We start from the raw sequence: 128,054 nt of genomic DNA, 5'->3' as shown, positions 1-128,054 counted from the left end.
TAAAACTTAAAAAAGAGCTTTTGTGTTTAGACGAGGACCTGTACCTGTGTGCCACATATATCCCCCATATGAGTCACCTTATTATAATGATGACATCTTCTCAACCCTACAGTCAGAGATCATTTACTTTCAGTCTCTAGGATCAGTCCTGTTAATGGGGGATCTGAATGCTAGAACGGGGAAGGAAGTGGACTACATCAGCTCTGATGGAGACAAATATATAAACGGTCCACTTAATCATCAACAAAAACGATATACTAAAACACGTCAGAATTATGACAACACAATAAACAGACATGGAAAACAAGTCCTGCAACTCTGCAAAAGCCTGGGTCTTTATATAGTTAACGGCAGAACAAAGGGTGATTCTCTGGGTCGATTTACCTACTGCTCACATTTAGGCAGCAGCACGGTAGATTACGCCATCACAGATATAGACCAAAATAAAATCAATTATTTCACAGTGATGCCACAGCTACCGTTATCAGACCACAGTCACACGGTCCTCAGTCTGAACAGGTCAGTGAATCTTCTGCCATCTTCAGATCAGAAGGTTAAACTGTATCCACTCCCCCCCAAATTTATATGGAGTAAAGACAGTCCTGTCCAGTATGAAGCTGCGCTCCAAAGCACTAATGTTCAGAACATGATAGACTCATTTCTATTGACTTCTTTTAGTGAAGAGAAGACGACAACCAATTTAGCAACTGAACAGTTAACAAAAATCTTCTCTACAGTGGCCAAAAAAGCCCTGAGAAAAAGAAAGAATTATAGAAGCAAAAAAGAAATGGCTAATGCTGGTTGGTTTGATAAAGAATGCCAAAAAGTAAGAAAAGAATTACGTTCATTATCAAACAAAAAACACAGAGACCCAGCAAACCAACAAATACGAGCCACATATCAAGAAACCCTTAAAATGTACAAGTCATTATTAATACAGAAAAAAGCTGATCACACTAAAATAAAACTAAACAAGATTGAGGAGGCAGTAGATCAAAATTGTTTTTGGGAATTATGGAACAATTTAGACAAATCCAAAAAAGCCAAACACCTTCCCATCTATGACCCTAAAATCTGGACCGAACATTTTGGAAATCTTTATTCACCAAACCAACCAACCCTTAGCCAAAAACATCTGACCTCCCAACTACATAACCTGGAACGCACTATAAAAGACCAGCTAAATAATTTAGACCAGCCCATAGCATTAAATGAACTGACAGACAAGATGAAATCCCTAAAAAACAAAAAATCCTGTGGCGTGGATGGAATATCTAATGAGATGCTGAAACACAGCAGCCCCAAACTGAAAGATGCCATTCTAAAATTGTTCAACCTGTTATTAAAATCAGGAAAATATCCTGAAATATGGAAAGAAAATTTGATAACTCCAATTTTTAAACAAGGTGAGAAGTACGACCCAAATAATTACAGAGGCATCACAGTGAGCAGTAACCTCGGAAAACTATTCTGTTCCATTATTAATGACAGATTAGTTCAGTTCATTCAAGAACACAAAATTTTAAAGAATTGTCAAATTGGATTTATGCCCAATCAGAGAACATCAAATCACATTTACACACTTCACACACTAATTCAAAAATATGTTCATCAAAAAAAACAAGGAAAAATATTCGGCTGCTTCATTGATTTTAAAAAAGCCTTTGATTCTGTATGGCATGATGGGCTTTTTCTAAAACTTATCCAAAGTGGAATAGGAGGAAGGACATATGATATCATAAAGGACATTTACAACGGGAACAAATGCTGTGTCAAGATCAATGACAAACGAACTGATTATTTCAGTCAAAATAAAGGGGTCCGTCAAGGCTGCAGCCTCAGCCCGACTCTCTTTAATATATATATCAATGAGTTGGCATCAGCACTTGAGAAGTCCTCCTGTCCTGGTCTGACCCTCGAGGGCAGAGAAATCAAATGCCTCCTGTACGCCGACGACCTTCTGCTGCTGTCACCTCATGAAGAAGGACTGCATGAAAGCCTCTCAATTCTAGAGAAGTACAGTAGCGACTGGGCCTTACCAATTAACATGGACAAATCCAAAATCATGATCTTCCAAAAAAAACCTCGCCTTACTGACAAAAAATATAATTTTACAATCGGGGGAACACTTCTCAATCATGTCACATATTATAATTATTTGGGTCTCACAATCTCAGCTTCTGGACAATTTGAAATGGCAATGAAAGATCTGACCGATAAGGCACGCAGGGCTTATTACAATATAAGAAAATCATTGTTCAAATTCAACCCACCCATAGAACTGTGGATGAAAATTTTTGATGCCATCATCAAGCCCATTCTTTTGTACGGCTGTGAAATCTGGGGCCCCAAATTTAAATTAAACTATGAATCGTGGGACAAAAATCCTATTGAAATTTTCCACCTCGAATTCTGCAAAAATATCCTGGGTCTCCACAGAAATGCCCCTAGTCTGGGTTGCAGGGCAGAACTGGGCAGATTCCCTCTCTTATCTGAAATCCAGAAGAGAGCAGCGAAGTTCTGGTTTCATCTGTCAGACTCACAGGCAGATGCCTACCATCACTGTGCTCTTTCATACAGGGCAGGACACCCAGAGAATGACCCCTTGCACTATTTAGTAGAAACACACCAACTAAATTCAAAAATTCAATTCAAACTCTCAAAAATTAAAGAAATAGGTCAAAGAACCCAGGAAAAATACACCCATGATTGGCAGATCAAAGCAGCACAAATAAACAAATTAAAATACTTTCACAAAATAAAGATAGAGTATCAATTGGCACCTTACTTAATAAAAATTAAAGAATATCGTCAGAGAAAGCTCCTGGCGAAGTATCGTCTGAGCGACCACAGCCTGTATATAGAGACGGGCCGACACAAACAGAGCTGGAGAGCCAAAGAGCTCAGACTCTGTTCAAACTGCTCCGATGGAGTCGTGGAAGATGAACTACATTTCCTTACACAGTGCAGCAAATATAATAATATTAGAGAAACATATTTCACCCAAATTGGTCAAATTCTACCTGAATTCCAACAAGCAAGCCACATTGAGAAACTTTGTTATATTTTAGGAGAGAAAGAGAAGTGTGTCCACCTGGCAGCAGAGTATGTGTCCTCCTGTCATATTATGAGGGACAAAGAATAAACCCTCTCCTTTCATTTTTTTTTCTTTCTTTTTCTTTTCAATCTCATTACTGCTCTCTGTATTTATTTACCATGTTTTTTTTTTTTGTTTTTTGTTTTTTTTTTAACCACTTGTTAAATTATATGATAACATATACAATATAGCCATGCATGTATATATATTTCTTTTTTCTCTTCTTCCTTTTATTTTATTTAATTATCAGTCTATACCTGTATAACCTATTACATGTTTATTGCTTTGGCAACATTGTATCATAACACAGTCATGCCAATAAAGCCGAATTGAATTGAATTGAATTGAATTGAATTGAATTGAATTGAATATACAGACAGACAGACAGGACAGAACCACAGACAGACAGACAGATACAGACAGAGCAGACAGACAGATAGATAGATCCACAGACAGACAGACAGACAGACAGATACAGACAGACAGATAGAGACAGACAGACAGACAGAACGACACACACAGACAGACAGATAGAACCACAGACAGACAGACAGACAGACAGACAGACAGACAGACAGACAGACAGACAGACAGACAGACAGACAGACAGACAGACAGACAGACAGACAGACAGACAGACAGACAGACAGACAGACAGACAGACAGACAGACAGACAGACAGACAGACAGATAGATAGATAGATAGATAGATAGATAGATAGATAGATAGATAGATAGATAGATAGATAGATAGATAGATAGATAGATAGATAGATAGACAGACAGACAGACAGACAGACAGACAGATAGATAGATAGATAGATAGAATGAATGTAGGACAGACAGAGGACACTTTTACTGTTGTAATTGCTGACAAATACAGCTGAATGTTTTCATCAACAGTAAGAAAGTACTTAGCTAAAGGCGTATCTCAAATCTGTGTCCACCTACAGGAAACACAATGCTTTGGAAAAACAGATACTCTTGAGACGGTAGCAAAACAGTATGACGCGTATTGTGCCCCACATGTGGCTGATAAAACAACACAACTGCCCCACAACCTCTGCGGAAATGTCCAGTGCACAAACACATCAAAGGGTGGAGACTCTATACAGGCACGTGCAGCGGATTTGAGTCATTTTAAGCAAAAGCTGGCACAGCAAAATTGAGGTTTGATGCAGAAGTGAAGAAAGGTAGATAGAGAGACGGGGAAGGGAGGAAGAGAGAAAGATAGATAAGATGAAAGAGAAAGCTTCCTGGCATATTAGTGTCAGTGGACTATCACATCTAGTGCTGGGTCGCTGTAAACCACGCGTTTCCTGCTCTACAGAGCATGTGTGGGTGAGTTTGGGTGGAGGGGTTGATAACACATTGTGTGTGTTTCATGTTTGATGATCTCAATAAGTACAATAAACCAGTCAAAGGTTTGGACACACCTGCTCATTCTTTATTATTACTATTTTATATATAAAATAATAGTAAAATCACCAAAACAATGAAATAAAACAAATGGAGCAATGTGTATACATACAATTCAAAAGTTTGGGGTCAGTAAGATTTTTTTTTTTTTTTAATTCAGCAAGGATGCATTAAATTGATCAAAAAGACATTTATAATGGTTCAAATAAATGTTGTTCTTTTGAAATTTCTTATATATATAAAAAAGTTGAAATGGCTTAACTTATTTTTATGAGTTAAAATAATGTAAAAACATTTTGCCATGACTTACTGATCATATCATTTTTACACTATAGTGAATATATAAATGCATATAAGACAAACTATAAAAATATCCACAATTTGTCTATGACAGCCTTGTATTTTTTTTAATAATGATAAAAGTAGACCCATTTATAATTTTAATAAATCATTTATTGTTATTATTGCATTCTAATAATTTACAACAATACTGAGGTGCAAATAGTATGTATCTGCCAGTATAAAGTATATATAGCATCTAATTACTATTCACTTACTACTTAATTAACTGCTAGGCTTACTTTTTCATGGTAAATAGAATATATCACTATTTTCATCTACAGCTATTTGCACTTACTGTAAATAGCATCTCTATCGCTAAGAAAGTATGCTATTTCTTACCCCATTGGTAGATAATTTGCAAAATAAGAAAAATGCACTCAAATTATTATTATTTATTTATACCATGAAAGTTAATATTGGTTCAATAACTTATCATTCTGCCAGTTTTCACCTCTGATATTATAACAGTGATATGAATTAAACTTGTATTGACTCAGAATTATGCAGAAAATTTACATTCAGTCTTTTTGTTGGGTGCTGTTGCCATGGTGAATGGTAGTATCGGAGCTCCATTGATCATGGTTTTTCGATGGCTGCGTCCGAAACCTGGAAAATGCTGCCTTCTGAGGACACATTTCAAGGTAGGAAGGCATGAAGGCACGTCCGAATCCAATGTTAGCTTCACTTCCTGTTTCATGAGATACCTTCCTCAGATCGATTTTTGAAGGAAGCATAGATGTATCCTTAGCTGCCTTTGATATCCCACAATCCTGTGCTTTCCATTCTGTGACAGTTGAGCTAGAAAAATAAAGATATCGTCCGAAAGTTGCGTTTGCTATCAGTTTGTGTATAAATGTACGATTTTGACCAACATATTTCAATTTTGACATCATTTCTATCGAGAAATTACTACTGTGGTGATTAATTATTTGTTTAGTTCTTACCAAAGCTCGCGCTATATTGCTGTAGATCATTAAACTGTTACGCTGCCTCAGAAGTCTGTCCGAAATCAGTTTCGTGAGGTGCCTTCATGCACAAACGCTGCCGTACAACTCATTCTCTTATAAGACAGCAAGGCAGCAAGACAGCTACCTAGGTTTTCGGACGCAGCCATAGTCATGGTGCACGCGCTTATCTCAGAGCAACGTTCTCACACGAAACGATCGGTTTGTGTGAGAAACCGAACAGTATTTATATCATTTTTTACCTCTAATACACCACTATGTCCAACGGCATTCATCACTCGATTCGTTTAGTCTGATCGCGCTCTGACAGCGGCATGATGTCTCGCGCATATACTTCAATGAGTGCGAGACATCACTGCCGCTGTCAGAGCGCGATCAGACCAAACGAATCGAGTGATGAATGCCGTTGGACATAGTGGTGTATTAGAGGTAAAAAATTATATAAATACTGTTCGGTTTCTCACACAAACCGATCGTTTCGTGTCTTAGGACATCAATGTGTCGTCACGAGCTGCAGGGTTTAATTTGGATTTGTCTGTCATATTTTATTTACTCTTATAGTCCAAGTTCCCGATGACTTGCATTATACCACTGACAGACGGCAGCATTTGCAGTTAAAAATCATCATTTGTGTTCTACTGAAGAAACAAAGACACCTACATCTTGGATGCTCTGGGGGTAAGCAGATAAACATCAAATTTTCATTTTTGGGTGAACTATCGACGGACACGCACACGCAGTGGCCATTGTAAGTCCACAAGACCGAAAAAGCACATGAAGTGTGCCATTTGGGACAGGGCCTCAGCCTAAGACAAGTCATTTCACTCGGCGGCCATCTTTGAAATGCCTCTAGTGCATGCAAGTGCAGCTCCTATCTCTTTAAATGGGAAACATCCAAAGCCGTTTGCCAAACTTTCGATTAAACTTCATATATGAAGTCACCTATGAAATCTGACAACAACTGTCTCATAAATAATTTGTTTCTAAACGCTTGAATCAGGACGAAAAACTATTTTTTTTTCAGGCTGGATCAAGTTAATGCGCATGAGGCGCGCGTCTGACCGTTTCTACAGGAACCGGAGCTTCTAACGGCCGCTGCAGTGACGCGAAGACTTTACTAAGAAGGCGGGACTTATTCCGCCATATTGTGCGTTGCAATTTCTCCCATTCAAAACAATACGAGTGATGCATCTTGTGTCTGCTCAGAGTTGATTAAATCTCCTTATAGAAACAGGCCCGTGATCCAACTTATTCATAACAACAACAATACAGGGGGATTTGCATTTGTCTACAAAGCTAATTTCAAGAATTAAAGATTTTACTTTAGATTATTCAGTCAAACATGTCCAAACGTTTGACTGGTGATGTATATCTAACCGAAAAATCATTGTAAAAAGACCACGGAGGTATAGTTAACAGGAAAAAAGCTCCAATAACATCAGATATAACTGGTGGATGTTAACATCCTGCAAAACAAAATAAAGAGCAAAATCGACAAAGCAGACAAAACACACTACAATGTAAATGCAATTTCTTTTGTTTTAACATGTGGACAGAAACCAGGGGTCGAACAAATCTGAAAGCTTATTGTTAAACAGCAATCTTACCAGCAGATGTAGTTTCCATGTGGGCCCAAAGTTTGGCTTCCGCGATACTGTGTAAATGCCGCCCTCTAGTGGTTAGAAGCAACACATACAAATAAATGTGTGGTACGTTAAGCAATGCTGTAATATAAAGATTTCAGAAACGCAAGCTTATACTCACTCTCACTGCGCCCTCCCATGGATGTTTGTCATAGTTTCTGACATCATTTTCACACAGAACTGAACTTTCCATGAGTATGGTTAAAAAAGGGCCTGAAACCTTAAAATATAATGTAATTTTTGAGCTTGATAAAGTCAAATCAAGATTTTAATTTCAATAATTTTACAAGCCAATTAGATATTACTAAAACTAGCTGCATTTCATACTGTAAATTTGATGCTAGAGAAGTTTATTTTACATATCTAATAGTTTTTGCTTTAAAAAAATACATGGGGTTTGTGCCTTTATTAGTTTAACACCAATGTATACTTTATACATAAAGGCCCAGTTTCACAGACAGGGCTTAGCCTAAACCAGGATTAGGCCTTAGTTCAATTAGGGCATTTAAGTAGCTTTTATAAATGTCCACTAAAAAAAAAACCCATTACTGGTGTGCATCTTGAGGCAAAACAATGCCACTGACATATTTTAAGATATGTCAGTACAAGTCGCTTTCAGTTAAAACAGCTCAAACATGCATTTTAGTCTAGGACTAGCTTAAGCTTGGTCTGTGAAACCGGGGCAAAAAGTGCAACTAAATATGGATGCATTACATATGTATTAGTACACCACTGAAAACATTCAAACCTCTTAAAGGAAGCACCCACTAGACCACTTGTAAACATATTGCTCTTTAATCAGACATTAATAATCATTAAAATGGTAAATTATACTGCTGAAATATACTGCTAAGCCCACAGTCGCAGTAACACCAAAGAAAAAAACATCACATTTTCCATTATGTATCAGTCAATAAAAAAATGCAGGAGAAACAAAAGCAAAACACTCAAATAATAAATAAGCTATTGTTGTTAGGCTGTCAAAGGGTTAATTGAAGGTTTATACACAGCAGAAGAAATCAGTTAGTGGTTTTCCTGAGTAAAGTACAACTCAGTGTCTTCAAAGCACATCCACCATTACGCACAGCGAGAAAGGAACAGCGTACGGCACACATGATGCTTGGCATTGTCTCATTCAGTACTGTAAACACTCATACACACAGTATAGAAAATAAAGTGAATGATAAAACTCATTCCTCATACCAGCTGACTCGTTTTATAAAGATAAGGCAAGATGATCTTACACATTATAGAGCCAACTTCACACCGTCAGCACAGTCATTAGGGGACAAAGCATGTACAGTATTCCTGTGAATGTTCTCAAAAAAAGAAAAAGAAAAAAAAGTTAAACTCCAAAATAAATGATTGTGATGCGCCACTGTCTATAAAAAGTAACTGCTGATGAGCAAGTGCCATAGGTGATTTAAGAAATGCAAAAATTTCAGTGCATCTCTAAGCAGCATCCTAACACTTACAATCTTAAAAAACACCAATCCAACAAAATACATTCTTGTTTCAATGTCTTGGCATTACAAGTCATGCATCAATCAAGTTTGATTTGACAAATGTCAAAATGTTGAATGTTAAGTTTATACAATGTCATTTAGGATGTCAGGTTGAGAGGACCGTTGTTCCCAGAACAAATAGTTCCCGCTGTAAGAACACACGCTGTGCTCTGGTTTACATTTACACAGTTTTGCAGCAGGATCATATGGCAGCAGCAGCCACAGCACAACAGGAAACCAGAGCTGCCCCAATTCAACTTCAGTATATACACTCATGCAATCAGAACACTTGAATCACAACCACAGGTATTTACCAAGCCCCACCCATCCAGATCTCATTAATAATAAAGTTAATAATGCAAAAGATTCCAATATCAGAAGGAAAAGTGATGATGGGTATGGTAATACTAATAATACTTTACGTTCATTATAGATGAAACTGTATTGTTAAATTATGAACATCATTATATACCACCAATAATAATAAAAAGAAGTTAAAAATCCATTAACCATTTGATAAAAAACTGATTTTGCCTTCATATACATTTACGGTAAGTAAAAAGTGACAGTTTTTGGACCGTCATTCCAGTGTGGGTGCCCTAAACAACCCTTTTATTCTATCTTGTTCGTTTTTTTGTGCTTTAGCCTCTTCAAGTACTCAATACTACTCAGTTTTATCCTACAGCTGTCCCACCCTCTTTAAGTGCAGAAACGTGATGAGCACAGAAACACTCATATAAGTCCAACGGCAAAGTTCATATAAACAAACAAATCACATTGCGTCACTGAATAAGGATTCATGAAGCACACATAAACAGCATCATAAAGCACTTCTGGGCATTCCTAGCTGATGCTTAAAGGGATAGTTTACGCAAAAATGAAAATTTGGTCATTTTTTACTCACCCTCATGTCATTCCAAACAGGAAGGAGTTTCCTTTAAGATCAGACACAAAAGTTAATACTGCGTTTTAGGTGCAATATTTGGAGTATGACAGTTTTTCCAATGTATGGAAAAGAGCAGCGTGAACATTCTGATAAACTTCTCCTTTTGTGTTCCACAGAAAACACAGCAAGTCTTAAAGGTTTGGAACAACATTAAGGTGAGTAAATGATATCAGGCTGTTCATTTTTGGGTGAACTAACATCCAGCAATAATAAAAAAAAAAAGGATCAGATCCGTTTCAAAGCGTTTGATGTAGCGGTCTCATGTGCTTATAATACGTCTGCATGCCGTTTGACACAGTGACGTATGGAAAGCTCAGGAGGAAAGTTTGGAAAACTGGGAGGGGAGAACTTCCGCTTCAGGTATTTGATGATGTAGAGCGGCAGACAGCTGACCAGAGTGATGACGCACACCTTCCACAAGAACACCCGTGTTGTGATAAATGAAAGATCTGAAGACAAACAAAACATATGAAGAAAAACAACATCAGGGTCAAAGTGTGTCTTCATGTTCGTTTATATCATCAAGGCGTACATTAGTGCCTTTTTCACATATTATAAAAAAAGAGGACTGTAGATGAAGTGGATGGGATGCACTGCAACGATGGAATGTTCTGAAAAATGAGTAATCACAGGGTTACGGCACATTTGAATGGCTCCTTCTCATCCAGGGGCCCACACCAAACGAGAGTGAAACCCGAGGGAGGAGAACGGACATGTTTGTGGAGGCAGGAAATGATAGCTGGTGAAACAACAGAGAGAACACAGGGGAAAGACAAACCTACCCAGGAAAGCTCCTAAGGTCACACGACCTATGCCTAAAGCACAGTCACAAAACAGAGATGGAGAGAAAGGAGAAGAAAGAGCTTAAAAGTTGTGATTACAGTGAGTTTTTATTAGTTTGAACTAATATGTGTGCTTGGTTGAATAGATAGATACGTAGATAGATAGATAGATAGATAGATAGATAGATAGATAGATAGACAGACAGACAGACAGACAGACAGACAGACAGACGGACAGACGGACGGATGGATAGATAGACAGACAGACACACGGATAGACAGACAGATAGATAGAAGGACAGACTGACAGACAGATGGAGACAGACAGACAGACAGATGGATAGATAGATAGACAGACAGACACACGGATAGACAGACAGACAGACAGATAGATAGAAGGACAGACTGACAGACAGATGGAGATAGACAGACAGACAGACAGACAGACAGACAGATAGATGACAGACAGACAGACAGACAGATAGATAGACAGACAGACAGACAGACAGACGGACGGACGGACGGACGGACAGACGGACGGACGGATGGATAGATAGATAGACAGACACACGGATAGACAGACAGATAGATAGAAGGACAGACTGACAGACAGATGGAGACAGACAGACAGATAGATAGATAGACAGACAGACAGACACACAGATAGACAGACAGACGGATGGATGGATGGATGGATAGATAGATAGACAGACACACGGATAGACAGACAGATAGATAGAAGGACAGACTGACAGACAGACAGATAGACACACAGATAGACAGACAGACGGATGGATGGATGGATAGATAGATAGACAGACAGACACACGGATAGACAGACAGACAGACAGACAGATAGATAGAAGGACAGACTGACAGACAGACAGACAGACAGATAGATAGATAGATAGATAGATGGACAGAAGGACAGACTGACAGACAGATAGATAGATAGATAGACAGACAGACAGACAGACAGACAGACGGACGGACGGACGGACGGACGGACGGACGGACGGACGGATGGATAGATAGACAGACAGACACACGGATAGACAGACAGATAGATAGAAGGACAGACTGACAGACAGACAGACAGACAGACAGATAGACACACAGATAGACAGACAGACGGATGGATGGATGGATAGATAGATAGACAGACAGACACACGGATAGACAGACAGACAGATAGATAGAAGGACAGACTGACAGACAGACAGACAGACAGACAGATAGATAGATAGATAGATAGATAGATAGACGGATAGACAGAAGGACAGACTGACAGACAGATAGATAGATGGATAGACAGACAGACAGATAGATAATATTCAAAAAATAAAATTCAAGTACTTTACTAATAAAACAAAGTAAATACAGAATATTCACAGGTAAAAAATAAATAAAAAAATATATTGAAAATAATCTTATCAAAAATAAATCAATAAGTGAATAGATACAGATAGTTGGATGGATAGATAATAATAATATTCATATTCATTCATTTTTAATTTGTTGTTCGAATTTACTTTTATAAATTAAAATAATAAAAATATTAAGAGGTAAATAAAAACGATATGTAGATAGGAAAAAATTTTTTTTTTTTAAATAATATAAACAAAAAAATGAATGAATTAATGAATAAATAAATAATAATATTAAATATGAAATTTAAAAAAAAAAAACATAAAATAAGAATATTTGAAAAATGTGTTGCACTGTTGTCAGTTCTTACCAAAGTATTCATTTAAGAATGCAAGGGAAGCAAGATAGCAGCCTAGACTTATAAGTTCGGCTACAACCATGAGCCAGTGCCAGGTGCGGACAGTCAACGCGACCATCAGCAGCTCCGTCAGGATCAGAGCAGTGAAAGAGATTGCCACCACATGCACAAACTCCTGATCGAACAGCACCAGGGCCCCGTACATCAGGATGCCCCCTGGTGGACAAACAGAAGATGTGTTTGAGTTGAACTATCAAGGACTGAGATGTTGCTAAGCTGTCAGTTTAGTGTTATTGTAGAAATACATGTGCAGTAAAACACATTAGTGGTTATTAAATGAAACAAGGCAATAACTAACGATAAAAAAGAAGATTTCTCAAAGATCCTGACAAATCCATAAGATTTACTAATGTCCATCAAGAACAAGTTTCTTCCGTGATTTCTTGACCCTCGCTCATGGTCTGATCCCGATTCACACATGAGCGCGTCGAGCCCTGACCCTTGCTCACGAGGCTCCACGCTCACTCGGCTCCTCAGCCTACTGTAACCGTCTCTGCTTTCATTTTAATCATAAACGCCACCGCAATCCAGCCTAATGGCCTCTAACTGATCACATAATTGCCTCTCTTCATACGGCGAACATTCCTCAGGGTTACTCTCTGGACTAAATGAAATCTTTGCTCATATTTCCCTGTTGTTCTTGTCTCTCTGTATTAAGGTTTAATTAAAAAGCAGGAGCTGTCAGACGGAGACACTGATCTCTCTTGCTCGCTGCGCGGATCGATTTACAGTGCGGATAAGGCTGCCGTGTGCGCGTGAGAGCTGGCGACGGTCCGAAAATCACATTCATGAAAAGAGCTCGGCTGAATTCGCGGGAGACATGTTACATTGCGCTTCAATGTTTGTTTCTTTGATGAAACGTTTACGGATTTATTTGTAGAGAAAATATCAGTTTATGGTTAGTTTATATACGTCATGTTATCTCAGATTGGATGAGCTTTTTTTAAGTTTACATTTCCCTTACGTTTGTTCAGTGAAGTTTTAGTGCTGAAACAATCCACCTGGAAATACCAAGGCACAATGGTGGTAGCTCATGCATCACTCCTCCTGGGATTCCAACCTAAACGGAAAACCTTTTCGATGTTAAAATATTTCCTACAGTATTATGCCAGCATAATACTCAGAGAAAACTATAAACTCTGTTTTTACTATAAAAAGACGAAGCAGTATTGAGCCCCGTATGTTTGCTGTCTGTCTAATCAATGAAGGATTTGTTTAAAAACAAATATTTCCATTTCATTTGGTTTATCTGGTATTGCAGAAATTACATACTTCACCATTAACCACCACCATGTTTGTTCATTTTCTTGGATCGTTTCAATACCATTACAATTCTTGATGAATGCATGAAATATCATAAAAACAGGAAATTTAGTAATGATTTGGTCAGATTTGAATTAACTGGATTTTTAAATTTTTTTAAAAGGAGTCTCTTATGCTTACCACGGATGCATTTATTTTACTAGTATCCTATAAAAACAGTAATACTGTGCAATATTATTACAATTTAAAATAACTATTATATTTAAAATACTAATTAAATTGTTTTCTTTTTTAATGTTTAAAAATTTAATTTATGGCCTGTTTCTTTATTGAACTGTAGAAAATTACATCTAGACACATAAATAAATAAAATTAATAAAATAAAAACCTGAAGTATCGATGAAGTACAGTGCGAAAAAGAACTGCAACATACTGATATTTAACTGTATCATCACAATATTATATTATTGTTATTATAATTGACTATTACATTTCCTAGTTGATGTATTTTAATTTTTAAACCCCTTTAAACTGAAAAATCCCCCCTTTATGTGGAAGTTCACTGCACTGACAGTCAATTTTCACATTCGTTCAGCTATGATACAAAGATCATGCCAAAATAAAACATCAGACGAGAGTAAAAGTTATCGGTGAGTTGCTGTTTACAGTCAAACAAAAATATAAAACAACACTAATCATCCATTTACCTTGATATACACTTATCAAAACCCAAATCAGGAAGGTCTTAAAGGACAGGGAGCGGCCCTAGTGGAGGGAAAACCAAAGTCAGCACCACTGTCATGCAGCAAACACAAACTCATGCCTTCATTCCTGTAACTTATATCATGTGTATCATGCAGATATTTGAGCTGATGGTTAGTTCTGATCATTGCTGTTACAAGGACTGATAGGTTGTTACCTTGGTGAGGTCTTTATAGAGCTCAGGATACAGCAGAGCCATTTCAGGCTTTACATCCTGATCCAGCACCAGAGAAAAGACAGGGAACATAGTGTAGATGGTGGCATAACTGGGAATAAATAAGCACAATGTTAGGAAATGTGACACATCATGTTAAAATGGCAACTATGATGTCCAAAAATGGTGTGCAGCCTTTACTTACCCCACCATGAGGAAACCTTGGTACAGAGGAACAGATGCAAAGTAGAAAATAGAGGAAAACACAGCCTGAGAGAAAACAAATTCAAATCTAGATGTCAGCACTTCAAATCAAGAGGCTGCATTGCAGCAACATAAGTGTGGTGCTCTTGCTGCTGAGAGCAAACCAATTTACTGTACTGACTCTGGCTACTTCTGTGAACACTATATGACTACAGAAATGGAAATGTACATGAGGCTCTACTTGTCTCTGTGTGTTACCTGCATGGTGGAGATGATCATGCCACGGTGCATGACAAACTGGCCAAGAGCTGCTGAACGTTTGTAGCTGTTGCGGCCATGTACCATTAGCAGTCTGCCGATGTGCTTGAACTGGGTAATGGAGAAATCTGCCGCCAGAGACGCCTGCTTTCCCTCCTGAAACACAAGTTTAGTTTTAAAATCACCTGATACACTTCTGTGAACTCATCACACAGAGTCTGAAACAGTATACTGTCACTGTTTTTTTATCATTATTTATTAAATAAATACATTTTATTTAGGCTAGGTAGAAACAATGATTAAATTTACTGTATATAAACATTTCTCAGTAAATGTTTTCTAAAACTATTAATGGATGAATGTCATGAAACCTTTCATGAACATGAAGATCATATTTTACCTCAAATTCAATAGAAATAATAGTAAAAAATACAGCTGCAAGCAGCAATTAAAGGGCCAAGCACAAAAAAGGCACGAGTTATGTAAGCATGGCTGGGAGCATCAGACCAACTGCAACAATGAGCATTTAAAGACATTTTAGATGATTTTAGTTATTAAGATGTTATAAGCAAAAATAGCACAAAAAAAAAAAAAAAGTAAATATAAAAAATTAATTTTCATATCTCCGGACCACTAGGTGGCACTGTGCCAAAACTGTGCAGGTGCCCTTAGTTCATGGTTGTCATAACACACATCAAGTTTGGTCTAAATATGCTAAAGTGTTGCGGAGATATAGCCTCATGTCCACTTTGGTGTGCTCTTCGTCAAATTCATTTGCGCATTATTCATAAGCGGTTTTAAATCAACTTGAATTCCATAAATTTTTGTCACCATGGTCTGAAGATGATCTAATTCAATTTTCGTGGAAATTGGAGCAACGATCTAGGAGGAGTCTGAAAAATAGGTTTTTCATAAAATTCAATATATATTAGGGCTGTCAATCGATTAAAAATTTTAATCTAATTAATTACATACTCTGTGATTAATCTAAATTAATCGCATACATAATTTTTGCTGTGAAAGTATTAAATATTTAAATTCAAATGAATCAATGAATAATCAGCATTAGTGACATTAAATTCCAAAACTCTTTTATTATTATTTTCACTGTTCAAATAATTGCCATAACAATCAACAATATGACCTAATATGCTAAGGAAAAAAATTCAAAAGTGCTTCAGGAAGAAGATTTGATGATGTGTGCCGTAACATCAGAGGTTGCGTTAGACTTTAACTTTGTCAGTCATTTTGACGGACAGGTTCGTAAAAAAATCCGTCATAATCTATTATTACCCGTCATTTTAATTTCCATCTTTTAATTATAATAACACATTTAATTGCTTTTATTTTTGTTCACATTTTAATTGGTAATTCACATCTGAAATTTCTCTGTACTGTACTATAGGCTACGTGTTAGCCATTAAAGAAAACATGGTTTCATATTTATGTTTAAATAGTCCTATGTTATGTTTTAAATTCATCTATTTGATTATGAAAAGTGAATATATTGGGAGACATGGAGTGGGTCAGACATGAGTTTGACCACTTCATGAAGTTTTGTTTGGTAGAAAGCCTTTCTTTAAAGTGAATTTCGTTTTGTAAAAATTGTATCTTGATTTTAATCAATGTTTCATCAACCAACTACCTGGATGTAATAAATAAGAAGCAAATATAGCAGAAAATATAATCATGACATGGAGGCGTGGGCGCGATCACTTGCGCGTGAACTGGAATGCATCTTACATGAATGAACCGAAACTTAGCATATAGGCTGCTTGCCTCAGAGACATGAGAAATATTTCTATAGAAAGCATGAAATATCTACTAATGAAATATTGATGTGCTAGGTCGTACCTCAGGATTAACGTTAACTCCTGGATGCTTTGCACTGATGTGGTAGCCTACTTTAGAGTGGACGAACTCCGGTGATATGCAAATTCCTTGCTGCAGACATTGCAGTCGACTTTATCTTTATCAACACTTCCATCAGGCCGTTTTTTATAAGTAAATGTTCCAGTCAATGATCCAGGCAGCGCCAGCGCTTTCTCGTCTCCCTCCTTCATTTTACAGTCGAATTGTGGCTAGAACTGCTCCAGGTTCAAAGGTCAATACGGAATGGATTCATCTGCATTATTTTTTTTAACGCGTTATTTTTTTCTCAGATTAATTAATCGAAATGAACGCGTTATTTTGACAGCCCTAATATATATATATATATATATATTTCCACAAAAATTGAATCAGATCATGGTGACAAAAATTTATGAAATTCAAGTTGATTTCAAACCGCTTATGAATAATGCGCAAATGAAAATGTCAGAAAAATCGACATAGTGTGCATTTGAATCATCTTGAGCCAAGTAATCACAGGGAAATTTTGTTTCTAGCCCTTTTGGTTCAAAAGATATTAGCATAAACATTAGTGCAACTTTGTTTAGAGGGTTTGAGTTAGAGACTTTTGCTATGGTAACAGTTCAGACTGTCCTCTATCTGTGCACCAAATTTCAACTTTCCCCACAAGTGGTTCTATGGGCTGCCATAGACTTCTATGGCGGAAGAGGAGGAGGAGGAGGAAGTGGAAGAGGAAGAAGGTGGTGACGGCTAACGGATATAATAGGTGCCTATGCACCTTTGGTGCTTGTCCCTTAAAAATTATATTTTGTTTTTAGGACAACTAAAAGGTTTTGTATTATGATGTTTTTTTATTACGTTTTTACATTGTGACATAAAAAAAAAAAAAAAAAAAAAAAATATATATATATATATATATATATATATATAAATATAGCACACAATCTTATTTTATATCAATATTAAAATGAATCTTTAAATGGTAACACTTTACAATAAGGTTCATTAATTAAACATTAGTTCATATTAACTAACATGAACTAACCATATGCAATACATTTGTTACTGTATTTACTAATCTTTAATAACGTTAGTTAATGAAAATACAGTTGTTCATTGTTCATGTTAGTTTACAGTGCATTAACTAATGTTAACAAGATTTTAATAATGTATTAGTAAATGTTGAAATTAACATTAACAAAGATTGACAAATGCTGTATAAGTGCAGTTCATTGTAAGTTCATGTTAACTAATGTAGTTAACTAATGAACCTTATTGTAAAGTGTTACCATTAAAACAACATGACATTTCATTGAATAATTTTTTTTTTTTTTAAATGACTCTTTTACAGTGAGAATCTAACAAGCATTATCAATATAAGATATCACCAATGAGAGCAAAAGGAATTGTACACAAAAAAGTAAAATACCTAGACAAATCATTAAGGTAATGATAATGTATTTGGAAGGGAAAATGTGATTCATTAAATATGAATTAAAAGTTACAGCAACAGGAAAAGATGATCTAAGTTAATGAGAAATACCTCACCTTCCCTTCAATACCGATACCACAGTCTGCTGCTTGGATCATGCTGACATCATTTCCTCCATCGCCTGAGCACAGAGATAAGAAAGATGATAGCAGGAAAACATGAGAAGACACTGTGAAGACAGTCATCTTTACCGCTCTCAAAGATTCATGTGCTTGGAGAGAGCTCAGTTTAAGTGGGTTTTGTCTCAGCTACTAGATGACGGGACTTAAAGCTCAACAGACTGAGGAGAGAAGTGGAGAGCACTGACCTATGGCACATGTTCTGTTGGCTGTATGTTGCTGTAACAATCGAACAATTTGAGCTTTCTGTGTGGGAGAGCAGCGACAGCAAACCACAGCGGGGCACTGACATGCCAGCTCCACAAATTCATGCTCGTAGTAACGCAGGCAGACCTAATAGGCCACACATAGAGAGAAATAATCAGTGTGAGAATATCAATCCTGATTATACATGATTGTGTTGAATATATAAAACATTTCAGGTGTTTTACCTCCAGAGAGTCTCCTGATATGACCAGCGCACAGTCATGTTTCCTCCTGAAGGCGTTCAGCTCCAGATGAGCCTCGCCCCTACTGGACACCTACCAACATAAAACATAAAACACGTCCTTTTACTAAAGCCATGTTCAGACTGTAAGTCCAAAACCAATTATTTGTGTATCTGATTGGAATCTGATCACATTTCGATATCAGATACAAGTGTGAACTGATTATGGTCCCGAATTGGCCCACATGCACAAAAGAACAATAACAAGATGGCACGCAGCATGCTGTCATATGGAAGTAAACACAGAGGTTAATGAAGTCAACATTTATGTGTTCATTTATAAGCTGATGTGCTGCAGTAAGGAGGATGAAGATAAGGATAAGGAGAAAGAGAGCAATGTTTTTCTAGTTTTTATAGATTTCCCTCACGTTTTGCTTGTATAGAGCTGTCAAGATGATACGTTGACCTCACTGTCCCTCCACTGACTACAGTCACAACTTCCTTCATATTAACCAAGTGACCAAAGAACTATCAGTATGTAAATCTTTGGAGTGAATCCCAACAGCGCATAATTGTGGCGCATGTCGATTTAGAGTGACATAAAAGTCACAAGTAGTGTTGTCACTCCGATATGACTGAAATTTTGAAAATGTGATGATACAGCATTCTTAGACCGGTAGTTGCAAAGCATCTTGAATATGACAACCTGTATAATAGGTTAGCTGATCGCAGCCATTAGTAAGAGAGGTGCCACATATGGTTCTGTTTTCCGAAGTGGCCTAAAATCAATATTCCATTAGATTTCAGGTGTTTCTTTTCCCAAATCTTCACTCACGTTTGTTCTGTTCACACTGTAATGAAAAAAAAGAAGAAAAAAAGATCTGAGTCACATATGAGCAAATTTGGGCCACTTTTGTCTGCAGTCTGAACGTAGCCTAAATTATTGACTGTCCACACACCACGAGTCAAACTCCGCTCCTGAAGGGCCACTGTCCTGCTGAGTATAGCTCCGACCAAATCCAAAACACCTGCCTGGAAGTTTCTAGTAATTCTGAAGACCTTGATTAGCTGGTTCTGGTGTGTTTAACTAGGGTTGGAGCTAAACTCTGCAGGACAGTGACCCTCCAGGAACCAAATTTGACACCCCTGGTCTAAACTGTGTCTCGTAACTGTTCAGATCTTATTTGTCTTGTGGCTCTCTTTCGTTTTATGGAATATCGTTTTATGCATTGGTTTCCACAGCAATGACAAAGCGCTGGCAGGGCTATGCCAAAAACAACATGGAGGGATTTGCAATGTAGAATACGACAATAATGTGTAGCCACGGCGCTGGACTACTACGTCTTATAAAGCAAAGGCAGAAACGGAGGCTGGCATGATCGGCTTTATTCCATGCTGCCGTCTCAGCCGCATAGTGAAAGAAGTGAAGAGACCTCATCGCTGGATCACAGAGAAGTCTCCATTATATTATAGGTCTAAATTTCTGTGTGACCTGCATATTGACAACAACACAACCTGTTTCTGCAATGACATCTGAGGTTTACATTTTACGTGGCGTGAGAAAGTGACATATGTGAACGTGATACGTGAAAGTGCTTTGTGAAATCCAATCAGAGCGGTCAAACTGAAACAGATTTCCAGAAATGAGATTTAAACAGAATTTCAAACCACATATGAATGTAGCTTGATTTGTAACGGATTTGTAAAAATCATGTGATTTTTTTTTGCCGTTCACTTGCTAAATTGATTGATTGGATTCCAATTGTATATGCATAAAATTCAGATTCGGACTAAAAGTTTGAACAAGGCTTAAAACACCATAGAGGTTTCACTCTAAATCCACTTAAAATCTAAACGATCAGTGGTTCTCATCCTACCGGTTTGAAGACATGGATGTCTTGACTTCTGGACACTAAATGGGAGCTTTTGGCGATACATGTAGCAGTTTCCAGCTTGTCTCCGGTCAACATCCAGATCTGAAATAAAAAGATGAATCTAAGGGTCAATATTAATCCTGTAAAGCCTGAAAAATGAAATAATCGGGGGGAAAAATTAAATGGAACATTTTATTAAACATTTAGACAAAATATTAAAAATAAAATCAAAGTTTGCATATGTGTTTTTTGATGAGTATTACAGTATATTGTGCATTACATTTAATACATCTGGTTTTTATGGTATGATATAGGGGAATATGGAGCTCATATTCAAGGATTGAAATTTTATTTAATTTTTGTAATAAAATGTATACAAATTTAGGCCCAAATTTAGCAACAAAAAAAAAATAATGCACTTTAGTGCAGTTTCCGATATTTATGATATTAAGAAAGATTCTGATAGTCATAGTCAATGGGATGTTTACAACAGTATAGCAAACTATTTACAGTAACACTTTACAATAAGGTTCATTAGTTAACATTAGTTAACTACATTAGTTAACATGAACTAATAATGAACTGCACTTATACATAAAACATAAAATGCAATAAAATACAATAATGACTGAGAGATGCTCCTCAAAAGCCTGATGCATCACATTTCATACTTACATTTTAATAAGATTTTTCTAAAAATTGATGTATGGATAATCTAAGTAGGTTTAGTCCAGTAAATGTTATTCTAACATTTACTTCATAAAAGTCAGTAAAGATTTCACAGCAAAAAGACACAGCAGGTTACAACAGTTACAGCAGGCTTTAAATTCACAACATGCATTTGGGCCTAGTGTTTGGGTGATTACATACTTTTGGCCATATAATGTACAGTCAAACCAAAAATTATTCAGACACTAGATAAAAATGTTTATATATATTTTTTTTACTAGTGGTTGCAGGACACTATTGTTCATTTATGTAAGTGAGGATAGCAAAATAAACTGACATATTATACCCAAAAATTATTCAGACACTTTGACCAGACCATGTTTTGCTTAAATGTTATCTGACATAATTAAGATTATTTTTTTCTGACACAGTTTAACTCTGAGATCTTGTCATATTTTATTACCATTTTTTTAACTATAGTGAATAAACTGTAATAATGAATGAAATGTTCAAGGTGTCTGAATAAATTTTGGTTTGACTGTATGTGTACCTTTATTCCAGCATTGCGGAGGAGCTCCAGTGTGGGCCGGACATCAGCCTGCAGCTGATCTTCCACTCCAGTGAGACACAAAAGCTCCATCTCTCTCTCCAGACTCTCCACCACTGCCGCCACCTTCAGAGAGCGATCATGGATACTCAACTTTGCCTGATTATAGCGACTCTGAATAGACAGAGAGATGGATAAAATTGGTGTTAAGTTATAAGAATTTTAAACTTGCCTTGCTTTAGTAGAAAAATGGCATTAGCATTGGTAAATTTGATTTGAGTCGCTTGCATGAATCAATTTAAACTGACCAATGAATCAATTCCAAACTCTGATTCAATGATTTGTTGTTTGCAACAGCAACACAATTGTTCAAAGAGGGCTCCAAGTGTCATTATGATTCATATATTTTATTCATATATTAAAAGGATTTAATAAAAATGTCCTGTAAAAATTGCTGCACACTACTGTTCAAAAGTTTGAGGTTGGGAGTCAAAAAACAAAAAAACAAAAAACTTCAGATGCCTTAAGATCTATTTCAAATAAATACTGTTCTTTTGAACTTTCTACACAAAGAATATCTTTATATTAAAACATCACTCATCAAAATACATCATTGTTTCCACAAAAATATAAAGCAGAATAACTTTTTTCAGTGATAATAATAAGAAATTTAACAAAACAAAACAACTTTTCAGAATAATTTCTGAAGGATCATGTGACACTAAAGACTGAAGCAATGGCTGCTGATATTTCAGCTTATTTTAAAATAATTACAAAAATAGAAAATAGTTGTACTAATATATCACAGTATTATTGTTTTTTTTTGTGTTTTTGATCAAATAAATGCAGTCTTTGTGACCATATCAATTTCTTTCAAAAACAATGAACAAATCTTACCTCAGACTTTTGAACAGTACATATAGTATATACCTTTATTATATCAAAATTAATAAAAGTGATTAAATATATGTTTCCTTGTGTTTGATAAAAACATGTGGAAAATATACCTAGATCATTTATAATTATCTTTTACTGCTTTTTATTTATTACATGAACAATTTGTATCAACAATGAAAGTTTGATTGAAATGATGGTTCCTCTGCCCGAGTACAAAAATCACAACTTTAATCTATTTCAGAGCAAATCCATTAAAGGGTTAGTTCACCCAAAAATGAAAATTATGTCATTTATTATTATGTCAATCTTTTGTTTTCGAATCAGTGGTTCAGAGCGCCAAAGTCACGTGATTTCAGCAGTTTCCGAAACACTGATTCGAAACAAAAGATTCAAAGCAGTGTTTTGAAATCGGCCATCATTAGATATTGTTTAAAAGTCGTTATTTTGGCGCACAAAAAGTATTCTCGTCGCTTTATAATATTAAGGTTGAACCACTGAAGTCACATGAACTGTTTTAAATATGTTTTTAGTACCTTTCTGGGCACTGAAAGTGTAAATTAACTTGCTGGCAATAGAGGCCTCACTGAACTATCAGATTTCATTAAAAATATCTTAATTTGTGTTCGAAGATGAGTTAAGCTCTTACGGGTGTAGAACGACATGAGGGTGAGTAATTAATGACATTTTTTGTATTTTTGGGTGAACTAACCCTTTAATACTAAAAAGCTGAAAAATATATAACCTATATATCAATTTACTTAACTTACTGAGGGTGGAAGCAAAGCTGGTCTATATCTTACCTCAAAGTCCTGGTATTGCTCTTCAGTCAGTGATTTCTTAGCCACCACCAGCGTCCGGAGGCCCTCTCTGGCCATGTTCCCACACTGAGACAAAATAATGCAACACACAACTACAGTTACATCTGCTAAAGCCACGTTGTGTGAGACAATGAACTCAATTGGTATACAGAAAGCATTGGAACAAAGATATAAACAATGCTTTTAACACAATTGTATTTACAGGAAACATCAAAACACTGTCACACAAATAGACATATGCAAACACACACACACACAGGAAGGATCAATTGTGAAAAATACAACAGAGCCTGTGGGAATCTTTGAGCACACTGTAAAATATGTGGGACAGCGGTTTATTTTTTATATGAAAATGCAACTGGCGAAAGTGATGCAGTGATTACTTATTGACCTGTCCTCATAAAGGCGTCTAACACACACACATAGCATATTGTGAACAGGGCGATGAGGATTATGACATGATGCTCCCAGTCATACGCCTTTATTGAGGTCATTCATTAATTAATAAGCCTGATCTCCACCCCTCATCGACTGAATATTGCCAATACAAATTGTAATCATCAAAGCGAGAAACGCATGTGTGATGATGGGCTGAGCTGATTGTCCTTGATCACAAAGGCTAGGACAGGCTGAGCTGTTTGTTATGCTTAGTGGTACCTTATCATATGTGTTGATTCTTAATTCAACAGGGATTTATTCATAAAGTCATTCATACAAGGGATTCAACACAACAAACATTGCCGCCACACCAGGTAGCTACCGAGGAAGTGCGTTGGAATTACAGACATAGGGGGAACTGGGGCTAGTAAACACAAGTTGTCATATACTATATTATATATATACACACTTGTTTATACTATAATTTTATAACTTAGAATATATATGAAGAGTTCCAGTGCAAAAACTAAGTGCCATCTGTAATTATCTTCTAAAATGTTCATTTTTTATCAGACTCCTATGTTTATGTTCAGTTATTTCACTTTAACGGCAATGAAAAGGACTTATTGATTGCCATTAAAGTGAAATTACTGAACCTAAACATAGGAGCCTAATAAAAACTCTCATTTTAGAAGAAAATTTCAGATGGCACTTCATCTGTATGATACTACCATTCATGGAGATTTTCTAATGCTCACCAAAGCTGCATTTATTTGATCGAAAATACAGTAAAAAAGATTAATATTGTGAAATATTATTACTATTTAAAATAACTGTTTTATATTTGAATACAATTTAAAACGTTATTTATTTTTGTGATGGCAAATCTGAATTTTCAGCATCATTACTCCAGTCTTCAGTGTAACATGATCCTTCAGAAATCATTCTAATATGCTGATTTGCTGCTTAAGAAACATTTACTATTATGTTGAAAACAGTTGTGCTGCTTAATATTTTTGTGGAAACAGTGATAGATTTTTTCCCTAATTTTTACGGTCACTTTTGATCAATTTAAAGCATCCTTGATGAATAAAATCTCTTTAGAAAAAGTCTTACTGACACCAAATTTTTGAACAGCAGTGTAACTTGCATGCAATATGTAAAAATGGTATATTTTTGTATTCCTGTTAACATTTTTATAGCTTTGTAATTTTGTGTCATTACTGTTTAAATTTAGCTGAAGAATTAGACAACTAGCACCAGTCACATCCAACATACATCCAAATTTGTAAGATCTGACATTTTTCTTTGTGTGTGTTTGTGTGTGTGTGTATTTGTGTATAAATTACATTTGAGGAACAAATACAAAGGTACTGCATTTATTTTGATTGCATTCAATTGTTTGTGTGTGTGCGAGCAAAGATAGATTATGAATCGGATACAAAAACAATTAAATATGCAAATAAACAAACAAAAACAAGAAGGGTCACAGAAACAGACAATTAGGTTTATTCATATGCTCACCAGCCCACATGAAAAAGCAGAATGCCGATTTTCTCTATCAACAATGGTTCATGCATTCTTACCTCCTCCTCCAGCCAATCATTGTACTGTACAATGCTCGCCATAGCAACATCTGCCCCTTTCATGTAAAACGTAATGTCGCCAGTAGCCTCCTCCTGAAACATAATCAATTCAAAAGAGAACACTTAAAAACATATCCAAATATGTCTAAATCATTAGCATGTTCAACTGTAGAGCACACGACAACACCGATGGTGCCTAGACCCCTAAAGTTATCACTGAAAAAGAAGTCAAATGGAGATAATTTTCTCCCACACAAACATATCAAAAACTTAAGTCATCAATACTCTTATGCATGAACTGTAACCGACAAACAAACCAGAAAACAAACACAACACACTCACAGAAATGCTCAAGTACAGAGTCCTGAAGTATATACACACAAACAGCTAGCCAGGACACATAATCAGGCTAAAAAAAGGGAACATGTTCAAATACACACACATATTTTTACATTTATATTCTCACCAGATGTTTTAAAAAAGTTTGAATTGAGATAAATATGTCATTTCGAACACATACTGTACAAACAAGCTCACACACATAGTGTTGTAGTGGGACGTACCCTGACAATGATGCCCATGCGCTTGCTCTCTGAGGTGAAGGGGAAGATCTGGAGGATGTAATAGGTCAAGATGTGTCCGGCTGGGGTCTTCAGCTGGAGGGACATCAGGTCTCTGTTCACCAGGGTCAAACCCACACTCTCAGTCCAGCGCACCAGAGCCACCTACACAACAAGTGAACGAACGTTTTGTTGTGAAAGATGTGTGGTTTTGTGACATGCAACTTTTTGCTCTCAATTATCAAATAATCTTTAAAGAGCTGGGACTATTTATAGTTTTTTTAATATTATGGTTGATAAGAAAGAAAGAAAGAAAGAAAGAAAGAAAGAAGTACACATGTTATTCCAAACCTTCGGAACACAAATGAAGATCTTTTTGATGACAGAATGCTGTCAGATTTCCTTCCGTAGACTGCCTTTACAGCTGAAACTTTGACGCTTCAAAAAGTTCATAAAGAGATCGGAAAACTAATCCATATAAATCGAATGGTTTAGTCCAAATTTTCGGAAGAGACTTGACCGCTTGTTATGAGAAACAGATTTAATTTAGGCATTTACTCGCATATAAACCTTGATCAGCGAACATAAACAGAAGTTCAACCTAACCTAAGAACAAACCTCTTCCGGAAGCTCAAAAAGTCTCGATTCTCTTCAGAAAATTTGGTCTAAACCGCTCGATTCATATGGATTCAATCTTGTGGAGAGCTCATGCAGCTTTAGTGCTTAAAGCAAAAGAGACACAAACTAAATACTAAAACTTTCTTAAATTCATGTTAAAGGATTAATTCACTTCAGAATTAACTAGGGGTGTGATGAGACAGGTATCTCACGAGACGAGACTCGAGATTGAGTTCACGAGACAAGATTTTTACACACTATTTTTAAGAAATTAGTATTTAAGAAAAATACAGAGCTAAGAGATGGTTGCAACTACACTGCCCAGCCTAAAATAGCTTTCATATTGAGAGATATTTGCATGCAGCAGGGAGCCGCTTTCAAAATGCGGGGTATTGACATCGAATGCGCGCGCCCGTTTACTTTCACTTTCAGCGATCGCGCGTACTCTGTGAATATGGAGCGGCGGCGACCGTTATCCGACTGAATTAAATGTTTTTTATTTAAATACAAAATAAAACGACAGTGGAGGCGTAAAGTGAAGGTAGCGGTGGCATATTCTTTCCTAATCATCCTAACCACTCTGTCATGGCAATAGAGTGCCCCAGGGATGACGCGTTTTTGTAGGCAAAACCCGGAAGCGAGTTAGCATTTTAGGACTTCCGGTTCCAACGCCATAAAGTCTATGGGTTTTTTGAATGGGTTTTTGCTAAATCTCCTGAAATAAGGTCTGTGGTTAACAAAGCCTCTAAATACTTTCACGTTTTGATCTATGACATAAAACACACCAGTTATAACCCACTTGTGATTTTTTAAACTTTTACTGCGTCTTCAAATCGGCGGTTGCTAACAAATTGCTAAAAGGGACTACTTCCTTTGGCGGGGACTTTAGACGTCATCATTAAAAACGGGACATTTGGACAGCATTTCTCATGAAAAAGTGGATAAGTATTCATACACAGCGCAGATCATAATCAGTGAGCATGTTTTTAAATAGAGTTGTTTTCTAAATAAAGTTTGAGGAAGCTTGGTGGTGACGACGTTGATCCGCGACCATGGTGTGCTGTAGTCCGTTTATAGCCTGTTAGCCTTTTATATCTGACGACTTTATTTAGGCTTCAAAATCTACAAATGTTGTGTTAACTTGTAAAGATTATCTTGATAGACAAAACGTGTAAGTGTCATAACCCTTTGTTAAACACAGAGCTTATTTTCTGCGATTTTCCAAAAGTCTATGGGAAAAATGAATAGGCTTTCAGTCGAGGGAACCCGCGCGCCACTAACTTCCGGGTTGGCCTACAAAAACGCGTCATCCCTGGGGCACTCTATATCACGAGACTACTTTTCGCCTCGACGAGAAATCTCGTCACATTTTAGTCTCGCGAGATCTCGTGCCTCAGGGATGACGCAATTTTGTAGGCAAAACCCGGAAGCGAGTTAGCATTTTAGGACTTCCGGTTCCAACGCCGTAAAGGGTTTTTTGAATTGGTTTTTGCTAAATCGCCTGAAATAAGGTCTGTGGTTAACAAAGCCTCTAAATACTTTCACGTTTTGATCTATGACATAAAACACACCAGTTATAACCTGCTTGTGATTTTTTAAACTTTTACTGTGTCTTAAAATCGGCGGTTGCTAACAAATTGCTAAAAGGGACTACTTCCTTTGGCGGGGACTTTAGACGTCATCACTAAAAACGGGACATTTGGACAGCATTTCTCATGAAAAAGTGGAAAAGTATTCATAACAGCACAGATCATAATCAGCGAGCATGTTTATAAATAAAGTTGTTTTTTAAATACAGTTTGAGGAAGCTTGGTGATGACGACGTTGATCCGCGACCATGGTGTGCTGTAGTCCGTTTATAGCCTACTGTTAGCCTTTTATATCTGACAACTTTATTTAGGCTTCAAAATCTATAAATGTTGTGTTAACTTGTAAAGATTATCTTGATAGACAAAACGTGTAAGTGTAATAACCCTTTGTTAAACACAGAGCTTATTTTCTGCGATTTTTCAAAAGTCTATGGGGGAAAATACATAGGCTTTCAACCAAGGGAACCCGTGCGCCACTAGCTTCCGGGTTGGCCTACAAAAACGCGCCATCCCTGGGGCACTCTATTAACATTTCCTGATAATTTATTCACCCCCATGCCATCCAAGATGTTCATGTCTTTCTTTCTTCAGTTGAAAAGAAATTAAGGTTTTTGAAGAAAACATTCCAGGATTTTTCTCCATATAGTAGACTTCACTGTGTTCAGCGGTTTGAAGGTCCAAATTGCAGTTTCAATGCAGCTTCAAAGGGCTCTACATGATTCCAGCAGAATAAGAGTCTTGTCTATCAAAATAATCAGTTATTTAAAAAAAAAAAAAAAAAAAAAAAAAAATTTACTTTTTAACCACAAATGCTCGTCTTGCACTAGTTCTGCGATGCGCCACACATTACGTAATCATGTTGGAAAGGTCACACGTGACGTTTGCGGAAGTACCGTGGTAGGGCGAAAAACTCCATCTCATATTCTCCTCCAACTTCAAAATCGCCCGACATCGTTGTTTTAACTTTTTTTTGTAAAGGTCGTTTGACTAAATCTTTGCACTTTTGCTTTGTAAACACTCGATCGGTACTTCACCCTACATCACGTGCGACCTTTCCAACATGATTACGTAATGCGTGGCGCATCACAGAGCTAGTGCAAGACAAGCATTTGTGGTTAAAAAGTTTTTTAGAAAAATCACAGATTTTTTTAGAAAATCACGGACTGTTTCACTAGATAAGACCCTTATTCCTTGGCTGGGATCGTGTAGAGGTCTTTGAAGCTGCACTGAAACGGCAATTTGGACTTTTAACCCGTTGGCAGCCATTGAAGTCCACTATATGGAGAAAAATCCTGGAATGTTTTCCTCAAAAATCTTAATTTCTTTTCAACTGAAGAAAGAAAGACATAAACTTCTTGGATGACATTGGGGTGAGTAAATTATCAGGAAATATTAATTCTGAAGTTAACTAATCCTTTTATAATTCAACCTTAGATCTACTGTAGCTGTTACACTGATAATATAAGTCATAATAAAAGTACAGCAATGCATTAGAAATAAATGTAATAATTTAAATCTTATTTTTATGTCTCAGACTTCTTGACCCTATTGTTTATCTCTGAAAGATCATAACCATCCCTGCAAATCTTGCCTTTAAATTCCTTTGCAGCCCTGATTAAATCTGCTTTCTTTACTCTTAGACACATCCCAGCACAGCTAGAACTCTTGTTTATGACATTTCAATGTGATATGACTAATTAGCCAGTCTTCTATCAACCTGACAGTGCTAAACGATGCCCTCAAGAGCACACACACACACACGCTCGCTCACATACACACACACAAGTGTAACTCAGGTGGTGGGGAAATGCCTTCAGGAGACTAGCAGGGAACTGTTTTACGACACAGGGGAGAGCCTTTAATACACTCTATCAATCATTTCAGCAGTACAGGAAGAAAAGCTGTAATCATAAACCAAGATCACTGCGCCTTCAAGAAGCGGAGAGGATTGGAACCGCACTATGTGACCTACGACCACATGAAGACGTGGCTGTTATTTAATAAAGAGACCAGATGTGACAGGAAATATGATACAACGTCATAAAGAAGGCATAGTGGAGATGGCTTTATCTGACAGAGCAGCATCATCTAAGAATATGCTGAGAGAAGTTTATCTGAAATCTATCTTTCACTTATTGTTTTTATAACAGTACATTTTTTGAGCAATGACTTTTCATGACTTTCAGTTCTCCATGAATGTTTTATATGTCAGTGCACTGCATAATTTGAAATAATTACAATTTCAAAATCAAAATTCATATTACAAATGCTACTTCCAAACTACAGATTTCAAAATTAGACCGGATCAATCTATTAATCAAAACCACACAAAGAGCGCATCCACTTTAACATCATTCTAACAAAAAAAAACTCATCGTAAAAAAATTGAACATACCATAACTCTTGTACGAGTGGCCCATCTTTTTTGTGACAGCTTCTATTTAATAGCCTAAAAGGTTAGAGGTCAATACTATATTTTTCCTAGAAGAAGCAAAGGTCAACAGCCACTGAACACTGTCATCTCATCTGAATAAGCCAAAACCACTAATAAAACCATCAGTGAACTTCTATTACCCCCCATAAGTAAAACTTCATTATCGGACATAACAAACAGTCTTGCTCGTGAGAATGTCCGATCATTAAAGGTCATGATAAACCTCTGACCCTTGACACAGTAGGGTCGAAGGTCACAAATGACTTAAAGTAAGTGTGCGGAAAGGCATCAGAGTTATTCAATGCCTGAACTCGGCTCTCTTTAGGAATATTATCGCTATGCGTCTGTCATATTAAAGGTCGAAAAGGCTGGAGGTCTTTGAGCGAGCACACATAGACACAGGCGCTGATGAGAGTGACACGTAGAGAAAGACTAGTGTTAACCGCTAGTCTCTCAGAGAAAATTAAATATTGATCAATCCCGGAGTGAAGACGTTGGAGAGATAAGACCTGGGCATTAAAGAAAATAAATAAGTAGACACATCAAGGGAGAAGAGAGGACAGGCAATTCCACTAAAGAGGGAGATGGACAGATTTCTTTTTCCTTTTATCACTCTCAAAAGATATCTACGTCTACAGAAGGTCCTGAAGAAAAAGATGCTTGGGTTGTATAAAGGAAAAATGAAAGAGCACCGGAATATTCTCAATTTATGTAATGACTGCCGCATTTTCTCGAAAACAATCAATGCTTTGAAACCGACTGCCCTTCATTAGTTCATCTTCATTAGATCCTGCAAGTGAACAGCAAACATTGTACAGAATTATCTGAATAGGTTAGTTCACCTAAACAAATATTTTGTCATCATGTACTCACCCACGCTGTTCAAGACAGATATGGTTTTCTTTATTACAGAGACAACAAAAAAGAAATGCTCCACAAGCTGACATAAAAGCAAATAAGTAAATAAAACGAGGCTGTGAAGGATAGATACTTTTGGGTTATATTTTTGTATACCCTACTGTTACAATACTTTTATGGTGGTTTCCGTCATTTTTGAAGACCAGTGCGGTCACCATTCACTTTCATTGTATGGCGAAAAGCAGTGCAATCACTTTACAGTTCCACAACAGAAAGTTTTGGAAGATTATGAGAGTGAGTAATCAATGACAGAAATGTAATTTTTGGATGAATTATTCCTTAAAGTCGAGTCTTAAACAGTTCTTCATTCCTCTCTGTTAAAAAAAACCTGACGTATCCCTCCATCTATTTGAGGACCGCTGCCATTGTGACATATGTTTGGCCTCAGTGCCTTTTCTGCCATTTATTTAGTGCTTTTCTTACCAACAACTCATTCAAAATATTGTTGCTCTACAACGGATCTATAAATATCTACGATCTCTCAACACAAATGATGACCGAGTCCTTCCTGGTGTGTGACCTACCCATGCCCCCTCTGCTTCTGATATTTATTGAGCCCTCTCAGATTTCTCTACTAACACAGAGTCTATATTACCATCCAATAAGGCAGTAAATTCAAGGCTAAAGTGGGGGAGTCATAAATACTAAAGCAGCGATATATAGGATTACACCGTTAGAGGAATGAGAAGACCAGTGTCAATGCAATCTGTCTGATTTCTAAATAAAATAAATTGAAATAAAAAAAAAAAGCCCTGCTTTTTGTTCTGGAACTGCTTAAGATGCAAATTACAAAAAATTACTAAGAGAGGTGAAATGCTAAATACAAAAACATACTAATCAAAATTGTCTTTGCAGAAATGTACTATACATTTTTTTAAATAAACACAAGCGAACAAAGTCATTAAATAAATAAGTTAGTTATCTTTCAGGATGTCCCATTGTTCTTACCTCATCAGGACTGGAGGCCTGGTAAGTGCGGTTGTCATCGCTAAAGTCCTGGTCAGCCTCTGTACCCTCCGATTCAGCGCTGGCACCGTTAACACGGGACTCGTATACCGGTGTAACATTGTGGCAGAGGGCGATGGCTTTCACGGCCTCGTGGATCCGGCTACTCACGCTCTTGCGGACCTTCGGTGCGGGCGGCTGTGGTTTACGGGAGGGTGTGGAACTCGCACTACTGCCATTAGACTGCGTAGAGCTCACCTGGAGAGACACAAAGCAGAAATATCAAAAGTGCGCTCCAGGTTCAGAAGTAACATCACATGCTCACCAAGGCTGCATTTATTTGATCCATTTGAGTAATATTGTGAAATATTATTACAATTTAAAATAACGTTTCTCTATTTTAATATATTTTAAAATGTAATTTATTTCTATGATTGCAAAGCTGAATTTCCAGCAGTCATTACTTCAGTCTTCAGCGTCACATGATCCTTCAGAAATATTGTAATATGCTGATTTGGTGCTTAAGAAACATATCTTATTATTATCAATGTTGAAAACAGTTGTGCTTCTTAAAGGATTAGTTCACTTTAAAATGAAAATGACCTCATGATTTACTTACCTTCAAGCCATCCTAGGTGTATATGACTTTCTTCTTTCAGATGAATACAGTTGGAGTTATATTAATAACCACTCTGATGCTTCCAAGCTCTATAATGGCAGTGAACGGAACGGTTTGAAGCTCAAAAAAGTGCATCCATCCATCATAAACATACTCCACACAGCTCCGGGGGGTTAAAAAAAAAAGAAACTGTAACGCCTCTTGCAGTTCAAAACGCTTGTGCTACGTCCGACGCCCTTTTTTCGTAAGTTGAATATGGAAGGCGGTCTGGCAGAAGCTAGCTATTTTAATTTATAACATGTTAAATATGGATATTTTTCCAACACAAATGCTTTGCTTCGCTTCAGAAGGCCTTTATTAACCCCTGGAGCGGTATGGAGTATGTTTCTGATGGATGGATGCACTTTTTTTTCGAGCTTTAAACAGGTGGTTATAGTTCACTGGCATTATAAAGATTTGGAGCATCAGGGTGATTAATATAACTCCGAGTCATATACAACTAGGAATGCTTGAGGGTGAGTAAATTGTGGGGTAATTTTCATTTTAAAGTGTACTAATCCTTTAATATTTTTGTGGAAACTTTTTTTCAGCATTCTTTGATGAATAGAAAGTTCATTATTATTACAACATTATTATTTGAAAGAGTTTTTTGTGTAACAACATAACAGTCTTTACTGTCATTTTTTATCAATTTAATGCATACTTGCTGAATAAAAGTATTAATTTCTGTAAAAAAAAATCTTACTGACCACAAACTTACATACAAATGTATATTTATAATATATTTAATGTACTGTATAAATACGTGTATATAAATTCTATCTATTCTATTCTTTCAATTCCCTTTCAACAAAATAAATCATCTATAAAAAGACTCCCTTCTAATTTCACGACAAGAAATATTTGTTTCAAAAACGCTTCCAGTCGAACACATTCAAAAATCTGTCAGAATCTGATAATGTTATGTGTAGTGTAAGAACAGGAGGACTGGGTCAGGAAGTGTATGCTGATAGTTCACCTTCCTGTGCTCGCTCTTACTTAGGACACACTGGGCAAAAAAGCGTTAAGATTTCATCAGTGTCTCCCCGCACAATGTCGGAATCTCACACTGTCTCTGAAACTTATCAATTTACATAAGCGCCGCTGAGAGTCTTTGAGTGTGTGTGTGTTTGACAGGGGTTGCCGTGCTCCACTGGAGCAGGAGATTTCTCTTGATGAACTCCTCTTTCCTCAGAGCTCTGCTGAGGGGAAGAGATGACAACCTGCACATAGCCTCCAAATTGCAGACGCAGGTACATAAAGACACCCCACAGCTGGCTCATTCTCAAACACGTGCTAGGTTCCCATTTTGACAATCTGAATGCGTTTACAAATATACAGTAAATGTGTGATGGGATAATGTACAATCAGCCAGTCGTAATTGGGAATGAAATACTGATTTGAGAACTTTCCCCTATTTTTATATTTAGATGACCTGTGCTGCTGTCATCTAATGCTCACTTAAAGTTAATCTTCAAAATTTAAAAACAATAATTTAATAATAACACTGTGATCTTTTGCATATCTCAAAACGGATATCCATTTTTATAGTGTACATTATAAAGATGTGATGCCTAAAGTCACTTGTAGCAATTAAAACAAGTTTTTGAATAAGATCATTTTAATATTGGCCATTTATTGGTTATCAGCCTTAAAGGGATAGTTCACCCAAAAATGAAAAATACCCCATTATTTACTCACCCTCAAGCCATCCAAGGTGTATATTACCATGTTTCCACCAAAATTACCCAGAACAATTTGTCCCAGGAAATTTTTTTCCCCCAGACCTATTGCTAGCTGCCTTTCCATAGCGGTCTAAAGTACTGTGAAGATTAGTCTGGTGATGTAGGTCTGCACGGGACTTTCTGGTTCCCGCTGGATTTGTCCTCCTCATATAAGCTTAATAAAGCCTGAACCTCGTCGTCAGACCATCGGTCATATTTTTAAACTCCATTGTTGATTTGAATAGCAAAACTCTTACTGTACGCACCGCAACAGACTTTGAAAAAAACAATGGTTGAAATAAAATGCTGCGTGGAGTCAACCAATCAAAATGCTGCGTGAACTCAACAAATCAGCATGTCAGCAAGTCCCACCCCCGAAAGTTCTGGAAATTTGAAAAAGTACTACTTAGCGAGCAGGTACTTTCTGAGGGGGAATTTTTTATCTGGAACTTCATTTAGACCCTGGATTCTGTGGTCGAAACACACCGAGTACCACCCCAAAGTTCCTAGTTCCTGGGGAAAGTTCCTGCGGTGGAAACATGGCTTATGACTTTCTTCTTTCAGATGAACACAATCGGAGACAAATGTAAAAATATCCTGGCTCTTTCAAGCTATTTAATGGCAGTGAATGGGGGGCCCGATTTTGAAGGCAAAAAAAATCTAGGTAAAAAATCTAGGTAAAGCTAGGTATCATAATTAATAAAGATTATATATATATATATATATATATATATTTTTTTTTTTTTTTTTTTTTTTTTTTATATATAAAAACCCAATCGCTTCACTTCAGAAGGCCTTTATTAACCCCCTGGAGCTGTGTGGAGTACTTTTACTATGGATGGATGCACTTTTTTTTGCTTCAAAATCAGGCTCCCCATTCACTACCATTCTAAAGTCTGGAAGAGCCAGGATATTTTTAAATATACCTCCGATTGTGTTTGCCTGAAAGAAGATGGCTTGAGGGTGAGTAAATTATGGAATAATTGTCATTTTTGGGTGAACTATCCCTTTAACATTAACTTTAACAATAATATTATTTATCAGCATTAGGGCAGTACACCCACATATATTATGCAAACTCAAACTTTTATTTTGTATATTAAAAAATTATTAAATTTATCTCTTACTTTTATCTCAATTTTTTACAGAGTGATTTGGCGACAAAACTAGCGCTGTTTAACAAATTAGTTGGTTATACAGTTTATCCAAAATTTTTTGAGTGACTAAACAATTGACTAAAAATATATATAATATAATATAATATAATATAATATAATATAATATAATATAATATAATATAATATAATATAATATAATATAATTAGGGCTGTCAATCGATTAAAATTTTTAATCTAATTAATTACATACTCTGTGATTAATTAATCTAAATTAATCGCATACATAATTTTTTGCTATATTAAATATTTCAATTCAAATGAAGCAATGAATAATCAGCATTAGTGACATTAAAGTTCAAAAACTCTTTTATTATTATTTTCACTTTTCAAATAATGGCCATAACAATCAACAATATGACCTAATATGCTAAGGAAATACATTCAAAAGTGCTTCAGGAAGAAGATTTGATGATGTGTGCCGTAACACCAAGGTAACTGTGATTGCTAACTGACGTCCAGTGATTTACATGTTAAGTCAATGCAAAGAAGCGAATAGACATCCTGCGGCGCGATTCGCGCGAATTGAGCGTTTCGAGCGTTTGACGCGCATAACGCGTGATTCGCGCGAAACACATAAAGGAGCGGGAGAGCCCCCCACGTCTGTTGTGAAGTGAATTTCACGAGCGAATGAAGCAAATAAACTCAAAATGTCCAAGCGTCCAACTACACGTGAATAGCGCGTTTTATTCGCGCAAGTCGCATCTGGTGTGAACAGTCGAATGGTGGCTAGAACAGCTCCAGGTTTAAAGGTCAATACGGAATGGATTAATCTGCGTTATTTTTTTTAACGTGTTATTTTTTCTCAGATTAATTCATCGAAATTAACGCGTTATTTTGACATCCCTAAATATAATATAATATAATATAATATAATATAATATATGTGCGTGTGTGTGTGTGTGTGCGCGCGTGTGTGTGTGTTGTGTTTGTTTGTGTGTGTATGAGTGCAAGCACAAGCAATAATTTGCTGGCTGCAGTTCACTTAACGGCCACTGGTGTCGCTAACAACAAGACGTTTCTGAATTCTATATATAACCCCTTGAATTAAACTTCCATTTAGTGCCACAAAAATTAACAACTTACTGACAGCTAGCGGGTGAAATGGGTACCGCAGTCCAAATTCAAAATATTGGAGAGATTACACAGACCAAAAACAAAAATAGACATTCCAATCCTGAACGCACAATTCAAAGTAGAATAACTGGTTGTATGTAGTTTTTTTTTTTTTTTTGGACAAACAAGTATTTGTTTCCTAAATCTCTGCAAACATATATGTTTTTTATGCTTTAAAAGGTGCTGTGTGTAATTTTTTGACTGTACTTAAGTAAAATTTTATAAGAAAGCTAAGATTTTAAGCAACAATGCGATGAAAAAATCATGTGAACTGAAGGTTCTAAACTGAACCACATCCTTTACGTAGGAATATCAGATTTTGCCTTTTCAAAACACAATTTGAGTTCAAAATCCCAGTAGGACAGACAAGATCTCAAATAAAACAATGGGGTTTGCCCTCTACAAAGCAGCAGCTGTTTTTAATAGTAATTTCTTTATACTCATAACACTCCAGAGAGAATCTGAGCTATAACTGCCTTGTGCACACCAAAGCATGTTAAGCAGTAAATTACATTATGTTTATTGATTCCTGTCAAACTCAATTTCACACAAGTTGTTGGACACGGACTCTGACATGTCCTGAGGGGGTATATAATAAGGCTATGATCGCTCATATCATGGGTACATTTCAAACCTGCTTGCCACTCCATCATCACAGTAATGAAGGACCGTGAAGCATGAAAATCAATTGCTACTGTGGCTTTAACATTGTGTCACCCAGCTGTTGGCACAAAACATAAGCACACACACATACAGCATTTTGTGAAGGATGTGAAACTCTTTAGTTTTCAATGTAATGACAAGAGAATGTCTTAAGGGTAATGTATAAGGTGACAGATGTCAATCACACCTGAGCGTAGGACTGGATGATGTGACTCTGGATCTCATCCATGGTGTCCGTTCCGTATGACACAGTACCGAGATGGAGGCGTTTGAAGACCATCTCGTTCTGGGTCAGAGTGCCTGGAAAAACAGCACTCAAAGATTAAGATCAGGAAAGAAATCAATAGTTATTATAAAGCTTTTGGATGGGCAGAGTAGTTCCAACAAAAGGAAATAAAACAAGCAACAGAAAGAAATAAGAAGAATATCGAAATATATAAAATAAAATAAAATAAATGTGGGTGCTTTAACTTAGACTTCTGGAAAATATTTCTGGTACATTAGGTGAATCATGATTCATTCATCTCATACTATCTATCTTAAAAGTTAGATTTGTGCCATTATAAATGGAAAAAAGGCATCTTAAAGTACCGGTTTTGTCTGTGAGCAGGTAGACCAGACGGCCCAGCTCTTCTGGGATGGTGCTTGTCCGAACCACTGTACCTGGAATATTCTCATCCTTCATAATCATCCAGCCGTATGCCGACTTCCCCATGTCCAGGTTTACTCTTAAACTACACACACATAAATGCCGTACTAAAATAAGTTTGTTCTTCTTATTTCACACAGCTGAAGCTTTGATGATTTTGCGGTAATATTTCACATTAGTATAATCTGGGTGATAATATTATAACGGTACCTGATGGGGATGATGTATGAGAATAGAACAACAAAACGGAACAGGTTTCGGAACCAGGGTCCAAGAAATCCCTGCAAAGCAACCATAACAACAGAGAGAACCACCTGAGCCAGGAACAGAGCTTTTGTTAGGCGGTTTAACTCCAGGTCCAACAGTCCCACCTGCAAAAGAAGAGTGAAAGATAGAGTGTCTGAGATCAAATTCTTGACCTTATCTGCAAATCATCTGCTTGACATTTGTCCTATTACTTTATGCTTAGCATTAAATTTAAAGATGACCAATTATCCGTTTTTACATTTTCAACTTCAGCGTGTAATGTTACCGTTTGAGCATAAAAAAGGTTCAGCAAGCAAAGTTTCTGAACTTCCTAAAATTCCTCAATTGTAGTCTTAAGTTTTCTTCCAGGAACAAATACGTCATTTCTGTAACTCGTTCGAAATGGTTGACCAAATCACAACACGCTGGTCCAGCCGACCAATCAGAGCACATTGCGCTTTTCTACATAAAGACGGGAACTAAACAGAGCGTTACTGAAAGACTGGGAAGAGAGGTGCTGCAACAATGTGAAAAATTGTGTATTATGAACATTTAAGCATGAAAATCTAATCTAGTAGACCCAAAACAAAAGACCCCAAGACTTTGTAAAAGAGCATAGCATGGCCTAGTATGAAGCACAAGCCACGTTTCCACTGCAGGAATTTTCCCCAGGAACTAGGGACTTTGAAGTGATACTCGGTGTGTTTCGACCACAAGAACCAGGGTCTAAATGAAGTTCTGGGTAAAAACGTCCCCCTCAGAAAGTACCTGCTTGCTAGGTAGTACTTTTTCAAAGTTCCAGAACTTTTGGAGGTTGGACTTGGGTGCTGAACATGCCGATTCGTAGAGTTCATGCAACATCTTGATTGGTTGACTCCACGCAGCATTTTATTTCAACCACCAATTTTAAAAGTCTGTCGGTACGTGCAGTAAGAGATGTTTGCTATTCGAATCAACAATAGAGTTTAAAAAATACGTCCGAAGATGAGGTTCAGGCTTTATTAAGCTTATATGCGGAGGATGAAATCCAGCTGGAACTGGAAAGTCGCACGCAGTCCTACGTTACCAGACTTAATCTTCATGGTACTTTAGACCGCGACGCAGACAGTCTGGGGGGAAAAAAGTTCCTGGGACAAATTGTTCCGGGTAATTTCCGAGGAAAAGCGTAAAATAGTAAGTCCACATGAAATTAAAACTAATGGATGCTTTTTATTATTATTATAAAGATTATTATTTATTCACTATTATTATATTTTGTATTTGTACCATTTGTTTGGAATGTATTAAAAAAAAAAAAAAATTACAAAACTAATGAGTTTGTGGTTAAAGCGCTCTTAGCCAAAGCATGTGATATCCCCTCTGAGAACCAGAACCTTAAGGGTTCCTCTCATCTGGAGTGATCTGAAATGTTACTCTTATGAAAAATAAAACAACCTGCCCATAAGCCAGCACTGATCAATGCCCCCCAGGCCTGTTCCAGACCGCAGACCTTTCTCATGCTAATAGTGTATGTGGAGGAGAGAAGAGATGAGAGGCATTTAACCAAGAAGCCCACTGCTGTTGTCGTCTCTCTGTGAAAAGCACAGGAGGCAAAACCGGAAAAATAAAAGCAGAACGCCTCTTCATAGAAACGGCCCCCTGACAAAAGAACTGGAGTTTTCCCCTTTTTCTCTCAAGTATGTCCCCTCAGCCAATGGAATATGTGGGAAAATGATGTCAAAAAAGAAGTTTTTCTTGTTTCCCTCTGGCGAGGGCCGACAGCGTGGCCTGCGCGAAAACACTGAGGTCTTTCATCTCGGCAGCGCGCTAATAAAAACAGCAACACATAACACCGTCCCCTGAGAAAAGGAATCTGCGTGAAAGGGACGGGGGGGAGGGGGGAGAGGGGATGGACAAATTGAACAGAAAAGACAAAAAACAAAAAATGCAAGCAAAATTAATCCCCCAACTGGCTATGGCCCCCCAGTCCCTGGAGAACTGTGTAAACTGGGAGACACTGGGAGAGAAGAACTGCTGTCTGATTTATCAGCTGTAGTTTAAAACCCCTCCGATGGCCTGCCTCCCCACTCCGAGCTTCATGCTTCAGCTAGTGAGGAAAAAGGGGGGAATGGAAGGATTAAAATGAAGAAAAATTAAGACAGAGGACATAGTTCCCCAGCTGAAAGGGAGGAATCCCCCTTTATGGGGGCAAAACAATGCAGAGGCTGAATTTTGCAAAGCTGGCCAGGGATCGGGTGAAGCCGTTATTCATTCAGCCCGAGAGGAAAAAGCGACTCAATTACCTCAAGCTGAAGATGCTATCAATGAATCGAGAGTGCATATTTTACTCTATTCAACCGGGCCTCGTTTAAAGTGAAAGGAATGATTCAACCTGCCCTCGCTGCCTGTATGTTTTGTGTGTGAAATTTGATGACGACTTTGTGCCTGCATAATGAATATTCATTGGTTGAAATCCATCAAGTATACGGAGGCTGTTACAACAATATGGCATTATACTAGTGCTCCAGAAACTGGATATGCAATACAGCTAAATGTAACATGCCATTCACGGAGCAGGACCGTAGACGAGGCCTGAAAGAAGTTTCTTCAACTTTACGAAACAAACGTATTGACTAAAATGATCTAAGTTAATGAAGTTTTCATAATCAAAAATATATATTCATAGCTTATTACGTCTCGAATACTTGATTCTGATTGGTCAATCACTGCATACTATGGTCAAATTCATTTGTGTAATGACCACTAAACTGCATAATTGGTCGTTGTCCCTGACAACCAATCTCCTTTCACATTATAAAATAACTTGAATCAATATTTGCCATTCATTTATTGATTATTTTGGTAAGATGTGCTTCGCATCACACAGATTACAGAATTTGAAAACTTGAGTTTAAAAGATATTTAATCAAAGCCATGGCCTACTGGTTACTGAGCTGTGGTGCTTATGCCCTAAAGGCTGAGGGTTTGAATCTGACTCACAACATTTTCCAATACTAACCCTCCTCCCACTTCTGCACACTTTCCTGTCTTCTTGCCACTCTCCTTCCAATAACGTTACAAAAAGTCTTCAAAATAAAATAAATCTAGCTGAGCATCAACAGTACACTGCTTAAAATAAAATCCACCTGAGCTTCTACATTGCTTTCAAATCAATAGATCAATCAAAATCTAACTGAACATCTACACAGCTTAAAAATATCTAACTGAGCATCTACGTGAGCTTCTACATTCTACATGTCTGGTCAGCGAAGAAGGTTGTCCAACCCATTGTCACATCCTTCAGACCACCAAGGTTTCGATCCTCAAAGAGAATATCGCTCCATATTACAACAATGACGGACAAACACACACACACAGAGTGTAAGTGATAGCTTATGTGCTGTCAGCAGCTTCAAGTGAGAGCTTAGAGCTTTGTGCAAGGAATGTCACAACAGATTATAAGAGGCGAAAACGTTCTCAGTGACTTTCGCCGAGTCGTATCGACTTTCCCGCCCCGTCTCGTTCCCTGTATTGGCACCTCTGACATCATCTCCTTGAGATATTGAATTCCACTCTCGCACACAGAACATGGTAGAGCTATGAGCTCCGCTAGAGCTGCTGCTATCACACACATCTTGCAGCATCCATGACAGGGTCTGAAACACTTCATGACATGAAGAATAGTGGTTAACCAATATGGGGTTTTGTGATGCTGATATCTAGCGCACAGGCTAATGGCTAATAAAATGATGTATACAAATTAGATGAAAATAAACACACTAAATTAAATGATTAAATAAATACATTTAATTAAAACCTCTACTTTAATAGTTACTCAAAAATATTTGAAAATAGAAAACCCACATTATGCACTGACAAATCCGACACTAGAGAGCCAAATGATACTGCAAAATTTATGTAATCATGACGTAATCATGTTGGAAAGGTCACGGGTGACGTAGGCGGAATTACCGAGCAGGTGTTTACAAGGCGAAAATGCAAAGATTAAGCCAAACGGCCTTTACAAAAAAAGGTAAAACAACGATATCGGACGATTTTGAAGTTGGAGGAGAAAATGTGATGGTGTTTTTCGCCCTATCATGGTACTTCCACCACCTTTCAAACATAATGCGCGGCGGATCACAGATATAAGACCCTTATTCCTATTCATATTTTATTTAAATTGTTTTTTTACTCAAAAAATGTATATTCAAAATATTAAGAGCATTTTGAGCTGTTTTTAATAATGATAATAATAAATGTTTCTTGAGCACTAAATCAGCATAATAGAATGATTTCTGAAGGTTCATGTGACATTGAAGACTGGAGCAATGGGTGCTGAAAATTCACCTTGATCTATTTTGTGTTTGTAAACAGCGATGGCGTTTATGTGGGCGGAGGCTACCTGGTGGCAGAAAATGACAGTTCTGCAGTAGCAGTCTGTGGAAGCCACAGAATAAAAGAATAAAAAAAGTTCATTTCAAGTTTATATCCCACAATTCTGACTTTTTTCCCCTCAAAATTGTGATATAAACTCAGTCCGAGCACACAAATGCAAGAAAAAATGTGCAAGCAGCCATCTGTAGAATTTTGTCTTTGAACTTCTGTTTTTGAGGTAGCCCTGTATATTTTTATGGCATCACTGTCAAAGAATAATTAGCTGGTGAAGTGGATTTATTTAATGTAGAGTTAACAAAAGTTATCATGAGCATTGTAATGTTTAAAGCAGATGTCGTAACAAATGTCAGGACCGGGAAGATTTTAAAACGAGCAGTTCATTCATAAGTTAGATCGCTGTTGAAACAGAAAAGACAACGAGCACAGAGCTGAAAAGGGGCGGGGCTACATTAGGTCTATGTGTTTAAAAGTTATCTTTGTAAAATGTTATAGGTTTAACCCTTAAATGCATACCTCAGGTCTTTAGTGACCCGGGACATCATTAACTACCCTCCTTCTCGTTCATTTTTTAAAGTTAGACATCAACCTTCTTAGTATTCCTCAATCAATTCATTATAAAGAATATAACAAGAAAAAAATCATAAGATTATAAAAGAATGCCTATTTTTGTATTCATTTTTTGTAAAAAAATTGTATAGGGTCGCTAACGACCCGAGGTGTGTATCAGTGTACCTGTATTTTTTCTTCACAACAATAATTGAATCTTAGATGACGGAATAAGTGCAATTCACCTTTATTCCACAAGGTGCCAATGTCTGATACACAATGCTGAAGTGACGACTCATTTAGAAAGAAAGCGAAATAATAAGAAAAACATAAAATGGCTCAGCGATTTACTGCAGAGCAAGTACTGAAAGCAATCAAATATGACTGTAACTCTTACTGGATGGATCTGGTGAAGCTGTTAGCGATTGAAATATTGATTTTGAAGATGTTGAAAATCATACAGTTTTTTTTACATTTGAGATCGCAAATGGGCTCATATTCGTGACCTCAAACATTAAACTAGTCCATTATTTGCTGAATTTACTGGGAAATGAGCTCTGACGAGGACAGTGGTGATGGCATAAAACATCTGCTCAAACGGAGCCCTTTCAAGCTCCAAAAGGTAACAAAATATAATTTATTTTATTCTTCTGTAATTGTTACTCTAATATCAGAGGAGTTTTATATTATCACGACAGGTAGAGATCCTTCCATGTTAGATATAGATCCGGGTCGATAAAGACCCGAATATGTAAGAATGATTGGTGAAACAGTCATGCATTTAAGGGTTAAATATTATTTCATGCTGTAACTGCTATGTATGTATGTCCCCTATGAAAAGCATATGTGAATATTATGTAAACTTTACATCAATTACATCAATTTCATTCTTTAATAGTTGATTAATAATTTCAGGTTTCATCAGTCCAGTCTGTGACTTGCAACATAAACATCTGCAAAGGGTGTTTGAAGCTACATTTTTCTTTTATTCTGAGGATCTGGCCCATTTTCCTCCACTTGTTACCGCTATTTTTCTGCCACCACTATGTGTGCGCAGCTGCAAGTGACGTAACTGTGACGTCTGCTCCAAATTGGTCTATAGCAAGCTATCTTTAAAAGAGATCCAACCCTCCCTTCAGAGGGCTCTCCAAAGCCACGCATCCTTCAAAACATGAACGCACATAGCAGAGTCTGCAAAGCGTCATGAAACAAAAGACGGTGTTAAAGTTCTTCATGTCTGAAAGCACATAACATTACAATAATAATGAACGTAACAACTTACAGAGCTCTACTTAACAGAGTTGATAGTGTTGACATAGAAATGCATAAATCTGCATAAAAACAGCTCTAGGTAGAGCGTCACAGTTTACATTTTAATATTTAGAACACTTGGTATTATTGATTGCTAGGATGTGAAGAGAGTTTCAACCAGTATAACAAATAATTGCCTACCATACCATTAAAATAGAAAACAGCTATGTTAAATTGTAGTAATATTTCACAATATTACTGTTTATACTGTATTTTTGATCAAATAAATGCAGGCTTGGTGAGTGTAAGACACTTTCTTTTTTTTTCTTTTTTTTTTTTAAAACATACAAAATCTTACCAACCCCAAATTTTTGAACAGTAGTGTACATATGAGTAGAACAATGTCAGAGCGAACTATGCGGATAAGTTTAAAAAAGGAAGAAAAAAAAAGACCAAAGACAGCAGGGGTCAGTTAGGGGAGGGGTAATGAGTGTAATGGGATTTGACGTTTTTAAGTTTACTTTTACAGCATTGACGTCCACTGTATCTAATCATTAAGGGGAATTCTGCAGGATTAAGGTTCTGCCACAAATGTCACGCAAGCCCTTGGTTGGTTAATTTCCCTCTAGATTAATCTCTCTGGGGTTGTCCTTTCACATCGACAGGTCCAAATTCATCACTAAGATCAGGGTTGAAAACCACCTCAACTGTTTGCTGTTTTTATTTGGTTAAATCTATATTAAAAGGTTAAAAGGAAAAACAATCCCTGGGTAATGTCTACTGAATATTGACAATACAACTGTAGATATCACAACTCATTTTTTTTTTTTTTTTTCCAAACAATAAGTCTTTGGGACAAAATCTACTTAAAGACACCAAGTATTTCACTCATAACCTGACAAACAAACCCACCTTGTTTTTGGACTGCGACGTGTTCAGCACACTTCGCATCTCTTTTCCTGTATATATGACCACACCTATGACAGTACCTGGAAGAAAAAAAAAAAAAAAAGACAAATTGGATGACTGAATGCAAATGGACAACAATAAATAAACAGACCGTGTGTCTCTGGCCGGCTAATGAACAATTAGCTCAAAAAGTGTGCTTCCAGTTAACGGATGCAGCTGAGACTCAGACAAATGATTCAATATGTGGGACACCCAGAAATAAACCATTACAATGAGGCCTATTATAGTCAGATCAATGGTGCTGCTTTGGTAATGGACTGATTCATTAAAGTAAACTAATTACTGATAGAGTATGCAGCCTCACCACTAAACAAGGACGCACCGAAGTCCAACTTTTGTTTAAACACGGTAACACAATATAAAACGCGCTGCAACAGAGTTTAAATATTTTTAATTTTCTTTAAGCTTGACATATCGTTTCATGTTTGGAAAGCAACGAAACCTAGGCTGCTCTCAAGGGGGTCTTTAATGGTCTAGAACTACAGGGCATATCGGTTTCTCGCCCCATGGTGTTTTGTGTTGGGTCTGCTTGGTTGGATGGGATGACGTCACCAGACTGTGTTTTGCGGGGTGATGTGGAAGGACTTTCTTCGGCTGAAGGTCACACCATGCTGGGGAATAAGAAGAACCTCTAAAAACCCCTGGAGAACCAAGACACGGGCAACCACAGATCAATGAAGGGCCGATCGCTGGCACAAACGCATGCCGCTTGAAGGAATAGGCCTGCTATTATTGTTGAACTGGGATCAGATTCTAAACAACAAACCCCTAGGAGATGTCGGAGAAAGAGTAGCGGCAAAAACCGATCTCGGACCTGTTCTTTGGGGACACGTTTCATCGACACCGCAGGGATAGGGCTGCAAAAAGCCAGACACTTTGGCTTCCCATTAACGGCTCCTCATATTTCTCTGCTCATGAGATTGTTTGAATAGTAGCAGATGAGTCTGGCGATCTCAAGTGACAAACAAACGGGAGAGCGAAGGGGGTCTTGAGTGATGCTGGTGGATTGCCTCGGTATCAACGGCACACTCTTCTACAACACAATAAACTCGAAAGATATTTGACCTGTGATGAATATTTCAGACCTCTGAGGCTTGTGTTTTTCTTATATTTCTATAAAAGAAATTTCACGCTGGAAAAGACTTTGCTTACCAGATGCCACCACAGTGCTGGCCCACAGGGTGTTCTCGATACTCAAGCTCTCGTGGACGGGAGGGTCACAGTCCTCCTGGGGACAGAGGTCGTACATTAGTCCAGTTTTATACATCTCAGTCTGTTTTGATTTCATGGTTATCTAGCACAGGAAAAAGCGGTTATCAATTATGGCCTTTAAAAAGCAGGTCAATAAAAATGACAAAGACTCAAAGCACAAATAATGAATCGATGAACTTTCATCACGATGAACGGTAAGTAGGGAATTAGACAACAGATTGAATTACACTAATGCCCAGTTAAGCGACACAGTCCATTTAGAGGGAATGGTGAAATCGGTTTGACTTGATTTGCCTTGTTTACAAAAACAGCGCCATGCTGAACATCATAATAAGGCCTCGTTTAGTGTTAGCACGCTCTGTGCTGAGCAGAACAGAACACAATTTCTGACACCAGGCCATAAATCAGGGGAGAAGCGCAGAAATTAAATCTTTAAATGCTTTTTTCCACATAACATGTTGCGGCTGGGTGAATACAGATGATATCTAATTATCCGCTGTCAGTAGGGCATAATATACAGTGAGAAAGAGGGCCACACACATCGTGGCTGCTGAGACATGCGCATTGATGCAGATAGCGAGAGAGATGTGTCCTCTATTCAAGACGGGCCACTTGCTTTTGTCATTTGTCTCTTTCTTGCCAACAGATTTAGCAATGCCAACCTGTCAGAAACTGGAGAGAGGTTTATCAAGAGAAAAGGCCTTTTATCAACGATAAGGCTCAAAAGACAGGCTTAAAGAAATGGAAGTGTTTTAAACCATAAATCATAACTCCGTACTTAGGATAAAAGTAAAACTTTTAGGTATAATTAAAAGGAAAACTTGGAAAGGAAAAGTTCCAAGATGAGCATTCATCATTTTTTTCTGCAGCTGTGAATCTGACAGTTTAATGAGAAACATTTGGCTGCATCATAACTCAGGGCCGTAACCACCATAAGCATCCCCCCCCCCAATAATTGGAAATGGCTAAATGGCCCCCCCCCCAATATTTGATATTTCTTAATGCTGCTCTCCATTACGCACTGCTCTGTTTGTTGTTAGGATGATAGACAGTTTAAAAAGTTACATTTTTAGGCTGGTCCGCCTCAGCACTCTAACTGCGCTCGTCAATGTCAAAATGATGGCCAATCAGATCAAAGAAGGCGGGCTTACTATTCACTTAAGAAGAGTGTGAATTCCAACATGACGCTTTTAGTTTTTACAGTGAAAGAGTGCGTGTGCGTGGTAAGACATAAGTAGCTAAACATTCAATATTAAACTATATAAAACTGTTTTACAATGGATATATTTAACGACCCACAGTAACATACAGTGATGCAAACTGCTCAACTTTTTTATTGAATTTCTCCATTTTGAATTGAAAATATACAATCAAAACAATATCATTCATAACAATGTGATGAGACTTTTTTTTTTTTACATATTATTTCATTTTTGACATTAGACTTACAAACAAAAGTGAATGAGTGCATAGTTTAAATGGACTACTACCTAGAACTTCTTTTATCACTCTTATTTCTTCTTTATTCCCTTAAATCCCTTTTAATCCTTTTTAATCCCAATTTATTTCTTAAAACAAAACAAAACAAAACAAAACAAAACAAAACAAAACAAAACAAAACAAAACAAAACAAAACAAAAACCAAAACAAAACAAAAACAAAACAACTTTGGTCCACCCCAACGTTCAAGACGTTCAGGCCTTGTCATAACTTAAAGGGATAGCTGACCCAAAAATGAAAATTCTGTCATCATTTACTCACCCTCATGTTGTTCCAAACCTTTATGACTTTCTTTCTTCTGCTGAACATTAAAGAAGATATTTTGAGAAATCTCTGCGATTGTCTCATCAAAACTGTTTGATTACCAATATAAAAAAAAAAAAAAAAAAAAATAGAATTTACATTTTTGGGTGAAACTACCCTATACTAACATTCAAATGTCTGGAGTCAACTAGTCAAAAAGTGTTTTGTTTTTTTGTTTTTTTTTTGGGGGGGGGGGGGGGTAGGAAATAATACTTTTATTCATTAAGGACACCTTAAATTGATCAAAAGTAACAGTAAAAACTTTTACATTGTTAAAAAAAAGATTTCTCTTTCAAATAAATTCTGCTTTCTTTTTTTTTCTTTCTATTCATCAAATAATCCTAAACAAATGTATCATGGTTTTCATAAAAATATTAGGCAGAACAACTATTTTCAACATTGCTAATAATAAATGTTTTATGAGCACCAATTCAGCAAATTAGAATGATTTAAAATATGTTAAAACTAGGGCTGTCAAACGATTAATCGCAATTAATCGCATACAAAATGTTTGAGTTTGCCTAATATATGTGAGTGTACTGTGTGTAATTATTATGTATAAATAAATACACACAAATTAATGTATATATTTAAGAGAAATATGTTATTTATGTACAAAATATTTGTATTTATATATAATATAAATTATATAAAAATATAAATAAATACATATACTTGTAAATATTTCTCAAATATATACATGAATGTGTTTGTATTTATATATACATAATTACACACAATACACCCACATATATTAGGCAAACTCAAACTTTTATTTTGTGTGCGATTAATCGCGATTAATCGTTTGACAGCCCTAGTTAAAACAGTAAATAGTTGTAATAATATTTCATAATATTACTGTTTTTAATGAATCTTTAACCAATAAATGCAACCTTTGTGAGCATAAGAGACTTCTTTTCTAGAAATTAACTCCAACCCAAAACCACACAAAGAAATGTTTTAATTTAGAACGATTAAAAACAAAGGTAACGCTTTATAATAAGGTTCATTAGTTAAACATTAATGTATTAAATTACATGAACTAACCATGAGCAATACATTTGTTACTGTATTTACTAATCTTCATTAACGTTGGTTAATGAAAATACAGTTGTTCATTGTTTGTTCATGTTAGTTCACAGTGCATTAACTTATGTTAACAAGATTAACAAGATTTTAATAATGTATCAGTAAACGTTAAAATTAACATTAACAAAGATTAATAAATGCTTTATAAGTGCAGTTCATCATTAGTTCATTTTAACTAATGTAGTTGACTAATGTTAACTAATGAACCTTATTGTAAAGTGTTACCAAAACAAAATTATTTCCAAACGTGAATGTCACCAAAATTCCCCCAAAATTTGGCTAAATAAACACACATGCCTGTTTAAAAACAGAGGTGTCCAGACAAGTGTAAAAAACATCAAGAGTGAACATCATGTTTTAAATAGGCTGACCTCTCTGATACTAACATAGATGTGTGTGCATGTGGGACATTAGGAATAATCATATTCACATTTCAATTTATAGATTGTTTTATCCAACGTGACTTACAAATGAGAATAATAAAAGCAGAAGCGATCAATCAAGTGATTAATCAATGGATTAAAATGTCATCGTAAGGGCCTGTATTGATGTCTGAATCATAAAACTTTATTAAAGTGATAGTTCACTCCGTAATGAAAATTCTGTCATCATTTACTCACCCTCATGTAATTTTAAATAATGTACTGGTGGCACTTTTCTATGCAATTATAACAAATGGGGGCAAAAGATTTAAAGCTTTAAATTAAATTTAAATTAGCTTTAATTAAAAAGAGAATATTCTTCAAATTCAAGAATTCAAGAAAGACATTTCTATGGGTCTGGACAACAAAAGGGTGAGTAAATAATGACAACATACTCCTTTAAATAAATAAAGCACTGAAGTGGCAATAAGGTGCAGCAAGTGTGTGAGAAGTAAAGAACTGTGGGAAACAGCATTTGGAAGTGTGTCCCTGTAGCTGCAGATTTGTGAAAGCAGGCTCAGGAGGGTGACTCAGCGCAGGAAGTGATCTTCTGCCCCTGCATGCTGTGTGGCCAAGAGCGAAGACTTCAAACAAAGACAGGCTTCATGTGGGGGGTCCCTTTTTCCCTTTTTCCCTCCCTCTCTCTTTCTCCGGTACTGCGCTAATCTGCTGTTAATAAGGAACTGTGCTCAGCCAATGGGCTGGGAGTGAGCCTAACAACCCGTGATGTCATCAACGTTGTGAGGAATGCGCCTCGTTGGCCGCTTTTACATTCCAGAGACACTTCAGCTCATAGTCATGTGAACAGGCACACTTTGAGAATCCATGTTATTTTAATGTGCAATTAAAAACAGCGGTTAGGTTTAGTTTACTGGGCAACAACACAACATTAAATACCTCTACAAAAACCTAACAGCGGGTTTAAATTGGGGCCGTGACGTCACAGCGCATGCTAAACGAAGCCTCGTAAAAATTCCTTTATTAATAGCAGTTTCTCTTACCCTTGTGAAGTTCCCCTCAAAACTGTGAATGTCCAGTTGAGGCTTCTGGGCGTAAACGTACGCGCTGATGGAGAAGAGATCCTGCGAATAAGCAAACGGAAAGGTCAAGAAAAACATTAGCGCAATAAATCAGCAGCCGAAATGTCATCCCCTGAACAAAGTTCTGGGCTCGGCCCAAACCCAACCTCTTGTTCATGCAAGTATTATGGGCAGGACTCAAAGTGACTAGCAATCAGAGTGATTCTCATGAAAATAAGCCCCCTCTGATATCCTGCCACAAGACTGAATTTCAAACAGAACGGATAATGCAGACAAAACAACGGAATTAAAATGAAACAAAACTTTGACGGGTTGCTTACAAATTATAATGACTTTTGCATTCCATGACGTGTCTGCAAGTATGAAAAACAGGGATGTTTAGCGATCTGACTGTCAAGCCCACCAGACACCCGATCCGCTGCTTTACTGCGGCAATCATTCGGCGACTTGCTGAAATTTTAATTCTGTGATCACATTAAGTGGTTTCGGAAAGACAAATACAAACGTGAACCCTTGCTCGAGGTGAGTGTCATCTCCACGCTGATGGCACTGGGAGACAGACCGTTTGGCGGATTCCAGTTGTCTCTCAGGGTAAAGTTACCGGCCCATGTGAAACAAACCCTCCGGCCAGTAAATCAGATACACAGTGATATCAAACATGAGCCTTCGTATCATCAGCCTGAGAGAGTCTGAGTGTGGGCCTACGGGGGTAGAGTTACCGACCCATCCGAGAACAGAACAGAAAATGAAATGTGATTTTGGAAGCAGCAGCTTTCGCTCCACAAGTAGATGGGTGCTGATGTCTCTGACGGTTCGAATCATCTTACTTTTATATTATTTAGATTTTTATTTTGGGCAATAAAATCATTTTTGTTATTATACAGAAGCATATTCAAGGAAAATTTATGCCGCAAGAAAGATGTGGGATGGGGGGGGGGGGGGCTTTTTTTCTTCATACCTCACAGACTACTTTAGTATAAAAACATTTATGTGAGCCAAGCATGAATGCACCATTAATAGACTTAAAATGTGAAAGACTAGTACTAGATCATAACATCGTATTTTATACAAGTCAAGCATCTTATATTAACAAATATTTGTATTATTTATTACTAACATGCATTAAGATCACAGCAATATCGAGTATGTAGTGTTTTTATGCAAGGCAACGTTCATACCCCTAAGGCAGGTAGTCTTTGAGTACAAACAACAGCGACTCGGAGTTTCCAATCTGTCTCTCCATCCAGCTGATCTGTTCTAATAAAACATGAACCTGGAAAACCAAAACATTTGCATCTTAAATGTGACAGAATAAAATAATTTCACATTATTCTTTCAAAAATCAAATTTAACCTGAAAACATCCAGTGATCTGTTCTGAAGTTGTATTATCTTTATTTTCAGACAGAAAAGTGAGAGGGCTGGAGTTGCATGTGTGAAGGACACATTTTTTATGGGCCAAAACCTTGGCCCCTATACACTAAAGAACTCTGAATGCTTAACATATTGTTCATATTGATCTCAGACAAGACTGATATAACAGTAGGCAGTAGACAGGAAAGGTCGCAGTCTTTAATCTCTCAGAGCAAATGCTTCAGTGTTCATCATGCTCCATATACTGAGTTTGCCTACATTATCAAACCTTACTGAAGCACAGCCTGTTAAAACATATCCGGTCATTTCGTTGAGGGAATAAATAAATAAATAAATCAATCAATCAATAATGAATAAAAAAAATATATTTTCATTGCCATTAAAATGAAATAACTGAACATAAACATACAAGCTTGATAAAAATGCTCATTTTAGAAGAAAATTTCAGACGGCACTTAGAGGCTTTTGCATCTGAAGTCTTCATATATATTATATATATTATTTATATTCTTATAAAAAAATATATATAATATATATGTATGTGTGTATATATATATATATATATATATATATATATATATATATATATATATATATTTTTTTTTTATAAGAATAGGATGAGAATTTCTCTTCATTGTAATTATAAAAATGTTATAAATATAATGTCACAATGCAAAAAAAAAAAAATCTTCATGGTCCTTAAAATAGATTTCAATGACTTTCTGCAAAAAAACTTGCTTCAGTAAACCATACAACACATTAAAGCATCTGCTCACTAAGACACGGTTAATGTCTTACAAAGAAATGGTTAATAATCAACTCTGGAAAATATTTATTTATACAGAAAATCTAAAAACCAAACAGGAGAAAAGAAATTAAGAGAAAAATTAAGAAAAAAATAAATGAAGATATTCTGTTTAAAGTGTTTAAAAATTCTATCAAAACTGTTAAAAAAGCTTCAAAAAGCCATAGAGTCTACCACATCTAAAAAAATAAAAAAAATAAAAACAGAAACACTGGCTAAGCACATCAGATAAAAAATAAATAAATATTTTAATATTTTTCTTATTTTAATTTCACTATGGAAAGCACAGCAATTTCAGCATCTGGTGAAAACTGTAAACAAAAATACTGTAATACTGTGTCATAATGTGACTGTAAGTCATTTATATGGCTCAGCATCAAGACACTCTTGCTCACTCTTGCACAGAGAACATGGTTTCTCAGAATGCAAGAAGTGCCACTTTCAAACTAGCAAGTGAAGCATCAGCCGTGTTTACTTTAACAAAATATCAAATCCAAGTGCCACTTAAAGAAAGACTGTACAAGCGCACTTTTCAAGAGAAACAACTCTCATAAAGATGTTTGTAAGGTTTCAAATGAAAATTAAGACAAGGTATTCGGACACTTTGTGATTATGAAACATTGGTCGAACTTGTATACCTACCTGTGGTTACTCTTTTAAGAACTGCATAAACTTATGAATACATCCACTAAAATCACCCTGGGATGAGTTAGATGCCACTTGGCTTGATATCTTGTTATTTTATGAAAAAGACAGAAAATTAAGGAATAAAACGTGTATTTTTAAAATGTGCTCTACAAGTGACTCACAGGCTGCATATGCGCAACCAGGTGCCCGCGGGCACAGTGTTGGAAACCACTGGCTTAATGACAAGTAGTTATTGAGGACAACTGAAAGCTGGGTTTGTTGGTGAAGAGTGAAACTTACCAGTCTTCTCAGAAGTTCTCAGAAAAATCATATCAGCAGGAATTCTCTGATTCTATAAAACAAAACATTAGACAGCAGTCAGAGACACATAGAATTTCCATGATATCTTTGTTTTAATTCAATTCAATTCACATTTATTTGTATAGCGCTTTTCACGATACATATCATTTCAAAGCAGCTTTACAGAGAATGCATGTCAACGTTACAATTTAAAGAATGCAGTTAGCAAATAATGTAATAATTTAGGCAATTAATTTACAATCACTGTTAGCAGTTTAACTGAACGTAGAAGCAATTAATGTTTTAAAACTTGAATGAATCTCCACCTACGCAGCTTATAATCTTTAGAGATATGTATTAGCCATGCAATAATAATATATATATATATATATATATATACATATATATACATACAGGTATGTCAGTGACTCCAGTTCTGTAACGTTAGTCCTATTTTAGCGTTGTGTTGAATAATTGAACAAGGTCATTTCCCTAGCAAGCAATTAAAGCGAACCACAGACAGTAAGGGGAGAGACAGACACAATGTCCCACTGAAAGAATGACAGGATTTCATGTGACAGATCACATAGCAGAAAGTTTATGCTGATACCTTGAACAACAAAAGAGAGAGAGATTAAAAAAAAGGACAACAAACCTTTTCCACAATGATTAAATCTCCGACTTGTATGTCTGAGCTCTTTACTTGGACCTTCCCTGAAATGCAAGATGGATAAAAAAACTGTAAAAAGAAAAGGCAATTTACATTTAATAAAAACATTTTTTAAAATGATAAATATTAGGGTTGTCAAAGTTAACATACCATGATTGATTAACTATGTTTAATTCAGTTAGCACCTTTTTTTTTTTCTTAATTTATTTTACAATATAACTTTCATTCTGTTCCATGTGATTTTTCTAAAAAAAAAAAAAAAATGATCAGAACATTAAGAGTGACTGGGACTGAACAGAGCCACTAAGATTTCACACACATGCACACAAAAGCGCCTTGCGGAGTACCCGTTTCCCACTAGATGGAGAAAGACATTCTTTACGGATAATTTATTTATAAATTAAACCCAGACAGGGCCTTTAACAAAAGTCATTTGCATTCTTTGTATGGTGAAATTTAATTATCATCAATGCTCAACAAGTGGCACATCACCCATTGAAACACTACCATTCACAGAAATGTGACAGATTGCATCTTTATACATGTAATATTACATTCATAAAATTATCAAATTGCATACTAAATTTCATATTTTCTGTGCAATCTGATGTAGGCCTACTTTAAGACTTTTTTGTGCAAGTACTTACATTAAAAATGAACATTTCAAAAATATAATATTAATAGAGATTAATTAATTAATAATTTTACAAGAACAACTGCAAAATCTGAAGTAAACGATTTTAGATTTCTAAAACATGATGTGAATTTGAATACTTAAAAAAAAAAAAAAAAAAAAACGATTAAAACTAATCACTATTAAATTATTTTCATAGGTTCCAAAGGCTGGAACTCTTGAAGCTAGTCAATGGAGCTTAAAACATGTGCATATGACACAACATGTATAATATCATCAGGATGTGTCACATTGTGGTCACCTCTCACTGTGAGTTTACTGTACAGCTGGGAATTCATCTCTTTATCTCTCCTGCAGCGGCGAACTTCGTCAACTGCCTCTCTCACCATGGTGACAGCCAACACAAAACCCTGAATGACAAGAAAAAAAAAAGAAACAACAAAAGTGTTGAATGAATTTAGATTTTAGTGTTCAATCTCCACCTTTGTACGGTTAGACTTACTCACCAGCGGGGCCCAGTAGGTGTACAAATATCCTATCTTAAGCGATGGAACAAACTGAGAACAAGCCACTACCAGAAAATACAAGTTGAGGAAGAACTTAAACTGCTGGTAAAGAACCTAAAACAAAAAGAAAAAGAAAGCACCACAAATAAATCAACAACAGCAATATATTTGATAAAGATATGGTAATATACCCACAACAATATGAATCAAATAACATTTTAGGACTTAGTGATGTAATGACGGTAATACATCCTAACATTGCTTTAGGAGGCACACCTGATTGGCTTATACATAATTCATTGTACAAGCTGCAAATACTTTGCCAAGGACACATACACAAGGTGCGTTCGCCTGAATAAGACATCACCAGCAGTCATAATACAGTAGATCGCTTACACACTCAGTGGAAAAAGATCCGTTAGATTGCTGTTACACCCCCTTACTTCACAGCTAGTTACACATTAACCTGATTACTGAGCAAATCTGCTGTGCGTACAATGGGTAGAGATTTCACTTTAAACAGCCTAGCGAGAGCTAAAGAATAAATGCAGGCACAAAAAGAGTTCTGCACCTTTGAACATTAAGATGAAATGAATAATATACATAAAAATAATATTATAAATTATAACAAACAAACATACAAAAATAATAATACACCATTTTACAAATGATAAACAACTCTTTGTAATTTTGGAAAAGAAGTCAGCTTTAGCACTCTCAAAAAACACATGCATCAGAGATTGTTTATATGGCCTTACCCCTGGCACAAAAGTGACAATGTTGTATTTCTGATTCTTGATGGCGTTTTTGGGGTACTTCTCTTCACATTTCTCGGGATGTCCCAGCCACACTGTCCGAGCCTTCAGCTCCTTCTTCCTGCGACATGTGTGAACCAGACATTCACAACAGCTGCGTGACAGAGACCACAGGAGGAAAAAGATCATCCAGTGATTAGACAAATTCACTTAAAGGAGACACAGTGCTACAGGCGCAGTTCAGGCCTGGATTCCAGTAAATGGCCTTCATTTAAAAATATCCCTGACCGAATAATTAACAAATATCAAGGCTGGTTATTACTGCTAATTTGAGGGTTGTGCTGAAAACCGGCGATTTTGTTGAATTATCACGCTGTTAATCACTTAAAATGCTCTTGAAAACGAACACTGAGACCTTTTGCGGAATTCATCACCAGTCACGCGTATCCAGTTGATTCCACTTGAAATACAACTGACGTTAATGCAACATTAATGTAACTGATGTTACAGAGAGTGAAGGAAGCCTAGCTCAGTCTAGTTTCACTTGAACTTTAAGCAGACGACACAGAGCACTTCCACTAAGAAGTAACACTGGAACGGTAGAGCCAGAAAATAGTAAAAGAAGAGTGAGAATGCTCTCGAACCCCTCAAAAAGAGCATTTTAAATTTGTATTTAATTGCAACAAGCAACTCATTTTACTTCCATAATATAATATATTTTTATGTACCGAAGAATCATTCATAGTTAAAACAAGAGGGGTTATGAAATGTGAGTTTACCCAAATATGAAAATTATCCCATGATTTACTCACTCTCAAGCCATCCTAGGTGTATGTGACTATCTTCTTTCAGACGAACACAATCAGAGTTATATTAAAAAAATATCCTTGTTCTTCCAAGCTTTATAATGGTGGTGAATGGCACTCCTGATGCATCCATTCATCATAAAAGTAATCCATACAACTCGAGGGGGTTGATAAAGGACTCCTGAAGCGAAGCGAAGGGGTTGTGTAAGAAAAATATTCATATTTAACTAGCTTCCAGCAGATGTAAAGAGTAACTTCTGACGCAATGTATACACTCTAAAAAATGTTTGGTTAAAAACAACCCAAGTTGGGTTGAAAATGGACAAACCCAGCAATTGGGTTGTTTTAACTCAGTGGTTGGGTTAAATGTTTGCCCAACCTGCTGGGTAGTTTATTTAACCCAACTACTGATTAAAAATGACTATATGGCTGGCTTAAAATGAATCCAAAATAGGTGAGAAATTAAAAATCAGACACATAATTACTAGAGGCAACAATAATAATCAAAAGGTGTACATTTATTAATAAGCAATTTAATAAATGTTTATTGTTTATTATTCATTATCTTATTAATAAATGCTCATTTATTAAACATATTGATAAATGTTAATTTCCAGCATATTTTGGGTTCATTTTAAGCAAGCAATACAGTAATTTTTATACAACAGTTGAGTTAAATAAAACTACCCAGCACGTTGGGCAAACATTTAACCCAACCGCTGGGTTAAAACAACCCAATTGCTGGGTCTGTCCATTTTCAACCCAACTTGGGTTGTTTTTAACCCAGCATTTTTTAGAGTGTACATAGGATGTAGTAGCAGCATAGGCTTAGATGCCTCTCACGGTTCAAAATAAATAGGGCAGGGCAACAAACCCAATCTCCTCTTCTCTTATATCGAAATCCTCTGATATTTCTCTATAAAAAATTCTTGTTTTACAATTCTAATTCGTGACCAGTGTTCTGTTCTGCTCTATCCTCTGTGCTTCCGCATTCGTCATTGCGTCACGTCAGAGGTTACTCTTTTGGCATAAATCGATTTGCGTAGGCCGTTTGCCGGAAGCTAAATTATAAAGATTTAAACATGGATATTTTTCTTACAAAAACCCATCGCTTCACTTTTTCTTACAAAAACCCATCGCTTCACTTTAGAAGGCCTTTTTTAAACCCCTGGATATCTTTTATGATGGATGGATGCACTTATTTGGACTTCAAAATCAGGAGCGCCATTCACTACCATTATAAAGCTTGGAAGAGCTGGGATATGTTTTAATATAACTCTGATTTTGTTCGTCTGAAAGAAGATAGTCATATACATGTAGTAAGACTTGAAGGTGAGTAAATCTAATCTAATTTTCATTTTCGGATGAACTATCCCTTGAACTTTGATTTCATGTCAACTGAGAATACTACACATATTGATAATAAAGACAAGCAAATAAAAAACACAAGCAAGGGGGATGAAGATGTGCAGAGTTTTGTGAAAGATGACAAACTTTGTAAAAATCATCTGAGGTTCCTGCAGGATCTCTGCAGGCCTAGTGATACCTAAAGGGAACAACAAACCTGTAGATGATGTCCTCTGTAACCCCCTGCCAAATAAACCCCTCCTTAGTAAAACGAAAGCTCCGATACGCTGTGAAGGTCAGAGAGAGAGCCAAACACTTTGTTGACCTTCATAATCATTTTATATTCTAACGGTTGCCATCCCTGTTGAACGGCGTGACGGTACTCTGCCGGTACTCTGCGCAGTGTACACAGTCATGCCGATTGGTTTGGCTGGCACTGAACTAAATTACATAAACCTTGAAAAAAAAAAAATAATAATATTTGTGTTGGCCCCTTTTGTCTCCTGTCTGTAAGTGCCAGCGCCCTGATTCATAAGAGAGATTATTTGCTCAAATGAATGTAGTTCAAATAATAGGGCCGTTTGAATAAGCAGAGTTATTCTGCTTGAATTATTTGTTCATTTCATAATCCTTTGCCTAAGCACACAGAAAATTACTGGAAAGCAGCAAACTGGTCAGGTGTGTGAAATCCCATTTGTTCATTAGGAGAAGAAAAAAAAAAAATCAATATCCAGCTTACAACTGAGATGCACTGCTGATAACCTAGTGCATAAGTGGAGAAGAGTCAAGTCCACACTTTCATAACCATAAATCACTAATATATCTTTTAATCACACTTAAACGTCACATGCCATTGATGCAACACAAAAGGCATTGAGATATTCTGGGAATGCACTTCCAAAATAGACATTGAGCTCGTTGATATTGTTGGCTGGATAAGCAAATTTTCGGTTGGCGCGTATGACCTTCTGACTGATGATGCGCAGAGAGCACCTCGACCAAAAAACACAACCTGTGCTTGTGTATGTATTTCATGCACAGTTACCGGTGCGTTAGAAAGGATCTGAGCCAACCTGGCACAAGCGCTACATACACACACAATAGGCTGCATGACAATGGTGACATTTTATTAACAAAAGGTGAAGGCCAAGATCTTTTGAATGTTTTCAGCAAAACGTCTGTCTGTGACTGTCAATTAATTACAAATAATCTTTAAATCATATTTATAACATGATATAATAATCAAATTAATCACAAGTAATAACATATATCAATATGTTCAGATAAAAGCCCCCAAATGAAGAAAATTCAAAAGACATTATTTTATTTTCAAATTTTTTAATAAAATATTATTACTGACATAGGGCTGTTCGCACCAAGAACAATAACTGTAAAGTAGGGCTGCACAACGATTGATCATGATTAATCGTTTGCAAAATAAAAGTCTGTGTTTGCGTAATAAATCTGTGTGTTCTGTGTATAATAATTATGTATATATAAATACACACACATACATGTATAAATTTAAGAAATATATGCATGTATAAATAAATATATATATTTAAATATATTTTATATTATATATAAATATTTTATATATAAATATAACATTTTTCTTAAATATACATATGTATGTGTGTGTATTTATATATACATAATTATTATACACAGAACACACTTATTACGTAAACACAGACTTTTATTTTGCAAACGATTAATCGTTGTGCAGCCCTACTGTAAAGATAACAGCATTCACACACAGTAACATTCTGTTTCTTATCGCACATTGTAGTTATCTTGTTTGCCACTTTGAAAGTTTGATTTAAATTTGGATGGATTCTGATTGGCTATCAGTGCTTTTATCATTCATCAGTTAGAGAAAATCGTTCTGAAAGCAATTCCATCAGTATCGTTCCTCTATGTTGTTATTGTTATAGCTGTGGTGCTGACTTCTCTATTCTCATAGAATTAGAATGATTATTAAAGGTGCCCTAGATTCAAAAATTGAATTTACCGTGGCATAGTTGAATAACAAGAGTTCAGTACATGGAAATGACATACAGTGAGTCTCAAACTCCATTGTTTCCTCCTTCTTATATAAATCTCATTTGTTTAAACGACCTCCGAGGAACAGGCGAATCTCAACATAACACCGACTGTTACGTAACAGTCGGGGTGTACGCCCCCAATATTTGCATATGCCAGCCCATGTTCAATGCATTACACAAGGGCAGCCAGTATTAACGTCTGGATCTGCACAGCTAAATCATCAGACTAGGTAAGCAAGCAAGGACAACAGTGAAAAATGGCAGATAAAGCAATAATAACTGACATGATCCATGATTACATGATATTTTTAGTGATATTTGTAAATTGTCTTTCTAAATGTTTCGTTAGCATGTTGCTAATGTACTGTTAAATGTGGTTAAAGTTAGAATCATTTCTTACTGTATTCATGGAGACAAGACTGTCGTTATTTTCATTTTTAAACACTTGCAGTCTGTATAATTCATAAACACAACTACATTCTTTATAAATCTCTCCAATAGTGTGTAATGTTAGCTTTAGCCACGGAGCACAGCCTCAAACTCATTCAGAATCAAATGTAAACATCCAAATAAATACTATACTTATGCGATTAGACATGTTGCATGATGAACACTTTGTAAAGATCCATTTGAGGGTTATATTAGCTATGTGAACTTGTTTATGGTGTTTAAGGCAAGCGCGAGCTCTTGAGGCTTGGAGCACGAGATTTAAAGGGGCCGGATACCCTGAATCGGCGCATTTATAATGATAGGCAGTTAAAAAAATTAATAAAAAAAAAACTATGGGGTATTTTGAGCTGAATCTTCACAGACACATTCAGGGGACACTTAAGACTTATATTACATCTTTTGAAAACATGTTCTTCAGCACCTTTAAAACTTTATAGATATCACCATTGGTTTGAAAGTGCCATTAAATAACAATCCATTTGCAGTAGGTTTGCTGTGGTAGTCAGTGTACGGCTGTTACTTGGCCCCCACTGTCGTTTTGCTTTTTTATAGAAATAAAAACCATTTGGCTCAGTCGGACAATGGACGCTAAAATTATAAATTATAAACTGAAAGTGTCTGCTCTGCTCCATATACAGCACAAGCTGCAGAGTCAGATTTCACTTATCATGTGACAAGTGTAAGGAGATGACTAACAGGATGATGGCAGAGGATGAGGTGCGCAACAGATCCTTAGCGTCATTGACATATTTTATCTTGTAAAATGTGCGATCAGTACTCCCGCTTCCTATACACAGAGTACGTGTGATCGCGAATTTGAAAGCATAAGGAAAAACAAGCATGCATTCAAAAGCGATTTCAATACCCCACATATTGAAAATTCTTTCATCACTTACTGTTCCAAACCTGTATGAATTTCTTTCTTCTGCTCAACACAAACAAAGATATTTTTAAGAATATGTTTAACCAAACAGTTGATGGGCCCCACTGAGTGACTTCCATAATATGGAAAAAATACTATGGAAGTCAATTGGACACATAAACTCTGTTTGGTTACTGACATTCTTCAAAATATCTTCTTTTGTGTTCAGCAGAACAAAGAAATTCATACAGGTTTGGAACAACTTGAGGGTGAGTAAATGAAGACAATTTTCATTTTTGGGTCAACTATCCCATTAATGGCTAAAAATTTAACATGAGCTCTCATGCAGGCTGTTACCTGCTGCACAGGACCTTCCATCCTCCACAGAGGAACCAGCCCAGTCCTCTGCGTCTCTGACTCACTCTGGCTCTGGGCAGGGTCTGATAGTCACTTTCGTCGTTTTCAAAAGCTTCCTCTGACATCATCAAGGGCATCTCATCAAGGTTTGAGGATTCGTCTTCAATCTGATACCTGAAACATTGTTACAAAAAAAAGAAAAAAGAAAAAGGATGACATTACACCTCTGACAAGTTGTGTTGGCTAATTTCTCTTTTATATAAATTAACAAAAAGCTAAATAACCTGCTAAGCTACAAAAACGGCATAGGTTTTCTATTTCAAATTAAGATGTCTCGTCACAAATGTAATAAACAGACACTGTTTGTTTCCCAAAAAACATTCCTACTTTCAACATAACCTCTCAAATATAAACAGACATTTTGCAATGAAATAAGGACATTTTTAAAGGCGCCTACATGAATGAGTGGAACAAAAAAATGCAGAAGTTAAGGGAACTGTTCCTCTCTCACACTGTGTTCCTCATTTATCGAGACAAGTCTCAAACCCAGATCAGCAGAATGCTATTGTGACACTCTGAAACAGTCGACGTCCCAAGAGGATATCAGCTTCCACCCACACAAAAGCCCGGCCGTTTCTGCACCAGACCCACTTTAGCATTAGTGTCAAAACCTGCACGCTTCCTTTTCATTCTAGAGTTGTCCGTGGATAGACTTAATTCATGCAATTAGGCCTCGGTGATCAGTGTAAACACTGACAGTCTTTTGCAGTTTTACACTGAAATAAGCATACAAATACATATCAGATTCAGACTGTACAGACTGAACAGGCCCTCCTATGCTAGTGATATCGTGTTAGATAAATTATTAAAGAAGCATAATACACTACAATGGCTGACGTTAACAACCTACAAACTCTAATGCTAAGAATTCCTTAAGCTCCCTTTTTCTTCTAAAAGAATGAACAGGGAAGAAATAGATTTGAGATATCAGTTAGTGTGAATCATATTTGATCCTCCGCAAAACACAGAACGCCCACATCGTGCAGTGAAGATTACCGCACTGACTGATATCACCATCAAATCTGCTTAAAGGGATAGTTCACCCAAAAATGAAAATTTGATGTTTATCTGCTTACCCCCAGTGCATCCAAGATGTAGGTGACTTTTTTTTCTTCAGTCGAACGCAAATTATGATTTTTAACTGCAACCGCTGCCGTCTGTCAGTCAAATAATAGCAGTAGATGGGAACTTCAACTATAACAGTAAATAAAACTTGCTTAGACAAATCAAAATTAAAACCTGCGGCTCGTGACGACACATTAATGTCCTAAGAGACGAAACGATCGGTTTGTGCGAGAAACCGAATGTTATTTATATAATTTTTACCTCTAATACACCACTATGTCCAACTTCGTTCAGCTTCCTGTTAGTGAGGTCAAAAAACGCGTTCTGAAGACGGAAGTGATGTCTCGCCCATATACTTCAATGAGCGCGAGACATCACTTCCGTTGTCAGAGCGCGATCAGACCTCACTAGCCGGAAGCTGAATGAAGTTGGACATAGTGGTGTATTAGAGATAAAAAATGATATAAATACTGTTCGGTTTCTCGCACAAACCGATCATTTCGTGTCTTAGGACATCAATGTGCCGTCACGAGCCGCAGGGTTTAATTTGGATTTGTCTATGGAAGTTTTTTCGACTCTTATTGTTCAAGTTCCCAATCACTGCTATTATTTGACTGACAGACGGCAGCGGCTGCAGTTAAAAATCATAATTTGCGTTTGACTGAAGAAAAAACGTCATCTACATCTTGGATGCCCTGGGGGTAAGCAGATAAACATCAAATTTTCATTTTTGGGTGAACTATCCCTTTAACAATCAAGCATGTTTGACCTTCTGTTTACCATATATAATGTGCTCAATGAATGTTCAATGTTTATATGTGAATAATAGTCTAAATTAAATAATTATCTCACTTCAGTATTAAAATTCCCTGATAATTTACTCACCCCCATGTCATCCAAGATTGTTATGACTTTCTTTCTTCAGTCGAAAAGAAATTAAGGTTTTTGAGGAAAACATTTTCTCCATATAGCGGACTTCATCAGGGTTCAACGGGTTGAAGGTCCAAATTGCAGTTTCAAAGGGTTGTACACAATCCCATCCAAGGAATACGTGTCGTATCTAGCGAAAAGTTCGGTCATTTTCTAAAAAAACAAACAAAAATGATATACTTTATAACCACAAATGCTCATCTTGTACTAGCTCTGCGATGCACCACGCATTATGTAATCATGTTGTAAAGGTCACGTGTGACGTAGGCGGAAGTACCGAGCAAGTGTTTAAAAGGCGAAAGTGCAAAGACCCTTTGGTCTTTACAAAAAAATTATGTCAGATGATTTTGAAGTTGGAGGAGAAAAGGAGAGTTTTTCGCCCTACCGCAGTACTTCCGTTTACGCCACGCGTGACCTTTCCAACTTGATTACGTAATGCGTGGCACATAGCAGAGCTAGTGCAAGATGAGCATTTGTGGTTAAAGGTGCCCTAGATTCAAAAATTGAATTTACCTTGGCATAGTTAAATTACAAGAGTTCAGTACATGGAAAAGACATACAGTGAGTCTCAAACCCCATTGTTTCCTCCTTCTTATATAAATCTCATTTGTTTAAACGACCTCCGAAGAACAGGCGAATCACAACATAACACCGACTGTTACGTAACAGCCGGGGTGTACGCCCCCAATATTTGCATAATGCCAGTCCATGTTCAAGGGATTACACAAGCCAGTATTAACGTCTGGAGCTGCACACAGCCGAATCATCAGACTAGGTAAGCAAGAACAATAGCGAAAAATGGCAGATGGAGCAATAATAACTGACATAATCCATGATAGCATGATATTTTTACTGATATTTGTAAATTATCTTTCTAAATGTTTCGTTAGCATTTTGCTAATGTACTGTTAAATGAGGTTAAAGTTACCATCGTTTCTTACTGTATTCACGGAGACAAGAGCCGTCGCTATTTTCATTTTTTAAACACTTGCAGTCTGTATAATGCATAAACACAACTTCATTCTTTATAAATCTCTCCAACAGTGTAGCATTAGCTGTTAGCCACGGAGGACAGCCTCAAATTCACTCAGAATAAAACTTTAACATCCAAATAAATACTTTACTCACATAATTCGAAGCATGCATACAGCATGCATGACGAACATCTTGTAAAGATCCATTTGAGGGTTATATTAGCTGTGTTAACTTTGTAAATGCGCTGTAATATAGTCGACAGCTCGTGTGGCAGGGAGCACGCGATTTAAGGGGGCGGCGACGAGTGTAAATCAGTGCATTGTTAATGATGCCCCAACATAGGCAGTTAAAAAAATTTATTTAAAAAAAATCTATGGGGTATTTTGAGCTGAAACTTCACAGACACATTCAGGAGACACCTTAGACTTATATTACATCTTGTGAAAAAGCATTCTTGGGCACCTTTAAAAAGTATATTTTCATTATTATTATTTTTTTTTTAGAAAATGGCCAATCGTTTTGCTAGATAAGACCCTTATTCCTCAGCTGAGATCGTGTAGAGCCCTTTGAAGATGCATTGAAACTGTAATTTGGACCTTCAAACCCATTGAACCCTGATGAAGTCCACTATACAGAGAAATATCCTGGAATGTTTTCCTCAAAAACCTTAATTTATTTTCGACTGAAGAAAGAAAGACATAAACATCTTGGATGACATGGGGGTGAGTAAATTATCAGTAAATTGTCATTCTGAAGTGAACTAATCTTTTAAATCTGTTCATCACATAAAGCAATTGTGTCTCTTGAGAAGACTTGGATTTAAACTGCTCAATTCATATGAATTACAACTATGTCTTTCTGAATCATGGAATTTTGGGGGAATGGACTTTCAATAGAGCGAGTGAAATCTCTCACGTTATGTTAAAATATCTTCATTTGTGTTTCGAAGATGAACAAAAGTCTTATGGGTTTGAAACAACATTAGGCTAAATGAGAAAGCCGGGCTGGTTGAGATGCTCAAACAATCGACCTACAAATAGCTTGGGACGAAATATGGTCCAGAAATGTTCTTGACAAGTTTTGTGAGATTCACCATTATAAGAGACTTTGAACTAATAGGAAATATTAGCTCTACAATGGCTAATCGGTTCCTGCCACAATAGGCAGGTAATTATTGAGGTATGTCAACAAAAACGCATCACTTTGACATGTGTCTATGTGGATTTTAGCCTTTGAGGTCCATTAAAAATACTTTTTTGTTAAACAGTCTCAACAGCGGTCAAGCAGAAATGGGTGTAATTAAAAAAAGACACCGAGTTAGCTGACCGCTGTAATCATAAAACGATACAGTTTAGCAAGGCTGATGTAATACATTTGTATCCTGCAGGCCCACCACTGATATTTGTATTCAATTGTATGATAAAAGAAATCAGATGACCATCAAATCTGCTTAACCACCCATATAAATCAAGAAGGACAACAGAATAAGCAAAGAAGGAGCCAAACATAGCTGGTGGTCCAATTAATCTCTCCTAACTGTGGTCAGTTCTTCTGCTCTTCTCTTTCCTCCTCAATAAAACACAAAATGATTCACAAAGTGAGTATTCACAATAGCATTACCCCAAACAATGAAATCAAATTAAGCAATCACTTTGGTTTAGGTCCATACTCTCAAGCAGCAATGCCACAAGTGGTCCTTAGACTGTCAGTATTTGACAAACAGCTGGATGCCATAAATACAGATCCTGTCTGCTGTTAGGCTGTTTATGCGGTTCAGGAAAACCAGATGGACATTAGTTTTTAAATGAATATCTTTGGCATCTTTGCCTCACAAAAACCGTGGGAAAACAGTTTGCAGAGATATCCTGACAAGCTCAGAATCAGCAGACCATGACATGTGATGTGTAATACCTAAGGCAAATGAGATGTTGTACAAGATATGCTACAGAAGGAACAAAGCCTCATAATGATGATCTATAGATACACCAAAAGCTCATGACATGTTCTATGAATGTTCCTGATGTGTTTTGTGTAACAAATGCACATTCAGTATTATTTGTGATGTTTCATGAATGTACCTTAAGGCTCATAAGATGTTCTATAATCATCTTCCATGGGATTCTTTATAAGATGCTCCATAAATGTACTAACAACTACAGAATATCTCATAGCCGTGTGAGAGTACGCTTCAATGGATGTAATGTACCTATAAGATGTTTTATGAGAAGGAACCGGAATGACAAATATCTCACATGATTATATCACATCTTAATCAACACATGCATCTCTCGGGGAGTCTTGTATCCTCTCATGTCCTATCAGCTGTAATCTGACACTGACAGCTCGCGCTGCTGAATTTACACTGCTGCTAGACTGTTAGCCCGTTAGCACTCAACCCCGGAACCGTGGTATAAACAAACCCAATATCAAAACATACATTATTATAACAACTCAACTTACAGTCCTGAGTTTAAAAAGAGGTGTTTAAGATCAATATCCAACCGCCTACATACCTGGCAGGTCTGCCAGCATTATAATACGCAGTTTTTCTCGAATTCTTCCGTACAGGATTCAAAGGGATGCTGTCTGCCATCTTTACTTGGCTACGTATGAATGTCGTCACGTCCGGACTAAAGAGAGGGAAATATCTACTGTAATTTGAAAATATGATTTTATGGGTATTTTATTTTTTATTTAAGTGTATTTTTATATCTTACTTGGTTGAATTCATCGGCTTTATTTGGTTATTTCACGTTAGGCATCTTACCATTGTTGTCCTGCTGTTCTTTGATGGCTTGTATTCCCAAATGAGATCAAGATTTTGCATTAATAACAGAAATATATTTATTTAAATTTTTTTTTTTTTTTTTTTTGAATAACACTATTAATAACAATGTCTGGCTAAAGTTTGTTAGAACACAGACACAGAGAGAGACAGAAAGAGATAGAGTGAAGCCTTTTCTCATACTCATAATAGTAAGGTGACACAAAATATTTTCTTTGAGATTTATTTATTGAGGGTGGCAGCAATATTGCATCTTAGAAATAAATCCAGTTCAATCAGTGTGTTTGAGAGACCACCTCAGTTGTTCCATGAAAAAATACTGATGTGCAGACAGAAAAGAAAACCTGGTGTACTTTTTATTCGTTATAACGTATCTGAGTACAAAAATAGTGTCTCTTTTTCATGCAGAGGACACATCAAATACCCCGTCCCTTTTCACCATTACCTATTTTATGAAAAAACTGCTCCTTCATATTTAATGTTTTTTCCCCATCACTAAACAATATATTATATAAGGAAAATAGCACTACAAAATAAAATAATAAAATAAAATAAAAAAACACTAAATTGACCTGACATGACACGCTTAGTAAATAAGACATAAGCTACCATTACAGACAAGAATATTGTTTTCACTTTTTTCTTTTCCTGTGTTTCTGGAAAAATGTATTTATTTTGTTCTTAATAGGAAAACATTTCTAAATTTTGAAACAGAATTGTCCCGCAACACGTTCGGATGCATCACAAGGGCTTTCATTGACTACTATACTTTAAGCTGAAGTGTAAAGATGTTTTCAATGCAAGATTTTTGTTAGCACTCATATTATACTTCATAGTCTCATGTTGGCCCACTAATTAATTTTGCATGTAAAAGTAAATAAGGCAGAAAAAAGCATAAAACACATAATTGGAATTAATAACATACATAGGCTGGTATAAGATGGAACCTTTGATTGTTGATGGCAGCTAAAATGACACTAGGTTTCATGGTGGTGTACTTAATTTGCATGAAAATAAACGGTTTGCATCCAATGCATAGCAGCAGAGCAGTGGGATGTCAAAGAAGAATACATCTCTTTTCAAAAACTCTGAAATGTCTCTTTATCTCTTGCTCAGGGATTTAAGTTAGACACTTTCAACTGTAGCTATATTAAGACCACAGTGTGGGAATGAAACGTTTCTATTATATATGCAAACATGTTCCCTTTCCCATGAATTGAGCAATGTTTGACAGCAAAATCATAGGGTAAAAACAAATAAAATAAAATAAAATACATATTTACAACATAAAATAATCATTTTATCTCAAAGCAATGCCCTTGAATCAAGTGTAAGGTTTCAGTCAGTGGACATAATTGAAAAACTAACCGTGGCCTCAGCTTAAACAATGAAGTAAAAAAACAAGTGCCATTATAGCATAAGATAAAGAATCTTTTCCCACATGAATCAAGCACATTCTAAAGAGTTTATTCTGATTTTCAAAAATCAAGACACGTTTATTTTCAATGTTCCTTATGCAAGGAGAACGAATATGTCACCTTTACTTTAATTGATTCCAATGTCTTTTTTGTCATCAATCATCATGGAGAAGTGTTGTCCAGTACCCCTTTCTAAGCCTGTTTTTTCCATGGCTGTGATTGGTGGGCTGTTTCCAGTGCTAGCCTTGTCCGTGGCCACAGTAATGGCAGGGAGCTGGGGAACTCCTCCACTCTGAATGACGGATATTTCATTGTTCCTCATTGCTAAGCCATTAGTTATAGCTGCTGCATATCGGCTCCAGAAGTTTTGGTCCACATTCATGGCCCGGGCTGCTAAATCCTTTTGAAACACTTCACTGAATTTCAGGGCATCACCGCCCAGAAGGGCAATTGGGTTTTCCACAGACAGTCGTCTACCTCTACGGGCAGGAGTGTTATTCCACATATGGGTGCCCATGTGCACCTGTTGACAAACAGAAATGAAAGAGAAATCAATGACAAATATTTTTATGCTCTTTCTGGCAGATTTGTGTAGAATTAATCTGTAAAGATAAAAAAAAATGACCATGGCCATGATGACTGCAATGTGTATATGCGTTTTTATTTTAAATTTATTTTTGCCTTTAATTTACAGAATGGCGGATCTCCAACACTGGTAACTATTACATGAAAATTGTAAAATGTAAACTGATTTGAAAAGTGTATATCTATTTTATTTATTTAAGCTGTTCACTTATTCACAAGTATTATATACTTGTGAAAAAGTGAACAGCTTAAATAAATAAAATATATATTTATCTCACAAGTATATAATACTTGTGAATAAGTGAACATCTGAAATAACATAATCAATAATGATCACATACCTTGAGATTACCCTTGGTTGTGAACGCTCGACCGCAGACAGAGCAGCCGAAAGGTTTTTCACCTGTGTGTGTGCGCTCGTGGATCTGCAAGGCGCTGGCAGAAGAGAAGTTCTTCCCACATGCACTGCAGTTGTGTTGCTTAGGGGTCCGTCGGGGAGGGGGTGGTCCAGTGAGTGAGGTGACGCCCGGTATCATCACCTCAGAGCGTGAGGTGGGAGACTGCAGGCCAAATGCAGGGAAAGGTCCTTCTTTTAGCATGTATGGTCTACTGCAAGCACTCATCTCCAGTTTCACTGCAGTCGGCGAATTTTTTGTATCCTGTTCAGTAGACCTTTGAGCATTTTCTGAGAATAAAAATAAAAAATAAGAATAAAAATCAACAGTGAAATCAAATAAACAAACACTGCAATACTGTGCATTAAGTGTTAAAGGGGAAGTGTGTAATTTCTGGCCTAGCAAAGCCAAACAGGATTGCAATTCAATTTTTAATAATTAATAATATTTTAATAATTTAAATATATTAATATATTTTTTAACATTTTTCTACAAACACTCCCCTGTCCTCCATTACTTGAACAAACAGACCAGCCCAGCCCCAACTCAAACCATTAATTGAGTTATATTGCGGTGTTGGACAATGTGCAGCACCACAGTGTTTACACATTTCAGGTGAATTGAATATGGCTTACTTACAGTTGTCTATGCTTATATTTAGCAAGGGTAGGAATTTAAAAAAAAAAATGACACACTTCAAGTAATTAAATTTACACTAAAGAAAATAAATTCAGTTTACTTAAAGTAAGCCAAAGTAAAACAATTCTTGAACATTTTACCACAACTTAATTTCATTACATTTAAATCACTTGCATTTGTGAAATAGACGTTAACTTAATCCTTTTGTGTTGAGACTGCATGAAGCATTTTTGTTGACATTATTAACTGGACAGTGGACTTATAATTCCCATCATGCTTTAAATGAGACTGCATTAGGAGAGTAAATGGTAAAACTAAGAGTAATTTTGTGTTTATGAGTAAAGGGAAATACTTGTTAGTGTTTAATGTTACGTTATAGTTTCTGTTATGTTGTAGTTTTTGTGTGGTTACTGCTGTGCTGAAGAGTGTAGCTTGTGCTTAGGTTGTGGGCTACATGACTACTATGGTATGTGTTTCTTCAGTCCGTGAGAAATAACTGCTAAATCTAGTACTGAGACCAGTCTTACTTGATCATTCCATACGTTGCATATCATAATAAATTATATTTAGTGTGCTAACATGCACTAATGCTAGCTATAAGTTATCTGGCACAAGAACTTAAATTTAGGTACATTCAAAAAAACAAATTTGTATTAACTTTCTGGGGTCTGAGTTTTTTTTTGTGGGCCCTGGAGGGGTTTTGACATGTCCTGACATTTGTGCTTATTTCAGTTACTTATAGTCTTGTTGTGCAAACCTAAAATAATTGTGCGGAAATTCCTCGGTTTAATTAAGCTCACTGAACAAATAATTTTTGAGCATGTTTTATGGGTATCATATAACAGTTTTAGCTTACCATGTTCCTTACTGAAACACTGCACGTTGAAAGGGTTTTCTTTCTTTACTGTAGACTTGATAGGCTGGATTCCTGTTTGATTAAGAGTCACCCCGTTGACTGCATTTGCTGCAGGACAATCTGTTGTTTCAGATTTTACTATAGCTGTTGCCTCTGGGATTTTAGATGAGAGGTTCAGAGAGACTAAGTGCTCATGTTGTCCTTCAGGTTGACTGTTGGGATAGGGTGGAATGTGAATAGAACTAGATGAATGTGGCATTAAAGCAGTTCCCATGCTGTGGTTCTCCATCTCACCAGTGGTGGTCGAGCCCAGAGCATTAAGATCATAATCCATTGGTCCGCACCTGACCATCTTTCTTCCATTTGATTGGCTGAGACTGACAGATGAGTCACCCCCTACATTTTGAGATTCTGATACACTGGTTGGAAGACATGAGATAGGTGGTGGACTGTCTGAAAAAGAGCTCAGGGTGTTTTCATTGTTCTCCCCAACATCCGCTTCTTCTTCAAATGAAATATCATCAAGACAGTCGTCATCATAAGTGCTCATGCTGTCGAAACTCTCCATATCTGTATCTTTTTCGTACATGGTTTCTGCCAGGGGAGTGTTTGGAATCTGCCCACCCATGTGCATGCGTATGTGTTGCTGTAGCACAACAGCATTTGTGAACTTTTTCTGACAGATCGGGCATGAATGTTGAATCCGAAGAGGAGGCTTTGCACGGTGGACACCAAAGTGGGTCTTCAAGTTACCCTTTGTGGTGAATGCTCGTCCACAAACCTTGCATTTAAATGGTCTTTCCCCTGTATGGATGCGGTAATGCATCTTCAGCGCACTCTGACAGCTAAGCACGCGGTGGCAGATTACACACTGATTAGGCTCCATCATCTTCTTGTCAATGTTTTCCACAAGCTGTTGGAGCTTTGATGTCTCAGATGTTTGCATAGAGTCTTGGAGACCACCAAATGGGAACTTGGCCCTGAACTGATCCGAGATGAGTGGAGGAGAGGACGACTTATTGACAGCTGAAGGAACATCGGTGGACTCTGATACATTCCCCTTAACAGATGTTTCTGTCGACATGGACTGCAAAAGCAAGCTGTTGGAGTTGTTACTGTTTCTAGTCACACTGTTTGATGGCAGGTGCACCTCCTCGGTATTGAAGCTCTGTGTGATCTCTCCTTCTCTGTTTGAATTAGGGGAGGCCGCTATGGTAGACATATCTGTCTCAGTGCCGGTGGGATTGGGTGACGATGGTGCAAGTTCACCTCTGGCTGGCGACGGCCTGTGTGGAGATCTTTCAGAGGGTGTGCTTGTAAATGAATCACTTAAGCTTTCAATAATTGGTACTGTGGGCGGCAACTGCAGACCCACTGAGGATGGCACCGTTGGCAGAACAGGTTTGCTGTCTAACCAAGTAGGTCCTGCCTTCTCCGGAGGAAAAGACATCCCATAGGGAATCCCAGAACTGGTAGGAATATTGTCAAGATACTCTGGGACTGGATAGGGGTTCATCTGAACATGAGGGTACTTCTCCTTGTGCCTTTGGAAGTGGACTTTGAGGTTTCCCTTTGTTGAGAAACGGTTGCCACAAATGTTGCATTTGAAGGGCCTCTCACCTGTGTGCGAGCGCAAGTGGATCTGCAAGGCGCTGTCGCTGCCGAACACTTTAGCGCAGAACCTACACTTGTGCTTAAAGAATGGGTCCTCGGAATTGGGCTTGTTGTCAAAAATGGAGACGCCAGGCAGTTTGCCCTTACGGTGCTTCATCATAGCAGCAAGTGGGTCTAATGCACTAGCAGTGGCTGCAATACTGGCCAGTGGATTGGGAAATATGACTCCATTGGGAGGGCTTTGAGGTAGTAATGGTAGGTTGGCAGACGGGCTAAGGAGGCTACTCTGGCAAGCTGATAGTGGACTGGGAGTGCTTACGGACTGGGTGTTACTAACATTAGAGAGCGATCCGCTAGTGGATAAGAGCGGGGAAGACCCACTGTAGCTGAAGAGATGAGGGCTGGAACTTGTTAAGGAAGCAGTGGCACTCTCCAATGATCTAGAGGTGATTTGTCCACTGCTTGGCTGGGAAGAAAGCAATGGTGGCCTCGCAAGCATAGATGACTGGGATACAGAGGCCTGCCCATTCACTGCAGAGGGCATGACCCCAGATAATGGAAGTACAGGGGGTGGAGCGATGCCCTTGAAATTGTAAGTGTTAGAGTCAGAGGGCAGGCTTTTTGAGGCAGGATTAAGGGCGGCTTGCGTAGGCTGCCTATTCATTACAGCGACCTGGCTGCGGATCTGCTCAATGAGCTGCAATTGCTGAACCTGTTGCTGCTGAAGCGCCATCAACTGCTCTAGAATCATGGGTATCGCTGCTGAGTTCAGCTTGCCTGCAGACCCTGCACAGTGAATGCTCTGGGAAAACTGAGCAACGGCCACTCGGGTGCTGTGAAGAATCTCCAGAGTCACATTGGTGCTGGGCATGTCATAGTGATTGGTTATAGGTGGTGCAGGAGAAGAGGTGGTGTTATCATTGTCAAGTTGTAGAGGGCTGAGGTTTGATGTTTTATGCTCTGGCAAACTTATATCCATTTGTTCATCCATGTCGATGATGTGGGTTTCCTCAGGCATCTCGTCGACTTTCTCAGCCAGCTCAGAGTTGAGTTCGCTGGCCTCCATTTCTGCTGAGTCACTGTGGGCACTCAAGAGGGACTCTGTCGGTGATCCCCGGGAAATGGCCTTCTCTTCATTCTCTTTTACTATCAGCACAGGGGGGTCTTCCGTGCACTTCTGCTGGTGCTCCAGCATTTCGGACCACTTGAAGAATTCAGCACAGCACCTCTCACACACGTGCGTCTCTTCACCCCCGCTACGGCTCTCTGTGCCGCTGTCCTCCTCATCGCCTCCCCTCAACAGAAGTGCTAGGAGATAAAGACACAGAGAGAAAGCGTGTGAATAGAAATTTCTGAGATGATAGATTTTTCACAGCTATTCTTGGAGGAGTGAACAATATAGATAAACTAAATCAATTGTACCACTTTACCAATTACTGAAAGCCAGCCTCTTTGTGCTCATGCTCCAAAGACTCAGACGATAATTTTCTTTGCACAATCCATCAAATTATGCGACCTATCTATTGAATATACGGGAGCTTAATGAAATTCTATAGGGGATATTGATTTCCAATGTTTTTATACAATTCACAGCTGCACTGTCAGTTGAGGGCAAATTGAGTCTTTGATTGACTAATCTGAACTCTCCATTGCTATCAAACACTCTTATTTCCTGATGAATTTGAAGAACTAATTCCTCCACTTGACATTGTTGAGTGAAACAGTTATCTCTCACTGCTAAGGGTGTACAACCTTGACAAAATTGGTTTCAGTTTTAAAAGTGTAAACTGCACAATTAACTTCAAAATCATGCCATATTTGATCATTTAAAATAAACTGTCAAAAAGAAAAAAGAAAAAGATCTGTCTTTTCACTAGAAGTCAAAGCCTTTACAGTATAATCTTTGAATAAATCTGTTCAGCGCCATTTTCTCATTGAATCAGTATATTAAATAACCACAAGAACATTATGAAGTGTAAAGCATATCAACACTGAACAACAATTAAAAAAAAAAAAAATCAAAGTGTAATGATCATGGGAGACAAAAAATATATATTTGTTTTAAAATAAATCAGCAGCTTTTTGTTCTGATATTCAAATGTAGACAACATATAAAATACCTAGGTTACATCCAGTTCAGATAAGACCTTAAACTGTTATAGGTCGTGGGTTCACTGATGAGGGCTTAAGGGTTGTTTTGGGGTAATTTATGCACTTGCCAAAAATTTTCAGAGGAAAGTATAAACAGAAATAGTTTAACACATAAAAGGTTTAGTGAGATGCAAACTGTATGAGTCTAAACAGAATAATGTAAGCAATTACTTCCTATATTTTCAATCTGTTTGTTTGTGTGTGTGTGTGTGTGAGTGTATGTGTGTGTGTGTGTGTGTGTGTGTGTGTGTGTGTGTGTGTGTGTGTGTGTGTGTGTGTGTGTGTGAGTGTTTTCTTTTTTCTTTTCTTCTTTTTCTATTTATCTTTTTTATCAATTGTTTTACAAAAATTTTGTAGTAAAAGAAGATGAAAGAATGTATGAGTGTATTTGATTCCCCCTCTTGATGTAGCCACATTGAATGTTTATGACTTAAGCGTTTAAGAATATTATTGTATAAAGAAATCTGAAAAAGTGACAGCGAGAAAGAGAAATGAGTGGAGTGAGGATGACAAAATATCTGAAATAATTTTGTGGTCAGGTGTTGTTGTGTATCTTCTCAGTTTTTGTGAGCCTTCCTCAGAGGAGTTACAATGTGGGTCATTTGCTCATCTAATTCCAGTAACTGTGTGGGTGGTCTGGAAAACTCTTAACACCGAAAGGTGAGAGCTAACTGAAACTGATCTAGTAAGGCGACCAATTAACTTGTAGCCGTGCTACAAATCATCTTAAAATGTTCATACTCTAGTCCACATAGATATTAGCATTCACTATTTGGTCCAAATAGATTTTTTTTTTTTTTTAAATACTATGGTGAATCCACAGTGAAAAGATGGACAAAACTGTGCTCATGACATGATATATCAAATTAAAAAAAAAAAAAAGGCAATCAGAAAAAAAGCATTCTGTGGGGCCCTCCTGCATCAACCTCTACAAAGAAGAAAAACTTAGGAGATTCCTAGGGTGCTCAGCTGGTAACCGTGGTTTTGTTAGCTAGCTGGATCATTTCGACATGAGACAGACAAAGGTTACGACATAAGAGTCTTGGAATAAATTTCTCAGACCCTAAAAGAAGAAAGCTAAAATGCTATTAGACAATCGTTACTGTAGAGGCCTGATGAATGGCGAACTGAAAGATGTACAAGGGCAAACACGAAAGTCAATTGTGTTGGCGTCGACAAAATGAGAGAAAACAAAAACTAAGTATCTATTGCATATGGATAACACTCTAAAGTCCAATCATCATGATTTATTTTTTATTTTAAAATTAATTTAAAATATAACAATTTAATATAAAAGTAGAAATAAGGACAATTGTGTATGCCAATTAGCCTTTTAACTAACTTAAGATGGTGTAAGTAGGCCATAAGTTACTTAAGTTTGTTAATAATATTTTTTGGAAAAATGTATTAAAATGCCCAATGTGTTTGAGCTTGTTCTGAAATTTCTGCACTTACTGTACATTAATTTTAATACATTTCAGAATACATACAACAGATGTTTTATGCTATGAAAAAATTAAATTTGTTCAAAGTAAAAAAAAAAAACTGTAATGTGCAATTATTTGCTTATTGACTAAAGCAGTCAATTTATTTGATTAACTGGTTAAAAAAATAAATAATAAATAAACAAACTAACCCACAGTTTAAACATGTATATGTAGACTAAATGATCAAGATTTAAACATTATGTTAATTATTTCTACAATCAATATTGTTGCATCAGACAGGTTTTCCCTCAAATTCTTTACTCTTCTAACAGATCAGGCCTGATTATAATGGATTCATCTGATTAAAACTGATCTGAAGAACAATAAACGTCTTTCAGTGTGTTTTCAACCCATACTCTGATTCAGTTCTTTTAGTTCGATCTTTGTGTTGCAGTAAATACTTTAACGCCATTTAAATGAAAACACAACTTCGACACCAAACCAAGTGTGAGGCTTTTTCATAAGTAACTTCATTACCATGACAAAAGGAATTATTCTCACGCAAACAGACGAATGTTGAAGGTTTTGTTTGGGTCTTGGACACTTTTGTATGTTTTGCAGATCTTTTATTTTGGTGCTTTATCAAAAGCACCAACAGATGCACAGCTCTAATCTACCGTTACTGATTATAATTAATAATTCATTTTAAATCATGTTAAATCAAAGTATTTTTTGAAAGTCTACAAAAATAAATAAATATAGGGCTTGTACGTGAACAGTTCCTAATTAAGCAAATTAAATCGCAAATAATGAGAACATTTTATGTTCATAAATGTTGAATTATCTCAGGTGAATTTAACAGAAATTGTTAGTTAGCAGCTAGAAGACTGAAAAGACTCTAGAAATTACGACTGCATTATTTAGGGGGGGGGAGAAAAGTGTTCGGCATTTTTGTCAAATGACACATAATCAACGTTTGACACGAAATTTCCAACAGCACATATTTGTAGGTTTCAAGTAGGTTAGGTATATAAACACACTTAACTTGTATTTATGATACACTATTAAAAATAAAGGTTCGAATAGAATTTTACAATCATGTCATAGGACAACCTCCACAAGTAACTTTTTATTTCTTTAGAGAACATCTATGCACCGCTGCTTTAAATAACATAGAAAACTAACAGTAAGAACTTTTTATATAGGCTAGCTAGCCTATATCCAAAGAATAACCATTTAAAATGACTCTTTGTTGAACCTAACAACCATCGAAAAACGTTATTTTTAAGGGTGTAAAACTTTGTCTCGAGTTCCATCTAACTGTTAGTCTAATTAAACTGAACTGAAACATCGTGTAAACTTACATGCTGCTAAATGAAGTTCTTTTTATATTCTCCGATTCTCTGTGTTCAAAGTGTCCATATGTCCATGTTCTATAGCGTATCTTCAGCACTACTCAAAATTAACAATAAAACATAGCGAAATTCTGACAAAAGAAACTTGTCTCTAAAGAGCCAAATAAAAGACTCGCATTTCAATTCACATACCGTTATCCGGACTTTTGTCCGACTGAGTTCCTTCTTCGTCCGATCTGAGATGCTGAGGTTTCGCTTGCTTTCTTCGGGACATGTCTCTGCGCTTCGCGTCGGCGCTCCGATCTGCAGAAACATCGGACGCAGGCAGTCCCGTACAGTCCCGGGGTCAGTGAATAAGAGATATTAGATGTTGTTACCGTTGTGCAGATTGCGCATGTCGGCGTTATAATGATAGAGGGTCATGTATTACGTTGCGCTGCATGAGGGATTGGCCGCGCGCCAGTAGACACTCTCTCTGGATATGGAAATGAGGGATGGACTGAGTAATTAGCCCGTTTCACTTCCTCACTTTCCCCCTTTTGCTCTCTGTTCACGTAGGACCACAAACTGGACGCAAACAAGTGCGTCTACAGCTCTGCTGGCACTTCACATGGCGTAAAGTCCATCCGTAGTTTGTTAAACATCACCGTAAGTACGAAAAACCAGTCTTGTCACGCTCACACGCCTTCTTTTCAAATAAATGACAGTACGAATAACATCAAGCACCTCTCAAACAGGCTCTTTCAAAGTGTATTGATTCTAGTTTAAGCATATCCCTCCTTCAGATAAGTTGTTTAATTTTTATATCCATACGAGAAAAGTTTTTTCTGACAGGCGAATATACACCTAGCCTAATAAAGCATTTATTCGGTTAATGGTTGGTTGTTATTTGAGGGGCTCTCTTTGGGAGTGTAATTAAAGTTTAAACCCCCATTGTCAACGTCAAAACAAAATGTTGAGGGCTTTTAAATGTATATATTTTTTCAAACAATGTTTCATTAACCACAAAAGTTAGATTACAAGTTAGTCCGAGAGCACAACAGCACACACTCGCAAATGTCGCGTTCGCCTGAGGAGGTCACCATAGCAACAGTAGGCTGCTCCAGCGCTTTCCGTTAGGATCTGTATGGGACGGTACGTCGCAAAACATAAGTTACTGCCATAATTTATGGCTTTCTATACATTTACTTACCACAAGTATACCACAAAAACAGTTTAAAGTTTTAGTTTTTTTAAGTTTTTGTATTAGGGGAAAAAACAAAACAATTCGGTTTCGCGAGACGAAGCTACACAGAACGAGCGCGAAAAATCCCGAAAGTTACTGAGGGACGTCGAGAACTCAGCCGAATGATTCGCAGATTGTTTATTAAGTATGTTAACAATAAACTGTTCGTTTTTGTTCTCTGTCGGTCCGTCTGCTCCTCACTCATGCCGAGGACGCATCCTCCATAGCTCATCCAATTCAAAACTATGCCCTTTCTTCCAGAGTCCCATAAGGTGGATGTCTTGATAGAAGCTGAGCTGAAACCAGTTCGCTGATATTGTGCAGCAAATGTGCGTGTAAAACCCAGCAGAAGTCCTGCAGAGAATTGCAGAAGGGCTGTTCTGTGCTTATTGCATTAGGCGACCACTAGGATATCACAGAACGATGGACCCCTATTCAACCTGCTCTTTTTCCTGTTAACATTTCTCATAACTTCACATCTGTTATGATACTGAATTTAAAATGAACACAAAAATAGGATATGCCACTTATTTTATGATCTGTGATGTAGCACCATATAAATTTAACACAGTAAACTTCAGTTATGTGTCTATCATGATATTGAGCTGCTCTCATGGGATCAGACAACATTCACATCTGACCAGTATCGCTGGTGTATAGCGGCCAAAGGGCTCTAAATCAGCGATACATCATTTCCATTACAACACAAGTAGAACAATATATAAGCCTATTGATCGGCGTCTCTGTTACTCTTCTGGTGTAGAGAGATAAGCGCAATATAATTTCGTTTGACCTATCTGTATGGCCAAGTGATGGATTGCCAGGGTAACCGAGGGCTTTTATCACAAAACTCTCCCAATGATGTACTATTGATTGTCCTTAACTAGCTTTTCTGGCAAAAATCAAAAGTCCCTTCCTCGCCATCCTCTTCATTATCAATAAAATTACAAAGTGGTGGGAATTGTCAAAATCCACCCCCAAGGGAAGTCTTTAAAACGGCTGCTGTTATCCCGGCTTTTCTGTTATCCATGCCATGTAGGATTAGGAACAGGCTTTTCAAAACGAAACAAAATGATCAGATGAAGACGAGCGCCTAGAAGGACAAAATATTTAAAATTCTGCATATGAAACCCTTAATGTTTGTTCCCACAGGGAATTTTTGCCTGTGCAGTTGTTAATTGTGTTTTTGTTTTATTTTTCGTGCTGTTTTTCTTCACATCCCCCCATCTGCTTTCATACGAATAAGAAAAGCCAGATTTAAATGAACTAATTATCACAGATATAGCTTTTTCTATACTCTACATCACCTGGTAATCACAGATTATAGCTTCACAAACATTTATGAGCTTTTAATTTCAGTTGGTGCAGAAAATGCTGTTTTTGTTCAAGCATAGAATTCAAGAGTTGTATTCTGCTGATAAAAGGAAGAATTCTGTCCAAGTCTGTGTGTTTGTTGAGATTTATCATTTTTCTGTCCATTAAAACAGGATCATGTTTAGAATCTTATCATGGTCCATACTATTTCTCTGTTCCTTTTAGCCCCGAATGCAATCTTTTAACCAAGAACATATCCCAGAGCTAAAAAACATCTTTCCCTACTCTAAACACGATGAAGAGGGTTTGACTCTGAGTATAAAGCACATCATCACAGATAGATCAACAAATGAAGTGTCAGGGCGAAACTACATGAAGAACAAACAAAGCAGAGACGGGGCAGTGAGATGGACAGATGTGAGATAGCACTGTTCTATGTGCCGAGGGCCTCTGGAAATTTCTGATTGGTTTAATTTACCACATCTAACGCGGCTGCTTCTCAAGTCCGCGACTTTTATCTAATGCTGTGAACCTCTATTGATTTCTCTTCTCTATCTTTAATGCAGGACTGGAGCAAAGAGAGCAAAAAAAGCACTTGCTAAATGGAGGACTACTTTGAGATGGCTGCTATTCTCCGGCTTATTGCCTCCTGTCGACCATGGTTTCACATGAGGTCCGGGGTGTCAGGTCTGCTTCCACCAATAAAGCCTGTGATTGACACTAGCAGGAGAGACTTGAGCTGGGAAAAGAAACTGAATCTCAATGTATGAGGGGTGAGTCAGGGTCTATTGTGGGGCCAGTTGGACCTGATACATCTAAGGCGAAATAAACGTTTTTAGCCGAGAGATACGGGTCCCTATAGGCGGCACCGTGGTACAGTCTTGTATCCGACTGTCCACAAAAACAAAAAAACCCTGATTTTCTATATATACGCAACAAAGTAGCATGGACATCAGTATACTTGCGCTGCTTTGTGTGCCTTGATTTGAAACCGCATCATGAGATTTCACCCCTGTACTTACGGTCATTTACAAACACTTCTGCAAAAGCGCTTCGCTGAATACGTACACAAAGTTTTTGCTTTGTAAACAACCGTGCAAGAAGATGTTTCAGTTCTGTTAACACGAGTCACCATGACAACCGACTATTTTTATGAAAGACAGCAAATTTTAGGCACAAACAGGATATTATGTATTCTATGTTCTCGAGGGAATAACGAGCAAAAACAAGAGTAAAGCCAGTAAAAACAGTAGTTAATTACTGGCTGTGAGTGTGTGCAGTCTGAGATGGCAGAGGGAAGACTTTAGGCGCAAAGTAATTCACTTACATTTATGACCTGAAAAAGAACAGACCCTGCTATTAGCATTTATTGGCATGCTATAGAGGAAAAGCATGTAACAAATGAGTTTAATCTCCATCAGCTCAGATTCTCTGAACGCTTCACAGGAAGTATCTTCTGACATAGAGTGTGAAATCTAATCCAAGGGTAAAACTAATGCTAGAGATGGACAGTCTGTGGGCTTTGAAATATACTATAGGGTGTATTTTATACAAATACAATATCTGTGCGTTAGTCGGTAGATCAATGTGAAATAATGAAATGTAGACTGATGGTCCTGATGGGGAATATTAGAAAAGTAAAACACTGCATATGTCTTCTCAGTGTTAAGACTGAAGTTCATTCAGCCACTTTACCTTAACACATATTAAATGTATGGCTAATAAAGATGTCAGAGATGATGAAACTGAGAAATATTTAAAAAATCGAATTATAAATACAATTTGGCAAATTTATATATAAATATATATATATTTATATATTTACTACTATTTTATTTAATTGTGGTTAAACATTATGTAAAAAGTAATAAAATAAAATATATTATACACATAAAATATTTATAAACATGAGAATTTGGTTTTAAAAGGTTTTCAAACATACTGTCAAGATAAAATTTATATATATTTTTTACATCATATGTACATATATTGTATCATTTAAAAAACAATATATATTTAAAAACTTACTGACTTTGAAACAGTTATAAGGGTCTACAGCGTCTGTGACATAGAAAACAATTACGAGTAAAAGTTTGTTGTTTTCTTGTCACATGACAACAAAATGGCTTCCTGCATGTTGATTACACTACACTGATTTTGAACCGGCAGATAGAAGTGTTTTAAATATAATACTTTAAAACAAAAATGCTTCACTACCTTTTTTTTAATATATAAAATAGACCTAATTTTAAACTCTTTATGCCAAGTTTTTTTTTTTTTTATAAGACTTCTTTTTTTTAAATCAAATCTGCCAGGTACACCACCTACACTACACCATTTGTTTTTACTTTATATAATATATAAACAAATATAATATATAATATTATATAATATATAAACAAAATATAAAAATAACATTTAGTTCAGGATATTTAAAACATTTTGTTAATCATAGAAGAGATGTATTCAAGTCATTCGATTGGTGTATGTGTGAAATTTGTTAATTTTATAGATCCAGACAAAATAATTTGCATCACTGGCCCATATAAGATTGGTTATATTAGCAATAAAATGAACAATGTGGAAATTACAAATTGTAACACGGTTAGGCCCTATGTTAAGTGTGGCATGTTTTATGCTGAGTTTGGATGTATTCTATCATTAAATAGACACTGTGACAAAACTGTAAGTCAGACTTCACTGACAGCTCAATAAAGGAGCATATGGGAGGACATCTAACCTTCCATGTCCAAAATTACTCTCTCAGTTGGAGGCTGGGGACAAGATAACGATTAGGAAGCTGTTTCCCTGAACATGCTGAGAGAGATGCAAAACCAGGTTAGCATGATCATCCATCATCTAGTGGCTTTGACTTAAGCCTGTTGCCATTGAATAGTCCTCTGAATGCATAAACTAAAGGTGCTCGGGGCCATGATTGTTGCTGTCTTGACAAAGTAAAAGAAATTAATGGCACAATCTCTTGCATGCCACTGGCCTTAGATCACAGATGCATGTGACATTTACAGTTAACGATTGTAAAGAGCTGTCAGAAGTAAACAGACAGTGACTAGCGGACGTGTGTGCCTGGTTTATGAGTCACCTCTTAGTCTCCCAGCATTTTGCTGTAAAACCACAGACAAAAGTTCAGTAAACCAAGAGGCGCTCATTTAAGCAACAGAAAGGCAAAGTCTAACTTTAATTTAATGGCAGAATGAATAACAAAAGTCACACTGACCTAAACAGTACAGTAAAAGAGCTGTCTGATTGCTGTAACGAGATCTAAACTGGTTATTAAACAACTATCCTGTCACAAATACGGTCACACAGAAAAACTGATTTGAATGATTATTCAAGATCTGTTGTTATGATTTAAGGTGTCTTTATATGAAAATAATAATCATCCGTGGTATTTTATCATGCGCGTTTGCTTGTTCATAACAAACTGTGGCACCTCTATGTCGCCATAAGCATCTGTGTACACTGAAATGAAAAGAAAAAACAAGTCTTTGCTCGAATTTTATGTGAGTGTTGACTGAAGAGTGGGCTCCATCTGTGTAAACTCTCCGAAATAGTGACTTCCTCTCCATGTCTTAAACAGACGCTTGAGGCAAACCGCAGAGAAGTCACCATACATGTCCCTGATGGAAGAGGACCTGAGATTACCTCAATATAGCTTATGAGATGCTCTTGTCTTGGAAGTTCTTGAAATACTTTCAGTGTAAGGAATACATCTTACATATATCACACTTTGAGATCTGATAAACCTATGGTCTGAAGCCTTTGTTTGAAAGTAGATAAAAATAGCTTTAAATCAGCTGTTATAGGTCACTCGGGGCACTTCCTGTTTTCCTCTCTGTACACTATTATGTAAACGGAGGCAAAGCTTTCTCTGAACGCACTGAATAAGACTATAGCTTGGCCTCAGAAATGATAAAAAAAAAATTTGCCCCAAAAAGAATTTCACACATTTTAACTAATTTGGGCATGTGAACCAATTCTATATAAAAATGTCCGAGACTCCAAAACACAAGATAATTTCAGATCATGTCCTCTCCAAATTCTTGATTTACATTGTGCATGTACAATCTGATGATACATTTGTATTATAGAAATACCATAATAATAATAAATATTATAATTATTGTTATTATTTGCTTTATATATAGTGTAGCCCAAAAGGGTATTTGGACTTACAGTAAGCCACAACTAAAAATAGACTAAAAATACACTTTTCAATCAAAGCATTTCACAATATTTTTTAAAGATTTTTGATTTTAAATTAGAAAATAATTATATAGTAAATTATTCAACGTTAATGTGATGAACTACCTGTGGTTACTCTGCTAGGACACCTTTGTGAACTTGAGAGGAACTGACTTACATACATCCACTAAAAATGATCTTGAGACCAGTTATTTAAAAGTCATTGCAGAACTTGAATAGAAAAGTGAAGTTAGTTCTGAGAAAATGTCTGGCATCATTTCTTGCTACTTGGTTTGATATTTTGTTACTAATTCCTTGAAGTTGCCAATTAATTTTTGAGGTTACTGTAGTTGTTTTTTTTTTTCAGCAGCCTTGACAATTAAAATAAAACTTTGTTACTAAGCAGAATAACCAGACAGTGTAAAGTACGTAGACACAGTCAGTCAACAGTGTAGTGTTTGCTGTCTGTCTGGTCATTGAATTGGTGAAGCTCAGTCATATCAACTAATTCTCATGGCATAGAGAAGACACATATCTCACTGCTCCGTTAACACAGAACAAGGCCACCGTCATTCACTGTTATTTTCCCAAAGGGTGAAAAACGTAAAGTCCCATATGTGAGACATGGTCAGGGAACTTAAACAAACAAATGGAAGCAGGCAGTGGTGTATAGATGACAGGCCGTAATCCGCACATCGCGGAAGAACATTCTTAAAATAGAAAAAATTGAAGTGAAGGCTACTACTGTGGTAACCTGAAATTTCTGGTTAGGGATCGACTTCCTCCCCTCACATCCTTATGTGACTCATTAAGAAAGCTGAGAGAATGACTGATTCAAGATTAGATCTGAAAACAGCAGCACTTACAAGCTTCAGGAGCAAATGTCAGGACGGTGAATAAGAACAATGAAGCTCAGTGCGATAAGATTTACAGATGTTTTTATGAGGCAGTCCCTCTTCGTATATTCCTGTGTTTTTTCTCGCCCTTTCTTAAGAAAATCTGTGCTCCGTGTTCAAGCCTTTTTTCCTGGGAGCAGCTCTTTAATTGTTGCCTTGGCTTTGACTTCCTAACGGTTGTAAACAAATGCAATTTTGCATTTCCTGTAGTCTAGACACAACAAAAGAAGCGTTGGCAAGCCGAGTCCCAACACATGCTGTTTGCTTAGCAGCTAACGGACTCCGACAAAACTTTTGAGGAAGAAAGAATGTGAATGTGAGGTGTTGATATTAGCCACCGTTTAAAAAAAAATGATATTTGGCAGGTCTTTCCAAAAGACACTTAGATACTGTTTTTAAAATTTTCTGTTATGCTTTAATTTAGCACATTTTTTAATGCACAAACTTTATAAATGTTTGCCAGAATAAAATTCCCTGAGACTGTAAATTGTTTTACAGTTTTATATGTTTAATATAAAAATGTACATTTATTCATTTAGCAGATCTAAAGCACCTCACAAATAAGGAACAATAGTTATTTAAATTATTTCCCGTTAGCTAAAGTGCTGAGAACAAGAAAAAGTGTTCACCCCTCGAAAACTACGAACAAGCCTCTTTGGGGAAAATATAACCCTGGGAAAGCTTAGGCTAATATCTGTGCTCACCAGTATTTTTTTTGTCTGTGTTCTCCCCGTACAGAAAATCTACAACAAAAAAAAAAAAAAAAAAAAAAAAAAAACATCTCAGGGTTGGAGGACAAAAGCATGCTCCGGCCATACATCTGTGAGTTTTGAAACAAAGCTTTGTTTGTAAGCTTCAGTCACTTGTGCTCATGAAAGCAGACACTTACTTGAAAAACTTTCCTTTTTTTCCAGGGAAACACTCTAAACCAACATCCTGGTATAAATTTGCAAAACGCAATACAGGCCGGATTGTGCGCGGGACGGACGCGGGGTGCATACAAATGGCCCCCCCGTCTAAAGTACCCCCTGTTTCTCTTCTGCCTCAGAAGGTAATGTACAATAAATCAACAAAAGAGCATTAATGTCTCCGTTGAGTATAGGATAGGCTTCTGTTATTGTACCTCTTTTTTTTTTTTTTTAAGTATTTAATTGGAAGGGTCCCTTGAAATGTTACACGGCTCCTTCAGATGACTTTTCCCCAAATCTAAGAAAAGATTGATAAGAATTTCTTTCCTCCCTCTCTTAAATCTCTTCAGCTTTTTTTTTTTTTTTTACATCCCTCTCTCCCTTTCAGGAGCGCCAGAGTTTTTTACCGAAGGGAGAATAAAGTTTCAAGTGCATGGCATTTGAAGGTAAGCGAGTGAAATCGGAGGCTGGTCGTTGGGGATAAGGCAAGGCTGGGAAAGAGGGAAGTTGGCAGTAGTGCCCAGCCAGACTCGGTGCCTTGAGCTCCCCCCTCCCTGCACCAGGTGTCTGCTACATTTAAATGATACTATTATTCATAGACAAGAGAGCAGGGTATTAAAAGTCCCCCCAAAAAATCATTTGCAATTGAATACAGATATAATCCTGGAAATATAAGTCTCCATTTAGGCCTTGCCATTAAGCTAACAAGGAGCCCTTTGTACAACATGTGTGTATTAATCACGGTCAGGGGAAAGGGGCAGGAAGAGAGAGAGTGGGAGAGAAAATAGAGAGCGAGTGAGTGAGCGAGGGAGGGAAAAAGAGAGAGAGAACACCATTCGTGTGTGTTCACATGCAAATTGAAATGTTGCTCATCAAAAACGAGCTTATCACTTTCCCTCTTGTTCTCGGCAGACTCGGCGGGCCAGCACGAACCCCAAGTGCTTCAAATGGGGATAAACTGAAAATTTATTTGCATTTGTGAAATTTCAACACACTTGATTTCTTTCAGCTGCGCAATCTGAAGTGCGCGAGTCCATGCGAGACGTAAAGGAAGCACACACTGCGTGCAGATGTCACAACGACACACAGGAATTCACTCAATGAGCCGGGGTTTCTCAAACCTACTGTGTGGGTTTCATTTTCCTGCAGATCACTTTGATTTGTGCACTTTTTCAATGTGGCAAATAGAGATTTTGGAGGGCCCTCAAGGCAGCCCCCAAATGCCCCTTACAAAACTCCTCTCCAGCAATCATTACATCACCATTTCTCTAAGCCGATTTTCAGCAAGTCTGGCTGTGTTATTAAAATAGTAATTAATTTTTGTCCAAGGGAACAAAAGCAAGTTTTTGTCCCCCACCAAGTGTCTCTGAAGAGGCCAGGGGTGCCGGTGAGGTTCTTTCTATCTAGTCTATGGTCTCTAAACGTAATCCCCAATAGTCTGGTACAGTAAGAGCGCTTTGATAATGGGATAGAAGCAGACACCCGCACCGGATCGATCTGGATCTCGGGATGCGTTTGATAGGCTGGTGTCACAAACAAGTGTGGCTCAACAATAACGTCTGTAAGTTAGGATGTTATTAAAGGGTTAGTTCACCCAAAAATGAAAATTCTGTCATTAATTACTCACCCTCATGTCATTCCACACTCATAAGACCTTTGATAATAAGTTGGCATTCTGACATAGAACCGGGAAGCGCTGACGTAAACAACATAGAAGAATGATATAGAGAAGATATTGTTGAATAAAGTCGTTATTTTTGTTTTGTTTTTGCGCACAAAAAGTATTCTCGTCGCTTCAGAAAATTAAGATTGAATCACTGCAGTCACATTGACTATTTTAACAATGTCTTTAGTACCTTTCTGAATCTTGAAAGTAGTGGTAACATATCTGTCTATGGGGGATAAAAAAGTATCTTAATTTGTGTTCTGAAGATGAATAAAGGTCTTACGGGTGTGGAACGACGTGAGGGTGAGTAATTAATGACAGAATTTTCATTTTTGGGTGAACTAACCCTTATTTTTCACAATTGTTACTTCATAAAACAGAGATACACACTGCTATGTACAAATGCTGATTTTGCATTACAGACTTAATTGTTAACTTTCACCATATGGCACATGGGAGTGTATTATGGGAACTTAAATCGACAATATGGATACGGCTTAGTATGTTTAATATGACTAGAGTCCTGAAACAGCACTACCGGACGTTTCTATAGCAGATTAAGTGTTCATAGTGAGGAGGTCTGGGGGCTTATGGGTAGAATCACTAGCAAGTTCGGCTTCGACATCGAATTTTCCTTGGAAACACCAATCATGTTTAAAATCCAAGCTGAAGAAGATTGAGGGAAAAATCCCAAAGGAATAAAAGTTGACTTTGAGAGCCTTTGAGTTTCCCGGACAGCCCATCTGCCATAAAACACCATTGTAAAGCTGGACGTGGGTCCCAGAGATTGATGACTTGAAGTCTTTCAAAAAGCTGTTTGTATAAGTGGAGTTATGCTAAAAATGCGGCAGTGATAATATCGTCGCCGTTCACCCGAAACAGAGCATTACTGCAATGATAAACGTTGTGTTTGACTTCATGGATTTAGTCAGCTGGTGTGCTTGAAAGACGGAGAGAAAAAAGTGGGTGGGAAAACATTTGCCTTTCTCCAAAATTAAGTCGTTATTTCACACAGCCATAAATGCATGTCCTGAGTTACTCTGGCAGTCTCGGCTTCCCATCAGATCACAATGGAGATGTCAGGAGATCATCTCTGAACACAAGCACATCTGCCCCGATGAAGAATTTATATCTGTCCATATGGACTCTGTTGTGCTGTAGTGATGTCATGAGAATCAATGTGTTTTTTTGTTTTTTTTTAGAAAACCTCATAAATAATAATATTGTTACATGTGTTGCGTTCTACTGCTTAATCTTACCTGTAAAGAAGCAACAGGTCATAAAACACTTTGCTTTTACAGGCTCTCTGCCTTCCCCATGAAAATGACTTAGATTTTTTTTCCCCCCATGCATTGTGGACAGGCGGAGCTTTTCAGGATTTCACCGCATCTCGGTGTGTCCAAGCAATAAGTGTGGGGCCAGTGCAGTAGTCACTGCAGGATTTAAAAAGACTTCCTCATGCAGAAATATTTAATCTCCTTTCAGAAAATAAAAGAGGGAGAGGGGAAAGAAAACCCAACATGAGATTTTCCGTTCTTTATTACTTGTGCAGTATCAAAGAGTACATCATAGTTGTTGTTCCCCCTCCAAAAAACTCCAACAAATAAAAAAGAAAAGGATCTGTGATGCAGCACATGTAGTAGTGCACATGCAGATCAAAATATTTCAATAATTTTATTTATTCATTTATGTACTTAATTACTTTGGAGTTTTGTTTTCAGTGTGGGGACATTCTTTTTTTTTTTTTTTTTTTTTTTGTCCTGCACCTGAGCCCAATTTTGGATGTTATTAAAATAGTAATGAATTTTTGTATGATGGACAAAAATCAAGTTTTTCCCTAAAGAGGCCAGGAGTGATTTTTCTATCTCTACAGTCTAGTCTAGATATTTTATTAAATATCATAATACATAATCTCGTAGCTGAATCCATTTAAATTATTTATATAATTTTTAGTGAAATTACTCTTGAAAGTACTAGAGAAATTTATGGGAAGTGATTGGATATATAAGAATTGTGCACCTTTTCCTATATATCCCCATTTCTCATTAATTTTTCCAGTAACTTCAACAGTAACACCACTAAAATGTATTAATATTAATATTATAAATAATATTTAATAAAACAATATTTATATTGTATATTTTATATATGATATTATGTATTATGTTATATTTAAAGGGTCCTTGATTATGATTTCCCTTTTTAAACTTTGGTTAGTGTGTAATGCTGCTGTTACAGCATAAACAACATCTGCAAAGTTACACCGCTCAAAAGCAAAAGGGGATATTTTCTTTTAAAGAATTCTCTGTTTAAGGACTACAACGAATGGCTGGTAGGGACTACAACAAGCTTCTTCCTGGGTTAGTGACATCACTAACCCTTAAATTTTACATAAACCCTAAATTTATAGATTATCATGACAGAATATGCTAATCAATGACTTTAAGATATCCCACAGATATCCCCCACTACAACATAAATTCATCAACTAACTATTCAGAAATGTCTTGTTGCATTCTACATGTTGTCACTTCTTGAGTCTCTCCGTCATAGTCCGACTTCAGTTTGAACATAAAAGGCTGAACAGTTTCTGACATTTTCAGTGAGTCTGCGTGAGGTGATCAGAGCTGCTAACAGTACTATGTGCTAACACAAGCTGTTGAAACTCCGCCCTCCTCTTGGGAGTAGCAGCTCATTTGCATTTAAAGGGACACACACAAAAATGGAGCGTTTTTGCTCACCCTCTAAAAGTGACAAATTTAATATGCTATAAAAAATGATCTGTGGGGTATTTTGAGCTAAAACATCACATATACACTCTGAGGACATCAGAGACTTATTTTACATTTTGTAAAAGTGGCATTATATGACCCCTTTAATTAATTACCTAAAACTCAAAAATGATGAATAAATGAATAAATATTTTGGACACTTTCTGGTTCTCACAAATTAGGAGAACAGGTTCATAATGTGATGAAACCAACCTGATCTCACGGCAATTTGACCTACCCCTAACCCTGCCCCTAAACCTACCCGTCACGGGGTTTAGACAAATTGTAGGAATTCGTACGAGTGAGGTCGTACGAATTTGTACGAATTAGCCACCTCGTAAATTACGAACGAATTTGTCGTGAGATAGCATTGGATGAAACCCTTTTTATGTTTAGTTAAAATAAATACATGCCATTTGGTCTTAATACATTTTTAAAGACTGTTATGAGGTAAACAACCTAATTTTTAACCACATTTCAATTAGTGTACAGTCAACCCCATTACCAGTAAACCTCAGTGTCAGAAATAAGTGCCATATGCCATTAACTGGGGATTTAAAACACTACGACAAATTAATTCACCCTCCAGACACCTGATTTACTCTAAACCTAGAGCCCAAACATTTAGCAGGTCATAGGAGGAAATCCTCTGGCAAGATCTTCACAACACTAATGACCATATCTGACATGACCACCACTGTCTGGCAGCGCCCCAACAACCCTGGCACTAAAATTACCTCAGGGTCACACTCCTGGCATAAAGAGTGGCGGGAGACAGAAAGAGTGAGCACCTGCATGCCTGATCTCAACCTGTGCCAAGCTGAGGATTGGCAGAGCATCTGGCACAAACCCAGAGAAGAAGGTTGAGAATACACCAGCGAACATCATAAGTGAGGCTGACTCAGGATCCCGACCCAACCCCTGTCAGCCCCCCCGGAGTAAACATATGCTGACAAATAACCTTGAACTAGTTCCGGCCTAAAAGTTAGTGAGGATAACACCTGCATAGAAGCCAGTAGTAAATCAGTGTGATATCAGAGGGTTTTTTTTAATCGCATTTTGGCAGATGTTTGAGCACTTTGTCTGATGGTTATATCTTTTCTGTTGTAGAATTCTCTATTTATACTGGCACAAACACTACATACTTTCCATCAACGTCGGTTTTCGTTTTGATCCCGAAATGTGAGAGTTATTTAATCAATGTCCGCCTAGCTCGGAGGTCGGCTATCTAAAATCATTTCAGGGAAGTAATGAATACAACTCAGCCATACAACATCTGCGCAGACATGCCTAAACCCTGTGGACTCTCTATGCTCAATTTAACACTGACAGAATCATATCTCTCTCTGCCTCTCTCGCCTTCTCTTGCCATTCGTAATTGGCTTTGTCACTAAGCACTCAAAATAACTAATCAGCGGTCATATCTACAAAAATTGGCCACTGTGAGGGGTTTTGGAGTGTTTCTACGATTTCAGTTAAACAGCTTTAGTGACGTAAGCAGTTGCTAATGGGCTGGTGGATTAGGTGTAGAATGAGAGAGAGGTTAACAGATTAGCCCCAACGTTTTGATTGATTATCAGCACACGACTCTAATTAGAGTGATTATTAGGAGCAGAGACTGGCTACAGAGAGGGATGCGCCTCTGTTGGGACAGCAAAATGGTAGTGGTATATAGTATATTTTTAAGGCAATTGTATTTTTTTTTAAATGTGCAAAATATAATTTCTCTTTGTTATGTCCTATGTCATATTTCAGAAACATATTGCAATATCCTGTTCAAAAATCTACCACATTAACCATAGTTTTTTCAGTCCCACTTTATATTAGGTGGCCTTAACTACTATGTACTTACATTTAAATTAATTTTTTGATACAATGCACTTATTGTGTACATTCATGATTTTACATCGTACTTATATTTTTAAAAAATACCTGCATGTAATTATATCTGTAATTAATTTCTGTAATTACATTTATAATTACACCCTTACACCTTATAACACCCTTAAACCTACCCATACCACCAAACCTGTCCTTAACCTGACCCGTATCCCACCTCAATAGCAGCAAACGTGTTCTGCAATACCATATGAACACAATAAGTACATTGTACTTATTTTTTATGTAATTATTTTTATAATTACATAAAATTATTATTTATTAATTCTTTTTAGTACTTAAAAATCAGTGGTTTATTGAACAAATTGTCTCTCTCTTTAAATAATTGAATTATAATTAGCCTAACATTTTTTTAAGGATAAAAAACTATATACTGGAAGCCCTTTCTTGCACATTACTATAATATTAAAGGTTACAATTAAAATCAGCCCAAACCATTACCGGAGTGTCTATTTACACTAAGTGCAAATAGCGTCCCTTGTTGGCAAATTCTATGTTCACTATCTCCACCCACCATTATCTGGTTGTGCCACTCAAGTTTAAATAAAAATACACATGGGATTTAATGTCTTCAGTGGTGCAGCAGTAGCGAGTAAGGCTTATAGATCTGGCTTTTAACGCGATTGACGTGGGTTCGAATCTGCCTTTTGCCGAGCTCGCATTTATTTTCAATAAAAACGAAAATAATGTTCTAAAAGTGGAAATAAACTGCGAACAGGTGTTTAATAATATTAAAAGTGTTTATTGGGTAGGGTTAGGGGAAGATGTAGGGAAGTTTTTTATTCTCCCAATAAGGCAGCATCCATTTAATAATTTTAATAAATATAATAATTTACACTCTATGATATTATTTCATCCTGTTAATGTACAAAAATACTAAGGTGCAAATAATACATGCCAATATATAGCATCTAATTACTATTTACTCTTATTGCAAAGAAAGAACTGATACTTTTACATGGTGTAAACGGAATCTATCACTATTCTCACCTAGTGTAAATAGCATATCACTAAGAAAATGCTGCTATTGTCACTTAGTGTAAATTGAATATATTGCTATTTTCACTTAGTGCAAATAGCCGCTGCCAACTATTATATAACTACTGCTATTTATTTTTAGATATAATAATCAACACTCAAATAAAAAAAACAAAAACAAATAAGGGGCTGTTTACATGACACTGTTTTCAACTAAAAAAGGAAAACTTTTTATGCATTATGGGCATTCATTTACACGTCAACAGTGTTTTGGTGGCCTGAAAATGCAAACTTTTGAAAACAGGATTCAAAGTGGAAGTTTTTCAAAACGATACAGTTGTAAACTGCAAAAACCGAAACTGTGAAAACGGTGACGTCTTCGACATGTGTATTACGTGATTTCACCTTATTTTTCAATACAGAAATAAAGTTTTCTGTGAATGTGCGAGACTTCCGATTTTTTAGCCGCAATAGGGAAAAAACGAGAAGAATATCAAAGTGCAGTGATAGGTATGCGCGAAGCGAGTGCTCTATAAAGAAAAAATGCGTATGCCCGTAGTCTTTCTTTACAAAGTGACATCAGCAACTACTTGTCTGGCATGCGTAATAGAGCATTTTTAGTCGTTTGCGCGGACTTTTCTTTTCTTCTTCTGTGACCTTTCCTGTTGTGGCATTACCACTTTTCCCAGCATTACATTACCATGCACGCCCCCTTCTGGATTGGAGTGTGGATCACATGTGACCAACTGTATTCATCGTCTGACTGCATACACCGAACCATGATGTCCGTAATATGATGGTTTGTGACGAATACGTGTACCGTCACACCCCTAATAAATAGCTATTTGACCATTGATTAACATTATCAAAAGCCTTTGTGGCCTACTGTAAATGACATCAGAAGAAAAAGAGCATGAGAATGTGAAAGTTATTAAATTATTATTATTTTTTTCTTCTGTATAAGACCAGAAATGTTCATTAATAATGTAAATTCTTTATTTTGATTTCATGTTGACTTTAAAATGTAATGCAGGACTGTCATAAGAACAGAAAATAATTAATTTACATAAACTTTCATTATTAAATTTTATGAGTGTGTCCAACTTTACTTAAACATAAAGTAGTAGTTGGCATTAGAGTTCTTTTTCTCTTTGGTGAGATTGAGTACACTGGTTCATCAGTGTCACATGTCCTGGCATAGCTGTCTCCCGGGTGGACAGAGGGGATGCTGGGAGCCTGGTGCGGCCATGGAAATGAGCCCCATTCATCGCCGGCTCTGAGCATATGGCGTTGCTTTGTCCCCAGCTACTGAGGCAGAAGTGATGCAATTTGTTGGCATGTCCTGTCATTTCAGCAACTCCCCGGCCCTTCCTCGGCCCTCATAAACAACAACAGAGCAAGAGAGCAGGGCGGCCAGAGAGAGCAGGTCTCACACGCTCACTCACACTGCTGCACTAATGACTGAGGCACAGAGAACATGCAGCGGATGCACAGACGCTCTCTCTCTCTCTCACTCTCTTGCTCTCTCTTGCTCTCGCAGCTTTTCAATGTGCTTTATCAGCACATAAGATAATAGTAATATTTTATAATAAAGTATTGTAATATTTGTTTAAAAACATGTAAAATATATATAAAATACACTGAAAAAAGAATTGTTGGTTTAACTTAAAGTAAGTTACCTGATTGCCTTAAAATTCAGTTAACTGAAATTAAACATTTGAGGCGTATATTAACCAAGGCGATTGGTTTAATAAACAGAAACTCAAAATATTATGTTATCTGAACCACATTAATTATTGAAGTTGATTTGACAAAAGAAAAATGTTGTGATAAATCATGAAAACAATTTTTTACAGTTTATATAGTATATTTTTTCAAAAAAAAAAAAAATGAAAGAACAAAAATATGTTAAAAAAGGAATTTATATATACATATTAATTATACAAAAGATATAAGATACATATATAAGCATGTGTATAAGAAAGTAGACAGATTGCTCAGTGTTCCTCATAATGTGACATGCAGGGAAAGGTATGTGTACTTAAATTTACTTTTGTTTCTTATTTGTGAAACATCTTAGAAGTCAAAAAATAATAAGAGGAAAAAAAGAATTTCAGGTCACATTACTCACTGTTCCTGAACAGTAATAATAGAATGAAAAAATGCATGCTTTATCGACACAAAAAAGATTTATATTATCATAGTTCCTATGGGTGAAACAACAGTCAAAATATAATAATTCATTATTATATAAATATTCATTAATTATGCTTTATTGGTGCCAGAATTTAGTTGAATAAAGTCTCACTTTAGTCCCCTCTCTCACTTTGTGTTCACTGGTCTATTAAGCAAGAGAATGGGACATGAGAGTGTCTTGAGGAAGTGAACATATCACACTCGTTATCAAATGTAAACTGTTGAGAGAAAAGTAAATACTTGGCCTGACTGTGGGGGGTCCTGTGTCCAGATTAAAAAAAAACAGCTGCTAAACGAAAAGCCGACTGGACACAGTGCTGAGGCAGTTTTTGCCTCAAAGTTAGTTTCACCTATGCTTCAAAACAGCTCGTCATACAGCATCACAATGTGTGGAAATATAAGTGCATGTTTCAATAATGTTGTGCTGTGTGAAAACAGAAAATTAAATTTGCTTTCATCACTGTCAGCCGTGGACTTCAAGCTGTCAGCAATCTGATTAGCATTATAAAAACTCCCTGAAAGACTGTGAGAGTCATCTTTGTGGATTACGGCTGATGCTTTGTGAGACATTAAATCCACTTTGTGGCATTATTGTGGGATGTTTGCTAGTTGACTTCACCTTCTGGTGAGATCTTTAACGCTGGAGAATGTCTCCTGAGACTGAGGGAATAAAAGAGTGTCCCCCCTGCTATGCTCTGGCGTCTGAATGGGGCATGCTGGGAAACGTCACATATAAATGAAATTACATCTGCTTCCGTGCACTGTGGTCCCTCTGAAACAGTTAATGGAGAAGGAAACGTCAAAAATAAGTTTGGGAATATGTTTGACAAACTCTTATAGCCATCTCTGTCTGCACGTACACATTAATATGGAGAGAAAGCAATCTTGGCAAGCATATTTTCAAATGGTTGATGGAAAAGACCTGTGGTGTTTGAAATCATCTGAGGGCAACGAGGAACAAGACGTGTTCCGGCAGAGATTGATGGCTCTGCTTTTATGCTCGGAACATTCCGCAGCTGCCACGACAACCGTCCTTATGACACACTGGTGACAAAGAGTCAATCAGTGCGTCATTTTTCAGGGTCACCGACTGACAGGGTCAGAGTCTGACCACCAGTCTGAACACTGATCTGGAGAGGAAAATAAAACCTTCAGTTCATATCACCTTCTCCAGCCATCAGAATCAGATACAGTCTTAGAAGGAAAGGTTATAGAACTTTAAAGGGTTCTGTCAAGGGGGTTCATTTTATGGATTTAGCGGTTTTAATGCATTAATTCATTAATTGTAATCTGTTTTTAATGTTACTTACATTTCATTAATTAAGCAGCTCATAAACATACTTTATCACTAGAAAAAATTACAAAAACACCTTAAACCTGAAAGTATTATGTAATCATTTAAGATATTTCTCCTTTTCTCCTTCTCTCTTTTTGCCATAAAGTGTTTATTAAAATTGAGTCACGAACCCCAGGGTTCTATACAGAACCTAATTAAACCCTTTTTTCTAAGAGTGTAGAATCATAATTTTGATTTTAATTTGGAATTGGAATCAGAATCATTATTAATCCATGACGAGAATCAGAAATGAGTCGGGAGTCAGTTTAAGAGAGTCATAATAAGAATTCAAAATATGAATTCAAATTAGAATCAGAACCAAAAACATCATTAATCTATCAATGTCATCACAGTGTAAAAAAATATATAAACAAACACACATGATCAGAATCAAATCAAAAATTGAATCAGATGAGTCAAATTTAGAATCAGAACCAGATGCACAAACATGATAAGAATCAGAATTCAGAATAAGAATACAAATTAGAATTAGAATCAGAAATATTATTAATTTATCAGTGTGATCACACTGTTACAAAAAGTAAACACATGGTTCAGAATCAGATTTACACTCAAAATCTGGAAATGGACTCAGAATAAGAGAAAATTTTTGATTCAGATCAATAATTATTAGTGTGATCACAGTGAATGCCAAATACATAAACAAACATGAAGAGAATCAGAATCAAAATAAGAATCAGAATCATTATTAAAACATCAGTCTGATCATAGATAAATATATGAATAAACAAACATGATTGGAATTAGACTGGAATTAAATCTGTTTGATCCTAGAAAAGTCATATAAGCATGTAAACAAACAACCAAACAAACATGATTCCTTTTTAATCTTTTTCAAAACATATAAAGAAATTCCATCAAACTTAAGAAGATGCACATTTCTTTGGAAAAACTGTGCCCAATCTGAACCGAAACGAATAAACAAGTTGATGTACGCCTGCATGCTGCATTTGACTGTATATTTTGAATAGATAGATTTATGACAGAAATGAAAGTTCGCTGCTCTACGAAGAGTCCCGCTGCGAGGAGTGACATCACATACAGTAAACTCATTCTCTAAAATACCCTTCATCATCCTGTCTTCTCATCCCTCATCCTTTCGTTCCCACCCCGTGCCATGTACGAAACAGAATTGCTGGAGGAGAGGCGACATGTAAATCATACGGAACGTGACATTCTCATTTGATTAATGGAGTCCTAGTGTGACTCTTTGTATATTAATCAACAAATAGCCTGACCTCATCAGATGCTGTCTGAGTTCATTCTCAATCAAAGGGGTGCCCTGTGAGGTCCAGACCTGTCAGCCAACAAGAAGATGGGTGTAAACAGCCATAGCTTTAGTAATTCATACCAATTAGTCTTTTCAAAAGAATAATCTCTGCTCATTTTCCCATCTCCATTATGGAGGTTTTCATGCCTACATTGTGTCGATGAACATCTTAAATAGACCAAACCGTGAAGAATGCTTCCTTTTTTCTTTTTTTTTTTTAACAAAGAAAAAACATTTAGAGCAAAGCCTAAGAGAATTTCTCAATTTTAGAGGCACTTAATAACTATTGTATATAAAGGAGTGTCTCTTTCTCCATGTTATTAAAAGGTATAACTGAAAATCAATGGCTGGTTATTCAGAGATTAGTGTGACCTTTCAGTGTGCCTGTAAATAACTTGTTCTGTGAAACTCTGAGTCCCTCTTCAGTAAGACGAACTTTCAATCTTATTTACCTTCATCACCGCAGTGTTATTAAAATGAGCCATCAGTCTAGGGTAAGTCTAAATATTTGTTCTTTATTGGATAGATTTTCTGTCATATGTGATCACACATTTGTCATATATTTCTACACTGTTTATATACACTGTAAAAAATGGGGTGTTTACAGAACTTTAAAAAATGACGACAACTGTTTGCATGTTTTGTAGTTGTTGATTATTTTGCGCAATTATTTTAAGTAAATATCTTGACTGAAATTAAAATGGAAAATTGCCATGGTTTAAAATCTGCAATCATTAAAAAAAAAGTTTTCGATAAATGATTTCCTTTCTTTGAATGGTTTGAAGTATTACAATTATTTGAACACTTATAAGATTAAAACTTTTGTAAAAATCACATAAAGACCTCAAGATTTGCTATATGAATCGCAACAAGGGAAACAACAGACAAACTAATCATTTTAACTCGTTTTGACATTACAAGACAAAAAGTTGTGACAAACCCCAACAAAAAATACAACTATAAATGGTACATAAAACTGGCAAATGTTCAAATATGTTCATTTGCTATATGCATGTTAATTATTCATGCCCAAGTGCATGCTGGGAAGAGAATGGATGGGACTAAGGCACAAAACCATTTTTTAAAAGTAGGTTTAGTTTTTTTTTTTTTTTTTTTTTTTTTTTTTTTAAATGCATTAATCCAACTCACCTTCTGTGCTTGTTGGTTCTACAATTAAAAATTCAGAGTGTATCTTCATCTGACAGAACAAGGAACTGGACTGCAGCACCACCACATGGTATGAAATATGATTGCCATCATATTTTCTATTGAAGTCATTCAGATATGAAATCCCTCAACCAGAAAGTGCACTGCAACTCTTAAATATAGTGATAAAGCTAATGCAGCAAGACTCTGAAACATCCCTGACTCATCAGTTACAACAAAGTCCTCGAGGTAGACTTACTTATTAGGAACACCTGGTTTCCACCAACTTTACTTACTCCATACAAGAAAGTGGTACAACTCCTTCTGCTTAAAAAGATAATGCATGAGTCCTTGGATTTCGTTGCATGGCATTTTATCAAAAACTTTAATGAGAATAAACTGTCACGTATAGCCACAGGGGAGATTTGAAGGACCCAGAGCCTTTATCTTTTAAATTATTTTATTGATTTTCCATGTCCACATGGGTGCCGTCTGATTCATCCTTCTCTAATTTGCAGGATTGATTTCTTGCGGTCAGTCATTTCACTCTGAATAACATCACCTCATAGAGGATAATCCTGTTTTAAAGATCTGATTTACATTTATGGAATTGCCGAAATGTATTGATTCAATTTTCAAGCTTAAGTAAATAATATCTAGTAAATGTCAAGGATCAAACTCTCATTTTGATATTAGTATATTAGCGTATTGGCTGACTTTATTCGACTTCTACATTCACTTTTGGCGCATTGAGCACTTTTGGCACTCCATGCGAGCGGTTTTGCATTGTATATTGAATTGTATATTCAATACTGTAAAACAGGAAGTCAAAAACACTTCCTGTAATTAGTTGCAAAGCCTCCTCCAAAGGTTCCTAAGTGTTCTTTAGCCAGGTGATGCTTTCCATATGCAAAAACACCCATTTTCCCCATTCTCATTTGGATGTTGGTGTGATTTACCCCTTCATACCGGGTCTTAAAGCAAACTAATCCACTTTATTGGTAAATGAGTACGTGAAGGGCCACTTAAAAATGCATTAGAAGTGCAAAGCATTATCAAACAGAAGAGCACATAAACCCAGTCAGCCATTTAAAGCCCGGCCCACACTGTTTATGAGCTCAGCTCTTCACGCTAATGCAGCTCTTAGATGAAGCCAATAGCTTACAGCGCTAACTGTTCCGCCGAGGTAATGGTGCCTCGGTCTCTGCCTGCTTGAAATGGCTGTAGGGGCTCCTTGTTCGCCTCGATCGGATCGGTGACCCTAATTAATAACGATCAGTCTGTCTGAAATGTGCAAATGGAACAATAAACGTAGATCTGAGTAATTAACCTCTAGCATTTCTGCTAATCATGGGCAAACATCCTCACTCTGTCATTGTTACTCACTGCAGTAGATTTCAATCGGGCCAGCAGCCTCGTTTAGCAGGTCATAAATCTGACACTCATATCGTCCTTTCAGGGAAAGGGCAAAGTCGGCACTACACAGCTGGGGAAAGAAAACAAGATGCCAAAATGTAGGGAATCAACAATAAATAATTTGGAAGTCAGCTCTTTGTGTTCCAGAATACTTGCTTTCCTTTCACTCTCAGAAAGGTTTTCCCATATCAGATATGTGAACTAAATTTATATATTCAATTTGGTTGACTAATATAAAACTGTGAAAACTGTTTTCTTACTCTTGAATAAGATTTAACGGAGTATAATTTTGTGTAAAGCAATTATAATTGCATCACAACAAGGTAAACACTTAGTAATTGTCATAAATCTAAGAGTTATTAAATACCTTTTTTTATGGAGTGCTTAGTCTAAATACTAGACATTAATATTCATTCATGCCTATGCAATGTACAAAACTCCCATTTGACTTCTAATTAATCAGTGTGCATTATTACATATTTTTTATTAAAAATCTATAATCTATCTTTTACAACGTTATAACGGAGGCCATGAAGTCCTATGAGAATTCAGAGAAAGCATCCAAATGGAAAACCACATGTTCCGCTCTCTAAATGCACACTTTGTGATTGATCCCGGGACGATAACCATTTAAGCAAAACAAAGCCTCCATAATCCCAAATGTGGGCATCTGTGTGAGAGCGTCATTGACATGGACACAGAGGGTAAGTAATTGGGGAGTCGGAAAATGATTAACCCACTATGCAAATGGCAATTAAAGGACACCTAATGCTGCAGGCACTGTCCTTGTGTCCTAATCGCTCGGACAAAAGTTCAAGTACAGCTGTTTGCCATGGACGCATGCATACCAGAAAACAAGAATGCCATTAACACAACTGAATCATTTGTGCTTAATGGGAAAAAATGATCGACGCTCACGTTCGTTTTGACAATAGTAATTGCAAGAGTGGGGAAAGTGACTTGTGTGAAACCATAGTTAAAGCAGAAACAATGCTAAAATCACTGGCCTCTGTGTTAATTTAGTGAAATATATACTATATTATATTTAAAAGCTGCTTATTGACCTGTTTTGATGTGTTTACAACCCAAATTCTGGAAATGTTTTTTAAATTTGATTAAAATGAAAACTAAAAGACTTTCAAATCACGTGAGCTAATATTTTATTCACAATAGAACATAGATAACATAACAAATGTTTAAACTGAGAAATTTTACAATTTGATGCACAAAATGAGCTCATTTCAAATTTGATGCCTGCTACAGGTCTCAAAATAGTTGGGACGGGGACATGTTTACCATGTAGCATCTCCTCTTCTTTTAAAAACAGTTTGAAGACATCTGGGCATCGAGGTTATGAGTTTCTGGAGTTTTGGTGTTGAAATTTGGTCCCATTCTTGCCTGATATAGGTTTCCAGCTGCAGAAGAGTTTGTGGTCATCTTTCGTTAAATAATGCACCAAATGTTCTCTATAGGTGAAAGATCTGGACTGCGGGCAGGCCAATTCAGCACCCGGACTTGTAATAGCTGCAGTATGTGGTTTTGCATTGTCCAGCTGAAATACACAAGGCCTTCCCTGAAATAGACAGCATCTGGAGGATAGCATATGTTGCTCTAAAACCTTTCTATACTTTTCAGCATTCATAGTGCCTTCCAAAACATGCAAACTGCCAATTCCATATGCACTTATGCACCCCCATACCATCAGAGATGCTGGCTTTTGAACTGAACGCTGATAACACGCTGGAGGGGCTCCCTCTTCTTTAGCCGAGATTTCCAACAAGAATGTCAAATTTGGACTCGTCTGATCATAGAACACTTTTCCACTTTGAAACAGTCCATTTTAAATGAGCCTTGGCCCACAGGACACGACGGCGCTTCTGGACCATGTTCACATATGGCTTCCTTTTTGCATGATAGAGCTTTAGTTGGCATCTGCAGATGGCACGGCGGATTATGTTTACCGACAGTGGTTTCTGGAAGTATTCCTGGGCCCATTTAGTAATGTCATTGACACAATCATGCCGATGAGTGATGCAGTGTTGTCTGAGGGTCCGAAGACCACGGGCATCCAATAAAGGTCTTTGGCCTTGTTCCTTACGCACAGAGATTTCTCCAGTTTCTCTGAATCTTTTGAGGATGTTATGCACTGTAGATGATGAGATTTGCAAGTATTCCATAATCTTTTTGAGACTCTGCCTCTCTAAGACATCCCTTTTATAGCTAATCATGTTACAGACCTGATATCAATTAACTTAATTAGTTGCTAGATGTTCACCCAGCTGAATCTTTTCAAAATTTCTTGCTTTTTCAGCCATTTATTGCCCCCGTGCCAACTTTTTTTCAAATTTGAAATGATCTCATTTAGTAGATAAAAGTGTAAAATTTCTCCGTTTAAACATTTGTGTTATGTTCTATTGTGAATAAGATATTGGCTTATGTGATTTGAAAGTCTTTTAATTTTCATTTTATTCAAATAATAATAAAAAAACATCCCAACATTTAGTGAATTCGGGTTGTATTTCTGAAGTTTATTATTTTGTTTGGCTGTAGTCTATACATGTGAGCTTTCACTAATATTTTGATTTTGTTTATCATTTTCTTTCCACCCAAACAAGTCTTTTTCTTTTGCCAAAAGAAGCCTATTTTTTTTCTGAAGTCAGTTAGACAGAATCAATTATGAAAAAACAATCACATACAGTATGATTTGTGTGTTTTTGCAAGTCTTTCCTTGAGAAAGGATCGTTTTTCACTGAATCTCATCTGATTTGACCCGAAGTCATGCTCAGCTAAAAACAATATTATGGGCAGTCTGTCAGCTTGCATATATCACTTTAAAGCTATTGTTCATTCGTCACAGTAATCTAAGATCGAATCTAACATCAGCAAGATGCTTAAAAACCTAATACCTTCTTCTCGCCATCATCTTTGAACAATCAAGCACGTTTCTCAGAGGTATAATGCGGCGTGAGCAGTCTGTTTATGCATCCGGCCCTGTCCTGCGAAGTCTAAGACACTGCAGGAGTTTAACACAGCTGATCAGCTCTAGCCTTCTCAGCGCTGACCTCAATGATTTCCCCATCAAGGCCGACCTGATGTACCGCTCCATCTGCACCCAATCCCTCTCCCGTATCGATTGCTCGCAAATGAGCCTTCCCAGGCCTGGCCCAGGAGCAGTAATTCAAAAGAGCAGCGCATTGAGTGGTCCTAATGTTATGAGACCTGGATGTGCACATGCTAACAAAACAAAGTGCCAGCATTGGCTTTCTGCACATCATTCTCAGCTGTGCAGCGGTCTCTGATTGAATTGTGGATATCCACAAAAGACATTTAGCAAAGATGTTTGTCTGTTTGTTTATTTTTTTGCTCCATTTTGCATTTCCCTGCTTTTTCATGATTTTATAACATTATTCTCCACTTTTTCCCTAAACTTTGTGGAGGAAATTTTAACTAAAAATGTCATTGCAGGGGCGTTATTTTTGTGATAATGCTTGCATTTGTTAAGGAGTGGTCACATTTACTATTGTCTTTTGAATTTTCATGGGCTAAATCCTGTCATCTCAATAGGAATCCATGTGAATGGGAATATCGCATGAGGGCCAAAGATTTCCCCACTTAGGTTTTGCAGTGGGTTCAAGCTGGTGGAATGGATTCACAGCGCTGACCAAGAGTAAGCTGTTTGGTTTGAAAAGGACTTTGGTGTGTGACCTGTGCTTCATATATTGCTATATATTTACAATAGACAATGGACCAATAGAAAATTTCACTAATGTGACCACCTTTATACTTTCTTAAAAAGTACAAAAAAAAAATATTGATTTGATTAAAAAATTATATTATGTGAGCAGAAACAGAGCTTAGAGTAATATAAGAGACATGAAACTAGCACAGTGATGTAGGAAAGTGGTCATTATCGAAAATTATTATTCTGCTTTCTGGAATACTTGATTCTGATTGGTCAGTCATGGCAAGACGAACAGTGCTACAATATTACAGTAATATTAAGGCTTAAAATTGGCATAAAACGAAAGTTGCTATAGCCTTTCTTCCCTATTGTGACGTATGTCCGTGTGAAACAGCTTCTCAAACAAGAAAAAAAATAAAGGGCGGAACTTGATTTTGTCTATCGGGAATTGATTGGATGGTTGGATCATTGTGGTTTGCTGTTGCTGTGATCTCATGTGAGTGACAGGTTGTCCCGCGACACATCATCAAGGAAAGAAGAAAAAAAGGAAAAGAGATGTCGCTGCGAGAGCAATGGGAAGTTATTTTGATAAATGTTCATGAGGGCACATGAATAAATCACATGCACATGTAAATCATTATAATAAATACTGCAATTTTACATAATAATAAAATAGGAATTGTCGGTTTTCATTACATGGTGTTTAGCCAATAAATCGTCATTGTCACAACATAATATGTGGTCTGTATTTCCATACACCACAGAATGCCAAGATTAACCAATCATAATCAAGCATTTCAGAAAACATAGATAATAAGTCTGCATTTACATGGTTTAAGTGACCCAATTCTGATTTTTTTCCTCCCATTTGGCACAGATCAGATATGACCCTCTAACATGTAAGCAGGAAAAAAAGCACATAGATTCTGATATTCTCAGATCAGTTTCAGGCCTCATTCATATATGCAAATAAATCTGATATGAATCAGGATACAATTTTGCGTCTGCCATGTAAGCTAACAGATCGGATATTCCCGTCAATGCGAGTCGTACATCATTGAAATAGTGACTGTGGTGAATGACATCAATTCTTCAATGCCCAGGCTGCAACAAGAGCTCTCTTTTTTCCTCCACCTTAAGAGACCAATGTTTTGCTGACCTTTAAAGATGGTGCAGAAAGCAAAAACTTGTATTATCATTTAGTCTGCGTCCATTGCAAATCGTGGCGTTTTTACTTCCTTTTTCGGCCTAAGCTTTTCCGGGTCAGTAAGTCTACATTGTAAGTGTATAGTTTAAATGCAGATATTGGATATGGGTCACTTTTACAAGAATATGTAAGCTGGTTGTCCAAAAAAAAAAAAAAAAAAAAAAAAAAAGGATATAATCAACATGTCTGAGTTGGGATGAGAATAGAGAATAAATGAGAATCATTTCATATCTATGTTCTTGTTCATGGCCTTGGTTAATATTTACTTCAAAGTTTTCAGATAACAGATCACCAGGTGAAGCATCAGGAAGTGGCTTCGTCTTTCCTTTATCAGTAAAAAAACTTATGATAGGGTCCACAAAGCACCCAGTGTTCCAGAGCCCATATTCAATATGAAGATTGGCAGACCGTTCAGCATACAAACAGCACACAGCCTTCTCGTATCAGGCTCTCGCCTCTGGATTAATGTTTCAAAAGCTGTCACCGTCACTCAAGACCCTGTTCCACACATGCCACCTACTGTTTATCTCGGCTGAGAGTCAGTGTTAAAACCTTCTCATGGTTATGACAGAAACATAACTCATCCAAAGATTATAATCAGCCCTGTGCCTGTAGAGAAACCTTATTGATCTGACCAGAGGGGGGCAACCTGCTCAAACCTGCACAGGCTACTGCTGCTCTGTATTTCTTTCACACTGAAATATGTTTTCACTGAATATTCTGCTTCATTCCTGCCCTGTTTCCACCTGGTACTAAAATGCATTTTTGGTGATCAGATCACAAGTAATCAGCCAAAATACAGGTGAAAAAGGGATCTAAAACATTTTTTTTTTTATCAGATCTTTTGATGTGACCATAAAATTCAAAATTCAAGTTTTTTTTTAAAGGAATATTGCAGTATTTATTATAAATGATTTATCTGTGCACATTACTATTTATTTTTTATAAAATTGTGTTCCTCTTAATCTTTAAACAAAATAACTTCCTCTGATGATGTGTTTATTGGCGCAAGGACGGAACAACCTGTCACTCACATGAGTTCACAGCAATAGCAAACCACAATGATCCAACAATTCAATCATTTCCCAATGGACAAAATCACGTCCTCACCTACATTATTTCTTGTTTGAGAAGCTGTTTCACTTGAATATACGTTACAATAGGGAAGAAAATACTGTTGCAACTTCTGTTTCATACCGAGTTTAAACCTGTCACAAACAGTCCTACTCATAAGATCCCTGTCAAGATTCCAGAAATGGGAGCGTTTAGCGGAAGTTCTACCCGGAAGACTCTAATGTACGTCATTGCTCATTATCTAACCAATCATTACACGTCACCTGAGTATATAAGTTCTGTTCCCACCCACTATTGTGTTCGCAGATACCATCGCCGGCGTTCACCCCCATCTACCCCACCACCACCAGGTCGGTCCCGGTCCATACAACGGGAGTAGGCTCCGCCCCTGCCTTCATCTTAAGGCAGGATCTGCAAACGTCTGCTACCCTCCGGATTGTACTATGGACGGGGCCTACGCCAAAGAACTTTATCATTTATCATTGATATTTACATTCATACTGTTGAATAAATCGTATTCAAACGTTTCTTTGCTTCCCGAGTCTTTCTGGTAGAATATGTATCCCCTTTCAAACCTTTTATACCTTGGATCCCTCAGCAAAATCACAATCCGGTTCCAGTATCCTCTTCCCCTCATCCCAGCTGCCCTGAAACTATTGAAAGGAGCCAAGGTCTTCACCAAGCTGGACCTTCTTACTTACTTACTTACTGCCCTTTATGCCAATGGCATGTAGGGCAGCAACAAACGTCCGCCACTCCTGTCTGTTCTGGGCCAGCTTCCGGATGGAAGCTGGACCTTCACAATGCGTAAAACCTCATTTGAATATGATGGGGGGTGAATGGAAAACTGCCCTTGTGAACCCTACAAGCCACTACGAATATTGTGTTATGCTGTATGGCCAGGTCAGCACCCCCTTCATCTTCTGGGGCTTCATGAATTTATTCCGGGAGTACCTTAATCGGTTTGTCATCATCTACATTGACGATATCGACAAGTGTACTACCAGAATGAGACATCACATCGCGCTTGTGTTGGAAAAGCTATAGAAATTCCATTTCTTCCTCAAAGCAGTCCAATCCTGGCCCATTCCAACCATCATCCAAGAACTTCAAAACTGTCTAGGCTTTGCTAACTTCTATTGTAGATTTATCAAAATCTAGTTCCATTACTGCTTAGTTAACATCCCTGCTCAAGCCCAAGTCTCTGTACTAAACCCCAGAAGCCTCCACCTCTGCCGCAGGTGCCGTTTTGTCTCAGCAGTAGGGGAAGCCTCCCAAACTTCATCCATGTACTTTTCCCATAAACTTTCCCCAGCAGAGCAAAATTACTACATCGTTAACCGAGAACTTCTTGCCATTAAGCTTGTGTTGGAAGAGTGGCGACACTGGCTGGAGGGGGCCCATCATCTGAGGTTGGTATTTCATATCATCCAGGGGCCAAAAAATTTAAAGCTGATTCTTTATCTCACCTCTACTCACCTGAAGAACCCTTAGAGGAACCTAAAACAATCTTATCTCCAGAGATTATCCTCATTCCCATCCAGTGGTCCCTGGATGATCATATCACGAAGGCTGCCAAACCTGCTCCACCAGGTTGCCCTGCAAATAAGACCTTTGTTCCCACCTTGCAACATATCCCTCTCATGGAATCAGTTCATACTTAAGTGGGCACTGGCCACCCAGGCACCAATAGGACCCTTTTGCTTATCCATGAATGGTTCTGGTGGCCGTGTATGGACAGAGATGTCTGAAGTTATGTCTAGGGATGTGAAGAATGTGCCATGGCTAAGAGCCCCTGACATTTAACTTCTGGGAAATTGTTACCCCTCCCCCTTCCTCACCATCCTTGGTCACACTTTAGAGTAGACTTCTCAACTGGTGAGATGCGACCCAAAAGTGGGTCCAAAATCATTTTGAGCAGGTTGCGAGGTATGTAGTCAAAGAAACAACAACAAACGTAATTCTAAATGTTTTTCTAATACAAGACTTTTTTTTGAAAGCTGTTGACTCTTGTTTCTGATGCAGTATAAGTAAAGCATGCCTGAGAAAACACTTTGTTCTGATTAAGGATCAGCGGTCAGATGAGATGTTGTCTATATATAGGTGTCATTATTATAACATTATTTTCATAACTTGAATCATTGGAAAATGTTGGTCCTATGGCCAAACCAGTTGAGAAACCTCTGTCATATCAGATCTCCCTTCTTCTGATGGATGTACCTGGTGATCATCTCTGTCAACCGCTTCTCCAAAGCCTCCAAAAACATATTCCTTTCAAAGGCTTACTCATCGCTAAGGAAACTGCCGAACTCTTCTTTAATTACGCCTTCCAAAATTATGGGATTCCTGAGGATATTGTGTCTCCAGTTCATCTCTCATGTGTAGAAAACTTTCTTCAAACTCCTAAGTGTGACAGTCAGCCTGTCATCTAGGTATCACCCACAAAGCAATGGTCAAACTGAGTGCAAAATCAAGGAGATTTTTCTTCCATACCTTCTTTCATTGCTGTCAGAACCAGTGGAACTGCTTCCTGTCCTGGACTGAATACGCACAGAACTCACTCTGTCACCCCTCTACGAAACTCACCCCCTTCCAGTATGTGCTCAGATACCAATCTCCTTCTGTTCCTGTGGTCTGGTGAACCACTGGATGTCCCTTCTGTTGACCTCTGGTTCAGAGAGAGCTAGAGGGTCTGGCTGACAAACAACTCCAACAAGCTCTGTGGTACCAGAAGAGCAATGTTGATGCCCAGAAATCCACCACTCCCAGTTACCAGCCCAGGCAGAAGGTGTGGCTCTCCACGAGGGACTTCCGCCTGGCTTATCAACTCCAGCTCCCTCCACAATATTGTATTTAATCTACCTTCCATGTATCCCTGATAAAACCTGTCTCACCTCCTTCCACAGAGCCTGGTCCTGGACTCCCGGCTCCGTGGGGGTTGTCTAAAGTACCTGGTGGACTAGGAAGGATATGGACCTGATGAAAGATCTGTGGTACATCAGGATGGCATCCTGGATCTGACCCTACTTACTGTATCACCTTCCACAAAAGCCATCCTCAATGTCTTGCTCCTAGAGGACTGGGTCGACCATTACCTGTTTACTATGGACTGATTACCTGCCATAATTAACTGTGGTGTGTTCATCTGCTCCTTTACTACTATGTATCCATCTGCTGTCAGTAAACACTGCCTTTGACCGTTCTCGAACCGTTCCGCACATTTCCACTGCAGAAAAAGTCTTGAATGTCTCAAATGGAACACGAGGCAGAGAAATGATGTCACTGTCTATGGCAGTCTCATTGAGCAATGCAAACTATTCTGATGGAAAAGAGCTGAGTGTTTCCGTAAACAAAACCATATACTGAGGTAACCAAAAATGCATGACGATTAGAGCTGCACGATTAATCATATCGCAATCGCGATGTCAAGCTTGTGCGATTATATGATGCAGAATGCTGCGATTTTATGAAATAAAATAATAATAATTTAATAAATAAATAAATACATGTGTGGACACGACAACCCATTCTCTGAGAGCTGTTTGCCCATTTTATACACCGCTAATAAAAAGAACACCAGTCAGTTTCGGTTTTGGCAGTGGCACGTGAGGCGCGCATGGTCATGTCATGACTTTTTCCGGTGTGCAGCGCAGAGACGGATGCGGAGCAAACGGTCACTGAACTGGTGGCAAGAAAAAACGCTACCTCTGTTATATGGCGATATTTTGGCTATAGGATTATAAACCAAGATTAGTAGTGGTTAAACGGATCGTTGTTGATCCGTGATCCGTACGGACCAAGGCCCACGGTTTCAATTGCGACTTTAACCGCAATAGAGTGAAAGGTTATCATTTGAACGTGTTTTGTCTTGCTAGTTTACACACTGAATAGATATAAAACCATTCCAGCGCGCTAGAAGAGGCAAAAGAGGATTTAATTCGGTATCACACGCAGCGCTGTTATCAGTGCGCACATGACGCACATACATACAAGGCTCGCGCGCACAGAGAGAGAGAGAGAGAGAGAGAGCGCGTTGTAGCTTGCGAACTCCAAATTGATTTCTCTTTCGCGTCCTCAATGCACTTGGATGGTCACATACACGCATTATGTCAGTCAAAATACCCCTCTCAGCAAGTATTCTTGTAAACACATTCAGTTATGTCTTAATTGGACGAGGTGAGAATTTGGATGTGTATCTATCTGATGTGTGCGTGCATGGGGTCTTACTTTTAAAGTGACAGCAACCTATAAATACCTGTTGTTGTCTGTCATGTAAATCAAACAACGAAAAATAGCTTTAACAACTATTAATCTATATTAAATTTATACAGTGAACAGTGTCATTTTACATTTATTTATTACATTTCAGTGCATGAAAATTAATACTACAGTTAGACCTTATACTTTATTTGTAACTTTATGTAGTATTTATCTATGCTTGTTGTAATTGGTGTACAGTATTTGTTCTTTTTACAGTCTGTTCACTTGCCTTTAATAATGTATTACTTAGGCTAGTAGTTTCTGCTGTGGTATCAGAATAGTTTAAGTGGGCTAAGTAATAAATGCAAAGTTAAGTTACCCCATCCAATTTTTTTTTCCGAAAAATGATCCGATCCATGACGTCATAACCGTGATGTGATCCGAACCTTGAGTTTTGTGATCCGTTGAACCACTACAGATTAGTAAAGAAACAAACATCTTAAATGGGATTATAAAAAGTTTGCAGTAATGCAAGGATGTTATTATTTAATTTTTAAAAATATTTTAATTTGAAAACGCTGTGCATTTGTTTGTTGTTGTTGCTAGTTCGAGTTGTGAAATACACATTTCTGCATGTGCAATGTGTTTGCATTTTCATTGAGAGCCAAGAAAGATGACTCATGATACTATTTGTTTATTATATCGATATCGCATATCGCAATCGCAATATTGACCTCAATAATCGCAATATGACATTTTCCCCAAATCGTGCAGCCCTAATGACGATGTTGCATTTGAAGTGGAAACGTTATCCATCCTGAAGGCATATAGAGTGGTGCAGGGATGAGATATTTTAGTAGACCAAAACCCAGAAACGAGCACTTCCGTTTTCATCGTTTAGAATCACGCTCTTGCAAACTATTTTAACTTAAACTTTCAAGGAAAAAAAGTTTTTTAAAGAGGTGGTTGTTTATGATTACACTTTTTTAACTTTAGTTAGTGTGTAATATTGCTGTTAGAGCATAAACAATATCTGCAAAGTTAGGACGCTTAAAGTTCAAATCAAAATGACAAATTTATTTTTAAAGAATTCTCTGTTTAAGGACTACAACAAACTGCTTCTTTTTTTTTTTAACTCGGCCTTCTTCCCGGATTAGTGACATCACTAACCCTAAAATTTACATAAACCCTGCCCCCGAGAACATGCAACAAAGGGGTGAGGCCATGTTATTGCAATACAGTACATAACACAAATGCAATAGCATGTCATAAAAGCAAGATGACAACATGACAAGTTATAGCAAGTTAAACTAAACTATATCTGTTCTATCTTCATGCAGCATATATTCTCTGGCTCTGTAGGCATTTTACAACAGTTCACACACAAGCGATTTATAGATTATCATGACAGAATATGCTAATCAATGACTATAAGATATCCCACATCAGCAACATAAATTAAGCAACTAACCATTCAAAAACGTTCTGTTGCATTCTACATGTTGTCACTTCTTCTTGAGTCTCTCCATCATTGTCCGACTCCGGTTTGAACATAAAAGGCTGAACAGTTTCTGACATTTTCAGTGAGTCTGCATGAGGTAATCGTGCTGCTAACAGGAGCTCTTGAAACTCTGCCCTCTTCTTGGGAGCAGCAGCTCATTTGCATTTAAAGGGACACACACATACAAAAACTGAGCGTTTTTGCTCACCCCTAAAAAGTGACAAATTTACCATGCTATAAATAATTATCTGTGGGGGATTTTGAGCTAAAACTTTACATACACACTCTGGGGACATCAGAGACTTATTTTACATCCTGTAAAAGTGGCATTATTTGACCCCTTTAATCAAAGACTGAAAGCTTAGTGAAGTTGGATTCATGTGACTGTAGTGTAGTTTGTTTATAGCCTACATTCCGTTTTTGACTTCTGCCTATTGTGTTTACAGTATGCTTCAAAATTTATAAAAATTGTGTTAATTTGTGAAGATTATCATGATGAACAAAACATAAGAATCATCAGCTTTTGTTAGTCGCAGACATTATTTTCTGCAATAATCTAAAAGCAAATGGAAAAATCCTATTGGATTTTTGTCAAGAGAACCAGGTTGATGCTAACTTCCAGGCTGGCCCACAAAAATACGTCACCCCTGCACTTCTGTATGTCCACCCTCATGAGGTGACCCACTTCATGTGAAATAAAACAACTTTTATTAGGCTGTTGATTTGCATGGATTTTTTATTATTATTATTATTATTATTATTTACCAATTATTTATCTCTGTTCTTTAATTTTTAATTTTTATTTATTTATTTATTTTTACATGTATGCTACAATCAAATGTTTGTTTTTCATATATATATATATCTAAATGTATCAGCAAAGACACATTAAATTAACCAAAAGTGACAGTAAAGAAAACAATGTTTAAAGGGATAGTTCACCCAAAAATGAAAATTTGATGTTTATCTGCTTACCCCCAGAGCATCCAAGATGTAGGTGTCTTTGTTTCTTCAGTAGAACACAAATGATGATTTTTAACTGCAACCGCTGCGGGAACTTGGACTATAAGAGTAAATAAAACACGACAGACAAATCCAAATTAAACCCTGCGGCTCGTGACGACACATTGATGTCTTAAGACACAAAACGATCGGTTTGTGCGAGAAACCGAACAGTATTTATATAATTTTTTACCTCTAATACACCACTATGTCCAAGTGCATTCATCACTCGATTCGTGAGGTCTGATCGCGCTCTGACAGCGGCAGTGATGTCTGGCGCTCATTGAAGTATATGCGCGAGACATAGCGGTTGGAGTTAAAAATCATCAATTGTGTTCTACTGAAGAAACAAAGACACCTACATCTTGGATGCACTGGGGGTAAGCAGATAAACATCAAATTTTCATTTTTGGGTGAACTATCCCTTTAACAAGTTTAAAATCATGTTCTTTTGAGCTTTCTCTTTATCAAAGTATCCTGAAAAACAGTTTCCCCAAAAACATTAAGCAGCACAACTGCTTTCAGCATGTTACTTGAAAACTGGAATTATGGCTGTTGAAAATTCAGCTTTGCCATCACAGGAATAAATTACATTTTAAAATACATTTAAAAAGAATATTTTATATTGTAATAGCATTTCACAATATTGAGGGGTTTTTTTACTATATTTTTGATGAAATAATTGCAGTTACTGAGTACAACTCTAAGGTCTGCAGCTATTCCTCGTTTTGGAACAAATCTGTTAACTTCTCCTTTATCTACTTCAAAAAACAGACTCACTTAAGAGGACTGACATCAGTTCAATGGCTTGACCCGGTTTGAAACAGGTTTCCTGATATATCAAAATTGACCTGCTATACAGGACCACTGAAGTGCCTCAGATCCTTCTGGGGGGACGAAGCCCTCTGTCTGTGAAGGTCTGTCTGTGGTGTCACGCTTGGTTTCATTTTTCCCCCGCCGATGAGATCTCTGCTGCTATCTGATGAAATTGAACAACCATTACCAGCCATCAGAAAATAAAGCCCACTCCACTCACTGCTAAAACGAATCCCATACAGCTGTCTCTGTCAGCATTTTTCGAATTTGTCGGTCTCCGATGATCGGCATAATCTCGGGCCAAGGGAGATTGACAGTTCATTGCAGAAATCAATATTTACAATTTACTTCTTTCAACGTTCATTCAGGAAGGAGCTGCCATGTTCCCCTCTCCCGAAATAAGCTGATCATATCTTTCCCAGCTCGGAATGAGTTTCCTCACCAAAAATGTGAATCTCTCTCTATCTATTTTCCTTCTTTCTCTTTCTATTTTCTTTCGTTCCCTTCTTCTCTCTCTCTTCCAAATCAATGTGTGTGTCTGTGTGTTCTAATCTGCTCTTTGATGACAGTAAATCTTTACCTCTCAATGGCAAGCAACACTGAACCACTGACACCATTTCCTTTGAGAACAAAGGGACAGACCAACACCAATCCCTCTTTCTTCATGTTCCTATCTCCATCTCTTCCACTCTCGTTCTCTCGCTCCCTTACTTTCTCTCTTCTGTCTCACACACTTACACATACACTTGGGCTTCAATGTACATTAACAGGCACAGTCATTAATCAGTAAAAGTGACAGCCATACAAACGCACACACTTCATTTTCTTTATGTTCATCTCATCTTTTTTGTCTTTTTGTTTTCCTGGACTGAAGGTGTTATTGATGTGTTTGCTCTAGATTTAATTGAAAGAAATAAAACTATTGGCAGAATAAAGCTTTTAGTGGTGTCAAGCTTTTCAGTTAGTCTTCATCTAAGCCATATGAACAGAAAAAATCAATTAGTGGCATAGTGGTCTAATTCTCACTAACATAATAAGAAATGACCCTGAAACATACCATACACTCTACACCCCATTTATGCTTAATATTCAAATAAAAACCAGTATTTCTTGTACAGACAGAAAAAAGAAACATTTGACAGCTTTTGTGCAACATCTATAGCAGGTATTTAGTCCTGTATTTCGCTTTCAGCCTAATGCGGCGACAATTCACTCTTCCGCTTGGTCCCTTACTGAAGGAACGATTGGGTTGTAATCTATTGTTAAACAGCATTTAATGTGAGAGATGAAAATGTCAGGCTCACACAAGCAATCAATTCATATCTCATTAGTGCATATTATTTATGACAGCGGTAATGACCGGGGAACAGCTCCCAGGAGAATAACACAGACCTCAGCCGTCAGTACAAATAATGACAAATGCTGCGGTATTATATGACTATAGAGGCCAATACTGAGTGCTAGCTCGGAATATTATTGATTGCAATGGGCTCTTTAAGAGATGTATGACCATCAGCTCACTGCGGGGGAGGAAGAGAAAGAGAGAAAGTAGAACAACAGCAGCATGATCTCTCTCGACCTTTACATGCAGTTATACAATTATTAAATAAGTTAATCATATGCTAATTGGTCAATACAGCAATATTAATAACCTGTTTATACAACTATGATGCAGATCACATGTCCAGCATATCACTGTGAGCATACATAGATTATTATTATTATTTTGTTGCATAACAACATTCGGACAAAGGGGTCAAGGTTTGGCTGGTTAGCATGGCCCTGTTAGCCTCTGCTGTTAGATTATTTTTGGAGGGCTCTTAAAAGCATTTAATGGATTCATATTGACGTCAGAGCTTTGGATAGCTGCAGTGAAAGGCTTGGAGTGTGTGCGTTCTTGTGGTGCCACCTGAGTCATTAGTCACATGACATTTTAAGCTCAGGTAATAGAGTCCAAACAACCTGGAAGCCGAACCGAGAGCCCACAGCGATTCCATTGCCTGACAGCAGTGGTGGATAAAGTACTTGAAAGCCATGCTTGAGTAAAAGTACAGATATTTTACAAGAAAATGACTTTGGTAGAAGTTAAAATAACTGTTTAGAATATTACTATATTTAAAGTATGTGATATTTTTTGTACTTAAAGGGTTAGTTCACCCAAAACAGAAAATTCTGTCATTTATTACTCACCCTCATGCCGTTCCAAACCCGTAAGACCTTCGTTAATCTTCGGAACACAAATTAAGATATTTTAGTTGAAATCCGATGGCTCAGTGTGGCCTTCATAGGGAGCAATGACATTTCCTCTCTCAAGATCCATTAATGTACTAAAAACATATTTAAATCGGTTCATGTGAGTACAGTGGCTCAATATTAATATTATAAAGCGACGAGAATATTTTTGGAGCGCCAAAAAACCAAATAACGACTTTTTTAGTGATGGCCGATTTCAAAACAATGCTTCAGGAAGCTTCGGAGCATAAATTAATCAGTGTATCGAATCTGCTGTTCGGAGCGCCAAAGTCACGTGATTTCAGCCATTGGCAGTTTGACACGCTATCCGAATCATGATTCGATACACTGATTCACTCCGAAACTTCCTGAAGCAGTGTTTTGAAATTGATATTGAACCACTGTACTCACATGAACTGATTTAAATATGTTTTTAGTAATGGATCTTGAGAGAGGAAATGTCATTGCTGGCTATGAAGGCCTCACTTAGCCATCGGATTTCAACAAAAATATCTTAATTTGTGTTCCCAAGATGAACGAAGGTCTTACGGGTGTGGAACGGCATGAGGGTGAGTAATAAATGACAAAATTTTCATTTTTGGGTGAACTAACCCTTTAAGTATGAAAAGTATTTTTTTGATATTAAACGTACTTAAGTATTGAAAGTAAAAGTACAAGTAAATGTAAAATATAAAAGGAGCAAAAAAATATTATTAAAAATTGTTCTAAATGTTAAAATGTTGAAATTAACATTGTTAATGTTGAAATTAACAATGAACAATACTTTTATTAACCTTATTTAATGTTACAAATGGACTCTTATTGCAAAGTGTTACCATTTCATCCAAACAGTTTTAATGCTTAAAAATTGCCATATTTACACCCAAAGGCATAGCATAGGTCTATTATATGTATACTCTCACACATTATTTGACTCTATTTTAGAAAACTTGATGATTATCTAACCAAAATATGTGTTACAGTGCTGATAAAAAAAAAAAAAAAAAACTGAAAATCTGAAATCAAATAGATTTCTTATGTGTTTCTGTCGCTGCATGATGAGGATACAGTTTAAAAATACAACTTCGCTGGATAACGAATGCATAACAGTGAACAAATGGATATAAACTAATGCAAATTAATGGTAACAATCGTGACATTAAACAGTGTTTTTGTGACATTGTTTTAACCGCTTGAGGTACTAATGTTAGCATCCTCTCAGCCTCAATGGCAACATACAGTACTACTGTTCTCCACTAATGCAGCATCTAGTCAACAAACTAATTACTTTATAATGATATGAAAACATGTACTGTAGTGTACATTGTATAACATACCGTTTTGTTGTCTATGTTTTAAATCCGTTTTTTAAGTGTCCTGCTCTGTGCAACATGCAGCTTCACGTCACGTGTCAAAACAAACTCTACGAGGCATCAGTGGTAGTTTTTATTTCGCCTCTAGAGGCCGCTCTCATACTGTATAATGACAGTCTTCTCAGCTGCTCCAGCAACGGACGCAACCCGGAAAATAGGGATGTCCCGATCACGTTTTTTTGCCCTCGAGTCCGAGTCCGAGTCATTTGATTTTGAGTATCTACCAATACCGAGTCCCGATCCGATCCTTCTATAATACATGAAAAAGAATAAAGAAGAGCGAAAAAAACAGATCCAGGAACAGTGCTTTTCAGGTTTTTCAGGAATCTAACAATCGTTTTCACGTACAGAAAATGGATAAAGTAATCAAATATAAAATATCACTGCATATTATCTTTACTGTATAAAATAAATAAAGATTAATCATTATTGAAGTTACAAAAACTATTCAGTCAAGAGCAGTGAGTGATTTCTTTGTTATTTGTTGTTTGATTTAACATTAAAAACAGGCAGCAGGAATATTTTTTTTTTCCCTAGAAGACATGCACGATCCAGTACATATACTGTTACACATGCGCTGTCTTTCTCGACTAATATGCGTTCACTTAAGACATAACCGACTATGTTTGCTAGGATACTCGCTAAGACGGGCATGTTGACATAATTTTTGTATGAATTTGTCCGCTGAAGCGCAAGACTTGAAAGAGAACTCAGTATTTGCGCGCTGACTGAAATAAGCGTGTGCGCGCTTCGGATGAGCGCACACAAATCTTCTCACAGCGCGTGCGAGTTCTCTTTCGCGTCTTGTTCTTGAAGGTTTAAATCAGCAAGGCTTAAATGAGTTAGTTTAAACACAGACAGCAACGTGTGCTGTTCAGGTCTCACCTGCGCTCGCGCGCTATCAACACCAGGGTGACGACGGCGTAAATGACTGGACATTAGAGCATACGGCACTCGCAGTGAACAGTTTACAAAGAGTGACTGTTTTGTCCACGCTTTCTGATTATCGTTGTTGTAACGTTTTGCGCATCCATCGACTGAAACATACATTATTTGTATATTACTGTCTGTCTGTTTTCCACGTTGCTATTTTAAACAAACCATATTAACCAATAGATGCGTCGTCATTCGAGATGGACCGCGGTGCAAGTGCGTACCTAACCGTAAGTGGAGAACCGTAGGGTTCGATTTTTTACTGAGAACCGTTGCACCCCTAATACATATATATCCGAGTCCTGATCGGGAGCTAACGTCCGATTCCGATCGAGTCTGAAACCACGTGATCGGGCCCGATTTCCGATCACGTGATCGGATCTGGACATCCCTATACCGGAAAATGAAATCAACATGCTTAAGTAACGAAAATGCTTTGCGAAAATGTATCGGAGTATACATTTTAGTTAATGTAGAGGAGTAAAAGTGGACAGAAATATAAAAACTCAAGTAGTACAGATTCTCCCAAAAAATACTGAAGTACTGTAACGAAGAATTATTACTTCGTTACATTACACCACTGCCTGACAGAATGTCTTTTTGGTACTAATTTGGCACCTCATTATGAAAACTACGGTATCACTTGTTAATATCATCCTGACAATCAAAATATGTCAAAAAAATGGTATAATAATAATTCTACACTCTTAGAAGAAAAGATTCTATACACTTCCGCTATGCCCGCCGCCATATTTGGGACCGGTCACAGCTGCGCGCCCTGTTTAGGTCTATGGTGACAGCAGCTACAACTACCAGAGGAAAGCCAACAAAACGCTCTCAGAAGGTTCACAACAAGTTTACAATATATCTGGGATATGTGGTGCTGTTAGCCGTTTCAACAGTCGTCAGAACTACAAATTTATTTGATTTATTTGAAAATATTATGAATTCTAGTTGCTGTGTTTGGGCGTGTTATTACAGGATGAACAAATTCACGACACCAGCTGACTACTTAGTTCAAGTACATGCGTACATGATTTTGTGCAAATATAAGTTGTAATTTTATGTATATCTTGTATAAATATATATGAATTACCCTATATAGGATGTGTCCCGTTGAGTTAATTAACCTTCTAGCAAAGCGCTTCAGTTTACGGGTGTACGCAGCTCAAATAATACTGTTATCAAAATAAATCTGTTATTGATGTTATTGTATACAAAAAAAAAAAAAAAAAAAAAACTGTTATTGTTCATGATCCTTATTATTAATCAAACTATGTGTTGATGAAAATAATACTAGAACAATTTAAGAGCTAGTTATTAAAAATAATGCATTCATTTTCTAAAAGAAATATTAAAGTTTTAATATTACTTACTGTGTAGTAACGTAAACATTTTAATGACTTAATCATTGCTGTTTGAGCTGCGCACGCTGAAACTGAAGAGAATAAAAAACCCATAAACTGAAAGTTAATTAACTCAACGGAACACATCCTATATAAAATAATCCAGATATTAATACAAAATAAAAATAATATTACAACTAGTATTTGCACAAAATCACGCACAGATGAACTTGAAGTAACGTCATTGAAACTTTATTTTACAAGTATATACGATTATAATATCATGTATAAGAAGAAGACAGTCCCAATCATATTAATGTTTTGTCTTACTTTTTGAGCGCACGCGCTGAAGCTATAGATGATCATCAGCTCTGTGGGTTATTTACCTTAACAAAACACATCCTTTATGAGAATAATCAGATATTTATACTTAATAAAATTAATAAGTTTTATCTGTACAAAATGACGAGAATGCACAAGTGAAGTTTGAACAAGTTATGTAATCAATGTTTAACTCAGTCGACGCGCTCTTACCACAACAACACGCTGAAACAACAACACAGAGAATTCACAACATTTTATTACAACAGCGTTCTCGTTATAATGTTACGTAAATGACAGTCCCAGCAGTTACTAATGTTGTGCATTGTTGTTTGGCTGCCAGTGGTGTGGTCCCTTCTGAATGAAGCCAATAATTCTGCCGATCTAACTACTTTGGGATCAAATCAATTTGTAGTTCTGACGACTGTTGAAACGGCTAACAGCACCACATATCCAATATATATTATAAACATGTTGTGAACCTTCTGAGAGCGTTTCGTTGGCCTTCTTCTGGTAGTTGTAGCTGCTGTCACCATAGACTTAAACAGGGCGCGCAGCTGTGACCGGTCCCAAATATGGCGGCGATAGAATACAGTGACGTCACATGAAACCCATGTATATAGAACCTTACAGGATTGTGTCATGTAGGGGTTCTCTGAACCTTAGAGGGTTCTGGCACTTCATAAGCTTTTAAGTGTTCCAATCAGGAGATAATTTATGGATTTAGTTTTAATTAATTAATTTAGTTTTAATTCATTCAATTTTAATAAAATTGTATGATTTAAACAGCTCATAAACTAGAAAAAAATGAAATAACCCATTAAACAAGAAAGTATTAGGGTACAACAGGGCTAAAGGCACACCCTAAAGGCAAATATGTGCTTTTCACTGCTCTCAAAGTGTATGATTGCAGAACAAATATATGTTTGTATTGAACATTGATGGAGCAACAGATTTTGTGTGAAAATAAATCATAAAAGTGGTTCATATTATTTAAAATTCTAATAAATGTATGAGGTGGTGAGGGGAGCCTTTTACCCTGTGTGTGAGGTAAAAGGCCCCCTTACACGTGCATCATGGGGCAAAAGGCACACAGTATTGATACAAATACTTTAGCTAAAATAATAGGTTTTTAATAATGTCTAGGTTAATACTTGTTCAAAAGAATCTGTTACGGAAGTATACTCAGAAAATATGAGAGTGCATTGTGATTGGCTGGTGAAGGAGCCTGGTTGGTCTGTGACAGAATCACTTTAGCAAAGTTTATACTATTTTCTGTTTATTTTGATAAATAAAAGAATTCATTTTTGTTCAGTAAATACAGTGTCATTCAAAAATATGTTAATATAAAAATATATTTTAAAAATACAGAAATAAAAATTATTTAATAAAGAAAAAATCATTAAGAAGACCTTTGTCTGAAAACATAAACATTACTTTAATTCTCATTTGCTACTTAAATCAACAACATTTTAAAAAACATTAAACTTTAACTTTGTGCTGCTGCCCGCGATCGCGTCAAGGACAAATTTACACGTGTCTTGAAAAGTGGATGTTTAGGAAAGTGCTGCGGCAAGTTTTTGTGCCATCTAGTGGTTTATAGGAAAATAAAATCTAAGGCACATTTTTTCCCGCGGTGCCTTTAGCCCCGTTGTACCCTACACTATCATTATCCTCATATAGAAAATTTTTGGCATAATGGGTTCTTTAAAATTGAACCCTATGGTTCTTTAGGCCAATTAAACTAACACAATCAAACTTGCAGTACATCAGAAATAGAACGGGGCATCAGTTTACTGTCGGGAAACTGTCGTGTTGCATTGCGCCACATCCATTGTAGACAGCATTACTGATTATAATGGGTTCTATTTGATTTTGTCGCGTCCAGTGTAAACACGTGTGTATCAAGTGTGTATCATTTTTATAATGTTTTATATTTTACATTTATTTTATATAATTTTCATTTCAATCATGTATGATATCTAACAAAAAAATTATTTTGCAAACATTTGTTTTGCATTTATTATGTTATTCATGTTTACTCTGATTGTCAATGAGCTTTTTTTCCTATGTGCCTTAATATTATTCATATACAGCATGGAAAATTAACTTAATTCCAGAATCATTCATTACTATAATTGCTTTACAGTGACATACATCTTTTCTGGTCATTCATCTTGTAAATATTTCCAACCCCTCTATAGACTAGACCTCCTTAGGGGGTTATAGGAATTTGATAGCATAAAGAGCTACTTAATAATAATAATAATAATAATAATAATAATAAAATGCTTTAATGAAAATCTGTGATTTTTACTTTTAAGTAAACATTTTAGTAAAGCATTAATGTTGAGGCTATACTGTGCAGAGAATACATTTAGCCTACATTATAGCCTATATTAGTGAATAGTTGATATTTATACATTTAGAATAAAATATGGTATAATTTATTCCTGCACTTATATTCCTTAATTATAGGCCTATGATAAATAGTTCTGACTCGATTCTCATTGGATGAGCCACGTTCGAAGCCGCTTAAGAATTAACTTAAGAACTAAATTAATTATGATTAATTATATGTTAATACGCCAGGTTGCTACGTTGCTTAGCAACCGTGTTAAACGACTTACAGTTTAGGCTAATGACTTATATTTAAAAAAAATAGTTTATTCTGATTAAGATTGCTATTTACTGAACATTGTTTTATCATATTACTGTTACCAACGTTTTAAATAGAAACCGTTGAAGGAAGAGTTTAAGACGTTCCGTGTCCTCTCGAGACTTTAAAAACACTGATAATAAGACATGGACATGTTGCTGAGGGCGCATTGTGTTTAAAAACAGAGGAGGAAATTGTGTTACAATTTGAAGTGTCATTTGTAATGAGAGTGCTATGTTTTATCATTATAATTTTAGATTCATCTTTTTGATTAGTGGGTTAACTACTCTAGTCTAGTGGCGCTAAAATAACACTTGAGTGAATCTCGAGGGTTTTGCATGATGAAGCGCAATCTTTGAAATGCTGTGCAAGTCTGACCTCTGCTGGTGCAACCCAATAGAGCAACTTTTTTCTTGCAAGATTTTTTTTTTTCTGCTTTGAGAATTGATGTAAATGATTTTTGGTACAATAATTTTATGAAAATGCTATGATTTTATTTTCTATTTTATTTTATGATGTTTGGACTTTTAATCTTATTTAAAAAAAAAATCATGTTTGGACTAATTCTGAGTTTTCCTCTAATCCATTGGCCTATATGAAAAATTAGCTCCTTAAAACAAAGTCAATAGACATGTCATGCTGTTTAGTACTGCTTATCCAACCAGATAAAACCTAATTCATATTTATTACTGGCAGTGAATTTGATGAGAGTGCAACTGAAGGCTAGAATGTTATTACTCAAATCATTTAACATTTGACTAAATCATTTCATAATGTGATGTATAAATGTATCCACATGTGTAAGCCGATGAAATATTTTGGGAACAGAGCAAATGGCCTTCATATGTGAACATACATTAACTCTAACCCATCACAGAAAAAAAAAAAAAACATCATCTATTTATAAGCTGTTTTTCTCATGGGAACCTCCCCACACAAGGTCAAAGATTTCTGGTATTTTGTCCCCACAATGCAGGAATATCTGAACACACACACACACACACACACACATGTTGGATTTCCATGTTTTATGGGGACATTCCATAGAATGATTTTTATACTGTACAAACTGAATATTATGTCCCCTAAACCCATCACAGAAACGTTGGGAATACCAGGTACACTACACACACACACACATGTTTGTTTTTGTGAATTGTGGGGACATTTCATAGGTGTAATGTTTTTATACTATGCAAACTGTGCATTCTATCCCCCACCCCTAAACCTACCCATCACAGAAAACATTCTGCATTTTTTAAGAAAATGTTTAGTATGTTTTTAAAGCTATTTTAAAAGAGGACTCATGAAATGTCATCATATTTCATGTTTACGTCATAATACCGGTGTAATACCCATGTCATTACACAAATTTGTGTCCTCATAAATCACAAAAATGTGCACACACACACACACACACACACACACACACACACACACACACACACACACACACACACACATACACACATACGCAGGCAGCATTCAAAATGGATCCCTCATCAGAGTCCCTGGGGTTAAAATCTTGAAATCTTAAAAATGGTATCGTCAGAGGAAGTTACAAAAGTTACAAATTGCACAATCACATGTAGAGAAGAGAAAAAGAGCCCTTTTTGGCAAATCCTTTTATAATCTTACCTCATCATTTACAGTACAGTATACTCTAACCCAGTGATGGTTTTATGTCAGGGCATGTATTAACCTGACCTTAAAATCCAAAGGCTGATAGATAGATAGATAGATAGATAGATAGATAGATAGATAGATAGATAGATAGATAGATAGATAGATAGATAGATAGATAGATAGATAGATAGATATTGTGTAATATTTCTTTTGTTTGCAGCAAAATAAGACTCCAGACTCCAGATCTTTCTACACTCTTCTCTTCCCATATTGGATAGAAGCTTCCAGAAGCAAGAGTTTTTGTGGATCACAGTGACCTATCACACACAAGCCAGTAATGGAGAATTACAACTCCTGTTGCTCACCCTGAAGCCAGGGACTGCAGGACTCACTCAGGTACTGCACTCAGGTCTCCATGACAACCAAAAGCAGGATACTTTGAGACAGAAACTCTTTTTTACAGCACATGAAACTACTTTACTACACATCACAACAACAAAAAACATACACATGATCTTAACGTACAGTTGTAGATGGTATAAATTTCACAGCAAAATATCAATCCATTCTGAGAGAGATCGTGACAGTTCTGCCTCGCATGACCTTCTTATATTCCATTATCAGTAATTCAGGTACATTTGCCACAAAGGGTAATCTTGTCAAGTCTCTTGTTGAGGTGATAAGATAAACAGCATCTTTCCGTGACCCTGAGACAGTGCGGTGTCTTATTATTGGATTTTTTAATTCAATGTGGACTTAATGTGCCACATATAAATTGAGCTCCTGCATTTCCATCAAAGTGAAGGACACTTATGAAGTTATGAATCCTAACAATAAAGTTCCTTTAATAAACTTCAAGTGGTTGGTTTGCTGGAGGAGGCATCTTATGGGCTTATGTGTTACCTTATGTGGATTTGATGTAAAGACATCCCCAGGTGTACTGGTTTCCTTTGAAATCCGATTTATAATCTTCAAAAATATATTTTTTGAGTGCTAATACTCATACATATAATTCTTTTGATGGTGATACAGGATACACAATGTATATAAAATCTTCTCATCCTTATGATACATTTAAAGCCAGCATTTTCAGATTTAAAAAAAAAAAAAAAGATATATATAGAGAGAATATATAGGAGAGAGAATTTATAGGAGTGCAAATAAATAGGCCAATACATGCAATATGATCATTTGATATGAAACATTTTCAAGACTTTTCAAAACATTTTTATTTTTAATTTCCATTTAATCCTG

The 128,054-nt window shown here is 36.8% G+C and overlaps 2 protein-coding genes and 1 long non-coding RNA gene across 7 annotated transcripts; 1 reads left to right on the top strand and 2 right to left on the bottom strand.

Moving 5' to 3' along the window:
* Nucleotides 1-8,242: 8,242 nt before the first annotated feature.
* On the bottom strand, nt 8,243-69,008 carry atp9b (ATPase phospholipid transporting 9B). 4 transcript variants are annotated; one of them, XM_048202373.1, is made up of 31 exons: nt 68,872-68,980; nt 65,339-65,536; nt 63,329-63,502; nt 57,462-57,612; nt 56,704-56,817; nt 56,499-56,607; nt 55,549-55,607; nt 54,894-54,945; nt 52,967-53,061; nt 51,750-51,830; nt 47,375-47,450; nt 46,166-46,242; nt 39,044-39,204; nt 38,776-38,918; nt 38,372-38,484; nt 32,852-33,106; nt 26,348-26,509; nt 25,785-25,877; nt 23,803-23,886; nt 22,109-22,279; nt 20,893-20,991; nt 19,020-19,109; nt 18,777-18,921; nt 18,526-18,590; nt 15,127-15,282; nt 14,870-14,934; nt 14,668-14,776; nt 14,456-14,513; nt 12,438-12,641; nt 10,700-10,732; nt 8,243-10,366 (listed from the first exon to the last, which is right to left on the bottom strand). In XM_048202373.1, the coding sequence occupies exons 2-31, from the start codon at nt 65,347-65,349 to the stop codon at nt 10,185-10,187; spliced, it is 3,387 nt and encodes a 1,128-aa protein (XP_048058330.1). In that variant the 5' UTR covers nt 65,350-65,536; nt 68,872-68,980; the 3' UTR covers nt 8,243-10,184. The 4 variants fall into 4 exon arrangements, with proteins under 4 accessions (XP_048058330.1, XP_048058328.1, XP_048058331.1 ...); XM_048202371.1 differs by lacking the exon at nt 65,339-65,536 and having other exon boundaries at nt 68,872-69,008; XM_048202374.1 differs by lacking the exon at nt 65,339-65,536 and having other exon boundaries at nt 68,819-68,954.
* A 344-nt stretch (nt 69,009-69,352) lies between these two features.
* sall3b (spalt-like transcription factor 3b) lies at nt 69,353-79,908 on the bottom strand. The gene is made up of 4 exons (XM_048202370.1): nt 79,776-79,908; nt 73,037-75,958; nt 71,488-71,831; nt 69,353-71,084 (listed from the first exon to the last, which is right to left on the bottom strand). The coding sequence occupies exons 1-4, from the start codon at nt 79,855-79,857 to the stop codon at nt 70,689-70,691; spliced, it is 3,744 nt and encodes a 1,247-aa protein (XP_048058327.1). The 5' UTR covers nt 79,858-79,908; the 3' UTR covers nt 69,353-70,688.
* Nucleotides 79,909-80,094: 186 nt separating this feature from the next.
* On the top strand, nt 80,095-91,446 carry LOC125275442. Of its 2 annotated transcripts, none has more exons than XR_007186453.1 (5): nt 80,095-80,231; nt 82,689-82,895; nt 87,960-88,043; nt 88,136-88,272; nt 88,518-91,446. It is a non-coding gene; the product is annotated as an uncharacterized LOC125275442 (long non-coding RNA). The 2 variants fall into 2 exon arrangements; XR_007186452.1 differs by lacking the exon at nt 80,095-80,231 and adding an exon at nt 80,596-80,717.
* Nucleotides 91,447-128,054: the final 36,608 nt, after the last annotated feature.

Source organism: Megalobrama amblycephala, linkage group LG9 (genome assembly GCF_018812025.1).
Source record: "Megalobrama amblycephala isolate DHTTF-2021 linkage group LG9, ASM1881202v1, whole genome shotgun sequence".
In the NCBI taxonomy this organism is placed as follows: domain Eukaryota; kingdom Metazoa; phylum Chordata; class Actinopteri; order Cypriniformes; family Xenocyprididae; genus Megalobrama; species Megalobrama amblycephala.
This window is presented reverse-complemented; position numbering and strand designations above follow the sequence as displayed.

What these genes read in the sequence shown, in the direction of transcription:
- atp9b (XM_048202371.1), bottom strand. Translation starts at nt 68,951, where the DNA reads ATGGCAGACAGCATCCCTTTGAATCCTGTACGGAAGAATTCGAGAAAA. An exon ending in AATGCTGGCAGACCTGCCAG is followed by an intron (nt 63,503 to 68,871) that starts GTATGTAGGCGG and finishes ACAATGTTTCAG; the next exon opens with GTATCAGATTGAAGACGAAT. An exon ending in AGCAATACCAGGACTTTGAG is followed by an intron (nt 22,280 to 23,802) that starts GTAAGATATAGA and finishes CTGTCTATTCAG; the next exon opens with AGTCGCTATAATCAGGCAAA.
- sall3b (XM_048202370.1), bottom strand. Translation starts at nt 79,857, where the DNA reads ATGTCCCGAAGAAAGCAAGCGAAACCTCAGCATCTCAGATCGGACGAA. An exon ending in GGACAAAAGTCCGGATAACG is followed by an intron (nt 75,959 to 79,775) that starts GTATGTGAATTG and finishes TTTATCTCCTAG; the next exon opens with CACTTCTGTTGAGGGGAGGC. An exon ending in GTGTTTCAGTAAGGAACATG is followed by an intron (nt 71,832 to 73,036) that starts GTAAGCTAAAAC and finishes TTTTATTCTCAG; the next exon opens with AAAATGCTCAAAGGTCTACT.